Here is a 120,975-nt window from a genome sequence, read left to right on the forward strand (position 1 = left end):
AATTGTTATACATGACAACGACTTAGATTTGACTCTTAACATTTTATGTACATACACACTTATAAGATGCGGTATTATTATTGGCTGTGATACTAGATATATATATATAGATCCGGTGTTCTATTGGACTCGCATACCAATATAAGAGACTATATGCTTTTAAAAGTATTATGTAAAAAAAATGAAGGATCCGGTTGAAACATATAGTTTTTATGGACTTGTGGGATTTTAGATTGTCTTAAAACTTTTTTTCCCATTAAGCTGTTTGGAACAAGGAAATGTACAACCACATCCATATTTTATGATTACATCGTTGGCTTTTTGGCACGTATTTGAAAATTTGTCTTACAAAAACTTATATTATTATTATTTTGCTGTGATTAGATTTATTATCAAATTTATTTTTAACCATTACTTGAATATTTACATACTTATATAAGATTTTTGAATAGAATGAATGGTTAAACATACGATAAAAAGACAACGGAGTCATATATTAAAATACATAGCCAGTATTAAAGTCTTTCGAAATAGAGACCCCCTCTCCATTTTTTACAAGGAAATAAAACATCCACCCTGAGCTAAAGGAAAAAAAAACTCCTTCACTTCATCTTGCCCCTCTGCCCCCTCCCACCAAGTAAGAGCTCCATTCAAAAAATTTCCTCTGATCCAAACAACTCAAGTTATAGAATTCCGTTTTCAGTCCCTTAGATTTCCACATTTCACCATATCTTATTTTTGTAATTTTTTTTCTATTCCTGCGCTTTTCATCGCTTTGTTCAAACATGGCCTAAAGGTTGAACTTTTAACAATGATGCAACAATAGTAGTCCCAAAATTTAATTGCAAGGAAGACAACGTGATGCATCAGCTTGAAGGCTGCAATGAATTATGGTTTTTTAAAGAGATTGTAACCTTGTTGGTGCGATTTTAATTCGGTTTTTCTCCGAGAGAAACTTTTTTAAAAAATGGATATGATATACCACGTGGCAATGTACGAGCACGTCCAAACTTACATATCAGTCAGCCTAACACACAGTGAAAGTCATATTAATTACACGTGGATAAATCTAGAAGTTGTAATCCAACCGGTATGCTTTTCTTCCTCATGATAAGAGGATATAGATATCATTAAATACTTTAAAGTATTGTAGGCATGCCATTGTATGTGGTGCCCTGGCACAATTTTTTTCTCAATACTGGCGTGTTTCACATGAGAATTCTAGCTACTAGCTACAGTTGGATCAGATACAGGAGATGTTTCTTGCTTTTCAAAAGAAAGAGGACAAACCAATATCATGACATCTAAAATTGTTTTTAACAAACTAAAACATCAACATCTTCATTTTTTCTTATGAGATAAAATTTAAATTTTTAACCTTAAATTTAGAATTTATTTTGGATTTGTTTAATTAAGGTTTATTTTTCAGCATTTGTTTTTAGATCACTAAGATCCGTATATAAAAGTTTTATTTATAAATTATTTTTTTACAAACACACTATTTGTCTTTTTTTCAAAAAAGGCGAAAGATGAGCCTATGGAACTCGTGTAAGATGATATACACGCCGCAAAATAATTCGTACCTGGCAATGTGACGTAGCAAATCCTTTAGACGCTTCTTCCTTTCTAACGACAAAAAAGGTGGATCGCCCCATGATATCTTAACAAATATATTGGTTTAACGTAGTTCCATCGTGAACTAAATTAAAACATTAAACTAGGGAAACAATAACTTATGTGGTGTGATATACATATCGTAAGGTATAATTCCAAAGTACTGCAAATCTGCCAACATGATGCACCCACACAAGGTGTAGCTATAGGTGGTAACAAAACCCGTATACGTTTCATCATTTCCAACAAAAAGAAAAAGGATCAACACCATGATTTCTAAAAAAAAAAATCATGTTTTAATGTTTCATTTCATTGTAAACTGAACTACATATTGACAAATAAAAATAATTTATGAATAATTTTTTTATATTTTTAACAATCTAAAAACAATGCCGAAAAATAATCTACGATGAGAACCCAAAAATAAAGTCGAAAATTCAAATTTTAGCATATAAGTATTAGTATAAGCGAAAAGACGTGCCTCTAAACTATAGAAAAAAAAGTACATCGTACCGACTCAATGAAGATTTTCTAGCTTTACTTAGATTCATATAAGTACCAATAAATCTGTATATAATAAACATATCACTGATTAATAGTGAATTTATATATAACTAGAAAGTTTTATAATATGAACCAAATAGATAGATTACATGCCACGAAATACTTCCAAATTAAAATTAAAGTATACGGGTTGCCGGTTCGCCAACATGATACATCATCAAAGTTTAGCTTTGCTTTGAGCAAATCCAGTAGACGTTTCTTGCTTTCCACCGAAAAGGTGGGACCGATATCTCACCGTCTAAGAAATGTCTTATCTCGTGGTAATATATGCGTTCCGGACGATACTTATTGCATACGAGCTAAGAGATACAATGACGCAAATATGTTGAATATAATAGAATACGTCTAGAAACTACTTACTCCATATTCGTAACCATAAATACTTGTAATTTTGTTTTTTTGACGGAAGGAGTATAATACTACTTGTTTGAAGTAAAATCTATCACCAAACCGTATTTGAAGCAAGATCACTGACCACTAAAACCAAAACAAAGATTGGTACTAAGTCCAGCCACAACATCATGCTGATAGAGAGCATGATTACGCCTTATTATTCTATTACATGCATTTAGAAAAGACACATACTCATCTTATATTTTTCATTACATTTTAAAGTTAAATCTAAGAGGCCCTTTGACACGGAGAACAAAGTTGGTAACTATCCTGGTTAGAATCCACTGTAGTAATTAAACCAAGTTAAAGCTACTACCTTCTATTTTAGTCTTGTCTAAATTCATCGATTGATAAATGTATATAATTTATATATATATATCTAGATTCGTTAGCATCCATATATGAATCTAAGACTAAAAAGTCATATATTATAAACCAGAGGAAGGGAGTAGTTGCCTAGTTATATGCATCATTTTAGCCCCTCATCAAATCCCCCCAAACAAGACAAACACAGTCTATCAACGAATAGGACCGGAAAAAACCGGCAGTACAAATTGAACGCCATGAAAGCAACATCAAACCCAATGCCCCATACGGGCGGTTTTATCCTAATCCTAATCCTAAACCTGGTCCAATTAACGCCGCGCCTCCCTTTCTACACCGCAACGAGACCCCACCGCCCGACCGGTCGGTCGGCCGGGCGGACGGATCGAACCGATCGATCAAGCCGGTAGCCGCACGCATCACCCAACGCCGGAGGCAGGTCAACGTCTCGTCGACTCGACGCAAGTCGGCCAAATGACTGCGGCTTTAAAAGTAAACCAAGACCGGTTTTTTTTTGTTCTCCCGGCTTTTTTAAATAGCGAGCCGTCAATAATACTGGGCCGCTTGCCGGTCGGGGCTATATATATAAGCGCTGCCATCTTCGTCCTCCCCCACCATCACAACCACCTACCTCGCGTTCCTTAAACGGAAAAGAGGGGAGAGCCCCGTGGTCTCTCTCTCTCTCTCGGGCTCAGCTCGGCTCTCGCGTCGCGCGAAATTACGGTTCGGTCCCTCCTCCTCCTCCTCGCGGCGGCCGCCTCCGCCTTCCTTTGCGTGCGCGCGTCGCCGATCCGGGGGGTGGGCGGGGACCGCGGGGAGCGATGGTGGATACGCGGCGGAGCGCCGCGGCGAAGCGGCGGGCGTCGTCGGAGGAGGCGGCGGCGGCGCCGGGGCCGGATTCGGCGGCGGCGGCGGAGGGGGCTTCGACGCCCCGGACACGGTCGGGGAAGCGGGCGAAGGTTGTGTCGGGTGTGGGTCACCGTTGCATGTGCCCGCGGGGGTGTGGATTTTGAGGGGTTTTATCTGATTTTCGTTGGCGTGCGGTGGTTGTGCTAGGCGGAGAGGGCGGAGGCGGCATCGATGGAGACGCCCGGCGGGAAGGCGGGGGGAGCAGGAGCGGCGGCGGCGGCGGCGATCGATGTGCTCGACAGCTCCGTGGAGAACCTGCAGGGTGTGGCGAGGCCCACGGGGTCCGTACCGGCGTCGTCAACGGTGTCGAACTCTGGAGGAGGTTGGGCGTTGGACTTTTGGGTGGAAGCAACGCGCGATTTTCTTTCTTTGATGGTCTTAGCATGTCAAGATTTGGATACCAGGGGGAGAGGGTGTGTGTATTAGGATTGATTTTGATCAGGGAGATATCTGATTGGGTCTTTTTTGATGCTCCAGTGAAGAAGAAACGGACAAAGTATATTAATGTTCCGTCAGCAGAAGAACTCTCGGCCTGGAAGGTCAGGCAGGCGGCGGTGAATGGACGTGCTGAGGCTTGGGGAAGACTGATTTCTCAATCTTCCGAGGTTCGTTCTTGAACTTCCAATCAGAGGAAAATAATATGCTCTGAAATTTGCTATTGGATTCAGTAAGATACATTGATAGGCAATGCAGTGCTATTTATCTATCCCTGAATAACTAATTGATCACAAGGAAAATTGAACCTCTGTAAACTGGTTATCAAATTTCAGCAAACAGAATAACTTTGTTTGTTGCAAAGATTTTTTATATATAAAACTCGGATTTTTGTTGGTGTTCGATGTATTGCATAACAGTAACAATTTGCGGTTACATGTCTTTTAAGGAAATAAGGACTGTATCTATGTCTTTTAAGGAAATAAGGACTGTATCTCACATTTTGCAGAAAAAAGAACTAAAACACCCTTAATTCTTAGTTGAATACGTGTGTATTTATCTGAGCTGAAGTTAAATGAAACAAAGGTTAACAAATAGGTTGGTGTGAAAAGATACAAGAGCGCTTGGGATTAGGTTGTGTATGCTCAGCATTTCAAAGGTTTGAATGGCTGCTGATGGTGATGGAGGGTTAACTGGTAAAGGGTCCCTGCTAGCCTCTTATAGAACACCAGCCCGCTTATTTCATAGTTTCAATTTGCACCATGGAGTCCTTTTTTGGTTAATTCATCATTATTATCTTTGCTCATGATTGTGTTCATCTTTATCCTTTCCAGTATCCTTCAGTACCTATTTATGCTACACATTTCACTGTTGGCCATGGTGGAAATTACGATTTGAGGCTGACAGACTCATTTCCTGGATCACTTGTTTGCAAACTGAAGCATGTTAAGGTATAGTTGCATCCTTATTTTTAACTTACTTGTGTGTTCTCATCTGGCTTTTTTTTAGTCTCAATATTGACCTCTTGTACCAGAGGGGTGCTGCTCTTGAGATCTACATATCTAAAGTTGTCCATGTAAATGGGAAGGCCTTGGATAAGACTGCTAAGGTCACATTGGTTGGTGGCGACGAAGTTATTTTTAGTTCACTTGGGAGGCATGCTTATGTATCCTTTCAGCACCAACTATTCTTGTGCTTATTTGTTGCTCCTAATGGCATCTAATTCACTAATGCAATTGATTGTTCAAACAAATACTAATCTTGTATGCGAAGTTCCTTAACATGTTGGCAGATATTTCAGCAACTTCCAGAGGAAAGATCAAGTACATCAATGCTTTCTTCAACATGTGCTTTTCAGCAAGGGCAGTGTCCAGCTACCAAAGGTACATCGGATCACTTGTCATCCAAAGGAGCCAAGTTATCAGTAGTGCCCTTTAATTTTGGAAATGGCCGCCCTCCGTTGGTTCCTCATGGTGAGCCTATTTTATAACAGCTTTGTTCCCCCTCTTAACCCCTGTAAAATTTCGAGGTATTGAGCTCCTAGCATCTAGTACGTCCATTTCTTTGTAAGGTATATTTGGACCAGGCATATGGATGTAGGGATTATAAAATTAAAAAAAATTGCAGATGGGATGTTGATAATATTCCTTTGTTGATGCATTGCACACAAGATAGAATAGTTTGTGGCATGGTTTTAGTAATAAATACATAGAGGGAATATGAACATGTGTGAAATAGATATGATTATCAAAATCACATGCACACCTCATATTTTGAAATGAGTTCGGTCAAAAGTTGTATGCCTCATAGTATTTTATTTCAACTTCAATAGATACAGAGATAGTCAGCAGTTTATGTAAAACAATGGAGGAACAGAACCAGCTTGCTTCTGATGAAAGTGTACAGTTTGCTCGACATCAACTGTTGAAAGAGGATCTGAAGAAGGCAGTTGTTAATGCAAGCGATATATCAGATTCATTTGATAGTTTTCCATATTATCTGAGGTATGCACCAGCTGCTTTTACATATATTTGCCAGCAAAGTTGCAGTAATTTGGTTTGCATGTATAACAGTTCAGAACTTAATTTAGAGAAGCTAATATAAGAGAAATGGGTTTCACCACAAAGGTCCATTTAGTCCCTAATTCCTGATCCACTAATATTTTGCTTTTTATTATGTGAAGCCTCAGTAAGGTATAGGATAATCTTCCAAGTTCATTATTGTTGGTATGTTGCATTATACTGTCCTTTATTTTATGAACCTATAATGTTTTCTATGGGAATCTCCATGGGGATGATTTGTCCTAGTTTGTAGCATCATAAGGTATCAGTTTGCATAGCACGACACCAGATTTGGTGACTTCTATTCTACTGATCATGTCTTCAATATAGTTCTTGATGATATCAAGCACTAATCTGGGATAATCCATGTGTATTTATGTTGTTTATCACTTCACAATGATGACACTCATTGGCAATTATCTGTGCATTCTTTTTCTTTGGGCAACAATTGCAATTCTCTTCTCTAGATTCATTTTTTGAGCAAGATGGTAAGAAGAATGGTCAAGAACACTGAATAGTTCTAATGAGACCATCCTACCTCTTAGCTAATACTTAATAGGACCTATCTTTTAACGGGACCTAAACTTTTGCAGTGAGAATACCAAAAATGCTCTTCTGTCTTCAGCATATGTGAACTTATGTTGCAAGGATTCCATCAAATGGACAAAACATATATCTTCTCTTTGCCAACAGGTGTTATTATCTGGTCCAGCAGGTATACTTATTGATCAATGAGTGAATGTAATTAACATTATCTCAATTAGCGATTTTTAAGAGAGCAAACAGTAGAGTCCATTTTTACCCTAAAAGAAAATCATTGCTGGCACCTCTCATTTTTGAAAATGTATATGCATGGGTTGTTTACTAAAATAATTGGCATTCTTAAAGGATCTGAGATATACCAAGAATCGTTGGTGAAAGCTCTTACCAAATACTTTGGTGCTAAGCTGCTCATTGTGGATCCTTCGTTGCTGACAAGTGTAAGCCTCTTAACCATATACATGATCTTTCTCTGTGTGTATAGAGTGCACTGATTGATGTAATGATATTAGAATGAGCCATCACTGTTTTCTCACTAGAAAACAAACCCAAGTCTCACTGATATGTTTCATTTTGCATTCTGCTGTAATATTTTGTGCAACACTGCTTGGTTGTTATTTTTTTCAAATATTTGATTCTCAAATAATCTGTCGACAAAATTGTAGTGAAATACTACTGTACACAAATACGCCCATAAAGTTCTAGCTTTAGCAAATATCACAGTAACTGAATTTCCTGATGGACCGCCTTTTAAATGTTGGTTTGTAAAATGTAAATTGGTTTTGGTGTTATATTTTTCTTGTGTAATTTTGTGCTCACTTAAATGATGGTATACAAAATGTTTGTGAAAGTGTGGAGGGACATACTGTGTATTGTTGCTTGAATTAATTTGCTTCTTGGGTATATTTCAATTTTCTTTGCAGGGCCAGTCTTCAAAGTCGAAGGAATCTGAATCTTACAGAAAAGGTAAGACCCTGCATGTATTAGTTCATGCACACTGACTCACTGAGTAGTAACTATGGTTGGTCGTTACTTATTCCTAGTTAAGGTGGAAAACCTAGTATGGTGACCTTAGATTTGGCCATGATGTTGTCAAGTGTGCTGGAGGTTGTAGTTCCTTTTTCAAAATATTTATACGATGATAATAAAATAGCAAAGCTTCTGATGATTTTTTCAGGAGATAGGGTGAGATACATTGGTTCACTACATTCGTCAGGGATTATCCTTGAGGGACAAAAGTAAGTGCATGCATTAAGATTGATTTTCTGATGTTCTTGTTGAGTTCTTTAGTTCTTGTACCCAAATGTGAAGCAGTTTTGATTTCTGTGTTCACTAAGTACATTTTGTGATAGCAATATCAGTACAAAGAGTGATGATTTTAGAAAAACAAATTACTATTGTAGTGCTAATCTGGAAAACATTTGTAAAGATAGTTAGGACAAATGGTTTGCAGTAAGTTGTCTTGAATGGACTAAGCTTACTGATCATCAGTCCGACATCTAAATTACCTATTATCATGTTCGCAAACAACCTCTTAATTCATGTTACCTTTTGCATCTTGCATCATTTACTTGCAATCACCTCGGGGTCTTTTTCCTTTTTGTAAACAACTTTTAGTGTCATCATCTGCATCCGCTGAGTGATTTATGCCAAATGATACAATCTGCAGAGCTCCAGATTATGGCTCACAAGGTGAAGTGAGGCTTCCTTTTGAGGAAAATGAATCCTCGAAAGTTGGAGTCAGATTTGATAAAAAGATTCCTGGTGGCATTGATCTAGGAGGTAATTGTGAGGTTGACCATGGTTTCTTCTGTCCAGGTGAGCCTCTTTGCTCTGTGCTCCTTAAATAATTTATACCTATAACATGGATTCTGTAATTTGGCATTTATTGCTGCATTCAACATATTGTAAATTCGAAATCATGACTTCACGTGTTTATGTTTCTTTGTATCTCCAGTTGATTCTCTTTGCCTGGATGGCCCAGGATGGGAAGATAGAGCTAAACATCCATTTGATGTAATATACGAGGTGTGTACAGTCCTTTTGTGGTATGTAGTTTGTCGGTTTCCTTTTACTTACTGGGCTCTTTCTACAGTTTGCTTCTGAAGAAATTCAGCATGGTCCTCTCATCCTATTTCTGATGGATGTTGAGAAAATGTGTGGAAACAGTTACTCCTACCATGGCTTAAAGAATAAGCTTGAAAATTTCCCAGCTGGTGTCTTTATTGTTGGGTCCCAGACCCAGACGGACAGTCGAAAAGACAAGGTACTGCTTGCAAGGATCACTATAACCTGAAATGTAAATTTTACTTGTTTCCATCTAGCTAACGAATTCATATTTTACACAGTCAAACAGTGGTTCTCCATTTCTTTCAAAATTCCCATACAGCCAAGCAATACTTGACCTCACCTTCCAGGTGTGCCTTTTCAGTTTTACTGAAGTACTTTGCAAACTGAAGTTTCTGTCATTAAGCCCAATCCTGTTATTTGATGGTTCTACTATGGTCCTTTATAGCCATATTCTTGTGAACTTGTTTGGTTAACTCATGGTTAAATTAGGATATTATAATTAAAACTGTATGCAGAAGATGTTTGATGTTCCTTATCGCAACGCTTATGACAATTTCTCACTAGTTACTACAATGCATTATTGGTTTGTTTTTCTTTGTTGAAGTACATGTTATTTCTTATCTGAATTGTCATTGAACTCCACTTGTTACAATCTGATGTATGCCAATGCAGGATAGCTTTGGTCGGGTGAATGATAAAAATAAAGAGGCTTTGAAGACAGCAAAGCATCTGACTAAACTCTTCCCAAATAAAGTGACAATACAAACACCACAGGTGTGTTATTATAGAGCAACAACTACTTCAAGGCCCTCTTTCAAGTGTTAACTCTGAAAGTATGTTACAGGATGAATCAGAACTCTCACAGTGGAAACAGCTCTTGGACCGTGATGTTGAAATTCTGAAGGCAAAAGCTAACACTTCAAAGATACAGTCAGTAAGTATCAGTGGTGTAGACAGCTTTGTATATTTAATTAGCTATCTGTTTAGTTACTGTTTATACTGTAATGTTTATGGTCTTAAAGGTCCAGGTGTGTTTATACACTGAAATTATTTGATCGAAATACATTTTCAACAGTGGTACTATGTATGCTTCTCTCCAGATAATTGTTTGGTTACATGCCTGCCTGCTTAAGTCTTAAATCATGCATATTGCATATCTATGACATGATATTAGTTTGGCAACTGAAAAATATGTTTTTTTACTCTAGTCAACTCCTTTTGCTCTGGTTGTTATGGAATGCCTTCTGATTTTGTTGTATATGTTTCCATATTTGGATGTAGTTCTTAACCCGCAATGGTCTGGAATGCGCTGACATAGAAACAGCAGCATGTGTTAAAGATCGAATGCTTACAAATGAATGTGAGTTCAGTCCTACCTTTGTTCTTATACTGCATAATTTTGTTCCGTGGCATAATTTTGTTCTGCTGTTTTTTTTTTTTGTTCTCAGGTGTCGATAAAATAGTCGGTTATTCTTTAAGTCATCAATTTAAACATGGTACAATTCCAACTCCTGAAAAGGATGGATTACTAGCCCTTTCTAGTGAAAGGTTCATTCTCTAACCCTGTATTACATAGCTGTGCGGGAAAGATTATTCTGATTTATCTGATGATTTCTTTACTGAAAATTGCTGTATTGGCAGCCTTAAGCATGGAGTCGAGTTGTTGGATAGCATGCAAAGTGACTCTAAAAGGAAGAGCACAAAGAAATCACTCAAGGTTACTTCTGCTCTTTTAACTGTTGAAACATCCAAATATTGAGAACTGGACACTGGCAGCCTGACCGAATTTTTTGTTTGTAAGCCTGACTAACCTTGGGCTTTGCGTTAAACCCAATCAAAAGTCTGGAGCAAACAAATAGTAATGGTCTTTTTTGTTGTTTTGGGTCTATTATTCACATTAATTGTGCTTAGTACTTGCAGCTTACATACACCTGTTGCCATTTTTAGGATGTAGCTACGGAGAATGAATTTGAAAAAAGGCTTCTTGGTGATGTGATCCCTCCTGATGAGATAGGTGTTACCTTTGAGGATATTGGAGCACTAGAAAATGTCAAGGAAACTTTGAAGGAACTAGTGATGCTTCCATTGCAAAGGCCCGAGTTGTTCTCCAAAGGACAACTTATGAAGGTAGCCCAAGCTCTGTCAATTTTATTTAGTACTCGTCGTTCTACTCTGTGATATTCCTGCAATGCACTATCCTAAAATTTCTGTTTGTCCATTTCAAGTAAAATATCTCCTGCTTGGCTGCTTTGCACTATTGATATCTATGTGGATTTGCTGAGTGGGTGCTTAATGTACAGCACTGGACTTCCATTAGCGCTAACATTGTGTTATGCTGTCCTGTTTTGAGTTTTTTTTGGGGTATCATAGCAATGTGGCCAAGTAGGTTCCCCTTAGAAAAACAAATCCCTGCAAACTAAATGTAGCATGCTAATTATCATGATTGTTTGTTGTTTCATTTATTTTGTCTTATGTTTCTTTTTCCCTACTTTGTTGCACAAACATAGTTCTGATGACCAATTTTGCACCAGCCATGTAAGGGGATATTGCTTTTTGGCCCACCTGGTACGGGGAAGACCATGCTTGCTAAAGCTGTTGCGACAGAGGCTGGCGCTAACTTTATCAACATATCGATGTCGAGTATTGCTTCAAAGGTACCCCCTTTATTACTATTCCTATACAGAATTTCAGTCTGTTCACATTTTAAGTACTACTTTTGCTGATATCTATTTCTGACAGTGGTTTGGCGAGGGTGAGAAATACGTCAAAGCTGTCTTTTCACTTGCTAGCAAAATTGCTCCTAGTGTCATTTTTGTGGATGAGGTCAGTCAACAAAATTTGTATGGCCATTTTTGGATATTGCCTATGATTTAAAAGGTTAGCATAACAATATTTTGGTTTACCCTAAAGAGTTTATGACTTTCTAGCATTCATTTTGTAGGTTGATGGCATGCTGGGTAGACGGGAGAACCCAGGGGAACATGAAGCCATGCGTAAGATGAAAAATGAGTTTATGGTGAATTGGGATGGTCTGAGAACAAAGGATAAAGAACGTGTATTAGTACTTGCTGCCACGAATAGACCTTTTGATCTTGATGAGGCTGTTGTTAGAAGGCTTCCCAGGAGGTAATTTTTTTACATTAATGGTCTAAATTTCATTTACGATAAAATGCTAATGGTGGCATGCCTGATTATCTATCAATTTAGGTTGATGGTAAATTTGCCAGATGCATCCAATAGAAAAAAGATTCTTGGTGTAATACTGGCCAAAGAAGATTTGGCTGATGATGTAGACCTTGAAGCTCTGGCTAACTTGACTGATGGCTATTCCGGCAGTGATATGAAGGTAATTTGCCTATGACAGGACTGTTTGTTTCTCGTTTTATTTTATTTAGTTGAAAATAAAGCAATAATGATTTTATTTTCCGTTTTTGTTCATGATATGGCAAATATTTTTCAGAATCTGTGTATTACTGCTGCACATTGCCCCATAAGGGAGATCCTTGAAAGAGAGAAGAAGGTTAGTTTCATTTGTTGAGATTGTGCCTTCTCAATATCATATTTGTGGTTTGTTATGCTAACCTTTTAAATACGGCTATTCCGGCAGAGAAGAAGGTTACTGCTGTACATGTTTGTGGTTTGTTATTTCATTTTCATACAGTGGATCTAAAATAGTCAAATGCCATAGAATGCTCTTTTATGCACTGAGGAAGTGTAATATACTATCGTTAAGACATTAAATCATTATGACTTTCTTCTCTCTATCTAACATCGTTGATAATTTAATATGTTGGACATCTAATCTTTGGCTGCTATAGTTATCGTTATACCAGAAACTCATCACCATTTTCTCTCTATCTGCAGGAGAGAGCTTCAGCAGAAGCAGAAAATAGACCATTACCTCCCCGTAGTTCTAGCAGTGATGTTCGTCCCCTAAGAATGAATGATTTCAAACATGCACATGAGCAGGTAACATTGCTTCCATTTCTTTCTTTTCTTCAGAAAACAAGGAGAAAAAGTAAACTCACATACTCGGGCTACACAAGATCTGACATTGCAATGTCTAAGAAACATATCGATGTTTTTCATTTTTCGTCTTCAAACATTGGAATTGCTGCCTACAGCCACATGTCAAGAGAGAAATAACTTAAACTTGTTCACGTGTACATGGTCATCAAAAGTTTTCTACAGTCCAAATTACTTCTATAAAAATCTGATGTTAACATAACCTACATCTACACAGGTCTGTGCAAGTATAACATCGGATTCGAGAAACATGACTGAGCTTATTCAGTGGAATGATCTCTATGGAGAAGGCGGATCCAGGAAGAAGACATCTCTAAGCTACTTCATGTAGCTTATCGCTTGCCTATGTACATACAACATAAGCATTAGCGTAAAGCGATCCGGGCGGGAGATAGACAAGAAATAGTTCTTTTGTTGTTGTTCATGTATAGGCTATACCCAGTGATTAGTCGTTAAACTTTATTCATGTCGACTATAAGTTCGTTAGGCCGAATACTAGTGTAGTGTAGAAACCGGTTCGGTCCATCCAGAACTTGAGCTCTCAAGACTGTACCATTATGTAGCCTGACCATCATACCGGTTAACTTGACAGCCAGTGCAATTCATTTAATCGATTGATGCTTGTAGCGCTGCAGTTCTACTAGTTAACTATACTGTTTACCATCAGGGTCTGTGTGGTAGGGCTCTGTCTCTTAAATTTAAGTCGAGCAGAATCTGGAGTGGAGCTGCCTGAGTTTAGAGCTCCATCTCTCTAGTTCATTTTCTGGATAATTTTATTCTGCTCTAGTATCGATTTCTAAGCTTAAACTATTTGGTCGGACCCTAGCTCAAGGAGAGAAGGTGGATCAATGCCAAACAGACCCTTACTGTAACTGGTGTAGGATAGATTCATGGTGCACTAGCTTCCTTGATGAATGCTTCAGTGCAAGTTTCTAAAACCAGAATAATTAACTTTTTGTCACTCATAGAAATGACGCTAACATATTTATCACTAGACTCACATATCATAGACACATGAGGCCCCACGTGTTATAGACACATGAGGCCCTAAGTGTTATAAACAGCGAATGACAAATATATTATGTGTCATTTTTAAGAGTAGAGTGGCATTTGAAATTACTCGTGAATCAACTTCACCTGTTAATAACTTATCATGTTCTATGCCTACTCTGGTTGGATTGGCTCTTTCATCAATTAATTGCATGTACGCAACTTCTACGCTGTATTATTTGTTCCCCAAAATTTCCTCAACTGATCAGTTCACAACTCACATGTACAAGAGAACAAAACAACATCTACTACCTCTCACGTACGCACAAGGTACACGTAGCAAATTCAAAAACATAATTACGCGCGCTTAATTCTCTCCATGCTTGAATTTGCTTAATTGGATCTTCACATGGTGTGGTTGATGAGGCCGTAAACGAGCACCATCCCCATGATGAGCGCGTGGTCGACGTTGGGCTCCACCGTCAGCGCGAGCACGTCGTCTCCCAGCGCCACCCCGCCCGCCGTCAGCTTCCCCTTCACCTCCGCGACCACGGCGCCGCTGGCCTCGTCGACGATCCTGCAGCACGCCGGCGCCGCCTGGTGCTGCTGCTTTCCGGATCCGGGGCAGGCGCCGCAGCCGTCGTCCATCCTGTACCGCATGGCGCGGCCGCCGTCGCTCCGGAACTCGCACGTCGACGGCGGCCTCCGGCGGCTCCGCTGGAACAGGACGCTGCTGCACGGCCGCGTCACCGTGAACCACGCCCCTGCACCGGCGGCCTCCTGCTGCCTCTTGCCGCCGCTCCATTTGTACCCTTCCCACTTGCCGAATGCAAGCTTCTGCATGCAATCACCATGCGGCGGCCACAAGTTAACAACATATAACCAGCGACGGGTCCAGAAAATTTTAGAGCCCAAACAAACTTAACTGTAACTAGTATTTCATATAAAAATTCTATTTTAATTTTCTAAGTACATTTGAAATTTATAGAATTTCAATGGACCATCTGTGTTGCCCAGGCGGTGGATTGCCAGTACTAGCAAGTAATAACTGCTCCACTTATTTCTTGGAGTCATAAGAAGACATACATATATGATCAAAGTTTTCAAAATCTTGATTATTGATATAGCTTTGGGCTTCTTATGCAAATCATATGCATAGATTGAAACCCAGGTCTTGTTTTTGGTTTCAAGCTAATTTTTGCCCTACCAAAATTTTAGTAGCGCCAAAGCCTTGACTAGTTTTGGCACCACAAAATTTGGTACGTAGTAATATAGACTTTAAACTAGTATGAGCAGAAAATAGTAGCAAACCAAACAATCACAGAGATACTATTATAAGTTGCTAAAATTTTGGCACGACAAAATTTGATACGGCAAACAAGAACCGAAACAAAATCTGTATGCTATCCTTGACGATCATGTGAATATATACCTTCTTGAGTATGTTCAGGACGATCTTGCCGCCAAGATCCATGAGGTAGACATTATCGCTGCAACTGGAGCCATAGTTATCGACACGGTAGACGATGCTGCCGGTGGAGTCGTAGACGGTGCAGCCGCGGCCGTTGAGCACCAGCGACTTCATCCACAGCGTGAACACCTTCCTCTGCTCGCTCGTCGACGATGGCAGCGGCGGCGACGGCGGCGGCGCCGGAAAAGAGGAGACCCTTGCCATGAATGATTCCTACCGAACTGTACGTGCTTTGAAGATGAGGAGGAAGACGATGGTTTGTTTGGTGATCTAGCATCTAGGGCTCGGTTTAAGCTAGTAATATACATGGGAAAAGAGAAGAAAGTGCAATCCTGACGTACGTTTTGATGCTGACATACTGTTTTTTTTGAGCTTTTTTTTGGAGAGGACAAGTCATGATGATGTTCTTTTGTGGGTAGCAATAATCAGCTGTCAAATTCTTGGAACACATTTATGCTAACCACATGCTGGAGTAGGGAATTTTGGTTGCTTAGGCGAAGTCATCAATTTCCTGTTTTTTTTTGTCAGATTTGTGTGCTGCAGGCGGCTTAGATTAGTACTCCTAAATGAAAAAAAAAAAGCAGTAAGTAAACCTCTAGCTTATTTACATTATTGTTCTTGAACTATTTGGTGCATACAAGATTAATTTTAAACGAATAGAAAAATGTAAAAACTCATAAGTTAATTCCTCCGTTGCATGTTACGAGCTGTAACCGTCGGAATCATGTAGCTTTCGCCACTAGCTACGTTCGGCACCATTTCGATGATTCAGTTGTGCAAGAAAGAGAACTGATCAATCCATAATACTATGTAATTATGTGCACAAAATGTCATGTGTTTTGTCTCGATCAAATCTTCTATAGGCTAGAGTACTACAGACAGCCGTCAGTAGTAGTTAACAATGCACAATAATTATGTGCACGAAATGAACAGCTTAATTAATCAACTTGCTCTCTACCTGCACGCCGGCCTCTAGCTCGCCATTAGCTAGCTCTAGAGCACCACTTACCAATGAGAGTTCCCGGCGGCATTAAGAAAAAAACTGCACAGTTTTTTGCCGCAATTCCGTTCAGACAAAACAGTGTTCTTGATAGCTCGTCTAAACTGTAGCAGTCCACGTAGAGTTCCATTCCATGAGTTGGTAAAGTTCAATCCATCCAAATGGATAGCATGTAGCAAGCACTGAAACCAACAGGCAAACCATTTTAGAATTATTAATAATAGTTGAGCTCAAGCTTGTGGTTAATTCCAAATTAAAGATGGCAGTGCTCGGCTCACACCTCTGCTTGTTTAATCAGTTAACCTGAACCAAAAGCATGGACAATGACAGGTAGGTCGTCGAGCCTGAAAAAGCGTGCATAGATGTATTTGCACATTCCAATTAACGCCCCTTCAGATGACTAAAGCAGCAGGATAGGTTCATAGAGATAGTGTTCTTTTTGGTTCTGGAACTGCATCAGATGATGACAGTAACAGCAACTGCACTATTAAGGGAATTAATTAACAGGATGCCTAGTCAGCTGTGGATGGCAGGATGCAGCATTCGTGCCCATCGTCAACAAAGAAAAAGTTCACATAAACTTCCAAAATAGAACTGAATAGTTTTTGCATTCAGCTGCTGATCAATGCATTCATGCATATGGCTGCTGATGGATGTACTAGTTTATTGCCGTGTACATGGTAATCTTGTGAGTTCATGGCCGAGGTCATCACTTGATGTGAGCTTTCCTCCGAAGTTTCAGATAAGCATAAGACAATTTCTACATGTTTATTGTTAGCTACCGATGGCCTATTTCCATATGCATCAAATGTTAATTTTTTTTAATAAAAACATTGCGGCGAAACATGCACACGCAAGACCTGTTCTTGGTCGAGTTTGCTGTTCTTAAGTCTTAACCAAGATGAATGTTGCAGAGGAGATTCAACGAATCCGACACTGTTGTTTGGCAGTTGAGCACCTGGCTATTGACAGCAGAAATCAACGAGGTATGTAAGCATCGTTGCTCTGTCAAAATTGGGCTTTGGCCTGGTTGCTGGTGAAGATCTCAAGGCGGCTCAAGTTAATCTAATCTGTTCATGAACTGATCAACCAAAGGCATGCGCACTGACTGCTCTTATTTATCCACCGCTCGAGTTAATCTAACCGATCGATGAATTCAAACCTGCCAGGCAATGCATTGGAGACCTACAGGCTACAGCTACAGATTCTCCTAAAGTTTCAACTTTCCCGTACAATCTAAATTATCACTTGGATTCTAAGACTGGCTAACTAGAACCAGAAACTGAGAAACACAGCCTATTTTAGGTTCTTATCAATCATAATCTACGGGCTCGCTATACAAACTAAATTATCACTCAGAGGCATGTTGGAAAGTGAATAAGATTTTAGATTTTTGGATTATTTGATTTTTGTGCTAACTATTTTAAGGTATAAACAACTCAGTTAACTAGTAAAAATTAAAAGAACTTACTTTAGAAATGTCAAATGAGGATATTTTATATAGAAATATTTTGCACGGAATGCACTGTTTACAAAAAATCTATAATGCATAATCTATCCCAAACGCAGCCAGATTACAAGTCTGTAACTTAAACTAGAACCAGAAACCAAGAAACATAACCTCTTTATGTTCTTTTCAGAATGCATGGAACTTGGCTCGCACCAGTGGAGCAGAGAGATGAATGTTTGGTTGCCTACATGCAAATAAGAGCCAGGCCCATCTCGTGCAGGCGGTCGTCGTCGGGGCGTCGCTCCTTGGCCGTCGTCGCGGCCGTCGCTCCTCAGTCGTCGCGGACGTCGTCGCCTCGTCGTCGTCGCCCCGTTGTCTCCGATGTCGTCTTCGCTGGATCCACTGCCGCCGCGCCGCCGCCCGTCACTGGATCCGCGCCGCACACCGTTGCTCGTCGCCGGATCCGTGGGCACGACGCCGCCCGTGGCCGGATCCGCGCCGCACGCCGCCGCCCGTCGCTGGATCGGCGCTGAGCACGCCGCCGTAGCGCTCCAAGCTGTCATGGTGGTGGATGTGGTGCCTGACGCGTCGAGGTTCCGCGCGTCGTCGCGGACGCAGACCACACGGCCGCCCGTCCGCGCGGCGGCGACGGCGGGCGCGACGGCCGTGGCCGGGGACGCGTCGGCCGAGGCGACGAGGAGGAGGCACGCCTGGCTGCCGGCGGCCAGCGCGGCGAAGTACTCCATGCTCCTGGGCTCCATTACCACGCTGCTGCTGCTGTATGAATGATAAAAATATTAATTAATATATGTGCTATTTTTTACCACGCTGCTGCTGCTGTATGAATGATAAAAAAGTTAATTAATATATGTGCTATTTTTACTATTTGTTGGATTGTTTGAATAATTTTCAGCTATAAACTATAAAAGAGGAGATAACCAACCAAACAACATTTCAAGATAAGGTATACAGACTTTATACATCAACCAAACAATTTTCTTTCCACCCACCTATCCAGACTAAGTCAGCCTGGATGGCTCATACGAGCCATACTAAACTTACTAAACTGATGCAAGCATCTAAACATGCCCATACTAACTCGAAACGAGCGTCACGCTGCAAGTTCAGACAAATTGCAGAACGGATCGCCGAGCCGGACGCAATGGGCTGAGCTGACGTCCACGAACAGGCCCACCACGTCGAAATGCTACAAATTTCGCGTAATTTTGTAGCGGATCGGGCCCATTATGTGTGCATGGGCTAGTTGGGCTGCACGGCCTGCGCCTTGCCGCAGAGGCGCGCCATCCTGTGGAGCAGCGCGCCGATCTGCTCGACGTCGTCCTCGTCGCTCCGTTCCACCACCTCGCGAAGCTCCCTCGCGCGGCCGCGCAGCGCCTGGCCCTCCTCGCCGCGCGCCACCGCGCGGACGGCGCGCGCCACCTCCTCGGCGCTGAACTCCCCGAACCGCTCCTGCCGCACGCGCGCCGCGACGCCCAGCTCCGCCGCGAGGTTGGCGCCCATCGGCTGGTCGATGTGCAGCGGCAGCGCCACCATCGGCACCCCCGCCGACAGCGACTCCATCACCGAGCTCCACCCGCAGTGCGTCAGGAACGCGCCGCACGAGCGGTGCGACAGGACGCGCCGCTGCGGCGCCCACCCTTGCACCACCAGCCCGTGCGCCGGCGCGAACCCGGGCGGCATCGCGCGCGCCGCGCCGCGGTCCTCGTCGGGGCTCTTCGGGAACCGCACCACCCACACGAAGACGGCGCCGCTCAGCTCCAGCCCGCGCGCCATCTGGGCCATCTGCTTCTCCGTCATGAAGTACTCGCTGCCGAAAGAGACGAGCACCACGGATGCCGCCTCCTGCCCGTCGAGCCACCGCATGACGCGGTCGGCCTCCGATCCCGAGCCGACGTCGCCGGAGTCGACGAGCAACGGACCGCATGGGATGATCTCCTTTCCGACGAGATTGGACAGGTAGTCCATGTACTTGCGCTCGATCTCCACGCATGTCTTGACGGCGACGAACTCCGACGAGCGCACCAGGCTGAGCGGCAGGCGCTCGCCCTCGGGGAGCAGGGCCGTGCCGTCGTCTTGGCAGGTGAGCATGGTGTACCTGGCGTCCTCCTCGGCGCCGCCGAGGCTGATGGCCTCGAATGGAAAGGCGCTGGGGTCGCGATCGCCGGCCTTGAGGAAGTGTAGGAAGAACGCCGTGGCGACGGCGCTGCAGGTGCTGAAGTGGACGGCGGGGACGCCGCGCGCCGTGGCCTCGACCGGCGCCCACGGCTGGATAAAGTCGTAGAGCAGTATATCCGGGCGGAGCTCGTCAAGGATGGCGCCGAACGCCGGCGCAGCGAGGTCGCAGGCGCGCTTGAGGACGGGCATGAGTCGCGGCGGGAGGTGCTTGGTGGTGTGCAGCTTGGAGGGAAGCTCTGGGAGCTCCGGGAGGCCGAGCTCGACGAGCCTGATCCGGTCGGTCTGGCGGTGCGCGACGGCGGCGAGGTTGACGGGAGTGGAGACGAGGTGGACGACGACGTCGATCTGTTCCCGCCCGGCGGTGGCGGCGGCCGAGGTCGAGGTGAGACGCCTGGCCAGCTCGAGGTAGGGGTTGATGTGGCCGTGCGCGAGCCACGGGAACATGACCACGCGAAGGCGCTCGCGCTGCGCCTGCGCCATGGCGATCGTTCGCCGGATCACGCAAGCTACAGCTTTACCTCGCCGCCGCGACGATCAGCCGTGCACGGATCGTCGCGGCGGCGTTGCTGCGTGCAACATTTGTACGGGAGCGTGGCATGGAGTTTGTTAACGTGGCTTCCTGCTACGCGGACACGTAGAGGGAAGGTGTGCCGGCTGCCGAGTGAGAAAGACGCACGTGTCTGGCAGGTTGTTGCTCGATGTCCTCTCCCTGCGTTGCTCCTCGTGCTATCTATTTTGCTCCGTCCACGAATATTTGAACATCAGCTGTTTGAATTTTGTTCGATAAAAGCATTCCTACTTATTTTCTCATCTAAATCAATCGTACTTATTAGGAGTTTTACTTACCTCCCTCGAGGTACGGTACCTCAAGATATTAAATCGTTTCTCGTTATTGGATCTATGTGTAACGTTGGATCCAACGATCAGAAATACCGCGAGGTACCGATATCTCGAGATACAAAAGGAAAAATAAGAGTAAAACTCACTTATTAATTATTATTAATTATTGTCCATTTAACTTTTTATCCACCTCTTCACCTTAACTAATCACTACCCTAACTTCTCCTAACCCGTAATCACAACCTGATAGCAGTGAATGGAGCATCCCAAAAGTGTCCGGGTCAAAATATGACTTTTAAATTAAGTTCCGAATTAGCCAAAGGGACGGGGTGTCATGTGTAAAAAAGGAAGCGACTCATAGAATGGTAGAGGCAAATAGAGTTCTTACACATTTTCGTTAGAGTAACCGGAAACACTTTCTCTAGATCTACAATTTTTGGTATTTTGAATGAGGTGAAAATCAAACTATTAGAGCTTTAGGTATCAATTACTTTTAAAATATTAAGTCTAAAAACAATAGAACACGATGTTTATATGATTATTAGAAATAATTTTAAAAAATAAATGTTTACCTATTGATTATATATTATATAAACAGATATAGTTAAATATATTTTTAATAGTGTCCAACACATCATATCAAGAATTATATAATATCCACTTTGATTTAAATACTGTCAGTTTGTCCCTGTTAAGTATTTGAACACCCAGTAGATTCTGGTAATTTGAGCACGGGAAGATCAGGATCACTATCTTCTACTCCCTGCTGGCTGCTTGTATCAGACCTGTGGTCTGTAATGGCATTTCCACACTACTAGAAATCACTTAGGTTTCAGTAGATGTTAGAAGCTTTGAGAAAGAGTGATGACACTTGACAGCCGCAACAAAAAAGGGCGTATTTTGTAAGAGCCCGGTGGGCCGGTGGTCTAGATGGCGCAAGATGCACGAACGGAACGCCGTCGAGAAACTTGTCTCCGTTTTTGCTTCTCCTTTCCTTTCCTTTCCTTTCCTTTCCGTGCTGTGTGACTGTGTCCTGCGCTGGCTAATTGGCGTGTCTCTGTCCGTCTTGACTTGCAAACTTCCTACTACGAAATGCACGCACCTGTCATTTTGTTTTTTTTATACTTATAAGTCATAATTTAAAATTTAGTTTTAAATTTAGAGTTGATTTTGAAATTTTTCATCGAATTTTATTTTCAACATTGGTATTTATATCATTAAGAATACGTATGTAATTTTTTATTTATAGATTATTTTTCGTTTGTAAATATGTTATTTGGTATTTTTTTTACGAAAATGTTAAACAATTAACCCGTAGAGTGTTTAGGGTGAGACCAGGTTTACCATTTACAACGGAAAAACTCGTTTCAGCCGTGCAAGTGCAAGCACATCTTCAACCAGACAACATTCTCGCAGGGGGTGGTTCAAGTTGTAGTCTGAAGATATTCAGAACAAGATGAAGGTTCATGGCTGGCACATTATTCAGAATGGTTTGGCTCTACAGTAGAACTGAGTAGGAGAAATATTAAGCAAGGTGTGACATGTATTTTTTCTTGAAGAGAACTAAACTCATATCACAGTTTTGGGATTGCAATTTCTCAAAGTGGATATGCAGAAGCCTCGAGGAAAGGCTATAGGGGGATTGATTGCAATGATAAAACTATCACAGTGTTTGTGAATTTTATGGCATTATACACTTATCTCAAAATGATGCACGTTATGTGGATGTTCCATAATCACCAAATGGAGTTGTCGAGAGGATGAGAATGGGTAAATCTGAATGATACAAAAATTATCTACTGTTGATCAACTGACACAGCTGTGGGAAGCGCCTAGAAGTGGTTGGCTCAAGGTAAACGCTGCTGCTTTTATGGCATCCGAATTGAAGGGGAGCTGTTGGGGTGGTGTTGAGGGGTGAAAGTGGCAGGGTTTTCTGCATCTCAATCTTACAATTCAGTTGGTTACGCCACAATGGTTAGAGATGTCAGCGTGCAGAAGGGTGCTGGAATTGGCTATGGAAAGGGGAGCTACAAGAGTGATCCTGGAAACAGATAGTCTACATGTGATTTGGTTCAGATCCAATGCAGAACAATACTTAGAGCAAGTATAATAGCAGGCTATAAACCAGCTAAATGCTGATGTGGAAGAGAGAAGGGAGGAGAGAGAGGAGAAGCTGATTATAAGTTTATAGCCAGCTCAAACACAAGAACCAAGACAGTACGTGAGACAGACATGTGGATCCTACATTAAAAATAAAAAGCTAATCATTATATGAGTGGGTTATAAAAAGACTACAAGAAGTCTTATAGCTAACTTGTTGGCTATATTATTAGCCTTGCTCTTATATGTCGAGGGATTTGGTCCGTATCTTTTCATATTTGAGATGAAAAATATTTGATTTTCATGAAACTATTTAATAACGTAAAGAATGAAATAAGCTACTGCAAACTTAAAAACCTATTTTAAAAAGATAAATATTTTTAAAGTGCAGATCAGTAAAAGTGCGCGTACAATAATGAAAAATAAGAGAAAACTCCAGAGTAAAGAAATAGCCTTGATACCTGCTCTGGTTTGCTTGTGTACAGAACACGAAGCTGATCTTGAGTAACGTGGAACCAAAGATCGCGCCGGTACCACCATCACGACAGCATGTAAACTCTGCTCTGCAGTGCAGTCCGGAGATCTCGCAGCAGATCAGCTATTTCTCGTCGTAGACGCATAAACAAATGCGGCTCATGTGCTGCACAAGCGCACCAAACAAAACGATGGGATCGAGGGCGATGCGGATTGCGAGTCCACGCAGATTCCACAATATTGAATCCTGACCCAACACCAATGGGAGATAAGCAAGCAACATGGTCAGATTCATCTCATCTAATCACAATTTGTTCTTGCTTGCAGATCTGTATAATAAGGCAGAGATGAAGCAAGTGCAGAATTGGGCTAAATTGGCTTATCTGAAACTGGAACAAAGAAACAGGTGACAGGAGGATGATGGTTCGCTTCTTCCAGCTCCAGGCTGCTTCTGCTTCTCCCCTCCTCTCGCTGAAGCTGGCCTTCGCCGTCTCCTTCTCCGTCGCCTGCGCCTCCTCGTCCCCGCCTCCCTCGCCGCGGGCGGTCGCCGCCGACCTCCTCTCCGTGCTCGCCGGCCCGGGCGCCGCGGCGCGCGTGCCGGCAGCGGAGTCGGCGCGCCTGCGGTCCAGACTCCGGTTCCTCTCCCCGGTCGTCCCCGGCGCTGCCGAGGGGGCTTCTTCTTGGAGGAACGCGAGGAAGGTTCTTGTGGAGGGCTGCGATGCGGCTGAGGCGGGTAGGATGGTGATGTGGCCGCCGGCGCCGGTCATGGAGCTGGCGCGCCTCGCCGTCGACTCCGGCGGCGACCCCGCTTCCATCCACCGCGCGCTCGACCCCACCATGCTGCCGGTGAGCACTTATTTATCTCGATCTTCTTAGTATACATCCCATGAAAGTATGCGAAAGTTTTGATTTTGCCCTGTGAAATTACAATCCTGATGTAATTTCCCCCAAAAAATCTACTATGGAAATTTCGTTAGGTGCCTGACATTCAGGAGGCGAAGAAGAACAAATGCCAGCTCACAAGAACACCATATGGGAGGCGCTTTGCTAACAAGGTGCAGATTTTTACTCTAGATGTACATGAAAAATATGAAATCCTTTACTTTTCGGTTGGCATTGTTCAGACCACTATCTTTGTGTTGTCAACAGGACATCAATTCATACTTGGCGTTTTTGTTTGAATTGATTGTGGCACAAGGACCATCAGTGGGATTAAATGTATCACTTAGTCGATATGATCTCTTCCACGGGCACCTCTTCCTTGCTTCTAGGACAGGAAGGCTTGGAATTCTGTAAGTACCATCAATTACTCCGTGCGATTTGTGCCCAAGACTATAACACCGACCGCTCCGATTTCTTATGATTAAGTATCACGGAGAAGTTATATTGAAATTTATGATTATGAATGGTAACAGCACTATTTACTATATGTTATATTGACTACTGACTAGGTACCCCAATCTGAACATACAATGTACAAATAATCACATGTAAATTTAAGTTCATAAGTTAAATGCTGGATTTTCTTTGGTGAAAATCAGCAACTGATTCTAAGCTATCATAAGTGAGCAGGAACAAGCATTTCATCGTAGATGTGAAAAAGGTTTTTTTTATGTCAACACATAATCTTTAATGCATGCACCAGAAACTTGTATAATATCTTCAGATATGTAAGTAAATGATTAATCTATGAACTATTCTTGAGACAGATTCCATGCTAAAGAATATCCAGCATTCGATAAGGAATTGTTCCCTTACAACTTGGGATATTGTCAGGCAGGTATGATTTTAGTCAGATGCATGTGAAATCTTAGCCTGACTTCTCGTCATCCGTGGCTTCCGTGCACATTTTATCAAATTGGTTCATTTCTCTTTGACAGAATCTAATGTAGCCTACGATGATTCTATAAATTTACGCAACATCCTTTGGTTAGCACCATTGCCATCTAATGAAACAAAAGCTTGGTTAGCACCAGGTATGCGGCTCTGAGTCACACAAAGTTCACATTTCTTCTCTCTCACCTATATCGTTCATTTATGTTTTGAGTTAGGGGCATGTATGTATATCTCACTAATCCCTATCTCTATGGATGAACTGAAAGTCCGCTGGCAAATTTTGCATGAAACAGGTGTTTTAGTTGTCCTGGATGCACATCCTGATGGGATTATCTATCAAGACATGATACGTGATTATGTTCAAGTTGTTCGGACAGTATATGAAGGTTTGATTTTATATCATTCTACCGGCGTGCTTTTACTCTGAAGATAGATAGTTAATCTCGTTGGTTTTCTGAACACATCTGCAGATGATTTTGGAGAGGTCGCCGTTGATGTCAACTATCTGAATGTTGCCAACGCCGCCCCTTCTAACAGAGTTTTCATTTGTTGAAAATTAACCATTGTATTAGCTACCTTCTCACGGCATGATTTCATCCTTGTGGGAAGTAGAGGACACATAAAGAGTCAGTAAAGTAGTGATTTGCTTTGGTTTGCTTCTTGACGGCATTTGCGTCCTTTATAATTTTTAGATTTCAATTTGATTTTTTAGGGGATATATATTTAATTAAAGATACTTTAGGCTGTTTTTTTGCTTGCAAAGGCCATCTCGTTCATATTTGGCATTAGCTATCAGATTATATACGAATACAATGGAAATAAAATTACATCTGCGTCCATGATGTAGCAGGAATGCAACATAGTATCTCGATCATACTATTCACTTTCACACTATAATTATTTTAAAAACATTATTTAAAATAAGGTATTCAAGTTCAAAAAAAGTCAATAAAATTTAGCAAAATCAACATTACTATAAGATTCAATTTATACATAATATTACATATTTTTAAAACACATGTACTTTCTAAAATTTAACAGCATCACGATTCTAGATCTTCATTCTATGGTAATACCAAATAAAGAAAAAACGTTCTGGCTAACCCTTGATGGGCCGCAAAAGGCCAGAATCCCGTTCAGTTCAGGTAGTCTTATATGGGCCTTATGCAGTCTGTATTCTGGAATCCGAAAAAGGTGGAAATCCTTTTAGGCCTAGTAATGGGTTGGATGGAAATAGATTAAATGTGTTGGGTTTTAATTTGGATTGTCTTTGGTTGGGTGCAAATAGATTATTACTTCAAATGGATTGGATTGGGTTGGGTTATAGAGACAGATGGATTGGTATGGATTGGGTTTGGTCAGGTGTTTTTAGATTTTAAATGGATTTAACCCGTGGAGGGTAAATGGATCCTTTGATTGGGTAGCTAATAGATAAGAAAATAGACATACGTGAGACCCACATGTGGAAATTGATCAAAATTTGCACAAAGTTGCTTTTACACGTAATAAATCATCCCACCAAATTTCAGTCAAATTTGATAAATTTTTATAGTGTGAACGCGAGTTTTAAAATTTTACGTCCGAGTTTATACCTACCAAATGGGCGCATCCAAGCATCCATTCTACTATAGTGGATTCTACTACAACCAAATGGGCGCATCCAAGCATCCATTCGTGGATTCTACTACAGTGGGTTGGATCCATTTTAACTAAATGGTTTGGTGCGGGTTGAATTAAAATTAAAGTTGGATGGGTTAGATCTATTTTAACTAAATGGTTTGGTGTTGGTTGAATTAAAATTGAAGTTGGATTGGATACTAATAAAAAAATAATTAGGGTGGGTGGGTGGGTTGGTTTGATAGACTAGCTAGTAAAAAGATAAAGATGAATTGGAGTGGAACAAAATAATCCATTGGCAGGCCTAATCATGCCTGGGCCGCAATTGGGATGGAACCCTGTGAATGGCCTTTTGGGCTTTTCGTCGCACTGAGCAAAAGTTATAAACGCACCATGACTCGCTCACTTTACATCCTCTAGTTTGCTCAAAAAACGAGATCATACTTATCACAGCAGGTTGGAACTCGAACGGCGGAAGATTTTTGCTGCATTACCATATATAATGTCAAATGTATTCCAAGCAAGCTAGCATGAACTAATATCACAACATATGAGGGTTTACAACTCGCTCCTGTGAATGATCGGTCAAAAAAGACCCACCGAACGGGTACATCTTGGGTGAGAAGTCACAACACGAAGAATGAAGTGTAGCATTGCGTCCTTACACGAGCAAGACAGCATTGATACAGCCATCCATCTCTGGGTTGTTTGTAACTTGCGCATATTTACCTGCACGACAAGAACGCATTATGGAACAAGTTCCGGGTATAAGTTAAATGAAACATAAGAACATCAACAGATGTCTTACCCCAAACAACTTTTCCAGCAGGGGTTACCAGACCCAGTTCACTAACGTTAACCTGAAAAGAAATTGTTTGTAAGCACCAATAGGTAAAAAAGGACGTTGTCTAAATGAACAATGAAGCATCCAATAATGTTAAAAGTGGTTCCAAGATCTACGGTCATTAAGAAGTTTACCTTATCCCCTATAAGCGATGTCACTAACATAATGGTATACAAGGAATTTATCTCATAAAAACTAAAGTTTTCATTATCAGAATTGGCTGTAAGACTAATAAAACTTATATGAGACTACTTTCATTTCATACAGGCAAAAATTCTTGGCATACCTCAATGATCGTTCCCCTTGTCAAAACACCAAGAGAAGTGTACATTTGGCCATTTGGGTTTTTCTTCACGGAAATTATGTCAAGGTTGAAAGTACATTTCAGCTCAGGGTGAGTCACATGGGCTTTTGTGAAACGAAGGCCAGTTGGCCTAATGAACCGTTCATATTTTGGTGGTTTCCTTGTAAACCCAGGTCCAACAAAGGTAGCCTTAGTTACCATTCTCTTCCACTGTTTGGCTGCACAAGTCAGAAAAAAGGTGTTCAGTTCAATAGAAAAGAATGCTTAATAATTTAGCAGAAATCAGATTCCTACTAACACATTGTGGTTTCTCAAAGCACTACCAGATGACATGTAAAACTACTTCAGCACCTATGAATGCATGGAACAGTGACCAAATATCAATTAGTATTACAGATTAACACTATCGGCACCTAGCTTCACATACTTTTTCTCTTGCCAGTTCGTAGAACTTTGAACATTTCTTCTTCAGCCACAGGTCTGACCTGAAGGAAGGAAATTTTAACAGTGCTTAGTCAAGGTAGGAAACCATTGATTGCCAGGTACTACCAGTTCGTGTTGAAAATCACCTTTGGCAAAGGAACTTCCCATTTGCCAGCCTTTTCCGCCCTCTTTTGCTTAATTGTGTTGCTGAGAACCTATGTTTCACAAAATATCAATGATCAAAAACAGTGAAAGTTGACGTGTGTATCACATCTAGAGTACAGAAAGATAACATTTAGCTACCAAAAAATAGAAGCAGTTACCTTGGCACGTTGTGTCTGATCACGGTCCAGCAGGTATGGAGGAAGAGCACCCTCTTGAACATTATCAACCTTTTGCCGAGAAGTTGACTCATCATGCATTTTCAGGCTGCAAATGAACATAAAAACAAATTATAATCAACCTTCTGCCAAGAAGTTTACAAAAATGCTACTGAAAAAGAAAATTATACACTTAGGTACAAATTATAATGCTCAGAACTCATAATTAAAATATCACTACGCAAAACAAAAGCATTGAAGAAATTTCAACATATCGTCTTTCTGAAAAGGTGTCAGTCTAGTATAAACAATGGCAGTAAGAATCTAGTATAAACTATAATCAACCTTCTGCCAAGAAGTTTACATACATGCTACTAGCAAAGCAAATTATGGAGTTCAGTACAAATTATAATCCTCACACCTCGTAATCAAAATGTCACTATACGAAATGAAAACATTAGATAAACATCAAATCGTATCGTCTATTCAAAAGGTGTCAATCTAGATTCTAGTATAAACAAAACAATGGCATTAAGAATTCCTGAGCTCCCATCACCTATCAAGACAATAACAAATCGATAGAAATATCAACATATCAAATGGAGATTAAACAAGCAACATCTCTAGAAATTTAAAAGGATAGTCATCTTCCTTCCTGCTCCAATCCTACCTCCACGAGCAACGCACCCCAGCCCACCCGCACGCAGTGCCAGGACAAAACCGAAGGACCACAGAACCACAAGAAAATCAGTGGCTCAAGCCAGTAAAAAAGTACTGAACAAACCCGAAAAATGAAAAGAAAATCCTCACTGCGGCAGCTCCCACACATTACCCACCACCATAACCCTCGCTGTTTGCTGGCCATCGCCCATCACTGCCAGGTTGAACACCTTAACACCACCATCACCGCCGCAGTCCGCCGGTACCACCACTCGCCACCGCCACTGCCATCATTAATTTTAAGGGTTCTTTGCTAGCGAGGAGACTAGCTGTCAGCTCCGCCTTGCCTTTCGCCAATCACCGCCGCAATGTCTTCGTCCACAATCATCAGCGGCCATGTCACATCTAGGTTCTTCCCCAATGAAGAACCCAGGACCTGATCCCTGCCTTGCCAATCCCCGATCTGCCATGTCTTCATCCATAATCTCAGATGTATCATAGAGAGTTCTCCACCAGCGAGGAGATGGGACCTCAGGGACACCTTGTGATTGTTACACGATGAGATTGAGATAGGACCTCAGGGACACCTCGTGATTGTTACACGATGAGATTACACATGAAAGATGATGCTCCCGCCTCTCCCCCCAGAGCAACTTCCATTGACCATAGACTGGTTCAATGGTTCTATGGCACTGCAGAGCAGTTCTAAGCAAGTAGTAGAATAGTGGTTAGTTAAGAAGGCCCGGTGCCAATAAAAAGGTACACTTCCCTCGTCATCTACTCCTCAATTGTCACAAAATCTCATGATCTGCTCTCATTCTCTTCTAACCCAGTGCCATGAATAGGCAATCCAGGTTAGTTTGATGGATTTTCATCTTGAATATCGATTATACGCTTCAACTTGTTTTGATGCTGTTAGTGAAAAAGGCACAGAGGATCTAGGAAGAAGACGCCAATTACATTTAACAATCACTAGGTGCTTACTGATTTTACACCTTTTTAGTTCAACTTTCATCATGTGTTTCAACAATTTGCTTTCTGCTGGTTGAGTTTCTCCATTGCAATTTTTTATTCATGGTGTTCTGCCCTATTAAATTTCAGATCGCCTCTGTTGTTTCTTCTGGAAAAGAAGTGTGTAACCTGATTTTGCTTCCACTATTCTTCTAATCTAAGAGGTCAGTTCCCTATCGATTAGATCCCTATATATTTCCTTCTGCTAGTTTTAATGATTCAGAGATTGTGATATATACACACACGAGCAGTCAAAATAATGTTTTGGGATTAGAGAAAATTTTATGCTTTCAACAAAACAAATGTTTCCTAGTCGAATGGAGTTCTGTAGCGACGTACGGGCATGTAACTAGTAAAAGAAACATTAGGCAAGTACTTACGTCTTCTTCATCTGAGCCTTCTCGGCATACCGCTTCTTAGCAAACCTCTTACCCTTGGCACCAAGCAACTGCCACAAATCAAATGCAGGCGCATTAAGACCTTGAACAGAAACGCACCCAAAAAAAAAAAAAACAAAAACAGGGGCAATCAAACAGCACCTCCCGGGCATTCCTGGATCGCTTGTGCACCTCGCGCGCCTCCCGCTTGCGCTTGCGCTCCTCGTAGTCCAGGCGCCGTCCATGGCGCTTCTGGTGAAGCTCAATGTAATCTCCCTGCGGCTGCAGCCAACTCGTCCAGGGGAAAAAACCATCAGAAAATTCCTCAAAACAACTCGCGTGAACGATGAGAAAACAATCAAAAAATATCGCGGATCCCGAGTTTGGTCGGGGGCGAAGCCTGGGGCGAGCTGGTAATACGTGGTGGTCAGGTTGGAGGCGGCGGGGAGAGGGCGAAGGCGAGGGGACTTACCATGGCGGCGAAACCCTAGCAGGAGCTCAGGGTTTGGGGGCGGCGGGGGAGGAAAGGAGACAGAAGAGGTCTCGTGTAGGAATTTATAGTCATGGCCCAGTGGGAGTCCTGAATGTTAGCCCACGGAGCCATATGGGCCTGGCCTAATATTGTATATTGGGCTTTGCAGTAGAAGCCCAAAATTCGGTGCCCATAAAAGACCACTACTCCATCCGTTTTATAGCGTAACGCATATAATATAAAATAGATGTAGTAGGTATTGTATGTGTTACAATGAAATTTTACTAAAAATATTATTAACATGTTATAAAATTAGAGTTAATAAAAGCGGTTTGATATATATGTCTTAATTATTTTTATTTTATAAAAGAGTAAAGTACATGACCGGTCCTTAAACTTGTGGCGTGGTACCACTTAGGTCCATAAACTTAGAAAATGCATGTTTATCTCTATAAACTCATTTTAATGTCTAAAATCATGGATCTGGATGATACATTAAAATGAATTCATGAACCTGGATAGTACACTAAAACAAGTTTATGGACCTGGAAGGTACATTAAAACAATTTCATTGACCTAAACGTGTATTTTCTAACTTTATGAAACTAAGTGTTGCTGCGCCACAAGTTTAAAAACCGGCCATTTACTTTACTCTTTATAAAATATGAACACGTTGGTGATGGGCAGACGATAGATTTACCACCGTTATTCCGTTTTATAGGAGTACAATTTATACACGGTCACACTTAGATATACCTGTGCAAACTGTTGTCAAATACACAGCTGTACGCGAAAAGAAAAACACCTTATTTGTATACTCTTTTGCAACACACATGAACGTTTGCACATAATTTTTTTTAAGCCCCAACGGGGTGAATTTATATTAAGAAGGAGTAAAGGGGAACAAATACAAAGTAATTACAGGCCTCAGCGGCTGGAGGAGGGTGGAAGTGGGGGAGAGGGGGGACACACTACTAACGGCCCCGAAAGGCGTCTACGGTGTTGGGCTACTCTACACCCATGTCGTTCCTACTCGATTGGGTTGCCCGGAGGAGGGAGAGCCCCTTTGCACCGCTTGCGATCCAGAGATCGATCTCCTCAGTGATTCTGTTGATTAGGTCATTTATGGGCATTTCTTTCTTGTGGAATACCCTCTGATTGCGCTCCTTCCAAATTTCCCATGTTACCAGGGTGATGAGGGATTTTGTTCCTGCCCTGAGCTGCTTTGGTGTTTCCCTGACCGCGTTTGTCCACCAATCTGGAATGGATGCGTCGGTGTTCTGGAGGCTGTCATCTATTCTGGGAGGGAGGCAGTTTGTCCTGTCTAGGACTTCCTTCCAAACCCGTTTAGTTACCAAGTAGTCTTTAAACAGGTGTTGCGATGTTTCCAGATTTCTGAAGCAGAGTTGGCAGAAGTATTCATTTGGCCATGGTCTCTGCTGTAGGCGATCCGCTGTCCAGATTCTGTTTTGTAGTATTAGCCACACGAAGAGCTTGCATTTTGTTGGTGCCCAGGTCTTCCAAACACATGAAGCTGTATTGGACAGTATGGAGCCTAGGAACTGCATTTGGTAGGCTGACCTAGCTGTGTATTTCCCTGATGTTGTCCATTTCCATCGAATGTGGTCCTCTTCCTGCGTTGTAAGGTTGATGTCGGCCTCCTCAACTAGGCTGTTGATGGTGAATTTATAGGTAGGAACACATGTTCTATCTTGAATGGCGTATAAGCATGCAAAGACAATGTTTCAGTTTCAGTTACTAATTCGGGATGAATTCACTTCTTTTTATTATTTGGAATCAATCTCGAGTTATCTGTTGGAAGGATCTGTTCCCCGTCTGGTCTTTAGTCCAAGGGGTCGAGGCGATCTATAAAAAACAAGAAGAAATGCAGGCTTCAACGATAAATCATACACTCCGCCGGGCTCTATTGAGGAACACCGACGAGATGACCCCACGATGGATCACCATCCGATAACTTGATGACGCTCGTGCTTTTCTACCGGATATATGTATGAATATAAGTTGAATGTATAGAGATGTAAATATATATTCAAATGTGATGAAAATAATATTGGATGACGATTTGACATGCACGAATATATGTTTGAGCTCTACATAATATATTGAATTATAAATTATGTGGCATGCTTACATGTGCTTAATAATTGCTAGTGGCTAATGAGTGATGATGTGGTATATTTGCATGTGAAAAGACATGTAAATTAGTGGTTGCAGTGATCTGAGTAACACCTAAGGTCCTATATTTAAATCTTCATAAAAACATGAATTTCATGTTGAGTTAATCGTGGAGATGAAATGGTCAAATACAAATGAATTTACAGTTATTCACTTGAACAATGACTAAAAATCTACCCTTTGTACATTCACAGCACGAATGAATTTACAGCTATTCACTGCACAGCAGCAGCCAGCAGTGAACCCCCCCCCCCCCCCCCCCCCCAAGCACATCCATTTATGACTACAAATCCAACTTCACTGCACAAAGAGGAGCAGCAGACCAGGATATAAGTGACAACAATGGCCAATTCCATTTTGCTAAGCAACTACACATGAAGCTCCTCTGAAAAAAGTAATAAAAAAACACCTGAAACTTAATATTTCAGAATCACATGCCCAAGAATGCTCTGCACTGTGACTCCCAGTGTTCCTTAGCCAGACGAACACGCTCGACCCGCTCCATCTGTATTCTCTTCTGCCAGTAATCTGGACAACTGTTGAGAGATCAACCATTCAACATTGTGACAATTCTTTTCTTTTTTGCAAGAAAGAAAACACAGTGGTAATCTATATTCATCACATATAAAAATGTGCGTGTTTGCGCAGGTGATATGAACTGTGATCCTCAGAACGTCACCCTTACCTATAGCTTAGTAGCATGTTCAGTTCATCCAAGTGTACAGCATTAGGAAAGACGCCGGCCTGAAAAGAGAAATCAGGTCAGTTAAACTGGACATACACAAGCATCTGGCCATCGAATTAAAGGAAATAATCATACCTGTCGGCACAGGGGGCACTTAGATTTGCGCTCGGCAGACTTCAGCCCATCAACAATTGTAACGGATGCAGCAGAACAACTGCACAAGTAGCAGTATATGTGACCACAGGAAAGAGCGACTGGGTCAAACACTGTATCCTGCAAAGGCAAGTGAATTTCAGATTTTCTTTATAGGAGGAATTTCAGATTTTCACAATGCAATAAGCAGGTACTGATTTCGGTGCTAACAAAGTAACAACGTTGACAATGGAACAGAAACAATATAACAAGGAGTATATGATTTCAGTATGAGTTCATGAATAATAACAGATCAACTAGTGTATGATGGCGTGCTTGTTGGACAAAATAAATCTTGGCACATCTATCACTTTATGATGCAGATGGATGTACTGCGAATTATTATGTAATAATTTGGCTCTAGCTTCAAAGAAAGCAAAGGCCGGGATTTTCTCATTATCTAAAAACAAGTGCAAACTTACCAAGCAAATTGAACATGTCAAGCTAATATCAACACGCATGGAGTCAAAAAGGCTGCATGAAATTGTTGGCTTGTCATCATCGAATATGAGGGAGCAATCCCCGAAGAGCTCCATAGCCACCTTGTTCTTCTTGCTTCTTCTCAAGTTCATGTAAAAAGCCATCAGCTCAGAGAGCCATGGGGATTGAAGAATTTCAATATGCAGACTCTGGGCTTGAGCTTTGAATTCCTGCCCTTGCTTTGAATAATGTATCTGGAAAGGACAGGCCTTTAGTTATTTGTCTTACATATATATTAATATAGACATTTAGGAGCGTCTAAGATCCATAGACAAGAAAAAAAATGACAGCTTAAATCAATTCTAATAAAAAGTCACTAGAAACATCTAAGTGCAGATAAACCATCCTGTAATATATACGTTCTTGAAGATACCATATGACTCATTGACACCTATACACACTAGTATTTTCGGCTTCACAAAATTAACTCACATGCTTATAACTAAAATCTGAATTTCTTTTGCTCCTCTCTCGTACTGGAATATGTAATTAGTTATCTTCCCCCCTTGGCCTTAGTGTGCTGAGAACTTAAATGTTTCTAATGATTTTAATTTTAAGAGAAAGAAAAGCACCAAGATTGAAGTTTAAGGTCATGCCTTGTCATACTTCTTTAAAATTTTCCTCATGGCCACAGCATTTATAATTGCATAGGTAACCAAGTCTTTCCCTTGCTGTATCAGTGTCCCATGGCTCTTGTGACCCTTGCTGGCGAACCACATTGTATATTTCTTGAAACCTGATGCCAAGTGCAACTCGAGAAGTTTCTTGGCCTTTTCATTGAAGCAGCCAACAACGGCTGACATCTCATTGAGAAGAGATGGAAAGAAACTCCCATCACATACTGCATGTTGATACGAATTTGTCAGCTAACCAAAACATGAAAGGTAATATAGACAAAAACAGCCATCATGGCAACTCTCATATCCTTACAATATCATAATGAATGAACCAGGAATAATCTCGACCCTTTTAGGACTCTGAAATATTTCTATCAGAACCATCCCAAATTGTAGTAGACAAGTCCACACTAATTAAAATAACAGAATGTTATTCAAAAGGACAGATGAATAAGCTCTGCTTCAAACGAGTACCAAAGAGTGGACTTTGTGATGGTTGACACCTCCTTTTCTATGTTTGCCAGGGGCTATAGTATCTTGGCACTTAAAAACTGAAATGACTTAGGTAGTTGTGATTTATAAACAATTACCACATTGACAGTGACCTGCACTATGTATAATGAGATAGTCCATGGGCTATCTCCAGAAGTGTTCAATTTGAAGTGATCCTTAAAAAACTAGAGTTCACACAATAGTATTGTAGGAAGATCTTCCAATTACCTAACAGATCAACTTAATTTGAAAGCATGCCATGTTAGAATTTAATTTTAATAATACAAGGGACGACAGAACAAATGCTTCCATGAAAAGCTAAAATTGTTCGATATTGTAAAAAAAAAAGAAATTTACTCAAGAAAAAAACAACAGCAAGGGAGAATATGTATTTTAAAAATAAATAAAACAAAACAATAGGTTGGCAATCCCAGAAAGCATTTAACTTGCCGAATACCAAAACCGCTGTGTACTGTACTACTGTCTACAGCCTACAGTTTCCTCTGTTCCCGTAGAATTATCAAACTGGATCTCATCACGATGAAACTATTTTTTTAAAAAAAAAAACTAATGCCACTGGCAGCAAGTCCTAAATTCTAATCATGTTCTAAGTATGCCATTACGCCAAGGGTTTCTCCTTAAAAAAAACAAAAGGTGTGGGCCCCAGATCCTCGTTCCAACTGAAGACAAGAACATCATTTATTAAAAAAAATTGAAGAAACGAAAATATTGGTTTCGTCTTTCTTTTTGAAAAACAGCAATACTTTCGGTGTAAGTGTAACAGAATCAATAAATGACAAGGGGAGACCATAGAAGAAGCTGAAAGGTTGTAGCTTTATTCACCAGAGCAATGGCCGGGGCAGCGGCCGGCGGAGGAGCCGTCGTTCTCGTGCGACTGGAGGTCGGAGCGGCATTTCTTGAGCATTTTCTTGAGCCGCTTCAGCCCCACGCCTGGGAGCTCCTCGTTCATCCCCTTCATGTACTTCTCGTACTTCTTCGCAAACTTCATGGCTAAAATCCGCCGCGATAAGTATCACCCCGACCACAAAAGGATGCAAATTTCGGGCACTTGATTTGTTAACTTGTACACCTATTGCGTCCGGAATCGGATTCTGGGGTATGTCTATACGATGTAATTAGGCCTTAATGCATTTTTAATGTGGATTTCTTGGAGAGATTTTCAGGATGAGTTGGACGGTTTAACAAAGATGAACCCAAATTTGGGCAGCTCGTGGACGGATTGGGGCACGGTCCGAAGAATGGATTGAGAGGAATGCACATGCAACAAGAGACAGCAATCGGATCAATGGCTAAAGAAAGGGGGGAAACTGATGAAACCACGCACCACAGAAAAGAAAAGAAAAGGCAGCGAGCTCACGGAGATCAAGAGGGGCCAGAAACCGGTTGAGCTCAGCTCAGGCGTCTCACGTGAGAAAGAAGAACAAAAGAAGGGGAAATGTTTGCTGCAAACGCGATTAGGATTGGATTTGTGAGAAGAGAGGAAGGAACAAAAGGCCGGCCGCGACGGCGTCGGTCGCGCCGAATATATACAGGCGAGGGCGAGGCTAGCGCATGGCGGCAGCATGCGTGCGGCGCGCCATGGGATGGGTGTCCATCTGGCTCGCGCGCGCCGTGGAGCGGCCGCAACGGCGGGGCCCGCGTGAAAACACGCGGATCGGTGCGGGCGAGGTCGCGGCTGGGGCGAGCGTTTCGTGTCATTTTTTAAGCGTTTCCCCCTGGTTTTATGGTGGCGTACGCAAGGTAATCCACTGTAGGATCTTAGTTTTGGCTAATGTAAGCTTATTTACCACTGTTTTTTTAAATATCGTGGGGATGCTATAGCTTTAACTATTCGAATAAGTGGTGAATTTATAGTTATCTCTTAATAGTATAGTCTAATCGAGACACCGTCATATTTTATGGAGTAAATATTTAAAACTATTTTTTTCAAACGCACAAAAGATTTACGTACTATTCCATATAAATTAAAGCATATAATATTGATTTTGATAAATTTAATTTATTTTTAGAACTTGATTATACTTATTCATACTATTTTTTATTTACTTTATTTTAAACCCTATCTGTTACCCTATGGATCATAAAATCAGAGATACCATCTAAACAATTTAGTAGTATCACGTGGAAATGAACAGTAAGATCCAAATATTACAAAAATTAGTTACAATACTAGATGAAACCTATATCATTTTAGTATAATAGCGTCGTAATATCATGAGATACTAGGATTACAGTTTGACATATTGATAATCTTGGATGTATGTGCATATGCACGACCAAAAATTGAGCAGACAACTTTCTAATGTTTTCTCAGATAGTATTTTTAAAACTTTACAGTAGTTAATTTATATGTTTATATCCTTATACAGCTATAAAAAAACAGACGATTATTTAATACTTGAATCTCAGCCATTCCAAACGGGTCTAAGCAATACAGACAAAACATATTTTCAGAAATCAATTGATGCATGCAGAAATGGAATAATTCTCGCTTGCAGTTATGCATCCATATCAACGACGTGGGCGAATTCGGATAGGGAGACCGCGACAGCGGAAAAGAGGCGAGAAGCCAGATGAACTTTAGCTGAATTCTGTGGCTGCCTGATAGAATATGGCGCGTAATCGGATAACTGTCAAGATAGCAAAGGGTTGCGTCTGGCTACCTGTTTAGGCTAAGCTTTCCAGCCTTCTGCCTCCGTCAGATATTCAGATGCCAAGATCGGTCCGTGGAATTGTGGAAATGGACCAGATAAAGCTAGCGTCTAAAGCTGTCCACAGACATGCTAACTGTCTACAACTACTAGCTAGGTAAATAAAATTAGGTCGAGTTAATTTGGTCAAGTGGATATGCAAAGACATGAGACGATATGCTTCAATGGTATATCTGCTATTTTAGTACTGATTTAAATTTCAATAGGAAAGTATATAACTTTTACATGACAACTGAAAATTATCTATATATAAAGCATGGAAAATCATAACAGTATCACAGTGCTATTTAAGACATCCTAAAATTATATGGGATTTTAGCAAGTAAATCATGAGTCATGACCGTAGTTTGTAAAGTTTGATCATATCTAACCAGAAATCTTCTTTCTTCGTGATTGCTCACTTTTGACAATGTTTACCACTTTCCAAACAGCAAAGACAGGGCAAGAACCTTGGTGGTAAAAGATGAATTAGTCCAAGTTAGCTTAATTAAAAAATTCTCCACTAATTCTTTCAAAAGCAAGCAGATCAGTGTCATCGATTTTTTATGCCGGATACAATCACGAAGGGCGAAGTTCAGTGGAACCTTTTTATCCTCGATTTGGGTCGTCTCGTCGATTCCCAATGGACAAAGACTGCACGAACTTTTCCAGCAGAAAAAGAACAAGTCACAGTGTAATTAAAACATATATGGTAAATGAACGATAATAATGCTGTGGCTACCACAGTAAATATCGTTATTCAAACAACCTGAATTCGGTTTGCATGGTTGCAATCACTTTCTTTGTCAAACGAGATACGAATCCTTGTGCTAATTGCGTACTAAATAGCTGTGGATTTGACATAATCCACATGGCCAAAAGGTGGATGAACATGCAGTTTGAAACTGGACCGTTTTCGTGGCATGTTACATACCGTGTCCTTATCGGCTACGTACGTACATACTTTTACCCGGCGTCGATATCTCGTGCTCGATCACATGGACACACCATGACACCATCCAATTTTCTAACAACAATACCTTAATACGCCAGTAGAATATATTCTATCAGTCTAAACAAATATCGGTTGCTCTTCCCAGTGTAAGCAAAACAGTGGATAATTAGTTAATTTTCTTCACTTTCTTGATGCAAAGCCTGGTAATAAAATTGTTGTCACTTTGCCCACAAAACTGGCGGCTGCTATTGCTTGACGTAAAGCAGCGGCTGCTATAGCTGGTGGCCTATATATATTCTCCACGACCATTTGCCGGCCACTTGCTTGCTTTTATCTGTGAATCTGTCCAGGATATGCAAGAAAACTATTGAAGGTTAGCGTAGAGAACAACCTTACTCTTTGCAGTCATGTTTCTGAATCATTCTGAGAACTGCATCTACTGGGTCGTTTTTAAAAGATTCGGAGATGAAAATATCAAATGTGGTGTATGCACTTAGTATAGCAATATACTATTGCGTGATACTAGATTACTAGTACAATATAGTTTTCTAATAGTATGCAATAGCCTCTTTCTAATACTCCCTCCATATTTTGACATGGGATATTATTAACTTTTTACCACATGTTTCATGTTTGATTCTGTCTTAATTAAAAAACTTAAGTAATTGTTGTGATCATATGTAGTATTAAATAGGTCTCCTACCTTTTCATATGTATAGAAGACACATTATCATTCTAGTACCATCATATTTATATTAATGTCATCTATTATAATATTTTATTTTCATATCTTATCCTTGCAGATCAACGGCTCACACCGTTCCACCTTCTTGTACCTTTTTTTTTACCTTGTAAACATCGTAAAATCTCTCATTGATATTTTTAACTGCTTATTTTCTCTCTATTTTTACTGTGCTAGTCCACCATTACTTAGAGCAAGTTCAATAGTACAACTATTTGCTAGCTCTAATTCATCTATAGTCAACCTAATAGCCAATTTATATGATACCTAACTGCAGAACATATACTACATTATCCCACATATCATACGCATATTGTGTCTTGAAATTCATGCTGCAGCTAGCTACAAATCTATAACCCACTTCTCTTTTCCTCTCTTCTCTCCTCTTTTATATACTTAAAATAGTTTTATACTATCTCCGTTTCATGATATAAGATGTTTGACTTTTTTGGTCGTAACGTTTGACCATTTATCTTATTCAAAAATTTAGTACAAATATAAAAAATAACAAGTCATGTTTAAAGTTCTTTTGATAATAAAGTAAGCCGGAAGCAAAATAAATGATATTTCCATAATTTTTTGAATAAAACAAATGGTCAAAATAAAAAAAGTCAAACATCTTACATTATAAAATAGAGGGAGTAACTAGCTTATAACCTACTATTGTACATGTTTTAAGAGTAGGTACAATAGCAGGCTATAAGCCAGCTATAATTATATATTAAGAGATAAGAGAGGAGAGAAAAGAGATGTGTGCTACTAATTTGTAGCCAGCTATATACGGACTCTAAGACAAAATCTGTTTATGACATATGAGACCATATATTGATGTTTTACAGATAACTATTGTATAGATTGATTATATATAAATTGAAACTAATAGTTGATTGTACCATTGAACTTGCTCTAACCGATCCGAATCCATGTCAATACAAATCTCAGTGGTGGTGGGGAGCAGATACTAGGACAATAGCATCGGAAAGCCAGGTCTGGCCATCGGGTGTTTGGTTGTGGAGTACAAGGCTGCGATTCCGAAGGGAGGTTTGCATTAGACTATTAAGCGTAGGTAGAATTAGAAACGTAATTAGCATATAATTAATTAATTATTAATTATTAATAATTTTAAAATATATTTTTGTTTTATTAAAACAACTTATATATAGAAATTTGTTTATATAAAATATATTTTAACAGGTTGAAAAATGTGCTACCAAAATCTAGAAGTAGCTGAGTCGTATAAGCTCTTTTGGATGTGACCTTAGTCGTTTTGAATAATGATACGGTTTCCAAAGTCCATCTTTAATTATAATTTTCTATTATAATAAAATAAACAATATTTTTTTATTTTTATGAACTTATTTTTAAGGCATATCTACGTATGTATTAGTGTCTTCAAAGTAAATATCTTAAAGTTATAAATTTTAACTTTATTTTTACTTAAGACAATTAAACTATGTGATTACTATAGTAGTAGGATGAGGAAGGAGAGGAAACGGTGGCATCTCATATTGTCATCTCGCCGAGAATGCTACACGATTGGTCCGATTCCCGTTGGACCTCAACCGTCGCGTGACCGCGCTCAACTGAACTGCTAAGGGCTTTAATTTGGCCCAACAAGCGGATCATTCGGCCAGTGGGGATATTTTCAGCTACTACTCATCAATCTCTTGCTTTTCGGGGGGTGGGAGTTTCATTGCTCATTAAAAAAAAAATCCCCTTTCGTATATATATGGACCTTGGCAGAGCTTCCATATTACATTTTCTATATTATATCTAAATATATTTTATTAATATACTAACTATATTTTTTTTCTTAAGCATATACTACTTAAAGTCTTTCATCTCCATATATTTGGAGTAAGAAGAGAAAAACAATAAATTTATAGTCTCTCTCCCAATAGATGATGGGTAAAATGAAGAGTGTGTTAGATAAACTGCTAGACCTCTTTTTTTTTTTTGCCCTTTATCATTTATTTTATATGTGGATTATGAAATGAATGAGTTGCTTATCATACTTTTCAAATGTTACCCTTTTTTTATCTCCGACTATCGAGTACGTGGGTTTAGGCACTACGTAATCTTTCGTTAGCATGTTTTTCAACTGCTAAATGCTACGTTTGCGTGAAAATTTTATATATATATATATATATATATAAGTTATATTAAAATTCAAATAAATACATATTTCAGGTTTCTATAATAGATATTCAATTAACCATATGCTAATTATCTTTCTAATTTTACTTGTAGCAAATTAGCTAACTCAAATCGCGGTTGAGGCCACGGCCTAAGTGGGCTCGGATCATATGGCTAAAGATCGACGGTGGACAAAATCGAACGGCCTGTTATCACACGACGACCTACACCTATAATAGTTTTATAGCAGTGATAACTTCAGTTAGGGGTATCAACTGTATAGGAAAGTAGGATATATACTCGCTCGGTCCAATATCCCTATCCCTAATGCTTAAAAAAGAGCATTTTTTCATCTTTGAGAAGGTAACATAAGGTATCACTGTTTTCTATGTAAAATTTAAAATAATTTTATAGTATCTAAGGCATAAAGAGATAACAAATTTTACATAGAAAACAGTGAAACCTCATATTACCTCCGTAAGGATGAGAAAAATGCTCTAAAAAAATGTAAATTCGTCCATCCTCCCCATACTCTTCCCTCATGCTCAATACGCAACCACTGAATTAAAAAAGGAAAAAAAAAACAACCCCCTCCGCGGTAGCGTGCATCCGCCGACCAAAAAAAGCAGACATGTGAAAGAAGATAATACAATCCGTTAGTTAAAATAATATCTCCTGTTGACCCATAAGTGATAAGTCCATTATGGTTTCATCTAGTCCGGTAAAAATACATGAATATATAGGGTTGTTTGAAAATATGTCATGATAAAGTTGGTTGAGACGAGAAGATGCATGAAAGATAAGGTGATTGATGGTTATGATTGGTGGGGAGAAAATACGATGTCTTTTTTGGACAAACTAGCGAAACTGCCATGCTTTATTATAGAAATAGTAAACATATATTATAATACGTCATAGACAAAATATATTTATGTTGTTTCACTTGTTTGTTATTCAAATACGTGGTCTCTGTTTGTTTGAAACAAACATCAAACTTTTCCATAATAATATTAGGGGTCAATTTGTAAAAGCTTTAAAAAAAGAGATAAGGTAGCAGATTTACTGTCATAATTACGGTAGGATTTTAAGAAAAGCATAGAAATTCAAAGTTCAAACTATACGTCTTGTGTTTCTGGACGTAAAGAGTAGGCATCAGTCCTTTTTTTTCTTTTTTGCCACTCCTAAAGCTCCGGCCCAAGTTGGCCCAGTACCACCCCTTGGGCTGCAACTATAAGAGCACGCACAGTGCTCCTACGTGGCTCGCGGCTCCGGCTCACCACGTAGGAGCCGCGGCTCCAGCTGGGCAAAAAAGAGCTGTCTGCGGAGGGACGCGTTACCTGCAGAAGGGACGGGAGCCCTGGCTCAGAGCCGCGCCTAGAGCCGCGCCGTGAGCCGCATTGGCCGGTCGAAAGCCTCAGCCCGTGGCTTCACGACCACACAATCCCCATCCCGTCCTCCCGCACGCGTTCCTTTCGTCGTCGCCAATAATTTCGCCGGCGAATCCCCCTCGTTCTCCCGCTCAAGATTGCTCCTAGTTTCGCTCTCCGATGGCAACAAGACCCGTCGCATCTTGAGCAACATCGGCATCCGTTGGCGTCCGCAACCAGCGGCGTCCGCAAGGACGACGGATCGAGCCGCCTCCTGCCAAGAAGAACAAGGTATTTTCCCTTGCGAATCGAGGTTTTTTCAGCTGATGTGAGGACTGTTCCAAACCCTAGATCTGATTGTTGATGCTGTTCTGATATTGGTGCAGATGGGTCCCTCAAGGGCAACCAATTTCACTCGACGATGGGTCACAGCGCGTGGTGGCAACTCCAGAAGCCGGCGACGATGGAAGAAGCAGAATGTACTACACTCATGAAGAAGACTTGCTGCTGGTATGAGTACATGAACTGTTTATCTATATCTGTATTTGTACACTTTGAACACAACAGACCGAATTGGGTTCAGAACATTAGATTTTCTCCCTTTGTCATGGATCCAGAAATTGATCACCTCGTTGCATGAATGCTAGCTAATCATTCATTGTTATGTGAGATGTGGCATGGGTGCTTTTTGATGGAAATAATCTTCACTGTTGAATGCTAGCGAATTGCTCCTGGAGTTCAGAGTACAATAATGAAAGAAGAACTGAGAAAAGTTGTAGCTGTTAACGCAGCACATAAACTTGTGTTTCTTCAGTTTCGTCATGTTATTGTAGTTGTCTGAAAACTTTCAGTTCTGTTCATAACTGCGTTTGTTTCACACAAATTAAGTTCTGTTCATTAAGTTCCTCTACCGGCTCGCACTCTGGTTGTTCTGTACTGGTCGTTCCAGCTACCTCCAGGCCGGGGTACCGAGGTAATTTCGTGGGCTAATTCTTGGGTCTGGGCTACTTGCACTGTGGATCAAAGAGCTCTGATCATGTGGTCTCAAATTCACTTGTGCCAGGGCCACAGTGGCCCCTAGTGTGCCGCTCGTCGCCTACTAGTAGCTTAGGCTTGCTGGGGAGCTGAGGCGGTGGCTCTGATTGGGCATGCCCTAACGTCTGGGTGGTACATGTATTCATATTTAGGACTAATTCCTGTTTTAGTAGTAGAACTAAATGACACACCCGCTAATAGTGAGACGTATGCGATGGTTTTCTTGATATCAAATAAGTATGTTGGTTTAATTTTTCGGAAACAGTCATAGCAATAGAGTATGCATTACTTGGGTGAGGGTCCACACATGTGTTGCCAGCTCCTTTCCAAAATACAACTACCCTCGAAATAGTGATAGGTCAAATATTTTAACTATTATTAGTAGCAAATAAAATCAAAAGATTGACCACATAATAGTGATGGTATTAGATTTATCATTACACAAACTATAAAAAAATATAATTCTTTGTTATTTAAAATAACATATTTTTATACTATTAGTTAAAATATAATCCCGAAAACCATATCTTGACTTAAAAGACATCTGTGTCCTGAAAAAGGGACTAGAAAAAGGAAAGTCGATATGTGCAAGTAGAAGGAACATGGGCTTAAAAAAAAAGTTCCTCTGTCTCAAAACAAATCAACTTTTCAGTTTTCAAAATACAACATTTAACTTTCATCTTATTAAAAAATTATGATTAATAATTTTATTTTTATTAAATAATAAAACATGAATAATACTTTATGTGTGACTAATTTTTTTAAAAAAAATTAAAAAAATTTTAAATAAGATGGATGGCCAAATGGACATAAAAATTGAAAAGTTGATTTTTTTTTGTTAGAGAGAGAGGAGTAGGAGGGACATGCCCACCTCCTGCTACTTGTGGTAAAACACATCATCTCCCGTGAGTCGTGCCAAGTGATGCGCAGAGTCCACCAGTAGTGCACACACGGCACATGTCACACGGAGGTGACCCCATCACCTCTGCTTTCTCGGCCTTATCCTGTCATAACGATCTGGGAGAACGAAAGGCCCAGCCAACAGCGAGCGAAACCGACAAAACCGCGCGAAACCAAACCGCGAGCCGAGCACCTGCGCGCCACTGGTGTGGTGTGCCGTCCCCGCCCGCCGCACCACCCGCGGTTTCGCCTTGCAGCCCTCCTCGTGCTGCTCGATCCCACACTGCCAACCACCATAAATACCCAGCCTGCCTCCCGCTGCTCATCGATCAAACCGGACGAGCGCTAGCTAAGCTCACCTGTTGCAGATTGATCCGTTTGTGATGGCGGCGGAGGGGGAGGGGGAGCAGGGGAAGACGGTGGTGGTGGTCGGGGTGGACGACAGCGAGCATAGCAGCTACGCGCTGGAGTGGACGGTGCAGCACCTGGCGTCCGGCATGGCCGGCGGCGCCGAGCTCGTCATCGTCCACGCCAAGCCGTCGCCGTCCTCCGTCGTCGGCTTCGGCGCCGGGCCCGGTACCACGTTACAGCCTTCTTGATCGATCTCGATCGATCACAAGCTCTAAATCGACAAACTAATGCTGAATTGTCTTCGTCTTCTTCTTCTTGGCGTCAGGGTCCGGCGAGGTGGTGAGATTCGTGGAGGCCGACCTGCGCAAGACGGCGGAGGATGTCGTCGAGAGGGCGCGCCGCCTCTGCATCGCCAACGCGGTAATCGATCGCCTCAACTCTTGCCGTCTTTGTCTTGCAGTTGAGTTGCTTGCACGAACTAAACGGCAGCATTGCGTTTTGGCAACATTAATTGGTAGCAGATGCACGCGTTGATCGAGGTGATCGAAGGGGAGCCCAGGTACGTGCTGTGCAACGCGGTGGAGAAGCACAACGCGGGGTTGCTCGTCGTCGGCAGCCATGGCTACGGCGCGATCAAAAGGTCCTACAAAAGCAAAGCAGAAACTAACTGATGTTATCTTTCGCTTGCTGCTTTTTTTTTCTCAGAAACTAATGCAAAGAGGCTTCTACGTGCAGGGCCTTCCTGGGGAGCGTGAGCGACTACTGCGCCCACCATGCGCACTGCTCCGTGATGATAGTCAAGCAACCCAAGGCCAAGCGCCCTCGCGCTGAGGCTGCGTAGCGTGCGAGTACCAAATCCAATGTGTCCGTAGTTCGTTGTGTCAAAACCTGTAGCAGCAGCTGCTTGCGTTCTGTACATGGGATGATTTATGTGTGTTGATTTCGTAGGCTTCTGTGTATGAGATGGTTTGTCATTTGTGTGTAACTTTCATAGGCTTCTATATCGAAATGTTTGCGCGTTAACCTATGCTTGCATCTGAACAACGATCCCCATATTTTGCCTTCTGTTGCCTCTTAAAATGGAAGATGTTCATTCGCCGTGCTGTTCGTGCTTTAGGCTGATAAGATCGTAGAAGCACACTACATGATTCCGGTAGTTGCCAGAGTCTCACGATTCCAATTTCCACCTCACCATCCATGGCAACAGACAACCCTCCGGCATGACCTGATTGATCAACCTCCCAACCTACCGGCCGAGCAATAGAAGAGGTTTCCCGTTCCTTCAGAGAGAAAAGTAGAGAAAAAAAATATCAAACAAAAGCCTCGGATCTTTTGGAACTAATAAATCAATCACGTGAATGGCCTGATCTGCTGGTTAAATGTGTTTATAAACTGCAACTTGAGCCACGAAGTGAATAAAGCAAACACACGACACACGAGTACACGACAGAATGACTCTGTTCAAGTTTCCTGCGGCAGAATAATATCTAAGCAAGTACAGTGTCAAAATGAACAAAGATAAATAATCCCAAGTTCAAATCTAAATAGGGGTACAGTATTCATCCAGTAATCGGTGAGAGCACTTATAGCACATATAAATAGTACTTGCGCAGCGATTCATAGGTTGGCGAGGGCGACAGATATCAAAGCATGACCATGATTCCGACACTCCGTCCCCAGAAGCACATCAGCATTATTCGGATTTGGCCTGAAATTGTGAACGGATTAGTTTGTAGTTCAGATTCCCATGAAAGAAAGCAGATAGATTTCCATTAAAGCAAGCATATAGGGCTCGTTCACACCTGAACGTGCCAACGAGTCTAATCATCACACGTCACACGTAAAACGCAGAAAGCTATTAGCACATGATTAATTGAGTATTAGCTTTTGCAAATTTGATAAATTGGTTAATTTGAGTTCTTTAAATATCTTTCATATGATTTTTTTTTCAAAAAATATATGGTTTAGTAGTTCAGTAAGCGTGAGCACGGAAAAAGAGAGAAATATTTGGCTCTTATGCTTGTTGCGAACGCGCCCAAAGGCATATGGCGATATACCTCAGGAGATCGGGAACGGGACGGGCTCCTGCTTGGGCTACGTTTCTTGGGGCTTGCTGCTTCACCATTGGCAGGCTAACCAGAAACAACTAAAGTAAGTCACAAAAACAAACCCACAAAGTACGTTAGCAAAAACTTACAGAGGTATTTGGTGACTTTGATCTTGCTGGTGATCTGCAAAAAGTTCCAGAAATAACAGATTCAATATCCAGATTCCAGAATGCAGCTTTAACAGCTTGCTTCCAAAAAGCCTTCACGCCTCCCAACCATTGGAATGGCCAATTGCAAGCAAAAAGAGCTCATGGAAATTAGAAGAGATCCAAGTCCTCAAAGATCAAAACATTCAAAGTGTTTAGTATCAAATGTTACGTGACCATATTCGCTAGAATATTCCTCCAAAGTGAGCTCAACAAGAGCAAGCAAGGAATTTGTTCCTCATTTACTCAATCCGAGCAACCACAGCCATTGCGTATCAATCCTTAATGCTCTACCTCCAGTGTCCCAAAGCAATTCCCTATGCCCAGGCTCTGATAGTCTGATGTAATAAGTTACAGTACATCAGGTCAACAAAATGGATGATTTTTAGCTACCAGAGCAGCTCCCAGTTTATTACCATACCTCACACAACCATTAGATTTGTTGCAAACAGAAGAAACCCCAACTTCGATTTCCCGTTATGCAATCCCTAGATCTCCGCACAAATCCTCATCTAATGAAGAAACCATTGATGCTTTCAAATATTGGATACTTTCCAGTTGAGTTAGATATGAAATATGTCAGACCAGATAAACTCTGTAACAAATATACCAACAGTTTCCTATATAAAGTTAGACTAGGACAATCGGTAAGGTCGAATAGACTTGGCTCAACCAACAAGCCCAAGAGGATGTAGCAGTTAATTCGCAATATGGAAGATTACAGAACTAACAAATTATTCAGACTGTTCTAGGTGGATCTATATCAATGCCAACTTATCAATCAACAAATAAAAGTACCACCATAATATCTATATATGTGTGTTATCTTTCTGCCAGGAAGCATTATTTGCTATGTCGCCTATATATACGTCATAACATAAAAAACAAGGAATTTGATGCTCAAGAGCGACTCATCAATGTTACCTTGATGGAGAGCGCCCCTTTGACTCTGATCTTGAATGGGAAGAAGCTGATCGAGATCGAGATCTAGATGCCGAACGGCGTGATGACTTACCCTTGGGAGACTTACTGCAGGACATATTAAACTTTGGTCAGTGGCCAATGGTATTGTTTAGGGACATTAGAATGTAATCACCACCAGACCTTGGACTCCTGCTTTTGCTGTCGCTGCGACCTCGGCTCCGGCTCCGGCTCCGGCTTCGCGAGTATGAGCGGCTGCGTTTTCCATCATACTCCTTCACCTAAAAGTTGATAAGTTGTATTATTAGCTAACTTTGGAACAGGTTGGTTCCAAAAGGCAAACTAGAAGTAAACATCTGGGTGTACCCTTATATAGGCCTTTGAGAAAGCATTCTTAAATTCAGAGTCATCAAGTTTCCTGATCTGCAAGAGATAAGCATTTAAAAAATTTAAAAAGGAAGGAGATAAGATGCAGATTACTGTACTAGACATAACAGCAAGACATTGCTCCAAATCACATCTCCAACAAGATAATACGGGTATAGTGAAATATGAAATGAAGCTACCAGGCAATAGAAGACATTCAAAAGGGGAAGAACGAGAATATAAGACTTACAGCATACTTCATGTCATCATAGTTTGTGTAGTCTACAATTCCTATAGTACCTGTGGCAAGCAATGGTGTATATCAATAGTAGGTCACAGAAATAATAACATACTGGCATGCAATACTTCTTTGCTTAACCAAATTGTTGAAAATGAGAATAATGGTGTCCAGTTGATTATCATGGCTAGATTAAATGCCTAAATATCAGTATTATTTTTTTATTAACACTCTGCATGTACTTGCTGGGATATAAACATGGAATAGAGCATTGCAAATTAGACTCACAAGCTAGATGACCATATGTCACACTTAGGTATTCATCAACTTATCACATGACATGAATTCATTTCAAGATATGCAAATCTGCCATAACCAAAAAGTTCACTTATATCTAAGGATAAATCAGCTAGTTTCACAAGATATTGACAGTGTGCCAGTATTGTATCCAATTGTTAATATTCCATAGTCTAAAGAACTATGGTGAACACCAATGGTACAGTAAGCTAAAATACTGTCGTGCATGGTGAACACCAAATAGACTTACCACTGCCTTCACGGTACACTTCAGAGTAACAAACGTCACCAGCATTTCGCATATGATCCTGTCACAACATTCATAGACGAAGTATAGCTTCAAAAAGAACAGAGAAATCATATAAAAAAAAAGAAAGAAGAAATATTGATAGAATAAACGATATTGGAACAGACCTTTAGATCCTGCCATGATGCTGAAGAAGGTAGTCCAGTAACCAGAACTATTGAGAGTTACACAAATGTTTTCAGATTAGAAGATACAAACAGAAAATCAAGCATTTAGAAACAGAATTGAAATTCAGCATTATACCACGATACTCTGTATGCCTAGATACACCACCACGACGTCCTCCTCCACCAGAACCGTTAAAGGAGGAAGAGTTACCTCTCCCACCGTGTGCAAGTTCCACCTGCGCATAACGAGTGTCAGATATGTGAACACTGAAGATCAAATTATCAAAAGCTCATAGCACCTACCCTCAATCGGTTACCATCAAAGTTGTAGCCATCCCGTCCATGGATTGCATCTTCAGCATCACGGGGATCTTCAAACTTCATGGCAAGGAAACAAATATAGATGGTTAGGATATTCACCAAAATCCAAAAGTAAATAAGTGGCTTCTAGAAGCATATAATTATCAATTCACATAAGGAGGCCATATTACTTGCTACAAAGTATAACCATTGATAGATAAATTTAATAATACCAATAAATGCATTCAAAATTAAAGACCCTAACCAAGCGCACACTTACCTCAACGAAAGCAAAACCAGGTGGCCTTGGGGGAATCTTCAAGTCAATATCAACAATTCGTCCATACTGCAAGAAAAAAAATTGCAGTGTAAGACCCTCGCACAAGATTAGAGTGAAACCCAAAACTACTGGGACAAGTGACAGACAAAAGCTCATTTATTCAATGTGAATGTTACAACCGCAAAGGTCAATACCTAGATTTTAGAGGCCTATAGAACCTAAAAGAGTAAAAGTTCTTATGGTATCACCAAGGTCAAACAGGTCTAAACATAATTGCTTCCTTTCTGAGGAGATTAATCGAAGGCGTAAAAGAACTACCAACCTTGTAGAATAGATCCTCCACCTCCCTCTCCCTGATGTCGCCCGGGAGGTTCCCCACATAAATGGTCCGGCTCCAGCGCCTACTCATCCTTACTTGCTGCAACCCAAACAATCCAAGAGAGCAAATTATAATTAGAAGTAGAATTCACACTTTTACAGAACTTCCGCATTCAACCAAAACAGGCAACAACAAACTGGAATTTCATACTAAATTCCCCATAGAAATTCATAAATTGCAGGGGGGAAAAATCTGCTAACACTGTTGTTCTAGGTTGAAGTGCAGAAAAATCATGCGGGCATGGGGGTTCAGTTGAACCCCAAACTAAACCCTTTTATTAAGAATATAGTATCAAGGTTAGGGCAAATAGACAAGCTCCCAGATCTAGAAGAGAAGCTAAGGGTTGAGGGCTAGAGGCAACGAGAAAAAAAAGGATGCGGATAGAGACAGACGACAAAGAGGATGTGCGTACCGGTGCTCACCAGCGAGGATGCGGCGGAGCAGCAGCAGGACGGCGGCGCCGCTGCTCGCGCGGAGGGAGAAGGCGGCGGGCGAGCTCGCGAGGAGACGGGGAGGCGAGGCCGAGGAGGGGTTTGGCCGTGTCTATCGTCTTGTCGAGTCGTGTATTCATGTGGCCTGAGTTGGTTGGGCCGTATTAACGACGTGGGCTGTGGTGGGCCCTGAATTTCGGAGGCATGGAGATGTATTGGGCCCATCAACGGTTTGTACACGAACTCGTCCGGTCTCTCTATGGAATTTTACTGAGAATTTGTTTAGGCCCTTCGATTTGTAGGAACAATATACATACTAAAAAATTGGAGGATTTTAATCTTATGGAAAAAGTCCGTCTGAGAGCTTTTAAAGCAGATAGATCAATTCTACCATTTTCTTTCAGATTCCTATAGATTGGGAAATCGTATCTCATGTTTTCTTCTTCATATGACTCCAAATTCCTATGCTTTTCATGTTTGTCAATCAAACAATAGTTTTGAAACTTTCATTGTGTTTTTAATTCATGTAGGAATATAGTGGACATAGCATTTCATTCTTACATTTTCCCTGTTCATGTGTATCTTACAATCCTGCGTTTGAAAGAGGCCCTTGGAGCACGAAATTGCCCGGGCTTTCTCTGGAAATTTAAATGCTCGGAGAATTTTATGCTGGTGTAGATATTGTAGAAATTGCTACGCTGGAAGGTAACTGCAGCCATACAAGATCGCAGCAATCACAGACGAAATCGTCGGGCGTCAATGAAATTTTGCGTTTATTCCGAGCTGCTGTTCTGATTCAGAATTTCAGTTGCTTTTGTATCTAGTTTATATGTACAACAGTTAAATAGCAGTGATGCAAGTCTTTTTTTTAGCACTGATCAGTAGCTCCGGGAGCCAAAAATATTTGCAAACTAATCGTCCTTCAAAAAACATGCAGAGCAAGCGGTGTGTGTCAAGCACAAAATATATGGCAATTCGACTCCATTTTGATATCGTAAAATCAGTTTACACAAATCTCCAAAACAACACTGCAAAGAGATGATCTTGATACAAGGCAGCGAGGGCATGTCCGTGAAGAAGTAGAGCAAGAGGACGATCAGGTCCGCTTGACGGGGTCGAAGTTGGAGACGGCGACGACGGCGCCGACGATGGCCACGAGCACGACCCCGCCGGACACGATGCTGAGCAGGAAGTTCTTGAGAGACGGCGTCAGCGCGCCCTGCGCGGCCTCCGCGACGTCGGGGAGGACCATCACCGCCGCCATGGCCGCGGCCGTCAGCCCGGCCGTCGCCCTCTCCCTCATGGACGACGCCGACGCCCGGACGGCCATCCTCGCCGCGGGCCTCGCCCTCACCGGCAGGGCCTGGAACGACGAGGCTCCCAGCGGCTTCTTGAGCCCCGCGACGGACAGCGCCCGCGGCGCCGCGACGGCCGACAGCGACGACGCGGTGCTGGCCATGGCCTCACGGTGGGTGGGTGCTTGCTTTCTTGGCGCGAAGGAGGGAGGGGGTGGTGCAATGCGGCGTGTGGGGGGGGGTGGGGATGGTTGGCGACGAGAAGGTTAAAGTAGGATGGGTGGTGGAGGAGGGCCGCGGCGCGGCGCAGCCACGTCGGCGGCGGCGTCCGACGTGGGTAGCTGTGGTCGCGCCATTGCGGGATAAGGCTTATCTCGAGAGGAGGCCTGTGGTGGCTGCGGTTTGAGGTTTAGATTTTGGTTCAGGCCTCACCTGATCTCTGAGGTCCCCTCTCGGTTATTTCAGCCTGATAATTATACTCGTCAAGTATCTAATGGTGATTTCCATTTGATTTTTGGTTATGCATGGTGCAAACTGCAGTTGACAAACAGCAGCATAGACAGTGCTCGCAACATGAATTTTGGGAGGACATGAAGATTCACCCATCATACTTGTTGAGTGCTAAATCATAGTACGATAATTCTACTTTAGACTGGCAGTGAAGAGATATGCAGTGTACAAACACAGGATTAAAAATTTAGGGTAAAATTTATTGGAACCGGTTTAATTCCTCCAAAATTATCGGCAAAACAAACATTATTCTTGGATAACACGTTGGTTGTTATAACAAAGATCTATTTTCGGAAAAACAAGATTGTTCCAACATGAAGCAAATAAACTAAACTGATGAGCATTTATATACTTGTAAACACAGAAAGAATCAAATGTTCTGCTTTGGGATATTTAGATTTTGACGAGCGACTACTGAGAAATCAACCTATCGTAATAGAAAAATACTAAGTTTTCCGACTTCTGATTCCTCGTTTATTTTCAGAATATTACTGAGGGTTAAAGATTCATAAATAAGTTGTGAAGGTCATGTTTTGGTTTTTCAAACACAAATGGCAAACAACGTATTTGCTATCAGAAAACAACCGCGAATAAAATTTTAATATATATGTTAATAGCGATCTAAAAATGTTATTTACAAACATATAGGTTTAATAAATATCATCGACAAGTTCGATTTGTACAAAATACCATCGTACAAATGACTTTTTTTGAGAAATATCGTTGTCATTAGGTTTTTGTCTATTTTTACCATCAATACATTGCTCATACTGTAACACTTAATGAGTAAATGATGGCAAAACTTTAACGGTGATGATATTTCGAAATTTGTTTGTATTTTGTAGAACTCACACTCATCGATGATATTTCTTATAATCAAGTATTTATCAATGGTATTTGTTGGATTTTATCATATAGATAATATATTGCCGTGAGACAAAGGTAGGTTGTGTTCTTTTCCCTAGATTATTTTCAGATTATTTTTATTTTTTTTAGCACGCTTTCTAATTACTAAATGATGATATATATATATAAATATACATATAAAATGAAGTTCACAATATTTATTTTTAAAATAAATTTTTTGACTTTATAGAGCTAACTAATTCTATTATTTACACCATATTATTTACACCATTAAATAGATATATCACAGAAACCAAACAATATTTCAAAAGAATAGCGAGGGCGGCCCGAGAAAAACACAGCCTAATACGTTTAGTTAACCCAACGGGCTTAATGGATCAAAAGAAGAGCGAGGGCCGCCGGCTGCCCAGCCCATTATTCTTTCAGTGTCCCCACCCGTCAGGTAGCTCACGGCACAAATCATTCCCGACACCTTTCGCCGGCTCTGCTCCTCCCGCCGACGACCGCGAGCCATGTCCGCCGCCGCACCCACCTCGTCGCCCGATCTGCCGGAGGTTATCCGCGGGGGCCTCATCCCGGCTCTCCCCGACGACCTGTCCATCCACTGCATCGCCCTCCTGCCGCGCGCCGCGCACCCCTCCCTCGCGCTCGTCTCCCGCGCCTTCCACGCCTTGCTGTGCCTCCACCCGGAGCGCCTCCTGGCCGCGCGCCGCTGCCTCCGCCTCTCCGAGCCCCACATCCTCCTTTCCCTCCGGCCACCGGCCTCCGCCTCCCCTCTCTTCTTCCTCCTCCTCCCGCAACCCGGATGGCCCCCTCTGCCTCTCCCGCCCCCTCCCGTCCCCGTCTCGTCCTCCTCGTCGGTCGCTGTCGAGGGTAACCGGATGTTCCTCGTCGGGGGATCCGTCTCCGGAGTGCCCTCTCCTTCGGTGCAGATCTTGGATCCCCGCACCAGATCCTGGTCAGTCGGCCCGCGTCTCTCCTCTCCGCGGGAGTTCGCCGCCGCCGTTGCCCTCTCCGGCGAACTATTCGTTGCCGGCGGTTGTGTCCCTTCCTCCCCCTTCTGGGCTGAGTCTCTTGACCTCTCCACCCCGGATGCCAAGTGGGCCATGGTCTCCAGCCCGCCCCACTTCCGGGAGAAGTGGATGCACGGCTCCGCCTCGCTCGCCGGGAAGGTCCTCGCGGTGGCCGATCGCGGCGGCTTGGCCTACGACCCCGCTGCACCGCCTGGTGAGGCGTGGGCGCCGGTTTCTCCGGTCCTTGACATGGGGTGGAAGGGTCGTGCAGCCGTGGTTGGTGGAATCCTCTACTCCTACGATTACTTGGGGCAGGTCAAGGGCTATGATCCGGACACTGATTCCTGGAGCAAGGTGGAAGGATTGGAGCAGGAGTTGCCCAAGTTCTTGTGTGGTGCCACTCTTGCCAATGTTGGCGGATTGCTCTACTTGGTTTGGGAAGGGAAATGGAAAGGAAAAGCGAAAGGAAAGGGCGAAGCAAGGAGCATGGTGGTAATTGATTGGGCTGCCATTGAGGTGACGAAGGCCGAAGAGGGACGGCTCAGGGGGAAGGTGGTATCGAGGGACACCATTAAATTCATGGACATGCCCAAGGGGTCGGCAATCACGCATTGTATTGCATTGGAACTGTGACATGGTTGCTCCAAACGTAAATCAAATGGCATGCTGGTAAAGCATGAGTTTGTTTGTCTGCTCTGGATGCATTTTAGTCATTAACTCTTTAATAATCTAGCTTGATTTGGCCTGGCTCGATAGATTGAAGAACTATCAATTCCTAGTACTCATTTGGCCTAGACTATTTATTTGCAGTACTCCTGATTTGAGGATGAAAAGACTCGGTATTGTGGTAGCACCTCCTGTTGACAATGCTTCACTACTGGTAAGCGGTAATCATGGTTTACATACTTTGATCTGTCAACTCAGTAGAGGTTTAGCGGATTGCTTTTCAGTAAGTTATTGTACCCAATTTAAGCATTCTTTTTGCAATGTGTTCAATCTTGCCCTATTATCAGCCAACCTGTCATTTTAACTTGCTGTTTATGTAAATAAGTTTGTGTTATGCAGAGTTAAATAATGATGCCACTTTATTTGAATAGGTTGATGTTATTGCGTAGGTATGAATAGAGTTCGTTTTGGTTCTTTCCATGGGTCTTCTTTGTTTCAATTGGAAGTGGCCTTGCTAATAAGCTTACGATCTCTCACAATTTTGAGCAATCACACTTCATAAGCGACCAAAAAGGGTTGCTATGTCAGTCTATATCACCTTGCCACATTGGTCATCTGTTGGCACTGCTTAGCGATGATAAACGTATCATGTTTGTTGGACCATTGATTTCCTCATAGGATGTGTTCCCAGTTCCCTTGCGCAAAATTGAAGGAAATTTGAAATTTTACCTAAATAAAGAAATTGTTGTTCACATAACTTATAATACGAAACGGAGGGTGTAGTTTATAGTGTTGCCACTGTTTTAAAAATGCAGCCTAAGTGGTCTAGTACCCTTGTTTTTTTATTAAATAATTAGGTGTCAACTTGCCTTGCAGAGTTGCAGGGCATCTGGGCAATAGCAAATCTGGCTGGACGACATAGGCTTAACTCAAGAGATTGTGTTTCAATTCCTTATCTTCTGGATGCTGGAAAAAAAATCATCTGGAGTTCTGCGTGACAAAGTTGCAGTTGGACATTGAAGATGAAGCAAATGTTTTGCCTTGTACTCTATTTATTCTGCATTACCAGTCAATTATTTTGCCTCAGATTCATCATTGATCTGCGTGTATTTCAAATAATGCATCTTTGAAGAAGTGAAATGAGGCAAAAAATAATTATGTAGCCCGGCTGTACTGAACTTGCTGTGCCCGTGTTGAAGACAATACCTTGCTAGTTTGGGCCAGTAGTACAAATTGTTTAGACATTTTCGGCCCAAGAGAAACAGCACCTATGGTTGTCTCATTCTGTATAGAGTTACTATTAGTTTGTATATACAGATGTATTCATAAAGAAACTAGGGATGCATCCCTAAACAAACTATGAAACTCATTCATGCACCCTCTTCTGGGACTAATTAATACAATTAAATTCATAATCTTGCTTATGTATTCTCTCTTCCATGGGCAAGCACAGTAAGCTTTTTCTGTGAAGAACAGAAGAAGGATAGTCCACAAGTTGTATAGGCTGATATCCCCGAAAGGCCGAAAGTCTAGCTCAATTTTGGTATTGAAACAGTCAACACAGCAGCAGGGGCACTATAAACATTTCCTTTGATACAGCATACACATAACAGAAGGAAATTGATCGATTTACACATATTTTTTATATAAAGAAACTGATTTCAAGAAGACTCAGTTGAAGCTTCAGCTCGCCGAGGCGACCGGCCGGTACGTACAGCACCTCGCGCTGCTATGGACAGCTACTCGCCGCCGCTGCTGTCGTCGCCGCCGCCGAACAGCTTCGACGACCTGTAGTAAACCATCATCAGGACGAGGAACAGCACGACCACGACCCCCACCGGCGCCGTCCCCCCGACGCGCTGGAGAGCCTCGGGCGCGCCGCCGAAGGCGAAGACGTTGGCGAGCACGGCGGCGCTGCGGTCGTCGGAGAGGAGGCGGATGATTAAGACGAGGGTGACCGGAAGCAGCAGGAGCCCCACGGGGCTGAGCATATCGGTCACCGCCGCGGTGATCGCCTCCCCGGCGCCCTCGCTGAGAGCCCGCTGCCCAGCTATCGCCAGCGCCAGCACCACCCCCATCAGCAGCAGCCCGTGCGGCGGCCCGCCGTCGTCGCCACCGCGGCCGCCGTAGTAAGCCCAGAGATCCTCCACCTCCCTCGGCACCATCGCCGGCGGCTCACACCTCGCGCCGCGCGGGTGTTGACGAGGGCGGAAGTGTCAGTCAACTGGGATGCGAGGAGCTTCATAGTCATGCGCGCCTACGTACGTCGGCCGCGCGCGGTTTGGACTTTTTCGACGTGACAACGCAGCGGAGACGGCTGCCGCTCCGCCGTTGGGACGTCGCAGTTTGGCGCTAGATTAGCCGAGGAGGAGACTCTCACTCACCTGCATCCGATAGCTCCATTGCAATATCCTATACACTTGTTTTTTTCATACAGTTTTGTCAATAAACTACACGGTTGCTGACGATGCATACCTCCTCCTTCGATTTAATTACAAGGAAGAAGAGGTCAATGTGTGTTCGTAGGTATTGCTACTACGTCGTTGTACATTGCACGGCTAGGAGTGGGTATGGTTGGAGGATCATATCTACGTAACGTACATTGGAGATGCTGAGAGATCGAGTTTGTTTGCCAACTCAAATTAATAACACGGTGGAAACTCGGAGTCCCATGTGCGTCGAAGATCATTCGGTTGGTCGTCAGCTTCCTCCCGGATCCCTCGCTTGTTGTGATCGTGGAAGGACCTGGCGATCGCCGGCTTCACCATGTTGGACACCGGCGGCCTGGCGGCGAAGGAGATGACCACCTGGAAGGCGTCGCGGGAGGCTGTCCGGAGCAGCTCGAAAACCACTCTGCTCGCCGGCATTCTTCGCGAGAATTAATGGCTCTCGAGCCTGCAGAGGCAATCGTTCGTCGACGAAGCAGAGATACATATATCGCACACTGACAAGGCTTATAAAGGGTAGGACTTGTTCACCTGGGACACAGATCGAAGAGACCCTAAAAACTGGGCGACATTGATCGATCGAGCTGGTGCTATGCTGCAAGGCTGCCTCTCTAATTCGGCCGGCCGTTGTGGAATGACAAATCCGTGTGCAAATTTAGAGCGCCAGCAGGTACACATGCTGTAGAATGCTGCATGCATGCTTCTTTGTGTCTTTCTTATTGAGCACACGTGATTTTGCCTCCTTGGTTCTTCGGTGCGAATAGGAGAATGTGCAGGTGAAGTAACACGTGGTGCGTCCATACATACTCTCGTCTCGTCTCGCACGCCGGGAGCCAACGCGAGTGAACTGAAACCACCGTGGGTTTTCTGGCCCCAAATTGTTCTCTTGTCGGGCCGGAATGTGAGCAGTGGATTACATGAGCCCCGTACAGTTTTTTTTTCAGAGTGAGCCCAGTAGAGATCATGATATGGAGAGCCCGTTGGGCTAGATCGTTAGTTTTTGGTTGAGATACCCTCGCCAATCCAGCATTGGCCCATTCAGAAGTAGGACACGGAGAAATATAACATCTTGGATGTCTAAAATTTAATTATTTAAATCTCAAATCTATCAGGAAAAATAAAAAAAATAGGGATTGTGTGTCAACATAAAGGATGGATTACACAAAGTTATATAAAACACTGTGATGGTTCATCCAAGAGTTGCATTTGATTTAGAATTTAAGCATTTATATAATTTTTGTTGTGTATATCCATTCCAATTTCCAATACTTTACTTTTGACCTTACATTTTTAATCTGCGTTCCTATTGGATAAATGATCTACCATATATTAGAAAAGCAAATATAATTATTCTAAGATAATAGAGGTTCATGGAACTCAATTAATTATAAACCGAATCCACTTAGCCCCTACGTAACTAAGATACACTCAACCAAAATGAGCACAAGAAAAAGTAACTAAACATTACAGAAGCAAAAGAAATCAATGGTTAATAATTCGTAAACTAAAACACTGTCCATGCTCCTGGGTAAAAATTATAAGAGGAAAAAAATACAAATGTAGTATTACTAGTTTTCTTTTGCGCAAAATAAAAAAGACTGCGTTTTTTTATTGATTATTAAAGATAAAAGATAACAAAATATTTATTTTTTAATAGATATTTAATAATGTATAAATGATAAAGTTAACTATTATAATATTAAAATCTATTTATATATTTATATTTATATGAGATGAATTTTTATATATTTTTTTAAAAAAATATATAGCGTTTAATAGTTCCACGGCGTGCATGTTTCAGTAATAATCTGGGAACGCAGCCTATCCATCGAATGAAACAAGAAAAAGAGGCACTTTGCTTTGTTCCACCACGCTGTACATTCGCCACCAAACGGTACACTCGAGCCTTTTCATGCCACCACGTTTCCCCGTGGCGAAAACCGCCGTGCAGGAGGTTCATCCCCTCGCGGCCGCAGCCGCAGCCGCAGCCGCAGTTTTGACCACAGATTCCCATCCCGCAACGCGCTTGGACCATCGTTCCCCGATACGACTCCTCCTGGCGGAACACTATTGTCATGGCTATCATCATCCAGCGATCCTCTGCGCGCCACAAACATGTGGCCACTCCTGTGTCGTGCATAGTGCCCGCACGCCCGTCCGGCCACGGGACGAGCCACAAAGCCGCTAGGCCCGCTACACGCGCACGGGACCTGAATGAACCTACACCTACCTCAAGGCCGCGGTCTGCGATTTATTCGATTCGCCACGATGGCCGGCCGGATCAAAAAAACCACGAGCTGCGTGTGCGTGCGAGCGAAAACCATGCCCCAGCTCCCGCCACGGCGTCGCCTGCGTGGCTGCGTGCAGGGCTCTCCACCGCCACCCGCTATAAGAGCAACAGAAGTGCACAAACACCTTTCCCCTTCTTCATCGATTGCTTCTTCTTCTTTCTCGTTCACAGGATACGGAAGTAGATCGCTGCCGTCGGAGAGGTTGGCCTGACTGCTAAAATGGCGGAGGAGAAGAGCACGCTGCGGTCGATGAGGGAGTGGGTCGTCGACCACAAGCTCCGCGCCGTCGGTGCGTTGCCTCGATCCGCCATTTCTTGGGCTTGCCTCTGCCATGTTTGATGGCAAAATTGATGGGAGATCTGATTGCTTTTTTTTTTTTTTCGATCGTGTGCTTCCAGGGACGCTGTGGCTGACGGGTGTCGCGAGCTCGATCGCCTACAACTGGTCCAGGCCCGGCATGAAGACCAGCGTCAAGATCATCCACGCCAGGTTCGTCTCGTCTCTCCTCTCGCTGCCCTCCACGCTCCGAGCAAGAGACAGCTGCTGTTTTCGCTGTTGAATTTCTTATCAAGAGCTCGTGTGCTGTTGTTGCCGGCCAAGGCGCCACCTCCGCCGCTCGCCGGAGCTCCGCCGAACCGTGGCCGCGCCTCTCGTGGCGTAATTCTGGCCTTGGTACTGCCGGAGTCCGGCTTGAAGGGGGTGTCGGCGATAATGTCGGAAAATGGGAGGGCCCAAGTACAAATATGCGTGGGCCACGTTTTCGTGCTCGTGTCCAGGTCGCTCTAAGTCGATCCAACGGCCGAGCACGACCCTGCTAGCGATCTAAACGGGGATATATTGAGCATTTTCATATACTAATAACATGCTCCCTTCTAATTGCAACGGATCACTGCGTTGGACTCGGAAGTTTATTACTTTTGAGTAGTTATAAGATAATGAATTAGTGATATGATAAGACAAGAAATGCTCACCTAAGAAACTATCTGGATCGTGTACGATGGATCTAACGGTCGATGTAGTCCAAACTGAAACCTGGTAAATTCTCATTGCAGCCCAACTGGCAATTAATAGACTTAATTAGTTATATTTCAAAAATATAGTCTTAATTAGTTTGTCACCCTAATATGTTTATGTTTCTTTTTTTCCCTGACAGGTTGCATGCTCAGGCCCTCACACTGGCTGCGTTGGCTGGCTCTGCACTGGTGGAGTACTACGACCATCAGTCAGGATCAGGATCAAGAGTTCATCAGTATGCAAAGCAGTTTCTCACACCGGAGAGCAACCCACATAAAGAATAGGATCTTTTGTATTTACTACTTAATTAAGGGCAGAAGGCTATTTACAAACTACTCCAGCCTGTAAAAGATGTATCGGTTTGGTTTCCTAAGCATAAAATTTGTGGCATCCGAATGTTCTACCCTTTTCCTTTGTGTATAAGTTGCTGAACTGTAGCCCAGAAATTTACACCAAATTTCTGAACAATAGCATGTATTAAATCTCGGTCCAGGCATTAGCCCGAGTACACACTATGACAAATTAATACACAGTTTCACGTCTTAAAAACAAATAAAAACGATTATCTATCGAAATGCAGTGAAAAAAATGCAGTGGAAAAAGAAAACAAACTAAATCATCTAATCTTCAGCTTCAGCTGGCAAAGACGGCTCCACACCACAGGCATTCTTGACGGTGAACTGAACCTACTTCAACAAACTTCTTCTGACACAGGCTCTGGCACTTGCTCTTGTGGGGGAAAAAATTAAGCAAGGTTGAGTACAAACCACCGTACTCAACAAGTAACACACAAGAAAGGGAGAATAAGGAATGCAATGGGGTAACAAAGAATAAGGAATGCAATGGGGTAACAAAGATAGGCTAAGGTTAAATTGCACAAAGCTGCAAAGACGGCTCCACACCATAGGCATTCTTGACGGTGGACTGAACCTACTTCAACAAACTTCTTCTGACACAGTCTCTGGCACTTGCTCTTGTGGGGGAAAAAATTAAGCAAGGTTGAGTACAAACCACCGTACTCAACAAGTAACACACAAGAAAGGGAGAATAAGGAATGCAATAGGGTAACAAAGATAGGCTAAGGTTAAATTGCAAAAAGCTGCAGTAATTTAGCAAAACAGTAGATAAAATAGACTGAAATAAAAGTAAAGTAAACATTTAAAATAAACATCCACTATCCAACGTTACACCACGTTGCAACAGGCCCAAACCACTGTCGAACGTTACACCACGTAGCGACAGGGTCAACCCTCTGCCCAACGTTAACCACGTTGCGACAGACCCAAACCACTGCTAACGTTACACCACGTTGCGCAGGGTCGAACCAGTTCCAAGATTAAGAAAATTATGAAAGGGGTTCAACTAATCCCAGTGAGTCTGTCAGTTCGCCCAATAACCGCGGGCACGGCTATTTGAATAGTTTTACTCTGCAGAGGTGTACAACTTTACCACAAGACATGGCTGCCAAACATGTTACCATGCCCCAACGTATCACCACGATACCTCAGTACGGAAACCATGATAAGACCTTTCACCTAACCCTCCCTAGACAATCGCACCACACTTCAGGTTTCACCCCCTTCTTTACACCAAGTCGGGCAGTCCCCTCTTGTGCCTTAGTAGATCCGGAAGCAGCAGAGGCTTTTGTTACACCACGATTGTCCGTCCATACTCCATCACGCCTACCCTTGCCTCGGTACGTCGAATAGGGACAAGCTAGATTACGAGTCTCACCGTTGCCCATTCTGGCTTGTTGTTAGTACGTGTAAGACCTTCAGGGTTTCCTGAGAACCGGTCCTTAATTGCCATGGGCGCGACTTTCAAAACCATGCACCCACAGCCCACTATAAGCAATATTTTAGTTGTATTAGTCCTCAACGGGAAATGAATAATGGTAGCAACCATTAAAGGTGTATCAAAGTCTAATCAATAATTAAATAAGAATTGGTGAGCTAGTTGAACTAAGCATGGCTAAGCATTGACTAACCCTAAATCTAGTCAAATTAACCCTGGGATGACAATAATAAATGAGGATCAACGGGTATAAAGGTAATTGCCCAATAGATAAATAAAGTGAATAGATTTGCATAAAACAATGCATGTTTGAATGTAAAAGCGGGGGATTTTATAATCATAGGTTCAATATGATCAAAGAAGGGTGCCACTTGCCTTGCTTAGACCCACGAGGAACTTCGGCGACGACTTTGAGAACGAACGGCGCTGCGACGGGGTTAAAACCTACGACAAACAAGGCAAAACGAACAAAACAGGCTAAAAAACTACTGAAACAGAGAAAGAAACTATTTTTAATGGATTCTTGGCATTTTTCTGGATTTAATGAAATTTGAATGGACCTAAACGGAGACTAGATGAATTACTTATGAATTTTAGAAGTTTTCTGGGTTTTTTAACTAAACAGAAAAGTCCTAAATCAATTATTGCGCAATTAATGGGGCTGCTGACGTCAGCGAGGAGAGAGGAGGCTGACGGCTGACAGGTGGGGACCACCTGTCGGTGAGAGAGAGGGGGAGGGAGAGACTGACACGCGGGTCCCACGGGAGGAGAGAGGGAGGAGGGACGCGGGGTGACTGACGGGTGGGCCCCGTCGGTCAGCGAGAGGGGAGCAGCGAGTGCGGCCGGCAACGGGAGCTGCGGGCGGCGCGGCGGCGGCGGCGCACGGCACGGCGACGACGGCGCGACGGCGATGACCGGCGACGGCGCGCGGCGGACAACCGAGACGGCGGCGCACGCGGCGCAGCCGAGCAAGGCGGCGGCAGCGGACTAGCGCGACGACGACGGCCGGGCGCGAGAGCGGACGCGGACGGGCGCGGATGGTGGCGGCTTGACGACGGCCTCGCGAGGGCGACGACGACCGCAGCAGGCGTCGGCGAGGAGGAGCTCCGCACCTGTCCGGCGACGGCGTGCGGCTCGGCGGTGGTCGGCCGGGAAGGAAGAGAGAGAGGGGAGGAGGATGGAGGCTCTCACCGGCGGCGGTGACCGTGCGGACGAGTCGGCGAAATCGAGGCAAAGGTGGTGACGCGGGAAGGAGCGGAAGATCGACGGTGGCGGCGGAGATCGGTTCGCGACGGCGAGGAGGCCGGACGCGGCGGCGACCGGGCGGCGAAGGGATGCGCGGCGCTGGGGAGGCTCCCTGGCGGCGACGAGGGCGGCAGCAAGTCGGCAACAGCGAGGCGGTGATGCAGCTGGACGACGACGACCGGCGGCTGGCGGCGGAATCAACCGGTGGCGGCGAACGACGACAGCGCGGCGGCGACTCGGGCGGAGGCGGAAAGTGGGCGACGGCACGCGGCGGCTCGGGATTTATAGGGTGGCGGCGCCGGCTAGGGCGGGCGGAGGTTGGAGACCGAGTCGGGCGCGACGCGATCTCGGCGGCGGCGGTTGCGGCGGCGGCGCGGACTCGGACTCGGCGCGGCGCGACGCGGGCGCGGGCGCTGGCGGGGAGGCGGTCACTGACAGGTGGGACCCGCCTGTCAGTGGCGCAAGGAAGGAGGGAGGCGAGGCGGACTTTGCCGCGGCGCGGGAGCGGGCGAGTTGGGCCGACGGCCCAGGCGGAGGGGAGCGCACGCGGGAGGGGCGGGTGAAGCGGCCGGTCGGCTGGGCCGGTCGAGGGGGAGTGGGCCGGCTCGGCTGGGCCGGCCTGGGAAGGAGAAAAGAAAAAGAAAAAAAAGGAGAAAGAAAGAGGGAGGAATATTGGACTTTGGCCCAATTTGAAAAGGAAGGGAAGAAGAGAGGAAAAATGAGGGAAAAAGGAAAACCCCACTTTTGCCGAGTTTTAAATTAATTTGTTTGGCCAAATTTTATACTTCTGCAATTTGAATTTAAATCCAGTTAGTCAATTTGCGAGCCTCGATTTAATTGAATTATGTTCTTTTAGAGGGATTTTTTCTGAGTTAATTAAGCTGATTGTTATTTACGGATTTCTTTTTATGATTTTAGGCTTAGGACGAAACTCCGGGCGTGACATGAACTAACATTCAGAATCTCAGACACCAAGGCAAAGATGATGAAAAAAACTGTGTAATGTAAGGCATTTTGTTTTCTCCTGTCAGAGATGAATGCAAAAGAAAAATGCTTTGATGTACTGGAATGATGCGTGTTACTGTATGGCGTTTTGTTGTAGGGTGTTGTCATTTTCTGCCGACTGCCGCTGACGTTGTTCTCGAGATTCGGTGGGCCGCTATCAATTAATGGTTGCGATCGAAACTGGGCCGAATTAGTGACATACATAATGTCAAAAGCAGGGCATACTAACGCTTGTCTCCTCGTGGCGTGAGAGATACTGGGCCCAAAAGGAAAACCATTGTAGCGATATAATGGGCCCACCAAGATATGGATTTCGGGTTATTGGAGGCCCATTAGGACCAGGAAAGTGCCCTCCGCGTTTACAGCAATGAATTTTTTACCATTAGTATCTCAAATTGCCAAGAATTTTTGGTACTTTAAAGGTACACTGTATCTCAAGATATCATATATTTTACAAAGTATGATATTTTGAGGTACTTTTGCAATATCACATATTTTACATAAAAAAGTATGATAATTTGAGATACTTTTTCAAGTACGATAAAAAAAACTCTTACAGCAAAGCCGTTGGTCTCCGGTTGCCTCTCGTCGCCGCGGCGACGGCAGACGGCGATCTTAATGTGCGGAGATTTGGTGGTCAACGTGGACAAAAACGCCTACCTTCCGGCTATTTTGGCTTATGATAGGTACACATAGCTGGTATAGTATAGTGTTACGTATACCCAAATCAAGAAGACATTATGAATTTATTTCTTTTGAAAGAAATTAGCACAAGATTGTGCTATTTCATTAATAAAGGTGGAGAAGAGTACAAGCCCCTAGGGGCGGAAGAGAACAAAAGAGAAAGAGGAGGGGGACAGATAAACATGCACGTTGGGCTCTACATGTTAGGAGCAATTAAGTCTCCAAGCCTCTTGGCGCCCGCCATGGACAAAAATTCTGGCCTCGTCTTTAATTTTTGCCATGAGGCTAGTAGCTGAGGTCTCCTCCTTGTCGAAGACACGCCGGTTCCTCTCTTTCCAGATTTCCCAGGCGATTAGAAGGATAAGGGTTTGCAATCCTTTCTTTGGTACTCCCCTAGCATTGGATAACATCTCCCACCATTCCTGAATACTCTCGGTGGGGTTCTAACGTCCTGGGTCCAGTTGTTGGTATGCCACCCACGTAGTTGTCATCGTCCAAATTCTTTTGGTGTATCTGCAGTGGGCAAGGAGGTGTTTTGCTGACTCGTCCGTCGTGCGACAAAGGGGGCATACTCCGTTGTTTGGCCAACCTCTAGCCGCGAGCCGATCTGAGGTCCACACTCTATTTTGAGTCACCAACCAAGCGTAGAATTTACACTTTGGAGGGGCCCAGGCTTTCCAAATGAGGCTGTTGAGTTTGGAATCTGTAGATCCCAAGCATTGCGCTTTATAGGCCGACGAGGCGGAGTATTCGCCATGGTCCGAAAGCTTCCAAGTCATCTGGTCCGGAACCCCTTGCTGAAGTGGGATCTCTTAGGTCGCACCCCATAGATCGATCAGCTGGTTAATCAGCTCTACCGTGAGGTTGGTACTGTTATTTAGCTTGAGTCAGCGATCCAGGCGTTATTTGTAATGCCTTCTCGTAGAGTTTTCTTCCTTTTACTTCATGCCGCATAGACCAATGGCATCACGCCCCATTAGCCAGGCGGAGTCCCAAAAGCGGATGGTATTGTCGTCCCCTATCGTTATTTTCGACGCCGCCTTGAACAATGCTTTGTCCATTTCGTCACACGGTGTGTCCATCCTCACCCACGGTTTAGCGGGGTCACTCCATTCATGCCAGAGCCATCTCAGCCAGCACACCCAGCCCCCCTTGTTTTATTGGCATGCATGTTCTTTCCCAGTTAACCTTACATTTACCCCCTGTGATGTCTCCCGTCCCTGCCCACAGGAACCTTCGTCTTTTAGCATCAATTTGGTTTAGGGACTCCTTGGTGATCTTTAAGGCTATGAGAAGATAGATCGGCTACGCTGTTAGCACTGATTTGACTAGGACTGACCTTCCTGCCGGTCCTAAATTTTTGCCTCTCCATCCTGTGATTCTTGCCATGATTTTGTCTAGTATCTGTTGAGTGTCTGTCTTGCGCGTCCTCCCTAAGACTAGAGGTAGTCCAAGGTACTTCAGGGGAAATTGTGCCCGTATGGCGGGGACACCCTCTAGGAGGTGGTCGATGTCTATGTTGTGGCACCTGATTGCCGCAACTCGGGATTTGTGCATGTTTGTGACCAACCCCGTATCCTCTCCGAAGCTCTTGAGAATGCTAGTGAAGGTCTGGACGTCGTTCTTGACTGGGTTCATGAAGACCACCGCGTCATCGACGTACACCGAGATTCGTAAACGGGCCGCCTTGTCTCGCAGTTTGGTGATGGCGTTTAGTTGGGTTGCTTCGGAGAGGATCCATTGAAGCGGGTCAATTGCCATGATGAAGAGCAGAGGCGATAGCGGGTCGCCTTGCCTTAGGCCTCTTCCGTGCTGTATTCTCTCCCCTGGGATCCCGTTGAGGAGGACTTGTGAGGTGGAAGTAGAAAGGATGGCTGAGATCCAGTCCCTCCATTTCTGCGGGAAGCCTTGATGTTGTAGCAAGGAAAGCAAGTAGTCCCATTTGACCGAGTCGAACGCTTTCGTAATGTCAAGTTTGAACAGGAGCATGGGTCGCCTGGTTTTGTGATACCTTCTTGCAAGGTTTCTAACGTACATGAAGTTGTCGTGTATGCTTCTACCCTTGATGAAGGCGCTTTGGTTGATAGATACAAGTGAGTGCATGTGTGGTCGTAGTCTCAATGCTAAGAGTTTGGAGAGGATTTTTGCTATGCTGTGGATTAGGCTAATCGGCCTAAAATCCGCCACCTCTTCTGCTCCTTCTTTTTTGGGGATTAGCACAATGTTGGCCGAGTTTAGCATGTTTAGACTTGCACATCTGATGTTATTGATCGCGTTGAAGACTGCCACGACGTCCTCCTTAATGATGACCCAACAAACTCTGAAGAAGTTCATCGTGTAACCGTCTGGGCCCGGCGCCTTGTCGGTCGGCATTTGTTTGGTTGCCTTTAAGATTTCTTCTTCTGTGAATGGCTCATCAAGGTACGACAAGTCCACTGGTGGGGTGTGGAATTCTTGCCAATTGAGGTCACATGTCCTCGGCTCCGGTCGGCCCATGAGTGCAGCGAAGTGGTCGTGTACCACTGCTTCTTTGTCTTCGTGAGACGTTGCCCAGGCATTCTCCCTGCGTAGGATTTGAATATTGTTCTTTCTCCTGCGCGCGTTAGCTTTTAGGTGGAAAAATTTTGTGTTGGCATCTCCCTCTCTGATGTTTGTTATTCGGGAAGCTTGCCTCTTGCGTGCTCGTTCGATCGTTGCCAGGCCAAGGAGACGGTTTTTGAGGCTTGCCCTCAACCGACGTTCTACGGCTGTTAGCTCTCTTCGCTCCTGCGCGGTGTCAAGCCGCTGGATGACATCTAGGGCCATGTAGAACTGTAACTTCGCTTCTGAGCATATTCCTCTTGACCATTTTCTCAAGCATCGAGCCGTTGTTTGTAGCTTGTGGTTCGGCCGGTGTATCGGCTCTGTGTGTGCTGTTTGTTTGTTCCAGGCGTCGGCGACAACGTCCTTGAAACCTGGGATTTTTGTCCAGAAATTCTCAAACTTGAAGGTTCGTGGTTTGTCGTGGACTGCGGCGTTTGACAGAATCAACGGGTAGTGGTTTGATGGGCCTGTTGGCAGGGCATACAGAACGTGGTTTGGGAAGGCTAAATTTCACGTTTCGTTGCAAAAACACCTATCTAGCTTCACCAAGGTCGGCCTCTGCCGCTCATTGCTCCAAGTAAATTTTCGGTTCTGTAGGTGGATTTCTTTAAGCTCGCAGTGGTCCAGGGCCGATTTGAAGCGATTCATACGGGCGAGGTTCAGATTCATGTTGTTCTTGTCTCTTGCCCTATAGATCATGTTAAAGTCACCGAGGAGCAGCTAGCCCTCTCCTGGGCTTGGCTTCAGTCTTCTAATGTGTCTGAGGAAAGCATCTTTTAGGTGGTGCCTTGTGGGGCCATAGACGCATGTGAGCGTGAACGTAGATCCTGACTGGATGATCGTTGCTTTTGCTGATATGGAGAAGCGTCGTATTCGCATGTGTTGGATGTGAACTGTTGCACTCGCCCAAAGCAGGAAGATTCCGCCTTTTGTTCCTTGTGCTGGCTTGAAGGCGAAGCTGTCTAGGTGGTAGCCGCCCAAGAATCGAGCTAGATGGCCGTCTATATATTGGAGTTTTGTTTCTTGGAAGCATGCTAGATTGCATTTCATTTCCCGCATTAGCTCGTGCACCACATTACATCTTGCCGCTGAGTTTAGCCCTCGCACGTTCCAGTTTATTAACTCAAGGTTTTGCATCATTATGAACTACAGCACCAGGTCACTGGGTTAGCCCTTGGGCTAATGGCCGCCAAAATGGTTGGAATGTGTTTCTGGACGGGGCAGTGGTCGGTTGGTTCTCCCCTGCCTTTAGACATGGCCTCGCTGTCACTACTCTGTGCGGGCGCACGCGGAGTCTTGCGAAGTGAAGAGTAGAGGGGTTCACTTGAACCTAGAACGGCCTCAACGATTCAAGCAGGAAGCAAATAAGACGTTGTTGTGTCCCTAGGCCGACATCGGCAAAACATGATGTGATGAAAATAAGAAGCATAGTGCAGTAGTTTTTCAACGCTGGCTTCGCTGCACGCAGGCCGCCGAAGATCCAACCACAAAAGCTGAACGATAACTGAAGAGTGTGACGATACATGTAGTTGTCGATCTCCCACTTTCTTCCTCGGTGGGTATCAGGCAAGAGCCTCCTCCACCTCCTCGACCGCATCTGCGATCCCTTCACCCATGACTCGAACGATGGCGTTTGCGGGGTTGTTGTTGTCGTCGTTGTCGATGCCGAAGACCGCCGTGAGCACTGCGATAACGTCCGGCGGCAGGGGGCCATCAAACATAGCGACGTATTTGGCCAGGACTTCCTGTACGGCGGCAGCATCATCTTCCTTCTGCATTAGGCCCATGCGCCTTAGCAGGACGCGCTGGCAGCGCTCCATTGCCGTCAGTGCCGGTTGCCTCGCGAGGCGGGCACTACGACGAGTGTTGGTGGAGCTTGGCAGTAACCGTGGCTTGGCACGTCGACCAACAACAGCACCTGCTGTAGCCGGCGGCGTGGATATGATTAGCTTTGGCGGTGGCACGAAGAGCTCATTGACCTGCATGATCAGCTTGGGCGGCGTGGAATCGTTCGGCTTGGGCGGCAAAGTGTCGACATCCCTTGTCGCTTGATCGATGACAGTCGTCATGTCGACCACCACCGTGTCCAGTGGCGGCAGCTCAGCGTTGGAGGCGGCTTCTTCATCATCATCGACCGCCGTGTGATCCATGTGGCCAATGTCGCCCGCCCCGGTGTCCTGCAGCATCGGCACGACCACACCGTCGAGTACTGTCGTCATTAGCTCCAAATCTCCATGCACCAAGGCTAAGTCCTGCAAAATGCGCTCAAAGACTCGCTTCACCGGGATTATGGCCTTTGGGGACCAGACTTCATTCCCTGTTTGCACAGGTTCCTAGCTTTTGTCCAGGACGGTGAGCTCCTGGCAGCAGCTGCTTGCTTCTTTTCCCTTCACAGGAGAAGAGTTCAAGGTTAGGAGAAAATGGAATTTGTTTACCATGGCAACAATTTCTTTCTGTTGCGCCAGGTCAGGCGCGTGCTGGCTGTTTGGTCCAGCAGCTCCAGAGAGCTCGCCGCCGCCATGCTGTGCCTCTGTCGGCCTAGCACCGTGGGTGCGTCTCCCTCCGCTACGATCATTGTACTCCTTGTCGCGCGACCGCGGAGATCGTGTGCGATCCCTCCGAGACCGGGTGTTGCCATTGAAGAAGCCTCGAGCCAAGTCCCGGCCCCAGCCGCCTTGACGGTCGTCGCCGTCATCATCATGGTGATCCCGCTTCCACCATCCCGAGCCACCAAAGTCTGGGTGGTCGTCTTGATAGGTCCGGTGCCGACGCGGGCGATCCCCTCGTTGCCCACCGCGACCTCGTCTTCCTTTGTAAGTTGCTGCATCTTCATGGCCGCCGTCGCGATCCCGACCACTCCTGCCGTCCCGGTCACCTCGTATGCCATCCTGGCCCAAGCGTGCATGGACCGACAAATTGGGCGGTGACAGATGATGCGGGAAAGTCTCAAAGGCCCGCGCCGGCGTTGGTTCACCGTCCATCACTCCTAGGGACCATGGGGGTAGCTTGCGCCGTGTTGGCTGGCAAGTGGTCTCCTCTGTTAGCACCACTCCAGCCACCGTGTAGTCATGGATTTCTTCCAGGTGAAAGAGGACAGGGTGCCGAACACCCCGCTGCCAGTGTTCTGGCGGCTTGTCTTGAACAAAAAGGTCTTCTGACTGGGGGTTCTTGGCGCGGTTTGTGAAACCCAGCCACACCCGCTTGGGGATGGTGCTCGGGTTTGCCGTCCACGCCCAAAGGTTGATCGTGCGCGTGTTCCCAGCCTCGACGGGATGGACGAGGTCCGTCTCGATCTGCTCCAGGGTGCAGGAGCAGCCGGTTAGCCGTTCGGCCACGTCCGCTGCCCAAGCGTGCATTGGGACCCCATCCAGGCAGAGACGCACTTTGAACATTAGAGCGGCACCGAGGGCGTTTTGTAGGCTGCGCCATTTGATGAAGTGAACCTCAATGCCGCAACGCTTGGCGAAACCTTTCTTCACTGCCTCCTCGCAGTGACGGCGGTGCTGGAACTTGATCAGGAAAGCCTCCGGGTGGTGGAGCGAGACTGCCACCTCGCCCCGGCGGAGCTTGAACTCCTCCAGGATCACCTTCTCGATCTCCGAGGGACCTGTGGATGGCGGAGCACGAATCGCCCAGGTCACCACAGCAGTGTCACCACAGCAGTGTTCCCCCACTCCCTCAGCTCCTGGTCGATCGCATAAGAAGACATTATGAATTTATGATGCTTGAAAGCGTAGCTGCCAATACATCGTAAGATGCAATCGGTCTCAAGTCTCAAGACTCTCAACCACTGGTACGAACTTCTTGGTTCAATTTGATCACCATGTTGAAATTATACTCTTCAATTTCGTGTGATGAATGCTCCCATATGGAAATGATTTCTAGGTGAAGGTCGGATTACAGCCACAGTTAGCTAACCAGGAGTAGTATTCACCAAGACAATGGAGGAACCGAGGAATGCAAAATGCAGACACCCACACTTGGTTCTACGTGTACTATCAGGTATATTTCTTTTATCTCAACTGACCTTGTTTCTGGGATCTGAACAGAAATGGTTTTTCAACCATCGACTCAGCGATTCCTGATAACCCTGTTTCGCCGGTGTCGGATTCTGCTTGAACATGGGTATGCCTCCACAGCACAAAGAAGCTTCGTCTGAATCCAATAAACATTGCATGAATTGGTATGCCTTCCCCGGTGAGCCTCCTTTCCCCATGCAGTCAGCTCACTCATGCCATTAGGTTCCTTCCCCTGCTTGCAATATAATACTGAAAAGTGGTACTAGCACGTAGGAGTCATTAACTCAAAGCACATGCTAATAATATGCTAGACAAGGAGGTGAATAGGTGATGGGTGAAAACATCAGTGTTGCATCCAACACCAGGTGCTCAACTGCTGCTGAATGGGATCATCTACTCCTCTTTGCTGGATCTGATCATCTGATGGGTTTGGTTGCTTATGGTTAGTGTGGTTTCTAGCCACTCATGATTCGTTCCTGCAGAGAGAAAAATGTGTGACGGTTCAATTTATAGTGTCCTAATTGGCCAAACTTATCTAGTTGCATGGCCTGTCGGTGCTGTGTGGTAATTTAGTTCAGAACTTCAGATATCTGGTCTCATGATCTTGAGTATGCCAGAAGGAAAGAAAAAGAATTGGCCAATCAGTTCCAGGTTTTGTTGCTGATCAAATGCTTGAATTGGATGGATCGCAATATGCTACTATACAGTCTTCACCTAACCGAGGAGCATTCAGAAACCGGGTCATGATAATAAATTCACAAGTGAATGAAAAACAATGTCGAAGACACCGACCGCAAGCTCAAACACAGAAAGTTTGAGTTGAAAACGAATTCTTTGGAAACGGGTATAGCTGGTTTGGCTGATGGCTCAACGATCAAAGACCTAGGGAAGACAAAACTGTAATTCAGACAGAGATATGCATTTCTTTTCCTTGGTTGCCAGAAGAAGATTTCTTTACTGAAACCATGTTAGACGTTTGACCTCTCCATCAGAGGTTTTTGGAGATCTCGGAGTAATCGATCTCCTCGAGTAGTGTTATCAGTATTCAGATGAAAATTCAGTTTGATATAGAGTGATCAGCATTTGGTAAAGGCAGAGCACATGAAAATTCAGGGCAAGTCGTGATGCTGTTGTGTCTTGTGAGACATGGTAATATGACTTGGTGATTTGCCGATGAATCGTGAGAGAGGAAATAATTGAGGGGCATGGCCTAGATCAAGTCGCCATCACTGTTACCACCAACTCATAACGACCTAACACCCTTGTCTATTTCTCAACTTGCGCTTGCCTTTCTTGACGATGTATCAATCATGAAGCAGAAGGCCACATAATATGCTACTAAACATCAGAAGAAGAAAAGGTAAAGGAAACGGGAAATAAATAATGAGCAACGTCATGGGCAGAAAACGAACAAGTCCTTTCACTCTTCCTGCTTAGTAGCAGAAAAAATAATCTTTTGCATGTACGAAAGATACATCGGTGAGTTCGTAAACACATGTGGAATTAGTTCCGAAATAACCCGGGAGTTAACCATCTGCAGTAAGAACAGGGCGCTAGTCAATTTTCGTTCACATATTTGCTAAAGAGAAGCTAAAATTGATGTGACATTTGTGTGTAAGATTCCATACCAATGATGCCATTTCATCCCTTTCCTCATTACTATACCAAGCAAGATGTTACTCCTACTCCAGATTTCCAGAGTAAATGTTACTATGTTAGCCGACTATGTTTATTTCCTGAACTCTCTCAAGAACCGTAAGCATCTTATGCTGAATATGGTCCAAGATGCCGGACGGCAAGCTAACATTGCCAGGCCTCTTTCCGGTGCACTCTCCTCACCGTAGAAATCAATTAACATTGAGCAATTTTATAATCCTTGAGTAGGTACCAAGAGGTATCAAAATTTTATATTAAATTTTTGGTACCTTCTCAAGGACTATAAAATTTCTAATTTTTATTAAAAGTAATTTTACAATCCTTGATAAGGTACCAAGAGGTACCAAAATTTTAGTGAAAATTTTAGTACCTCTTGGTACCTACTTAAGAACTGTAAAATTGTTTTTTTATTAAATGATTATGATTAAATTATACTATCAACGATATTATGAGTAGTAGAAATTTAGAGGGTATTATCATCTTTTTAATTATGAGCTTGGAAGACGAAAAATATAAATTAAAAAATACTAGCAATCAATTAATTAACAACGTACTAAAATACTATTTTTAATTAATAGCTTAGATTAGTTCTGCCGTTAGTATTACCGGTAGAGAGTACATGAAAGGGGCTCAACATTGCCAAACTAATAGCATAAAGAAAGAAAAAACACATATCATACATGAGCCAAAAGACATGAGGAGTTGATGCAATTTATACTTTATTTGATATCTGAACTTCCTTCCTGGAAAAAGGCATCTGAACCTCTCGAGTCCAGATCTGGATCAGTTCTTCACTAAAACACCCTACCTATCGATCCCTTTACACCCTGTGTTTATCACAAATAAGAGGTTGTCTTCTGTCTTAGCAGTGAAGGAGCTTGTGGTTTCAGAAGATCGGCTCTGGTCAGCCGCCAGTGTCGCTATCTTTGGTGTTCTCTTAGGAGAGTAGAGCGGCCTTGTCCTCTCCTCTCTCTTTTGGAGTTACGTTTTTCTTAGTCGCACGTCTAGTTTAGTTTTTTTCTTTCTGTTTTTTGCTTTGTTGGGTCTCTGCCTTAAGCCCGTCAGGTCTATAGACACTGTATAGCAAAACTCTTTCCTGCTATTATATTGACTCAGATGGACTTCAAAACGGAATCGTGCATGCTGGTGACGCAAGAGACCAGCCTTTCGTAGGAAGTGTTGACACACTTCTGGATGAACAGGGTTGGTCCTAATTTATCGTCTAATCTATCAATCTAGAATGCCATATTCAGTAATCAGTACTTAGGTTATGGCTATCTTGTGATGTATTTATGTTCTTCAGCTCTGAAACTGACGTTAATGTGGCCACACTGTAATTAGCTCAGGCATAGGCAAACATCTGGTAAGAAAACTGGGTCATTCTCTGTAATGATGTACCGACATTGTCACCCTCGTTTTCAGGCGATGGGTCTCGTTTTGTTTGATTTATTAACAAGTTTTCTGGCCTTCTCTGACTGGAGTGATTAATTCTCTTTGCCACCCCCACAAGTTTGGCGTACTATTCGACGGAGTCTCCATCGTCTCGACCTAATTTCTGGTGCCTAATTTGCCACGACAAAAAGGAATAGACATTGACATTTGGAAGAAAGGGCCCGAAAGGGACCCAACAAACTATATTAAGACCAGTTTGCTTGTAAGCTCGCCTTTGATTTCCTTACGCATTGTACTGCATTTTTCCCCATGTAAGCAACATGTGTATAGTAAATGTACACGTGACTTCCTTTCACTTTTAGACTATGAGCCGTTTTAACTTTGTTTTAATAAAGTTTATAGAAAAACACACCAGTATTTACAATATCAAATGTTTCATAATTTATAATTGAATGCATTTTTACAGTATATATTTTTTAGAAGTATTGTTATATCTTTTTATAAGCTTGGTTAAATTTAAAAGTTTAACTTACAACAAAGTTAAATGTCTTATAATAGAAAATAAAGTTTTAATCTGAAACAGAGGGAGTACGTGGAAAAGTTCACCTTCGTCTATACGTGCGAAACTTTTCTTTTTGAGAGAGACGGATAGTTTATGGCCATGATGAATTCTTGCTGTCAGTTCAACCTTTATCCCGCGTGGCCATCTCAACTTCCTACAGGAAAGGCAACATGACCCCTGATCACAGCATCTTGTGAACACAATAAAGCAGCTGATCCTGTGATCAAGATGATGTGGCTGTGAATAAACAAGATGAGGAAAAAAAATGTGGATGTAGTTACTCACTTTACTTGTCATGCATGAAACTTTCAGAGCGAGATTAACATATTCATCAGTACCTGACTCTGCTGGGGTGTCCCTCTCGCCTTCCAACTGTAGAGTACTTCACCAATTAATTGATCTGCATTTACTTAACCTGAAGTTAGCATGCACTTTGCATCACTCGTAATTAACCATTTTTTATCCACTTTTGGGTGCACTTAATCCGTATCTGATCGCGGTGCGTCGTTGGGCGGCGCCGTTGCTCGTCAACGGCGAAGCACGTACAGCACGGCCGGCGGCTGTTCCCATCAGGTTTTCTCCCGCTCGTTTTGGTAGAGATCAGTATCCACCGTGGAAATAATCGTGTAAAACCAGGACGTTTGGAGAACTGCTACTGCTACCACGATACGAACACACGCTGCCGCATAAACTGCTACTGCTCGTTTTGGTGCATGCTGCCGTGTTCGTCATGGTCAATGCCATGCATCACCGCGCGATCTGCCGCGTCACTCAAGCCACCCGCTACGACTAACAGCCTTTGTAAACTTAAATTTATAATTGATTTTTTGATTTTTTTATTGTAGTTTATTTTTTAGTATGTGTCTTTAGATGGTTAAGAATACATATATAAATGTTTTATTTATAAATTATTTTTGTTTATAAATAAGTTGTTTTGTCTTTTTTTTTAAAAAAGATGACCTCTAAGCTAGCGAGGCAGAGCTAGCCAGCCAGCCAGAATTGAAAGAGAGACCTACACGAACACACGAGAAAGTACTCACGAACAAGCATGCATGACTGCTTTTCGTAGGTGTACTGGGTTCGAGGGTCAGGCTTAGCTGTGGCGATATTGTTGAGATCGAAGCTAATCAAAGCCTTGAGCCCTTCACCAGTTTGGACCGTGACGCCTTCCTCCTCCTCCTCCTCTATGCAATGCAACCTTCCCCGTATGCAGCTGCCTTCTAGCAACGGGAAATGCAACCACCTGTCCACGTCAGCTTCTTTCTGAATCGCTAATTAGTGGACCTCACGAGCAGTACAGGTGCAACAGTTCAGTATTGCCAAAGCTCGCAGATTGTATTCAGATACTCAGCTCTGAAACAGACAAAGATGTTTCCTTTATGTTGTAATCAGCTCAATCGCTGCCATGAAGGAAATGGCCCCATCCCTAGCTAAGTAGCTATTCCACCCCCACATCTCAACATCGCAATGTCTCCATTTTCTCAGTAGCGACTGGACTACAGTTCATTGGAGATTAAAGCTATGAACTGGTTGTTTTATGCATTTACCTTTACTATATTTTCCCTTTTTCTCCGAGCCTGCAAGACCGCAATGATCGTGTAATATTCAGCGAACTACTCTACCAAGTCGTTGCTGAGAGTGTATTCGTAATATTTTTCTTGGATACTGACAGCAGATGTATTGGCACTTGGCAGCTGACAGTTGTGCGGTTCCAAGCGTATTGACTTGTTTTTTTTTCTGTCCTTTTGCAAATGGTGAAGATTAAGCAGGTTCGACGAAAGATGACAGGGTAAAGAATATATGTCTGAAATCTCTAATGGACCAACTGAACATCAATAATTTCACATGTAAAGAGAGCACACCATATGTCATATGAAACGTTAGGAAGTTCTAAGATTAGAGAAGCGTGGTTGGCGAATGGTGGGCAACACGACGCAATCACCACCTGCAATTCCACGCCGAATCAGCGACATATTTTAAGAAAAAAAAAGATAACCGGTAAAATGGGGGCTTTTCGGACTGGATCGATAACAAAAAACCGCTTAGTTTGTCAGCCAAGTTATAAAAATTAAATCAAATTTAAATTTTTTAAGAAAAAAATATGCTAAATACATCTGTGAACACCACGGGGCTATAAACGTATGCATTATAAACTTGCGCACATGTAGTCCAGCGGGTAATCTAATCCATAGTGGCAATGAGAGTCAAGCGGAAAGGAAGAAAATGGCGGTGGCTTTGAGATTTTTTCAGTACTATAACACTATTTATATGGTTTTAGTGACTAATACATGAGAATCAAATCTAATTATCGGTCGCTATATTAGCAGTGTTTTAGAGATCTGAAACCGCCGTGGATGCGTGGCAGGTTGGGAAAATTTACCCACATCGAGGGTCGAGCCGTCAGGCGAAATGGCGCCAATCACGGCGCCACGTGGCGGCCCCTCCGCAGCGCGCCGATCCGATCGCACGGCCCACGCGTCGCCCACCCTCAACTGATCGACTCCCCCCACTCCCGCGACCTCCTCAAATACGCACACGCGCTCGATCCATGCCGCATCCGCGAGCGGCTCCACTCGAGGATCGACGAGGCCTCTCTTCTCGTTCTCCATCCATGGCGGGCTCCTCCTCCGAGCTGATCTACCGCGGCCACGACGCGCATGCACCGGCGCCGTCGGGGGAGCAGCGGACGCACAAGCCGCCGCACAGGAGGGTCGGTCCGCTGCGGTACCTGCTGGCCGAGCAGCGGCTGGTGTTCGCGCTCGTCGGCATGGCCATCGCGTCGGTGGTGTTCCTCCTGGCGGCGCCGTCGTCGGGGTCCGGAGGCCACGAGGTGATGGGTGCCGCGTCGGCGTCGGCGTCGGGCGTGGCGCGGCTGGCGGCGACGGGGCTGGCTGCGCGGATGGCGTACGAGGCGGAGCAGGGCGGCAGCCGGCTGCCGGGGGCGCGCGTGCCGCTGGGGCTGAAGCGGAAGGGGCTCCGCGTGGTGGTGACCGGGGGAGCCGGGTTCGTGGGGAGCCACCTGGTGGACCGGCTGCTGGCGCGCGGCGACAGCGTGATCGTGGTGGACAACCTGTTCACGGGGAGGAAGGAGAACGTGCTGCACCACGCCGGCAACCCGAGGTTCGAGATGATCCGGCACGACGTCGTGGAGCCGATCCTGCTGGAGGTGGACCACATCTACCACCTCGCCTGCCCGGCGTCGCCCGTGCACTACAAGCACAACCCCGTCAAGACCATCAAGACCAACGTCGTCGGCACCCTCAACATGCTCGGCCTCGCCAAGCGCGTCGGCGCCCGCTTCCTCCTCACCAGCACCAGCGAGGTCTACGGCGACCCTCTCCAGCACCCTCAGGTCGAGACCTACTGGGGTAACGTCAACCCCATCGGTACGTATACACACCTCCAACTGCCGTCGTCGTCTTGCGCGCCATTGATACCAAACTGCACATTTCCATTTCCTCTCTCAATGATCCATGGATGTATCAGGAGTGCGAAGCTGCTACGACGAGGGGAAGAGGACGGCGGAGACACTGACCATGGACTACCACCGTAGCGCCAACCTCGAGGTTGGTGCTCCTGCCCCCTTTAATCATTACTTTCTCAACCTCAACTTTACTGGAAACCAAAGTGAAAAACAATTAATTACTACTACTATAGTAATTATGACCTGTATTAATATAATGGCAAGCTAAAGTCTAGCTCTAGCCACGAGCATCCTTCAAGTTAGCTTTAAACTAATTAATCCAATTAGAGCAAGTAATTAATCAGCTAGGGATTAAAGAAAAATTCTTTCGCCTGTATGCAGGTGAGGATTGCTCGGATCTTCAACACCTACGGCCCTCGCATGTGCATCGACGATGGCCGGGTCGTCAGCAACTTTGTCGCCCAGGTAAGAAATTGCCTCTCTCTCTCTACCTGCTGTTCGGTTTCTACTAATATAATACTCCACTATTCAAGCGTTTCTAGATCTAGATCCATGCTAGACACATAGTTTGCCTCAAAACACAAGTCTTGAAAATGGACTCACCGTGCTCATGATCAAGGTGCAAAACCGAGTGATTATATATCAACATTTTGAAACTGTTTAGGGCCTATATATTCATTTTGGTGAAATTTATGGAAATTTTAGAGTAGTTCTCAGAATGCGAGAATTTACTTGGTTGTTCATTCCCATGGATCTCAATCTTCTAGCATTCATATATCACTGACTATAAGAGCACTATTATAACATTATTATAGTAGCAGAGGATATAAACAGTTTGAAACATGGTGTATTTTTGGGGGAATTTTTTTAATATCCTTGAAAAATTATCTCGAGATATCATATTTTTTAGTGTTAAAATTTAGTGCATTAAGTTACTTACGGTACTTAGAATTTTACACTAAATTTTTTTTATATCTCAAGGTATTTCTTAAGAATGATAAAAAAAATCCTATTTTTAGGGGCTTGGTAGGGGACAGAGAAGAGCAAGAGTGGCCCAAGTGGTGCCTTGTTAATTCATCCCCCAAGTCAGGAAAGACCTAGGGACTTGTACCGCAGATGTGAGTGGCTGCACGACCATAGTGCATCCGTAGAAACTAGAGCAAAATTAGCAAGTGGAGATCATGTTCCAACTCGTCTTTTAACTCTGAGAGCCTGACACGAAGATACTACTCCCTCGCGCACTCACCTGTAGTCGTTGACACTGACACGCATGTATGGGTGATCAACTAGGAATTGACACGAATTAGTGACTCATGACTGAACAATTACTCAATGGTTGTGAAGTGTGAAGTTTATACCTTGTTTGTTGGTAATGGTCGCAGGCACTGAGGAAGGAGCCCTTGACGGTGTACGGCGACGGCAAGCAGACGAGGAGCTTCCAGTACGTCTCCGATCTGGTAAGCAGTCCCTTTCAGGCACACCACAGGTCAATACATATTTCACACACTGTCAATGGAGCACATGCGCATATGCTTGCAATTGCATACATGGTTAGTTAGCTGAATAATTCGTCCTAGATTTCAACACAATTGATTGCTTAATCGCGACAATGAGCTAGCTATCCATTACATCATGCATAACATGTTGGGCAATAAGTACTATTATTATTAGTGCTTGCGAGGGAGTAGGCAGCTGCCTGCAACTGCAAGAACACGTACATCCTGTCGTGCGAGTTGGAGTACATGCAGACATTGCCATCGTCCGTGCTCCCAACGGCACGCAACCGGCAGCCAATCTCTCTTCTCCTCCTAGCTAGTGATTGCTGCATTGTTTGGACCACCCAGAAATGAACCTAGAGATGAATTATTCGTGGACGCATGCAGGTGGAGGGGTTGATGAAGCTGATGGAAGGGGAGCACGTGGGGCCGTTCAACCTGGGGAACCCCGGGGAGTTCACCATGCTGGAGCTGGCGAAGGTGGTGCAGGACACCATCGACCCCAACGCCAAGATCGAGTTCCGGCCGAACACCGCCGACGACCCGCACAAGCGGAAGCCGGACATCAGCCGCGCCAAGGAGCTGCTCGGGTGGGAGCCCAAGATCCCGCTGCACAAGGGCCTCCCGCTCATGGTCCAGGACTTCCGCGACCGCATCTTCGGCGACCGCAAGCCCGACGCCGCCGCCGGCGACAACTGATCCATCCTACCGGCGTTCTTCTTCACACGAGTTGAAAGATCGATACTCTCTACCACCACCATACCAGCTTAGCACAGCAGCAGAAGCACTGATCCATGGCCGCAAGAATGGATGGATCGAGTCGGAGCCGAACCGACGAGCAAGATCATGTTTGTAGGTGTAGATTTTTGGCTAAGATTAAGCAAGCATGATACAGATTATAGGTCGTTGATGGAGTGGTAACTGGATGCCTGGATGCAGCACGAGATCGCCATGTTCTTTCTTGCGTTTGCGTTTTTACACATGTCCAATTAATGTTTTGCTCTCTTTCTCGGGATGATAGCTGTAAGTTATTCTTTCTGTTCTCGTTACATGGTAATGTCAATCGATCGAGGTGACTGTATTACTTTGTTCTGTGTTTGCGACCACGATGATTAACTCTGGAATGACCGTGTTACACTGACACACGCGAAAGCTGCCCAGAGTAATGCTGATGGCGATGAGGTGTTCTTTAGAACTGCACCAAAGTAAGAGTGGCATGGTCCTTGATTTGTTTGTCGTGCACTCGTGCTCAAAGCTCACCAAGTTTCAGAATAGAGATGTGACCTGCATGTCACTCTTGCTCTGAAACTGACGGTTCACCATCCGGGATTCACACGGACAAACGAGACGTCATTCGCGTTATCAGTTCATCAACGGTTGCAGCTCTCCCTTGCATTAATATTGTTTCTGACAGCCAGTTTTAGTGATTATTACACTGTAAACAACACTCTCTTATCACTTCTTGATACAACATATAGAGATTAGATGATAGTGTGACACTGAATACTGTGAATAGAGCTCTTCTCTTTTTGACTGAAGAAGGAATGTGAGGCCGTTTTTTCTGTTGGCACAATGTAGTTTGGATACTGCAGAGTGCAGTACACTTGTACCTTGGTTGAAATATGCATTGTTTCTCTCTTTTTTTTTGCATCATTGAGTCTTTAATCTGCGTTTCAGTGCATAAATTTTAATGTTGTCGCCAGCAGTTAAAATGAGCTATGAAAAAGTTTCCCAGAGTATATCGAGTGCCTAAATAAAAGCGAGGTTATTTCGCCGGTCATTTTAATCAGAATGGGCCAAAACCCAAGCACAATTGGGCCGAATTATTGAGATCTACTTGTTGGGCTGCTGTAAGCCCATTTCCCCTCTTTTTATACGAAGAGAGCCCAAGCGGATCTCTACGGCCCAATAGCAGAGCCCGCGAACTCGTGGCAGGAGAATGGCAGCCCACTAGGCCTATATATAGCGCGCGCGTGCACTACTCCACTCTCCTGGTAAACCCTAGCCGCGACTGCGCCGCCACCCACCCGGAGACCAGCAGCGCAAGCAACCGGAGGGCGAGATGGCGCGCGGCGTGGCGGTGGCGGCGAAGGGCGGCGCGGGCGGCAAGAAGAAGGGGTCGGTCTCTTTCGTGATCGACTGCACCAAGCCCGTGGAGGACAAGATCATGGAGATCGCTTCGCTGGAGAAGTTCCTGCAGGAGCGCATCAAGGTCGCCGGCGGCAAGGCAGGTAACCTCGGCGACTCCGTCACCGTCGCGCGCGACAAGACCAAGGTCACCGTCACATCCGACGGAGCTTTCTCCAAGAGGTATTGCGCGCTCGAAGTTCCTCTCCTCCAGCTTTAGGCTCTCGTGATGTTCATTCTACAGATCTTGTCATTTTAGTTTCTATTCATTCATGGGAGTGTTAAGATTATTTCCTGCTGGTATATTGCTGCCATTTTTTTATATGCTATTGAACTTTAAATTGTATCTTCTCTAGTTTTTGAGCGGTTACAATTTTCGCATTTAGTTGCTTTACTACATGCTATCTTGTCAACTAACACTAATCATTACCCTGATAATGCTTCCTTGTGTATAACTAATTATGTGATACAGAAAGATCATCACTTGTCATGGCAAACCATCGCAAACTATACTGTGCTATAATTGAACCTTATCAGGCGGACAAACTACAGTTGTTTCAATCCTAAGTGAGCAATTTTATGCTATATCGGTAGATGGTTCCCACCCTTTGAAACATAGAAAAACACAAACGCATGAATTAAGAATCATAGAAAGAAGAAAACATGAGAAACATTAGGTACAATCATTGTACTTATTTTCCTCCAAAATCTATATACAATTTTCCATTCCATAGGAATTTCAATGGAAATGATAGGTTAAATAATTTGTTTCAAAGGTCTTGGTAGGAATCCATTGGAATTTCAGAAAATTTTCTTATAGGATTGGAATCTTCCCAACTTCCTATGTTTCTCCTAAAAAAATCAAGGGTGGTCTATTTTTCAATTGTCGCAGTTGAATTAGCTAGGCAGCATGGTTTTCATATGTTACGATTAGTATTTAGAATGTCAAACCTTTTAGCTCTAGCATTTGAAAATAAGTAGCATGTAATTTTTCTTCCTTTATCTGATTTCAGGTGAACATTTGTTTGAGTAGTCAGTTATGTCTAGTTTATTATTTTGATCACTGAATGCACATACTGTCTGCGACTTTTGTTGTGTTTTACTTTAGTCTGATCATTGCATTTTCCATACTTTTAGGTATCTGAAGTATTTGACCAAGAAATACTTGAAGAAGCACAATGTTCGGGACTGGCTGCGTGTTATTGCGGCTAACAAGGACCGCAATGTCTATGAGCTCCGGTACTTCAACATTGCTGAGAACGAGGGCGAGGAGGAAGATTAGAGCATTCCACATATATCTTAGTTTTGGACTTGTTGAATTTTGATACTTGATCTGAGTACCTCTAGTTGTTCAATCCATGTTATGCTATGCTGTGGTCAAATTGGATGGTTAATTTGAAGAATCCTTATATTTGTTCGCCTCAGCTTCATGAAACCTGCTGCATGTCTAGACTTGTGAGCCTAGAAAAGCAGTATGATGACTTGGCATTGTGTTTTGCATGAATCGGTTTGTTTAGTATTTGCTGCATTGCAATAACTGTGTGGAACTCGTATGATATCCAGCTGCCTGCCTACAGGTGATCTGGACTCAGGTGAAAGATTATGATGCTGCTGACGGATAGGAGTTCTTTGCGAGCGTGTTTGGGTGATATCTAAACTGGTAAATTGGGTAGGTTTTAACGTGAAAGGTAAAAAAGGTGTGGATTCTGCAAGTCTTACCTGAATAAGCCACGTTCTGAAGTTGTGGATCAGTGACGGGAGATTTTGAAACGTAGGCATTGTTTAGTTCCTAAAAAGTTTCTCTAAGAATATTATATCGAATTTTTGGACATCTAAAACATAGATGAATCAAAAAACTAATTGCATAGTTATGGAAGAAATCGAGTTCCCAACGAATCTTTGGACATCTAAAACATAGATGAATTAAAAAATTAATTGTATTATATAAGAAATCGTGAGACAAATTTTTTTAAGACTAATTAGTGTATGATTAGCTATAAGTGCTACAGCAACCAACACGTGCTAATGACGACTCAAAAGATCTCGCGGTTTTCAGGCAGAACCTGAAATTTGTTTTGTTATTAGACTACGTTTAATACTTTAAATATGTATTCAAAAATTTGATGTGATATTTTTTAAAAAATTTTTGTAAACTAAACAACCCCGTACTTGCTGGCAGAGGCACAAGCGCTTCATCCTCCACTTGCCACCCCAAAAATCCTACAGTTGCCACCCCAAAATTACTTCAGTTTTGCCAGATATCAAGTAGGAACACGGCAAAAAAAATTTTATTAAATAAACATTTTCAGCAAGTAATTTTTTCACTAAATCACCGAGCAATTTTTTACGCCATCGACAATTACATGATAAGTTATTTTATCACGCCAATATTGTTGACGTGACCAAAAAATTCATACAGTAAAAATATTTTTCTCGAAAGTTCTTTAATAAAATTATTTATTAAAATGTTTAAAAAAATAAAAAAATCGAACGCGGCAGTGTTTCGCTTTTCAAAGGCTGCTTATATGGCTTCACGAGGCGTTGTTCACTGTGGTTCCACCGGTTGAATTACTCTTTCGAGACATGGACTTCTTTAAGTTATTTCTTTTAGCTTTTTATTTTTTAATTTCAAAATTAAATTATACTAAAACTTATTTCTAGCTATGAATTTTTTGACCACGTCACTCCGTATAATATAGCCATATAGCACTGTCATGTGGTGAAATAATGCTAACCACGCTCAGCAGGGTTGTATAAATAAAAGATTTAGATCTTGACATAAGTTTTATTGTGACAGTAGTTATTATTTATTACACTAATGTATCGGTAAGGTATTGTTATATCATGTGATCATAATATAGTGGCATTATACAGTGATATACATGATAATGCATAGATGCCATAATAGAAATGTTACATAATCATTCATTGTCGAATGCATATTGATGTTCTTTTCAGCGTGAATTTTCGGCTTTGGATGGCGCCATACCGGGAGGGGGCGAGTCCGGATCAGGTATCGCTAGGTTGAAATATGGAACCTTTCGTAACCGAAAGTGCATGCTCTTGATCTAAGACGTTGTTGGTATGTTTCCTTTCAGATAGTTCCACTTTTAATATTCCGATAGTACTAATACTATTCTAATCCCTAATGTTATTGTTCTGATTTTGTTTGTTAAGAAAAAAATACTCTCTTCTTTTACGATGTAAAACTTTATAGCATTCTAGTCATAGCCAAAACATTACAATATAAAACAAATGAAGTAATATGGTAATGAAAATGAAAGAGGAAGTTTTACTACCATTTTCATCCTACAGGGGAAAGCATATCGAGAAAACTGCCAGCTTTCTCCCACGATTATGTCATGAAGACACCATTTGAGCTTGAAATAAGTCTACATAACCCCCAAACTATGCATGTGGGCTACTTAACCCCCCAAACTATCAAACCATGTATAATACTACATAATCTCTGTAATACAGTTTAATTAACCCCCAAGGTGGTTTTGGAGGGTGGTATTGTCACGTGGCCGCTGACATGGACATGCTTACTATGTTGGATCAACCAGTAAAATCATTACAATGGTTCTTGACCAATAAAATTACGAACCCTATCCAATCCCCTTTCCACTTTTAAGCCATAGGTAGTTTTTGAGCATGAAATTGACCAAACTCGGCTACCTTTTCTAACTAATACAAGCAAGACCGGATGGATGGTCCATTCTACTGCCTACCAAAACCCTAACCTAAAACCCATTGACTACAAAAATTTAATCTATCACTGTGACCATCAAAGAAGGGGGAAATTACAACTAAGTAATTGCAGACACTCACCTCAACCCCGTAAAGCTACACAGTCAGTCGGATCCTCTCGCGATCATCACCACACCACGTCCTGGTTCGCGGGAGCGAGAGGAAGAAGAACTGGGGAGAGAAAAAAAGGTTTGGAGGAGGGGACGAGAGGAAGACTCTTTGTTGTCTTTTAAAGAAGTATGTCAATCCCACTTACACTCTGGTCCCATTTGTCATCCCTTGCTCTCACTTACATGTTAGCCACATACTGTAGTCCAATATATCCAAGTCAGCATGTCCATGTTAGCAGCCATGTGGCAATAGCACCATCCAAAACCACCTTGGGGGGTTAATTAAACTGTATTACAAAGATTATGGGGTATTATACATGGTTTGATAGTTTGGGGGTTAAGTATCCCACATGTTATATGTAGACTTATTCCTTTGAGCTTTCCGTGGGCCTACAATCTTGAGGCCGCCGAAGAGGACCCAATCAAGCTATTTCCACGAGCGACCCGCGGCCTGGTAAACGGTTGATCGATCGATCGATGAGAGGCCCGGCCGGCGCGGGCCGGCCTCACGCAATGGTGGTGCACACGCCGTGGCGCCACGGAAGGAAACAGCGAGCCCACCGAGCTCACCCGCCGCCGCCGGCCGAGTGGTTGCGGGTGCCGCCTCCCTCGCGCCGTCACGTACGCGGTGCGCTTGCATCATCGCACAAGGCGCTGTACGAGCGAGCAGAGCAGGCACGGAAACGGCGTGTGTCCAGTCCGGCCGGCCGGTGACGTCCACTGACAGCGGGCTTGCGTTGCGTCCGTCCGCCAGTACGGTACGACGTGCATCGCCGCAAGCAAGCAACGAGTCCCAAACCAAGTCCCAACTCCTAGTAGTAGTAGTAGTAGCTGGAGTAGTACTAGACCGACAGACTCGACGCAGACGGACGTCCAGCACTCCTCCGTGTCAGGTTGGGGTTGACGCACTTCAATTCCGGCCCCAACGTCCACGCATACATCCACCCCTCACCACCGTCGCTTCACCCAATCAATCCTCCCGGGCTCCAAACCAGTACTAGTACTTCAGCATTCCATCGCAGATGGAAATGGGGACGAGTACGTTACTGAATTCCGAGTGGCTCCCGTGCATGTGACTTCGCGTGCGTAGGTGATCACAGCAAGTACTACTATCATATCGATCGATCTGCAGGTAAAAATTTGGTGAGCAGCAGCAGGGCAGGCAACGGCGACTGTAAATCCTGTCAGATCGCGCCCGCGAATCCCTCCGGCCCCCGGGAGACACGCGTGGAGATCGGTGTACGCTCGCTCTCCATCCATCGATCGATTCCCTGCCCTGCCCTGCCCTGCCTTTGCGTGTCACCTTGCTCTTGCTTTTCTTCTGCTCCATGGGCTACCGGGAACGACGACGTAGTATGTTTGTACTCCCAATGGGGGGAAAAGGGTACCCCATCCATGGACGTACGCGTCCTGTTTCTCGATGCTTTGCCCCCGCAAAACGACAGTACGCTCGATCTTGCTTGCATGTCGTAGCTATACCTAGCTAGATCAAGGACGTTTAGGTTCGTGCTGGATCAAATGATTTACTCCCAATTTTTTTATCTTCAATTTTTTCCACAAGACTTGGATCATTAGACCAATAAGGCTGTGTTATTTTGACTAGATTACGCATGCTTCTAAATAACTAAACTGTGTAACTTTTGTAAAAAATTTCTAGATAGAAGTTGTCATCTCATTTTTTATAGCAGATTTTTGACTTTGTATAGTAGTTAATTTCAATATTTATATCATAAAAATTGGGTAATCTTCCATCTTTATTTAACAAAAGAACACAACCTAAGTATATTGAAATTTCAAAAATAAAAAATAAATACAAATGCATTAGAATTTACGAAGAAGTACCTGCAAATTTTCGGTTACTGGAAAACCTTAGACAAATTTTGACACTGCCAATATTTTAGGCTGCGTTGTTTCCTTCTTCCTCCCAACAGGGAAGAAGTGAGAGAGAAGAATTGGGGGCGGGGGTAGGGGCCGGAGTCTGAAGAAATCAATGAGCCCACTGCATCTTAAGCTAGATCCGTCAGTACTAATGATCTACTGTATTTGTTCAAAAATATAATAATTTCTAGGTTATTTAGCTGTGACTAAGGTTGAGAAGGGAGTGTTTCTTTAATAAATGAGGAATGAACGAGAATGAGAGAGTACATGGGAATAACATGAAATAAATAAATAAAAATGTGATCGATGAGATAACTAACTATAAATAGTGTCAAAAATAATTATAGTTTGATATAATATTTAAATTTTAAAAGTACTTATATTTTGGAACAAAAGGAGTATAAACCAACCGGTTAAAAATGTCTTTGCACAAAACTATGTTTGGTGACTGGAAGGTGTTAACAAAATCCACTGATGATAAAATTATACCTCTTTCCCAAAATAATTTCATTCTTTTACTCATTCCACATATGCCAATAAAAAATAAATAAGACTAGGCGTTGTTTAGATGACATACTCAAATTACCTAAGATTGTTATATCTTTTTTGCTAACTTGTGTTCAACCAGATCGAAGCAACACTTAGCTTGAATAGTACAAAATAACCATGCTTTTATGAGTCAATAATATAATAATATACGAGACTCTTATAAAGATAAAAAAATATTGCCATAAGTGTGTCATGAACCAATCAGACGTCTAACTCAGTCAAATATGTTAACTTGAGTTGTGGCATGATGAGATAAATTATGACAATAAACCAAACCACACGTATAATAGCCTCCATTTTATCAGTTTCCAAAGCAAATACTCTTCAATTTATCTAATTTCAACGCATTTATTTATACTTTCACAAACTTCAATACAATAATTGTTTAAAAATGAACTTATTTTAGGAATAGAGAAAAAATAATCTTATTTTCAGACAGAGGTACTAGTTAAAAGCTAATGGATATATTGCACTCATCTCATTTAAATACAGAAAGTGGTTTTCTCTTTTTTTTTCTCTTTATTGTAAGAAAATCCACGCACGCACACGCTAATAAACACAGCACACACAAACAAGAACCATATAACACTTGCTGAAATAGACGGAGATCAGCAACACATTTCATTCCTTTTTACGAAAATTTTATCGAAAGCATGTAAGCACAAAAGATTGGTATGTCGATCGAGCCATGCACCTCTGTCTGCACCACCATATATACCAGGTGTTACTAGTTCTACACGTGCTTAATATGAAAATTTTCCCCGCAGCTCATTCGATATGGACTAGGCACTCGGTACCACTGCAAGTATTTTCTTCTATCAATAAAATGATGTGCAAGCCTTTTGCATATTCTTGATTTTCTTTTCTTTCACAAACATCTTCGGACAATGCATGCGTAAGGCAATAAATTAACATACGTTGAATTTACATGGCAGGCAATGGGGAAGTGTTTTTAGCATATAGTTGCATATCATCAAATATTTATCAAAATTTCGAAAAACTTGGTCAGATAGATTAATATAATTAAGATACTGGTTTCACAAACGTATAAGTTTAAATTCGACTTAAATAAATTATAACACAAATAACAAAAATACCTATGAATGTGTGTATTCTAGTTTCAGTTTAATTTGTATTTTTTAGAATTTGATCTTGTATTTTTGTGGATTAATATATCTCATATTAATTTGTTTTGTTAGTTGTTTTTTTAATTTTTGATAACTAATCTCTCCATTCATACCGTAAGAATTTAGTCTTTCGTAGAATCATCGATGAATGCATATAATTTATATACGCGTTATTCATTAGCATTTATACGAATTCTTATTCTGATATCATGAAAGAAACAAGTGAACATATGAGAAGTGAACATTCACATGTGTGGTAAAAAAATGTTCGGATGATCATAAATAATAAATATACAAGGCCACATCTGCGCTACGGTAGATCTACAATGTTTGGTGCTCCGTGAGCTCGCCTCCATGCAATGTTGGATCCGCATCTCTTTCCACCAGCAACAGCAAAGCCAATGCAACCGTTGAAATGAGCAACCCGAATGAAATTACGCGAGAAAAAGCTGTGATTATTAATATCGCAGAAGATCGATCGGTCTGCGTGGTACGCAAACACAAAGTCAGGCCAAATGCATCACTGCAAAAATGTAAAGTAATTACAACAACAAATCCCACTAGGCCACCCACGAATCTGCCAGAAAATGACCGTCACCGAGTACTTGTGTCTTACGCAGCAACCTGTAATCAATTGGCTGTCGAGAAAAATTCTAACCTCAACCTCTGCTGTAACAATAATAATCTGTGGTGTGAAGTGCACCACACTGAAGCTCGATCAGTGGCCAATGGCAGCCGGCTTGGCCTTGGCCGGTTCATGGATAACTTCTTGCGTGCGTCATATTGTCATGCCCTGGTAATCAATCACATTTGGAGTAGGCTAGCTAACTGCAGGAATAAATACACGAGTTTGACATAATCAGGGGGCAGCATGCTTCAATTCGATCAATTCTCGGTCCGGCCGTTCTTCTGTCTCTTGCTTGACATCATCTACAGACAGCAACGTAAACAGAGGGAAACGGCAAGAACGAAAACGACACTTCTAAAATATGCAGACATTATTACTTAAAAAAAATTTAAGCATTCAGGAGAAAACTCAGTCTTTTCTGTGAACTGACGAAAGGTCGACGAAGAAGCAAATGGCAAAAATTCAGCGTGCATGAGTGCAGGAAAAAAGAAAACAATAATCAGCAGCCATCTTGAGCCGGCCCGGCGAAGAAAACACGAGTGCAAATGCATTCTCCTGATGAGACATATCAAAGGCACTCAACTTACCAGTGCATTACTGCATACTCTAATTACCTTGTGGATATCATCATCAGGTGAGCCGGGTAATTCATGCATCGTCTGAGGCTGCTCGATATATGGCAAAGTGAGAAAAAGACCGGGATGGAGAAGGAGACCACGTGCAGTGCAGTTCTAATTAAACTTCCAACCCACGACACAAGGTCGGAGAGGAGGAGGAGGAGGAGGAAGAAGAAGATGATGAACATGCATGCACGTGCCCTGCTTCTCCAACGCGGTCCTTCTCACTGATCCTGCTGCTGCTCGAGAAACAGCTACGACGAATGTTTTCTCCCTCCTCTCTTCTGATCGAGTTTCCACACCCCAAAACTCCATGAGAAATGGCAAAGAGGATGGAGAGGAATCCTCCCCTTTTATACCCACCCCGGCCAGAGAGAGAAGACACGGAGAGACAGAGATTGTGCAGTGGAGTGTTGGAGTGGATGATCTGCTCGGAGTCGGAGCGAGCTAGAGATTGAGACATGGAAGAGGAAGAGAGCTGAGGTGAGGTGATGTGAGGCGCCGGAGCTAGGCGAGGCGAGGGTCGTCGTCCTCGTCGGGAATGGAATCATATTAGTAGAAGAAAAGGAAATGGAAGCTGGGGCCGGCGATCGTCAAGCTACCTCTACTTCTCTACTTGGCTGCATCCTTGTCGTTCCACTAATGCGTCAGCGAGAGGAGACTTCTTGCTGCCGCGCGCATGCGCATGACACGAATAGTGTAGTAAAATACGATTAGTTTTAGAGCTGATCACGTGTATTAAAAAGCCTGATGAAACTAAATAGGAAAAAATAATGCAGTGATTGGTTAACAATATTAGATAGATAAAAATTAAGCTGTTATATTTAGGATAATTTTAACTGTTTGAAGTTTTTAAATTTTAAGACAGGAAGCAGTTGTCTTGCTTTGCATACGTAGGCAGCGTGTCATTCACAGAGCTAGGTCTCTGTTGCCTGGTCAGTTGCCATGCCAAATTGCTAGTGGAAATGGCACCGTAATACAGTAATCAATGTCACAGTTGACACCCGTTGTCTGTTGCATCGTCGGTTTGCATGTCGCCACCAGCAAATTCGATGTGGAATTGTCGATCATTTGTAATTTGCAAAACTAGTCTTTGTGGCAAAGTGTATACGCAAGCAAAAGAAACCGTATCATTCTAGCTTGATAGGAACTGTACATTATTGTCCTGTTCACTGAACAATCAATTGATGCCCAAAGGAAGATTGGCATAAATAATTAGAGCAATTTTACAGTACAATAAAAAGTACCGCGAGGTACCGGTACCTCGCGGTACCAAATTGTTTCTGATCGTTAGATCTAATAACGCACATTCTACTCAGTTAAATCCAATGGTGAAAAATGATTTGGTACCTTAAGGTACCGGCATCTTAAAGATACTTTTCGTAACTTTTTATTGGACTGTAAAATTGCTCTCTTACAAAACCAACGAGAAATGTGCATTTTATAGACCATCTCGACACAAATCGTTTGTTTGTTTTTTTCCTATCGATCGAGCTAAAAAGATTCAAACCACATTTTAAATTTCCGATAAATTTAACTGGAGTGGTAAAGTTATAAGCGGTTTACGTGAAAACTAAGATAACCCTAGATCGATGGTACTATATGTGACGTATGCTGGCTCGGGGTAAACCCTCACGTTGAAACCATGCCGTAGACTGCTGAAAGTGTGCGGTCACCGTCAGATTGGCCGCCAACAGGCCCCTGTTTGCCAGCCTGCATCATGCATGTATCTGCATTTGGCGCACTCTTAGCTTCAGTATGAGTATTTGCTTTATTTATACTATACTAGTACTTAGCTTTGTAAAAAAAATCAATTTTTTTAATGAATCTACACATCATGGTATCCAAATTTATCCTTATAAATTCGCTTATATTAAGCTTATATTAGAACAGAGATATTATTCTCTCCCTCCCAGAATACAATGTCAGAGGGCATCGCTCCTATAACAAGGAAGTGAACAACCTACCCTTGTAAGGTTCGGTCAGAGCTTGCGTAAATTTTAAATCCTCTGAAACAAAATAAACACAATATTTTATATAGGTTCAAATCACATGAGCACGTAATACCCTACTTCTGTGTTTTTGGACTAAAGGAGGTGATGTGTATGACTCCCAATTTTATGCCCTACTCTCTAAGCCTTGCATCACTTTTATTTTCACCGACATTGATATTATTGGAATGATGTGTTAAAGGTCCCTAATTAATCCCAAAGGAATGAGAACCCTAGTATTCATTTCACTGACGTATAAACCTTTATATTGGTGGGCATGAGTATTAAAAAATTACAATTGATTGAGAAGAGAATGTATATGAAAAACCAAGTAAGAATGATTATAATTAGTTGAGATGGGAACATGAATGGTGAAATGCTTAATTTTAGAAAGGGAAAGGTCCTACGTCCGTTCTTTAGGGACAGTCCACTCATCAAGGTCCCTAACACAACTACACAAGGCATATCTCCTACAATAAAATGAAATAGTAGCAGTGATGGCGACCCTACCATTAACTCCTTCCTATTTTTTGAAAAATAATAATTTGAACATATATATATCAAATTACTTTATTAACTCTACCGGCTAATAATATTTTTAATAAGGTATTTAACGCATGATAATATGCTGGTGCATATATAGGGTGAACGGTACAAACACGTACGACAACTGCATCGATCGATTCTTCTGCCACAGTTTCGTTGATGTTTTCGATCTGTGGGGCGTAAGCAAACTGCAGGCAATTTGCACATTGAATATGGCCATCTCACCATCTGTCACGACCTATGCTTTGAACATATGTGGGATTAAGACCATACATAGGGTTGGTGGGCAATTCTACTTACCCCTTTCCAAAACATAGTACTCTATTTTAGTATAACGTTTAATTTTTATCTCAAAATTTGTCACTTGGTCTCTCGTCTAAATCAATTATAATTATTTCTTATTTAATTTTCTACATAAATTTTTTATCTTAGAAAATCACAAACATCTTTATTTAATTTCACATCACATCTTTTCACTTCCGCTTATGCTTATAAGCTAGAATTTGATTTTTCAACTTTAAAATTAGAGTTAGTTTTGGGATTTCTTCGCTGAAGTTTATTTTTCAGCCTTAATTTTTATGCGATATAAAAATATGTATATAAAAGTTTTATTTATAAATTATTTTTTGTTTTAAATATATCATTTGACTTTTTTTAGATAAAAACCAAACAATCACCCTCACCCTTTCCCCCTTAATTTCTTTGGAAATATTCAAAAGAGTTTCATTTTTAGATGGAGAGGGAACGACTAAAGTTAATTAAACTTGTCCAACCCTACCTTTAGATGCGCCAAACTGTGTTAAAGTGCGGTGGACGATCCAATAACACCGGTATCTAGCGTTGGGCGCAAAACCTGAAACCCGACACCCGAACCAAAAAACCGACCCCGAATCAAAAAGCTGAAGCCCAATACCTGAACTGTATTTGCGGGCTCTATGTTTAAAAACCCGAATTTGTTTCGGGTAAATCGGGTAATAATATAGAATAATGATGAATGGAAAAAAGAGAAAATTCTTTAGCTGAATATGCCTCTGGTACTCGAATACACGAAATAAGTGCAACAATCTCTTGCTTTGGTACTTCAATCTCCACATCAAAGACACATAGGCGCAACAGAAAGTAACTTTAACTCTACTACCAATATGGGCAACGTGTGAGCTGGTGACCTAAGATTAAATGTGTTTTATGGCCATGAACTTTAACGGTTTAATGTGTGACTTAAGATAATATGTGCGGCTTTATAACTAAAATGCTGGTGAAAAAATATTAGTGTTTTTTGTTAGGAAAATGACACTGAATCACTACTATTTTTTCTGTGAAAAAGACCTATAGAATATTTGTTTTCAATATGTTGAGCATTGTTCGGGTTATAACGGGTAACCCGAGACCTGAACCTGATCTAGTGGGTAACCAAAATGTCGGGTCTTAGAATTTTTTCACTAATTTTGGATATTGATTTTGGAATACCAAAATTTAAAATTCCTGAAAAACCCGACCCGGAATTTTCGGGTAACCTGAATGCCCAATGCTACTGGTATCCTCTACACGCTCTCATAGAGAGTATTTTTACAGCATTTCTGTTCAAAGTTTAACCATCCATCATATTAAAACCAGTTTTATGATTAATAATTTTATTATCATTAGATGATAAAATATGATGAGTGACTTTTTTTTAAAAGAATTATAATTTTTTAAAATAAGACGAACGGTCTGATATCAAAAATCTACCGACACAGTTATTATTTTGATATTACAAAATTTCAATTACCACATCGAAATTATTTTGATAGCCTTGCAGTACTGTATGTCAGAAACTTATAGAATTCAGAGCCAAGCTTCAAAATGATACTACTACCAGTACATAAATGCCGGTGGGTCGCGCGCGGGCCGTCGTGATTAGGCAGGCCGCGCTGAAATCCTCGTCGATTCCGCGAGATACACACGCAAAGATGGCCTTGGGATGGGTTGCGTATCCGTGTACGCAAAAGCTCCTCGCGATCCATCGCCCGGCCTCCGCTCCGACCCCCGCGAGCGCACGACGTGCGGATTGACCGCTGGATTGGACACGGACACACACCCGAGAGCGAGACGGGAGCTCCCGCCCGGGGACGCAACGGCGACCGCAACCGCAAACTACGCGAGCGAAAAAACACCGCGCGCGGCCGATGGATGGGTGGATTACTGGATCGCGACGCGGACATGGACACGGACAGCGCCGAGCAGCGTCGTCTTTAACATTTATACGAAAAATTCGAACAATATATTTACAAACAAAAAATAATTTATAAATAATATATATATTGATTTAAAAGCCAAATTTAAAAAAAATTAAGTAAAAACTCTCAAAATCAACTATAAATTAAAAATTAAAAATCTAAATTTTAGACTGTAATCTAAACCTAAAAACAAAAAGGTGACCCGAGACCTTGGCCGCTTATCCATATTCGTCTACTTCATATTCATGATATGTGCATGCGTTGGAGTGCAGTTTCTGCCAAAATTTGATTTGATCTGATCTGATCCGATTACCTGGAAATTTATGGCCAGTTTTCCGAGGCCATGGGGTAACCAAACCAAATACCGTCAAATCAATTTATTGCGATTTGTGGACGAATTACGGTGCTCTCGTATTGACATCGATCTCGATTCGACGTGATGTTGGAAGTTGGAACCCGATGATGTGCGAGCAGGGTTTCTTTTGTATGGGATGAGGGTGCAAAAGCGACCTTGAGATCAATTTTTCACGGCGGTCTCAGTCAGTTTGTTGAACCCTTTTTATACCTTTCTTGTGTTTAAACACAAACATACATAGCATACTACGTGTTTATTTTTTTTTAAAAAAAATGCATGAAGCGAGAAACTTGAAATCAGTTTCGGGATCGTTTTGTGTTTACAATTTGAAGTCTGAATTTTCGCGCTTGCCCTTATGCGAAGACAAAAGATTTGTGTCTGGGCTGACCAAAAATATTCAGATCGGCCCACACAAAGTCCACAACAAATTCTTTGGTGTGTTCTGAGGCTCAATGTACTGTCGCTGTATACTGTGGACCATACGTTCATATGCAGGCCGAAGTTGGGCCGTCCGGTTCTTTTGGGCGTAGAAAAAGCAGATGAAACACCAGGCAGGAGTACTGTCACTCAACTGCTGGCTGCTGGTACACGAGCTGACGGACACGCTGGCAGCAGAGCAAGGTCCAGCACGCACGACAGAGAACTGAACCCAGCGGCATCTCGCCAGCACACCAGCTCGATCGGACACGGTATGCAACAGTAGTCGATCTGGACACACAGTTGCTTTGGCCTCCTCTAAGCCGCTGTGATGTGATGCCGCTTGTATCGTTAGTATCACTCTGGAGAACTGTGTATATCTTGTTCCCTCTGGACTCTGGAGCAAAAACGACACCTGCTGTGCTGTGCAACACTGAAGGACCTATTCGGTATGATGAAGAAATTTCACGGGAATTTTGATAGAATTGAACTGTGAAACTGTTTCATGTCGGCGTATTCAGGAATCCGAGGCTGAGTGGATCGGATGATAAGTGGTGGTCACCATATAACGAAAGACATCCGTTACCATTATTAGCGGTGGGCGGAAAAATTGAAACCGAAATCAATTTTTTCGGTCACCAATTCGAACTAATGGAAAGAATTCAGTCAATTCCGTTATAGTCGCTAGTTAACCGAAATAACATAAACTGAACTAACATGAACAATAGTATAACAAAGCCCATTAATTCACAAACCCTACAAATTATGTAACTACGCGATACTATATTTGGAGATATACTACAAGTGATGATGCAAGCGATTGCTGGGAAAGCGATGACTCTAGGTAGACAACAAGGCAGAGCGGGTGTGGGATAATGCGTTTTTTGTTGCAGTCGTTAGAGATATGGATACATGCGGTTAGAGATAACAGAGTCCAATAAAAATTCTATAGATAAAGACAAAATCTCAGAGATATACGATGGAATATTTATCTTGTACTTAAGTTTCAATCTAAACCTCAGAGATATACGATGGAATATTTATCTTGTATTTTAAGTTTCTATCTCCTATACACCCTATAAATATACCCATGAGGGTCAGTACAATATACAACAGAATATAACAGATCAAAATAGATCATAGATTTCTCTTCCATCCAGTATTTTCCACATGGTATCAGAGCCTAGATCTCAACACTAGTCATCGATTTCGAGTCCACACTGTCATGAGCCCATCAACTGATTTCCGGCTGACGGCGAGGACGCCAGCCATCCATCTCATCAATATGCACTGCCATCGATCAGCAAACGCATGGCAGCAAATCGAGCCTTCGGCCGGCAGCAAGATCGTTCCGATCTGAACATCAACGGCAAGGCGGCGGCGAGGACGACGACCATGCATCTTCAGTTTTCAACACAGAAACACGATACTGTGCGTGTATTTTGTTTTTTAAATAGCTATCTAGCCTCTACAGATTATTCATAGATTATATTTTCTCTAATAATTAGTATTAGATCAACTTTTTTAGCCACTGTATATCATATATAGATTAGATTAGATTAGTTTCTTCTCGCTACAAAATCCCTAAATTCTAGCGGCAGAAGCAGAGGTTGGGCGATATGAATTAACCAACGAGCAAGCACTACATCAAGCAACCAACGATCTCCACGTCCACCATCAACATGCATTGAAGTAACTCCGCCGATGGTCTACATCAACATGGAAACAACACGACGCCGCTTCGTCCACAACGATGGACATTCATCTCGCGTCCTCTGATAGAAATCTTTGCAAGACGCTTCATCGACGACGGCATCGACCACGTCATCTACGACAGACAAAGACTGCATCAACCTGGCATCACTATGGTGGTGACCTCCTATATGACGTACGGAGTACAACAAAAAATTGGTGACCCGACGTCAACAACGTTCCCTGACATATGCAAGATGACCCAAGGGCATCCTCTGACATATGCAAAGACGCTTCCAACGGCATCCTCTGACATCTGCAAGGTGCCTCATCTACGATCGCAGCTCCGTCTCTAATTTTTTTCGCCTTCGGCTATATGCGGCTACATCAACTACCGTGTCTACAACGACCACGGCTACCACATGATCGACTACCTCGACAAACATTACAACAAATCATCGTCGACAACTCCAGTCAAAAGCGTCCGTGTCATCGCTCTCGTCCATGACACTCCCGCTATCACTGCGGGAGGAAATAGAGGAGAGAGACAAGAGATGACACAGAAGTGTAAGATCATAAGCATGATTAATATTTTCTGATGAACAATTGGCTTGCCATTTGGTTTATAAATTGAATTTGGTTTGGAAACAATTAAGGTGTTGGTGCGAGTGTGTGTAACTAATGTGAGTCAGGTTGCGATATCTGTGCTCGGAAACGGTTGGTTTGTCTCTAGTTGTGCAGGTGACTTGAAGTCAATATCGGTCAATGGCGGTGGGATCGTGACTAGGCTCAGGGAGGAGCTGAGGTCCGGACGATCGAGGATGCCAGGTGACGATATTGAATACGAGTTGGCACATGGTGGAGCAACACCGTGTGGGATGGAATCGTAACGGGCTTCACATGTTGTATGTGTAAGCGCCGGAAAAATCGGAAAGTAAATCGGATCAAAACTGGATGAGAAAAGAAAAGGAATTTGCTACAGGGTCGGCACTGTAGCGCGCGGCACTGTAGCAACCGGATCGGATTACTGTAGCGCGGCGGGTACTGTAGCAGTCGGACTACTGTAGCACGCCTGATTTTGGCATGTTGGATTTAATTAGGAAAACAAAGAGATGAGCCATATTAGTATAAGGAATCCTACCACTATTTGGTGATAGACTTTTCGATATAAATAGAGACCGAGGGGTATGCCCCCGGTGTGCTTTTGTGAGACTTAGTTGTTGATTCTAGATCGACGATTTTGATAGGAGTGCTGTTGGTGCACTTTGTAAATACCAGTTGATGCAATAAAGTCAAGATCATTCAATCTACGTTTTCGACTTTCATCTACTGGTGATTTTTTGGATTCCGACGATCCGATCGACGTCATAGGAGTGGCGCGATTCGATGATCTGCTCGACGGCACATGAGCGGCACGATCAAGGTAGCAGCGACACAGGAGCGACGTGATTAAGGTAGCAAGTCTTCGTCAATTTCTTCGACAGAGGTAATCCTTTATTCCGCGAAAGATTTTTGGGTTTTGTTTTTCCCTACCATTCACCCCCCCTCTGGTAGGTTTGTTTGATCTTGTTCGATCCTACAAGAAGATGACGCAGTCACCAAGGTGGAGGACCGAAACGACACGGAGGAGACACAGTCACCAAAGTGGAGGACTATCTATCAGAGATGCAATTGATAATGGAGAAACAAAGAAGAAAAGATGGTGAAACACATGATTTCAAATCCAGTCGCAATCGTTCGCTTTGCTCCCGTTACGACTGAGGGGGAATGTTAGAGATATGGATACATACGGTTAGAGATAACAGAGTCCAATGAAAATTGTAGAGATAAAGAGAAAATCCTAGAGATATACGATGGAATATTTATCATGTACTCTAAGTTTCTATCTCCTATATACTTTATAAATATACCCACGAAAGTCAGTGTAATATACAATAGAATACAACAGATTAAAATAGATCATATGATTTCTCTCCCTATACAATGTTTTTCACAACAGTTCTAATTTGGTGCTCTTGTTTGCAGTTTTGGTGGCTGTTTAGAGTTTGTAAGGCTGCTTAAGGAAGTGTTGTTGTTCAACGTTTGTTTCGTTGGCAAAAACCTCTGCGGCACGCTGTCATGTAAGCTGGAAACCCCAGCAAACCTTTTTATGCTTTCAGTAAAAGCGGGACTCTCAATGAGTCTTTCATCTAAATATTCGGTTATCGAACCATCAAAACAAGACATAAAAGATGGAAGGTGTATTCAATTTTTGTTGCAACTTCAATCTATAAAATTACTATGGTCATGACCAAAACCGAAATCGAATTGTTCGGTGCTAACTTTTTAAAACTAATTTCAGTTCTAAGTTTCTGATAATCGAATATCCGTTGCGACCAAAATAACCGAATCGAAATAACTGTAATAACCGAAAAGACTGCCCCTAACCATTATGCTACTACTCTTATACTACAACATTATGTACAGAGGGGCAGCCGGACAAGCGAGTCACGGGCAAGTAGTATCTCGCAAAGTGACACGCTGCCAGTGGAGAGGGCACTCTTTCAAGTGCAGCAGCAGTGCAGCACTTTGGACGTATGGGCCTCTCATCTTTGACTTGCATTGACTTGTAACTAACTGCTGAAATGCCACTATATTCAAAGCTCAACTAGCTCACCGTGAACATGTCAGGTGTATTAATTAACCAATCGTATTCCTAATATCAAAGCACTAAGGTGCAAGCATACCTACCTGGATATAGATTAGCTAGTCGCACTGGCACTTCTAGTTGGTGAGATAAACAACTGCCGACGTGCCACAACGACCATCATTTGCGTCAGTTAAACTTGTTCTAGACGCAGTAACTAACCACATTCAGAATGAGAAAGTTATCTCAAGGCCTGACCAAATCAATGGTGCAGTCAAGTTAGCCAGAGTAAAAACGGAGTAAGCAGCTAACCACTTTCTGGTCCTATAAATAGGTCGCGATTAAAGAAGCAAACAAAGGCAGGCTCCGTCCGTCCGGCGTGCGAGTGCAGAGCTCTGTCGACGCACAGATCTCAAGCTTTAGGTGCTCCGACAAAAATGGCGTCACGGGCCCTCGGCCTGCTCGCGGCCGTCGCGGCGGCGTGCATGCTCGGCGCCGCAGACGCGAAGCTCGGCAGGCTCGTCGTCACCGGCGTGGTGCCGTGCAACACCGGCAGCCTCATCGACATCGCCACCTCCCCCGCGTTCCCAAGTGCGCGACACAGGAGCAGCAAGCAGCAGCAGCAGTAGTGATGTAATAATCGTTGGCTCGTTTGTCGTGTGCAGATGCGGACGTGGAGCTGCGGTGCGCGGGGAGGCTGGTGGCGGGGGCCACGACGAACAGCAACGGGTCGTTCGCGATAGAGGCGGACCTGACGAGCGCGCTGGCGGCGTTCATCGGCGGGTGCAAGCTGGTGGTGGACACTCCGCTCATCAAGTGCAACGCCGAGCTGCCGCCGGTGGGGAGCCTCGTCTCCTACCTGCAGGGCCCGCTCACCAGGCTGCTCGGCGGCATCTTCCGCCTCTTCCCCGCCGGCTTCTCCTTCCACGCCCACTAATCCCATCCATCCACCCGTCTCAGATTAATTGCAGATCTGCATGGCTTCTTCTCTAACGACTCTGTATGAAAATTGGATGTATGGTAATTTCTACACCAGTAAACTGGTTTGTATCGATCGCGCGCCTATATGCACTGGAGTAGAAAGCTTATTGGCTTGCTTAAAGCAGGAGTTGCAAATGTTTTCTGGTCAGATGAATATACTTTATGCCTGTATGGACAAACATTATTGTTATGGACTAAGTTATATGTCAAGATGGGTTGGATATGGATAGTAGTCTCCTTCAATCTAGGCATTGTTTGTATCGTGGGTATGTAGGAAGAAGAGGTGTCCTCCGGTTGACAGTGGAATTTAATGGACGTATTTTTATCGGACAACTATGGTTAAATAATACTATCAACAATATTAGGTGCAGTAGAAATTTGAAAGAATAATACTATTCTTTTTATTATGATCTTTATTTAAAAAACAAAAAAAACAAAATACTACTAATCAATTAATTAACAAAGTATAAAAATACTTTTTAAATTATGACTGAGATTAGTTTCACTGGTATTATACTACCGTTAGAATACACTCCCAGAACTAGCGTATTTGTGTATTAGAGTATATGTGACCATCGACTAACAACGCAGTCGATGAGTCGGTATTTTCACCTATGCTAAAGTCGTAGTACGGTTATAACTGATCCGCTTTTTTACTTAATAGAGAGCATGAAATAGAGATCAACCATGATATTAACACCTACTACAATTTCAATTTCAAGTTCTATACTAAAATCAACTTTGTTCAACGCTAATTCTAACCTAATGCATTGCAATTAGATCGCTGCCCAACGTCTCACCTTACCTTTTACATATATATGTGCAGTATGATGTTAGCCTTTTTATAATCCCTCCTAAAAGAAGTGCCCATCGTCAGTCTCTCTTATTGAGCATGATTACACCATGGTCTGATGGTAATAAAATTGATTTCTAGCAAGATCAATTTCACGAGGAAGATATTTATTAGAAGCAGTGTTTTGTCAATGGTGTATACCATATACAATAGAAACTCTGTTATGAAAACCCAAGGTTTAGATGACATTCCTTAGTGGTGTAAACAACTAACAGACGTAAGGACCCTTTTGCCTGACTCTTTAGAATTCTTTTATCACTATTCGGTTGTATGGATACCTTAGTGGTTCTTCTTTTGAGGCTAAAGTGCTGAGGAAAAGGCCAACAAAGTGAAATCTCGCTGTCAAGAGTTCAGTGTGCCATACCTCAGTGGACGACTGTTTTTCATCATTTCCCCGCACACTACTGTTTGCTAAAATTTCCAGCGACGGCCTCCAGCGTTTAGTCGGACGCTAGGGTGAAATAAGGTTTCCCCTTTAATTAATAAAACAAAAAGGAAAATTTGTAACCATGCTATCATGATTTTACAAAGTTGAAGATATGTCGTTGGTATCTCACTGCCATGCAGGACACATGTGAGTCAATTAATATCTTTAATTTAATAAAATTATAATAGCATCCTTGTAATATTTCATTAAAAAAGTCTAATTTCCCCTTTAATATATATCTCTAATTCTGATACATCGTTAGACTATTGAGCCATGTCATGGCCCCTAGCACACATAGGTGAGTCATGTGACATGATTATATTGTAAAGGATTTTAATTCCAATATTATTACGTGGGTTAACGGTTTACAGATTTAATACTTTGTACAAACTCAGCTATTCGACCTTGTGACGTACCAGTGATAAAGCATGCACGCACATATAAATTCTAATTGAGTATACCTCAATTAACACATCTATTGTAACAGCACAAAGACACCTAAAGTATTAATTCCTCGAGTTAAATTCAGTATCAATAATTCCTCATCACATATAACATAAATACTTTATACATTGAGTTAAATAAACACTATAATATTTATAAATGTTGCAAGCCACATAAAAGTCCAACAAAATGTATGGTCTTGGGGTTGAATTGGTAAATCAGACCGTTGCAATAGATAAGTGGGATAACTAGAACTGTTTTGTTTTGTTGAATGTAATAATACATATATCAAAATAAGCATGCCCGAAACTCCCCCACTCTGCCATCTCCAGCGACGGCGCGTGGATGACGCCGGGACGACTGTGGCTGCCTTTTGCCGGCTTCGACGGTGACGACGCGTGGATGCAGGATATGGGACGTCGTAGGTGACTGGCACTGACCGGGGTGTGCGGGTAATTTAGGGCTGGGTGGAACTTGGTGGCGAAAGCCATAGTCGGTCTCAACTGACCTGACGACGATGACGCTTTAGGCGCCGTTGCCCTTCTTAGAGGCGTTGTTTTAGCGTTCCTCCACCTGGCTCTTCTCTAGGTGAAATCCTTGTCCTTTTTAGATGAGCGGTGGCGGCGCTCACGCCACGTACTTCTTGGGGACACCGTTTTGGAGAAACTTACCCGTGCAATGTCGGTCTTTTGTCTCCCTTGCGTCGTTCAGCTAGGATAGGTTGTTTGGCGAGGCTCTCACTGCCTAGCCCCTCCCTTTCCCTAGTGAACGGTCAGCTCTCATGTTTAGTTGCTGTTAGGTGAAGTCGGAGCTGCCTTGCTATTTGGGGTGTGGGGAGGCTTGGCAACGATGACGCGTTGCAGTTTCTCTCCAAGTGTGCTGGTGCTTCTTAGGTGTAGGATCTGGTGCTTGGTAGTTTGGGCTGAGGTCCAACTTAAGACGCTGTGTTGGTTTGGTTTGTCTTAGTTTCTTCTTGACTTCGATGACACGATAGACATGCAGTCGGAGCTGCTGTGTCGCGTGGTGATAAGCTCGGCAAGGATGATATGTGTATCATCAAATCAGAGCCTCGATGTCGTCGTAGCCAAACTAAACTGCATTGTCTCGCTTTGGGCTCGGCCTTTGTCTTGGTTGGTGTTGTAGAGTGGTGGTGCAGCTCGTGTGCTGTGAGTTGCTCTGGTCATAATTTTTTTCTCTTTATGTAACCCGTCTAGTGTTTTTACTCCTTTTTACTGAAATATAATCGGCAGTTCTTCCGTTGGTTTTTTTTTTAAAAAAAAGCATGCGCAACAGACATGATTTCAATTTCACGGTGGCTACCTACTCAACACGCACTTCATTATTTCGCCGTCAGAATCACAGGAAAAAGAACTATATCGGTGAACTTTAAGTGGATAAGCGACCTAACTAAGGTGAGAAGCATAACCACACTTAATTATGAATCAAATCATACATTCATACCTTGGGAGTCTTGGCTTGGTACATCATATAACACGTACACAAGCAAGAACGGAACACTTCCATCGAACGTATCCAGAAACAGCAATAGCAGATAAATTTGGCATATGGCGTCGAAGATTCTTCAGCTGGTGATCGGCGTGGCGGTGGTCAGCGTGCTTGCATCGGCAGCGGCGCCGCCGCAGCCACCGCGCATACAAGCGGACGTCGTTGTCATGGGCTACGTGCCCTGCAAAAACGGCACCTCCATGAAATCGAGCTCTGCTCCCGGCTTCCCAAGTAAGTTCTTCTCCATCCAAGTTAATTAGTTCCAAATTAATTAACGTGTAAAGAGTATCGATTTGGGTCAAACTAATGATCCGCACGGCTGCACCGTGCATGCGCTGTCTGCAGACGCAGTGGTGCAGCTGCGGTGCGCGGACGCCGTCGACGCGGCGGCGGGGAACGCAACGACGGACGGCAAGGGCTGGTTCCGCATGGCGATGAACACGAGCACGGCGCTGTCGAGCGTGGCCAGCGGCTGCTCGCTGGTGGTGGCCACGCCGCTTGCCACCTGCAACGCGTCTCTCCCGGAGACGGGGACGCTGGAGTCCCGCCTCCGGCTTCTCGTCAGCATGGTCTTCTTCCCGCGTGGCTTCTCCTACGTCGCGCCGGCTTCTCTCGATTAGTTAACTTAGCTAGCCCAGCACGCTTTTTGATCCGTGTTCGTCTGGATCGCGTGGTCATAATTGGTCTGCCATACGGCTAGTAGTGAGTGCACTGAGGCCGCAGATGAACGAATGATTATGTTTAATTACGTTCAAAGTTCACATGGAGTCACTACTACGAAGTACGAACACCTGACAGGTGCCGTTTGCCAAATTAACTAATGTACACCGGCGGAGCCAAGGACCACCCAAAAAAAAATGCCGACGAACCTCTAATACGAAAAAAATGACGATTCTGTCGATTGGTGTTCATACAAGTGATGCAACGTACTCATCTTCATTAAGTGGAATACTTCTATGGATGGCAATCCAGGTACAGGGATCAGGTACCCGCCGGGTATCCGACCCAATGGGTATGGGTACGGATACAATTTTTTACCCACGGATGGTACCCGTACCTGATCCGAATCAACACGGGTATGGGCATAGGTATTGTTCCTCACCCACGGGTAACCCGTTGGGTACCCGAATGTAGTCTAATATATCGAATTTTCGCTAAAAATTTATTATGTTATTCATATAATAATATTTGTGATGTACTCCCTTGTGACCTATGTCTTGAACTTTTGATATGTGATGCAATATTGAATGGTTGAATCAAAACATCAGATAATATGCAATGTGCTGTTATTATTGCTATGATTAGTTTGTTGCATTTGTTGGAATATTTTATTATAAACAATATATTGTATTTGTTGAACTTTTCATGTGTGATACAATATTGTATTATAAGCAGTATGTTTGGTTTGTTGTATTTATTGAAATGATTATTTTGATGTGTTTTTGACATATGAAATGGTAGACCCGACGGATACCCGATACCCGGCCGCTACTCGATGGGTACAGGTATCAAATTTTACCTGCGGTATGGGTACGGATAGAAAATTCTACCGGCGGCCTTAGTTGGCGGGCGGGTAATTGCTCTACCTGCCCCAAACCCGACCCGTTGTCATTCCTAAATACTTTATTTAAAGTGGATGAATAAGATATAATGAACACTTTTATAGTCATTATGAGACGTTTATCCTATAAGAAAAAAATGTAGTTTGATAATCTTCTTTGAACTTTTACAGCATATAAGCATTTTTGAGTCAAAATTTTACTTAAATACTAATTTTATATGTTTTAAGATGTTTTATTAATATATTCTGGTATACTTTTGGTCTATTCTATTTTCTATACATGCGTTATATATATTAACATCGTTATATTTACCGTGTTTAGGAAAAAAATTAGCTGGACCACTCATATCCTAGATCCTATATACGCTACCCGCCAATCGGCACCTATGAGTGTCCGGGAGCTCCCAAAAGAACATGTCAAACCATTAAATTCCAATGCAAATCGATCAGAATATCACAGCAAATTCCAATGCAAATCGGTTTGGCTGGCTCGATCGACTGTCTGCTGATTTTAAATAAACTGACACACATATAATTTATGAGCAATTTTAGTTACCATGAGGTAACGCTGTTTTATATGTAAAATTCGGTATCTTTTGGTATACTAAATTTTACATATAGGACAGTGTTACCTTATGATACTTGTCGAGAATTGAAAAATACTCAGGTACTGGTTCAAACTTTTTGATCCCGCGGAGGCGGGAAGTGCGTTATAGTGACTAGTGAGTATTTACTGGCAGTGAGATCCATTACAATTAACGCCATGCTTCTTAAGATTGTTATAATTTAGATTATTGAGTCAGATTATTATAAGTTAGATTGTTATAATCCGTAGTAGAATAAGTTATGAGTTGTTTCTTTCCTAGATTATTATAGCCTAGATTATTGAGTTTGCAAGTCTAATGAGGTAGTGGGGTGGCATGATGGGTAATTTTTGACCCAATAAGTTAGAAAAAGCTCACGCAATGAGCTTATCAGATTATAATAAGTCGGGCTTCAGATTATAATAAACTACTTCAATAAATTGTCTGTTTCTTTTAGCTTACTCCTAATAATCTGAATTATAATAATTCTAAGCTGAAAGAGACAGGGCCTAAGACTTGTGCTTAGCGGACAATATATTAATGTCCTGAAGAAAAATATACACAAGTCAATTTTCAGAAACTATATATACTATAGTAGCCCACATGTATGGTGCACGACTATAGTTATTGATATTTAAAATGATTTTGCTAAAATTTCAAGCGCTTGAAAATTTGTAATTTTTCAGTCACCTATAATTGTGATGTTATACAATGTACAGTTTTTAGTTTACTTTAACTTTAATTTTGTAATTGCGGATTATCTGATTTTGCTTTGTTTTTTCATCAAGGTTTAAACGTCTGTTCTTGTAATTTGTATTTTTTTTCTCTTCTACCTTGACTCCTCGAAACCGCCCAGATCCTAATAATTCTACTTCCACTCGGGAAGCCTACTCTATAATGCCATTGTGACATCCCGGGACCCGGGTCATACATGTCCGTTGCAAATTACATAGGTCATCCATTAGTCATGAAGACTGATTCTGGCAATGGTTCCAATCCCACAAACCAAGTTCACAAATTACAAGCAATCAATTCTACGCTAAGAGAATCACCTTCCTTTTGCCCTTGACCGACCTGAATACGAATACGTGTTAGCTAGTGCATATATCTCGAATCATCTTGTTAATTTTACAATTATTATTGATTTGTCAGAATGGATTTATCGAATTATATACAGTAATTTTTTTGACAGGTATATCCTCAGCTAAAATCCTAAATTTGTTGCTTGCTCTACCTTTAAGCATGCCCTTAATAAACCAAATGGGTTTTTTATTCACTACCAAATACTATATATGGTTGTCACACCTCATGTTAGGTAAGTTTGACCAAATTAACACTTTGTTTGGTTTAAAGACACGTTTGGGATAAGATTCTCTCTCAATTCTCTCTCAATTCTCACGTAATCCTACATGTCATAACTCGAAAATGTATGGTATAATATTGTTTTGTTAGCCAAAGCAGACTTCCAGCTCACCTCGCCACTGAGCAAGCACACGTCTAAAAATATTTATCTCAATTTTTCGGTCAAAAGTTGTATAGGTGCCCTCGGAATAAATTAAAGGGCTGTGCGTACGCCACGTACGTTTCAGTTCTGAGACCAAATATAACAGGTTATTTAAGGCCTTCCGTGATATTTCCCTGCCAATCAAAATTTAATACTATTGAAAGCCAAAATATACTTCTCCTCGAAAAGTCAAAACAAAATATTCATGATCAGAACCATATCTTTTCGTTTCTGTTTATATTTATATATTAAAATTTAAATTTTCAGCTTTAAATTTGAAGTTGATTTTAAGATTTTCTTCATCGAAGTTTATTTTTCAGCTTTGACTTTTAAATCGATAAGAATACATATATAAAACTATTATTTATAAACTATTTTTCATTTGTAAATTTGTCGTGCCCAAACCATCACCCTGATATATTCATTTCATTGCCAAGCTTGACTTAATTAAGGCTACTGTACTAGTTATCATAGCTAGTGTCCAGTTAGAACGAAGAAGTCTAATGATGAACATGCAGGCTACTTCCTCCGATTTCACTATTCACGTTGTTTTGGACCAGATTAAGATGATTAATTTTTTAAAACTTACCTATAAATTATTTTTAAATATCTAATCTAAAGACAGTACGGCAACATGTATGCAAGAGACTTAAAAACACTTTAATTAAAACAAAAACATTTATTTATTCTATATAAACTATAACAAAATATCACAGTTTATGAAATGTTTATGGACCGTACGTTATTTAAAATTATAGGAATATAGGGTAGGACATATACGGACTCAACACTGACCAGACGACCACTGTCACACCGATCTTTTCGCTTTTACTTGTAAACCAAAATTTAAATTTTCAACACTAAATTTAGAGTTAATTTTAGGATTTTTTATCGAACTTTATTTTTTTAGTCTGGGCTCTTAGGTTGCTAAGAATACATGTATAATTATTTTTTCATTCGCAAATATATACCACCATTTGCCTTTTTTCGTAAAAAAAAATAAACAGTCACCTCCTATCTAAATTGGATTAAATGCACTAGAAACGGAATGAGCTGGTTGACATTTGCAGGCATGTTACAAACGTGCAGCAAACATAGCCTGCCTATAAATTGGCACCGAACTCAAGCTTGCGTGCTCACACAAGAGGAAACGTCGAAACTAAAAACAGATCGAAATTGATCCATTTGGTAACCATGGCAGAGAAAAGCCTTGTCCTGGTCACTCTGTTCCTAGCGGGGCTCGTAGCGCGAGGTGCCGATGCGAGGGTTGCTGCCATCATCTACGGCAAAGTTCCGTCCACCGTCGGCCAGCCTAGTAAGCAACAAATGGTATGTATCAAACAAGCTATGATTATTTCAAGAGAGTGTCTTGTTATATATGGAGTACTATATATAAGGATGATGTTGTGTTACGTGTGTTTAACTAGTTTTTAGTTACTGGCACTGCTGCTAATACATACATGCGTGCAGATCGATCAATCTAATATGCAGGTGGAGACCGATCGACGTCAACAGCGGCACGATCGATCACTGGAATCGTCAACACGAGGACGAACACTAGCAACGGCGAGCTTGTGGTGGTACTGAACGTGACGTCGAGCGACATGATGAACTCTCTGGTCGGCGGTGGCGGCAAGGTGGTGGTGACGACGGCGGCAGCGGCGTCCAGCAACGCGCGTCTCCTTCGGCCGCTGGCACCTTGGAAGCGCGCCGGTCATCCCTCTCGGCGCTAGCTGCCGCCACTCCCACAGACGACACGCTGCGACACCATTGATGAGCGCTCTGGAGTTCTGTCGATCTGTCCATGTCTACTTTTTTACACGCCTTCTCGCTAACGCCACGACGGGTGCTCTTCTTCAGCTAGCCGATCGATCACCCGCCTCCAGCTGGAGTATCGTATGGTGGAAACACCCTTTGATGCTTATGCTGTTTTTGGGGTCGGATCCTTCTCGCACTCTGCTGGCGATTAATGGACGGGACACGAGTGCTACCGTGTGTACTAGCCAACTTGTAATGGAATAACCCATACGTACGTTTACGTACGATATTGGTGCTGTTCAAGGCTATATCACTTCGATCTTTTGGATTTGCCTTGGTTCGGTTGCTGTATTTGCCTATCCGATTTTTAATTCTTAAATAATTGTGTTTCAGAAACACATCGGTTTATTAGTTAGAATTGTCTTAGTTCTGATCTTCCGCCTGATCATCATATTTGATAGATTTATTGGTTCATTGTGATGAGACTATCTTATATAATCTTGTGTCCTATTAGTTAGGTTCGACCTAATAGATTGATGATGACAAGTGTGTCGTCAGTTGACAAAGAAGCTTCTTTAAACCCACACCCACATGGTGGGCCGATCTAGTATTATACTCGGCCCACATATTTTTTTCTTTTTTTAAATCGAGCTTACTGAAACGGACCTCGTTATCATCATAAATAAGTACTTTCCAGCACAATGGTGATGGGCCTATGGTTTAATCATAGGGCCACATGTGCATCGAATTCTTGTTCCGGCTCAACAACGACGAGTCTCACAACAAACTTGTTGTCATTTTTAAAAATCGACATGATACATTTTTTTTCTTCTTCGTGTGATGTATAATTGCATAATGTACACGTAGCACTGTCTGCCGTGTACAATGGGCGGTGCCATTGGAGCTTATCTGCAGTGCCTAACAAATACTCATGAAGAGAAAATTCATTCACCGATTCACACACAACACTCAGCCAGCAGGGGCACTTGTTTAATTATGATACTGCACCCGTGTTTGATCTGGATTTTATTTGTCTCCTCTTTGCCATCGGTTGATGTAAATACATTTCCGTTACAATCCTTTCATTTCGTTTGCTTGCTGATCAGCTAGCTGATAATAACAGTTCTAATTACCATAAAATGTACGGTCTAAGCTTTAGTTGCTGATCTTATGTAAACACATGCTGACCTTATGGTGTTCGCTTAGAGTATGAGTCCCATAAATTTACTCCTAAGTATCCATGTATGCTCTGTTTGGTTTCTGAGAAATTTTATGATCATCGAGAAAATTTCAGTTTTTTTAGTTAACTAGTATCTCAAGATACCAAAAATTTTATATCAAAAAAAAGCCAATTGAGAATTAACGCTATGGAGCATGTGCTAGAATACTGAAGCTACATCGTTAGTTAAATGAAGATACACTCAACAATGTTTCGGAATATAATCCTCAATCCAAACACAAGCGTGCGGGCACAGACTTTACTACTTTACTGGCTCCTCCGACCTATAATTTGGCCCACTCCGGGCCGATGCACGCTTCCTCACACGTAACGATGGCAATGGTTAGGATATGGACTAATCTAATCTTTTTTATTGAGTTCATAAAACTATGGTATGGTTCAATAGGGTCAAATCCACGCTAAACTTGTCGTGTGGATAGATAAGCTATCCATTGATAACCAAATAGATCAAAAAATTGTATAAAGTTGCTCTTAGGCATAATAAATCATTTCACCAAATTTTAGTCAAATTTAATATTTTTCATAGTGTGAACGCAAGTTTTAAAATTTTAGTACTGAGTTTATACATACTAAATAGGCATAGGCATGAATAAAATGGATAAAATGAGTACAACAGATATAAGGATCGATCCATAAATCCTAAATTATTAAGGTTAGAAACATTTTGTTCATTATATTTTAAAGGTATTATTCTAAATCTATTGGAACATATTATGGATAGGTCCAACTAGATAAACGGACTGAACCTAATCATTTTCATCCGGAGTAGTCACAACAGCTAACGAATTTTGAAGAAAAAAATCACGAGAAAAAATTTAAAAATTTACTCCAAATTAATCTATAAAATTTATGATATGTTTCACTGTTGCGTTGCCAGCTACAGCTTAACTCTGTTAATGATAAATCAAATGGAGGACTGCTAATGCCGTAGCTGTACCATGTCAATAACACGGCCAACTGTTGATCTTGTACTAGTTATTAAGTTGCTTTCCTTCTAATTAGATCTTAGCATTATAAAAAAGGTCTATCTGTCATAAATGAAACGAAGTCTAATGTGCACATGCATCATGCGTGCTATGATATTTTTTCGCTAAGCCGCAGGCATGCTTGCTATTTGGGGGTAGTCGATCTAGATTACAACAAAGTAAAGTTAATATACGGGGTAATTTTTTGTTTTTTTGAAAATAACATATTTATAAATAAAAAATAATTTATAAATAAAAATTTTGCATACATATTCTTAGCAATCTAAAAGTCAATGTTGTAAAACAAACTTCGGTGAAAAAACCTAAAATTAATTCGTATTTAAGGTTGAAAATTTAAAATTTGACTTATAAGCATAAACATAAGAAAAAAGATGAGGGCGTAATACAAAGTGAAAAGAGTAGGCAAATGGTGGCCTAAAGATGAAGCTTTTAATCAAAGGTGGCACAAACTCAATTGGTTCTATTCTTATAAATAGTGTTAGACAATTGATGATCTTATATTGGTTGGGTAAAAATATTTTCTCTCGAGATTTAGTAATAAAACTATTTATTTAAAAAGTTTATAAAAATCTATAAAGTAACGGATTCCTACACACATGATATATATATATATATATATATATATATATATATATATATATATATATATATATATATATATATATATACGCGCTAAAATATCATGCATGTATTCACTATTTTTATTGTCAACCATGACTTAATTAAAGCCAATTAAAAGTCAGATAAGGTTTGGTGATGGTATAGCTGTACAACGGGAAAGTTCAAAAGTTCTATATTGACCTATCTCAACGTTTTCACTAATAAAATTTATGATTAGATGATGTGCTAAAAGGAGTTGGCGTCTATTCTGGGGGAAACCACCTCCCTGTACCATGTCAACAATCCGGCCAGCTGTTGATCCTGTACGGGTTGCTAAGCCTTGAAAATTGGGGTTATTTTTGACTTTTTCGGCAAAAATAAATCAAACAATAATTTTGAAAATAAAAAATATTTTATGAATAAGATTTTTATATACGTATCCTTAGCGAACTAAAAGTAAATGCTAAAAAATAAGCTATTATGAAAAACCATTAAATCAACTCCAAAAATAGATAAACAAAAAGAGGTCAGACTACACGCATGCAAATGCAGGATTTTCCTTCGTAGGCCAGGGGACATGCATGATAGGGTAATGAGACTCGAGTATATTTCTAGCCACATAAACTGATACATTCCACAGATATTTTGCAAAGAGTTTGTAAGATGTTTATTCCGCTCGTGTATTATTTTCCATGCATATAGAATAGAATATGGTGGTCAATCCAAAAACGGAGTGAGCAACGACCTTGGGTGGTGTTTAGTTGCCAAATTTTTTTGGCAAAAATATCACATTAAATGTTTGACCGGATGTCGAAAGAGGTTTTCGGATATAAATGAAAAAACGAATTTCATAGCTAGCCTAGAAACCGCGAGACGAATCTTTTGAGCCTAATTAATCCATCATTAGCATATATTGGTTACTGTAGCACTTATGACTAATCATGGACTAATTAGGCTTAAAAGATTCGTCTCAAGATTTCTTTCATAACTGTGCAATTAGTTTTTTGGTTCATCGATGTTTAATGATTTGTTTATATATCTAAAAATTCGATGGGATGTTTTTGAAAAAAAAATTTGAGAACTAAAGAAGGCCTTACTGGCTCATCCGGCCTGCCTATAAAATGGACACCGAACCCACTCGCATACTTGCCCAAGCAACAATTAATTAACGAAAATAAGATCGAAATCTGTCCTGTAAGTATGGCAGCGGAGAGCCTTCTCCTGGTCGCTCTGTTCCTGACGGGGCTTGCTGCGCGAGGAGCGGAGGCAGGCGTAGCTGCTATCATCTTCGGCACAGTGCCATGCACCACTCGCCCCTGTAAGCAATTCGTAATTTAATCCATATATGAAGCAAATTAAGCGTCTAGAAAGCATATTATGTTGTACTACCTCCATTTCATAATATAATATGTTTGATTTTCTTTTTTTAAAACGTTTGATCGTTCGTCTTATTTAAAAATTTAGTACAAATATAAAAAATAACAAGTCGTGCTTAAAGTTCTTTTGATATAAAAAAATAAGTCACAAGCAAAATAAATGATATTTTTATAATTTTTTAAATAAGACAAATGATCAAACATTAAAAAAAAGTCAAAATCTTACGTTATGAAACGGAGGGGCAGTATATATCAGTTTTGGTATGTTGTGATATGGGAATAAATATCCTCTGCATACGACCTTTCTGTGCGCATCAATATACTTCGAATAGTACTACGGATCTTTTTACCGAATAGCCAAATGTTACTATGGACCCTTGATTTTAACATTGATTCAAGGATTAATACAACCCCGTCCCAAAATAAATAAATTTCTGAGTTTTTATAGAATTTTTAACTTTTCGTCTTATTTAATTTTTTTATGATTATTATTTTTATGATTGACGTGACTATTTTTTTAAAATATTTAAATAAGACGAATGGTCAAACACTCGACATAGAAAACTCATAAATTCGTTTATTTTGGGAAAGAGTAGTAGCTATCTTAATTATCTCATGAGTGTTAAGAATTATTTATTGACAATTGAAGCTAATTATTGCCTTCGAATGAGGAATGAAATGAACTTTCCTTGTTTAATATGTATAATGAATTGTACGTATGATGATACTCTATAGGTATACCTAGTTGTACTTCTATTTAAAGTATATGGACAGTTTTTTCTACAGTTTTTGGCATCATTTGTTATTTGGTGTACACATATAGGGGCGATCGTTTGGATTTTTTATTAAAAAAATAAAACAGCATTTTTACATTAAAAATAATTTATGAATAAACTTTTACCCATATAATTTTAGGGATCTAAAAATCAATACCGAAAAATAAATTTTAGTGAAAAAACTTTAAAATCAACTCAAAATTTAAGATTAAAAATTTAAATTTTTGATATAAACCTAAGCAAAAGCGAAACGATGAGATATACAGTGTGCACGGGGTACCCTCTGTGCATGCATAAGATACGTCACCTTGTTATGTATATACGTGTTTGCATAGTTTTCACGTAGTCGCACCCGTGCTTGTATGTATATACGCAGATACAGCTAACGTGCGAGTGGAGACCAACGACGGCCCGATGGGCAACATCTACACGAGCATCACGAACACCGAGGGCCAATTCATCACGACGCTGGACGTGCCGTCGAGCGAAGCGATGAGCTCCCTGGCGAGCGGCGGCGGCAAGGTGGCGGTGGCCACTCCTCCGGTCATGTGCAACGCGTCTCTCGCCGCCACGGGGACCTTGGAAGCACCCGTTGTTCCTGTCGGCGCGAGGGCACTCGGCGATGCCGATGCCGATTCCATACAAAACGCAACGTCGGTTGACATGACATCTGCTTCCATAGCAGCAGCGGATTTTGCCAGACGTCTTGCCGATGAAGTCACTATGGGCTTTCTTCGTCAGCTAACCAACAGCAGCAGCCTCCCGGCCGGAGTTTCCTACGGCGGTAGCACCGTCGATGCTTATGCTGTTTTTGCCGTCGGATCCTTTTCCTACTCTCCAGGGAATTGATGAAACTAATTAATTAATTAACACGTGCTGCTGGCTAGTGTACCCGACCAGCTAGTAATTAAATAATCCGTGCGTACGATTATACGTACGTGCATACATACACAAGCACACGTGCAACTCCTTGTGATCATGCATGCGCGCGTGCTTTTTGTCATATATGTATATCGATCTGTTTTAGTGTCATCATATAAGAATAATTATATGATATCGGTTCGTATTTACTTATTGTCATATTTTATGGTAACCCACATATATTCTTTTTTAAAGGACGTTTGTTAGTTAAAAAAAACAAAGGTAGTATTTCATCACAGGGGCTGATTACACGTCAGTCGACTGATTTTTTTTTTTGTCTTTGCGTCCTGTCCGATCAAAATGTAAGGCCAAACAACTAAGGCCTTGCTTATTTTCACTTAGGATTATTGTAAGCTGAATTATTAAGCTAGATTAATATATACTGGATTATAATAAGTTGGTGAAGAATAAATTATAATCTGTTTGTTTATCGGATTGTTGAATATGCTAGATTACTGGGTTTGCATGGCTAAAGTCTGAAATGCCTTCAACTATTTTCGGGGTAAGCGGTGGCAAGATGCGTAATTACTTTGAAATATAAAAGACAGTGGGTCTTTAACCAACTAATAATCCAAAAAAAAACACCTACGGAGGTGCTTATCAGATTATAGTAATCTAGCTTATAGATTATAATAAATTATCACAATAATCTATTTATTTGTTTTAGATTATTTTTAATAATTTAGATTATAATAATCTTAAGTGAAAATAAACCGGGCCTAAATCATAAATCATAGGAAGCAACGGTAAACAGAACACTCAATGATTCTTAACCCCTTAACGGGCCTGTATAGAATCGGCAACAGGCTAAAGAAAAGATTTAACAGGCCTGGATATAAAAAACCCTTTCCAAATATCCAGCACAAAAATTTGACTATGACATTTTGCTTTTCTCCTTTCAACTTAAATATGCTGCGACATCATGGGCTTGGCCCAACCAAATAACACGATGTACGTATATTCTCTATATAAAGGAGTTCACTGTAAAATGGGAAAATAAAAATAAAAATTTCACTGAATTAACATATTTGCTATGAAGCTTTGGGTCATGAGACTTTCTTCTGTTTTAGCTTTAGAATGGCTATTTGCTAGCTGCACAGTCAAGTGCTAATATATATCATCTTAGTCAAAAAAAAAATGGCTAATATCATCTACACAAAAAAGTTGAAACCATAAATTTCATTGCACAGGTGCGGTATACAATCCTTCCAAGACAAAAAAAAAAGTAAATACATTAAATTAATTATTCAAGTTGGTGATGTGATAATGGAGTGTTACTACGACAAGCTACCTCTTGCCCCTTTCAATTGATTTCCACGGTACCACCCATCACCATAAAACTGGGCATGGGTTCGCTATAGTTACTCTTATGCAGTAACACAGGCTAACATGTGGGCCCATGAGATGTGTGGCCTACATGTCAGCTGTATCTGCTGCTGCACAGCAGTAACTGCATGTAATCCCCGTTGCATAAAACCTTCTAATTTTTAGCTCATTCCAACCTAAAATAAGCAAGATAATAACAGGATAAAGACCAAAGCTTTGAGCCTCCCTCCCTTTCTCCAAGCAGACTGTAAAATTCCAGCTACCTCTAAGCAACCATTGACAAGTACAAAGAAAAATGACAACTCTAATAAGGATTCAAAGTGTTTGTTAAACCCTTCACGAGCTTATAACAGCCAATCATGCATATAAAAGTACTATCTCTCCCCACTAAAACACCCGAACTAAGTAGCTTCAATGACCTAAAACAACTCGAAAAGCAGAAACTTTTACTCATACAAGCAGCCAAAAAAGAAGAAACTAAATGGCCCCGTATGCGACCAGCAAACAACCAAAATCTAAACCCTATCCATTACATGCTTTCACTGATAGAAAGATTCAGTTCAGGCGTGTGCAAAAAAAAAAAAAAATCTCTAGAAGACACAGAAAATAAGAGTTTTGTGGTACAAGTTGTTGCTCTTGCATTTCCATAAACAAATGAGTCACAGTTTAGATATCAAATTGTTATGGCATGGACTGACTTGCTTAACTAGTTTAGAGGTTTCATAGTTCTGAACTGAAGTTGTACAACACTACAAGGGGAGTTGTACACAATTATAACCAAAGTTTCACAATATTAAAACTAGAGTTGCATAGATATATAACTGAAATTACACTAGATTAAATTTAGAGTTTGCACTTGCTTAATAACTAGAGTTGTATAGAATTATAACTAAAGTTAAAAAACAAATATAGAATTGCACAAAATCATTATGGTTGAAAAAAATTAAAACTAAAGTTGCTCAAAAATATATCTGAGGTTGCATAGAAAATAAAACTGAAAATTTTTGCTTTAATGTGAAAACTTTGATCCAGTTGTTTTGTTATTAACAAAAGGAAAATAAAGTAAATAACATGTTGCACTTCATTTATAAAATGTTGCAATTCTATTTTACCAAAATTGAACTTTTCCATTCCATGCATGGTTAATTTGAGCTATGCAACTTTAATATACATATTATGCAAGTACAAAGGACATTAGCAGTACGCTTGGATCGTTAGGAAAATTTAATTAAAATTTCAATTAAAGCAAAGAAAATTCAAGCAATCCCTTAATTTGCATAGGAAGCAATTAAAATCCTCAAAAGCAGTGAGACAAATGAATTCAGAATCCACAAAAGAAACCAGACTATCAAGAAATATCTCAAGGCAGGGAGCTATAAAATCCCCCAACCCAAAACAAAACAGATGGGAAAAAGTTAGCTTCACGTTGCTGCTGTATGGAAGCGTGAGGTCCAGTGATGAGCTGATACGTACCCAACGAA

The 120,975-nt window shown here is 42.4% G+C and overlaps 16 protein-coding genes across 19 annotated transcripts; 9 read left to right on the forward strand and 7 right to left on the reverse strand.

Annotated features, from left to right (window-relative positions):
• Positions 1 to 3,521: 3,521 nt before the first annotated feature.
• LOC102705092 lies at positions 3,522 to 13,561 on the forward strand. The gene is made up of 28 exons (XM_040525820.1): positions 3,522 to 3,854; positions 3,952 to 4,126; positions 4,282 to 4,409; positions 5,073 to 5,189; positions 5,273 to 5,404; positions 5,531 to 5,711; positions 6,071 to 6,242; positions 6,893 to 7,014; positions 7,188 to 7,279; positions 7,763 to 7,805; positions 8,017 to 8,077; positions 8,509 to 8,657; positions 8,797 to 8,867; positions 8,935 to 9,105; positions 9,188 to 9,256; positions 9,582 to 9,683; positions 9,754 to 9,843; positions 10,191 to 10,269; positions 10,358 to 10,457; positions 10,551 to 10,626; positions 10,857 to 11,036; positions 11,441 to 11,563; positions 11,649 to 11,732; positions 11,851 to 12,035; positions 12,117 to 12,255; positions 12,370 to 12,429; positions 12,774 to 12,878; positions 13,153 to 13,561. Exons 1-28 carry the CDS (start codon positions 3,717 to 3,719, stop codon positions 13,264 to 13,266), a joined length of 3,258 nt encoding a protein of 1,085 aa, XP_040381754.1. The 5' UTR covers positions 3,522 to 3,716; the 3' UTR covers positions 13,267 to 13,561.
• Positions 13,562 to 14,178: 617 nt separating this feature from the next.
• Positions 14,179 to 15,673, reverse strand: LOC102705364 (protein LURP-one-related 3-like). Its single transcript, XM_006658893.2, is given in 3 exon segments — positions 14,179 to 14,762; positions 15,358 to 15,604; positions 15,606 to 15,673. Coding segments are annotated over 3 exon segments (747 nt in total). The 3' UTR covers positions 14,179 to 14,330.
• Positions 15,674 to 19,053: 3,380 nt separating this feature from the next.
• LOC102705649 (beta-D-glucosyl crocetin beta-1,6-glucosyltransferase-like) lies at positions 19,054 to 20,522 on the reverse strand. Its single transcript, XM_040526346.1, is given in 2 exon segments — positions 19,054 to 19,133; positions 19,136 to 20,522. Coding segments are annotated over 2 exon segments (1,467 nt in total).
• A 2,950-nt stretch (positions 20,523 to 23,472) lies between these two features.
• LOC102706490 lies at positions 23,473 to 26,124 on the forward strand. Of its 3 annotated transcripts, none has more exons than XM_040526494.1 (8): positions 23,473 to 23,740; positions 23,857 to 24,302; positions 24,434 to 24,511; positions 24,606 to 24,748; positions 25,166 to 25,236; positions 25,337 to 25,432; positions 25,586 to 25,678; positions 25,763 to 26,124. In XM_040526494.1, the coding sequence occupies exons 2-8, from the start codon at positions 23,874 to 23,876 to the stop codon at positions 25,843 to 25,845; spliced, it is 993 nt and encodes a 330-aa protein (XP_040382428.1). In that variant the 5' UTR covers positions 23,473 to 23,740; positions 23,857 to 23,873; the 3' UTR covers positions 25,846 to 26,124. The 3 variants fall into 3 exon arrangements, with proteins under 3 accessions (XP_040382428.1, XP_040382427.1, XP_040382426.1); XM_040526493.1 differs by having other exon boundaries at positions 23,863 to 24,302; XM_040526492.1 differs by having other exon boundaries at positions 23,473 to 24,302.
• A 1,242-nt stretch (positions 26,125 to 27,366) lies between these two features.
• Positions 27,367 to 31,393, reverse strand: LOC102706768 (ribosome biogenesis protein NSA2 homolog). The gene is made up of 9 exons (XM_006658043.2): positions 31,321 to 31,393; positions 31,011 to 31,130; positions 30,852 to 30,919; positions 28,804 to 28,909; positions 28,627 to 28,695; positions 28,485 to 28,542; positions 28,040 to 28,275; positions 27,718 to 27,769; positions 27,367 to 27,638 (listed from the first exon to the last, which is right to left on the reverse strand). The coding sequence occupies exons 1-9, from the start codon at positions 31,321 to 31,323 to the stop codon at positions 27,571 to 27,573; spliced, it is 780 nt and encodes a 259-aa protein (XP_006658106.1). The 5' UTR covers positions 31,324 to 31,393; the 3' UTR covers positions 27,367 to 27,570.
• A 2,170-nt stretch (positions 31,394 to 33,563) lies between these two features.
• Positions 33,564 to 37,485, reverse strand: LOC102707045 (probable E3 ubiquitin-protein ligase BAH1-like 1). Its single transcript, XM_006658044.3, has 6 exons — positions 36,826 to 37,485; positions 35,470 to 35,714; positions 34,816 to 35,067; positions 34,337 to 34,474; positions 34,202 to 34,260; positions 33,564 to 34,052 (listed from the first exon to the last, which is right to left on the reverse strand). Exons 1-6 carry the CDS (start codon positions 36,989 to 36,991, stop codon positions 33,947 to 33,949), a joined length of 966 nt encoding a protein of 321 aa, XP_006658107.1. The 5' UTR covers positions 36,992 to 37,485; the 3' UTR covers positions 33,564 to 33,946.
• A 6,477-nt stretch (positions 37,486 to 43,962) lies between these two features.
• LOC102707323 (universal stress protein PHOS34-like) lies at positions 43,963 to 47,206 on the forward strand. The gene is made up of 6 exons (XM_006658045.3): positions 43,963 to 44,184; positions 44,280 to 44,403; positions 46,197 to 46,404; positions 46,505 to 46,599; positions 46,701 to 46,819; positions 46,915 to 47,206. The coding sequence occupies exons 2-6, from the start codon at positions 44,371 to 44,373 to the stop codon at positions 47,018 to 47,020; spliced, it is 561 nt and encodes a 186-aa protein (XP_006658108.2). The 5' UTR covers positions 43,963 to 44,184; positions 44,280 to 44,370; the 3' UTR covers positions 47,021 to 47,206.
• A 425-nt stretch (positions 47,207 to 47,631) lies between these two features.
• LOC102707599 (serine/arginine-rich-splicing factor SR34) lies at positions 47,632 to 52,156 on the reverse strand. Of its 2 annotated transcripts, none has more exons than XM_006658046.3 (14): positions 52,041 to 52,156; positions 51,572 to 51,667; positions 51,250 to 51,315; positions 50,973 to 51,047; positions 50,806 to 50,905; positions 50,670 to 50,716; positions 50,506 to 50,563; positions 49,971 to 50,020; positions 49,721 to 49,777; positions 49,538 to 49,635; positions 49,358 to 49,462; positions 48,377 to 48,410; positions 48,237 to 48,311; positions 47,632 to 47,887 (listed from the first exon to the last, which is right to left on the reverse strand). In XM_006658046.3, the coding sequence occupies exons 2-14, from the start codon at positions 51,656 to 51,658 to the stop codon at positions 47,873 to 47,875; spliced, it is 867 nt and encodes a 288-aa protein (XP_006658109.1). In that variant the 5' UTR covers positions 51,659 to 51,667; positions 52,041 to 52,156; the 3' UTR covers positions 47,632 to 47,872. The 2 variants fall into 2 exon arrangements, 1 of the variants encoding a protein (XP_006658109.1); XR_423683.3 differs by lacking the exon at positions 47,632 to 47,887 and adding an exon at positions 48,855 to 48,945 and having other exon boundaries at positions 48,247 to 48,311; positions 48,377 to 48,771.
• Positions 52,157 to 53,009: 853 nt separating this feature from the next.
• Positions 53,010 to 53,612, reverse strand: LOC102705932. The gene has a single exon (XM_015839278.2). It carries the CDS (start codon positions 53,516 to 53,518, stop codon positions 53,156 to 53,158), a length of 363 nt encoding a protein of 120 aa, XP_015694764.2. The 5' UTR covers positions 53,519 to 53,612; the 3' UTR covers positions 53,010 to 53,155.
• Positions 53,613 to 55,170: 1,558 nt separating this feature from the next.
• Positions 55,171 to 57,589, forward strand: LOC102707983 (F-box/kelch-repeat protein SKIP6-like). Its single transcript, XM_006658048.3, has 3 exons — positions 55,171 to 56,413; positions 56,555 to 56,624; positions 57,287 to 57,589. Exon 1 carries the CDS (start codon positions 55,244 to 55,246, stop codon positions 56,375 to 56,377), a length of 1,134 nt encoding a protein of 377 aa, XP_006658111.1. The 5' UTR covers positions 55,171 to 55,243; the 3' UTR covers positions 56,378 to 56,413; positions 56,555 to 56,624; positions 57,287 to 57,589.
• A 236-nt stretch (positions 57,590 to 57,825) lies between these two features.
• Positions 57,826 to 58,683, reverse strand: LOC102706214. Its single transcript, XM_006658896.3, has one exon. The coding sequence runs from the start codon at positions 58,573 to 58,575 to the stop codon at positions 58,150 to 58,152; it is 426 nt and encodes a 141-aa protein (XP_006658959.2). The 5' UTR covers positions 58,576 to 58,683; the 3' UTR covers positions 57,826 to 58,149.
• A 2,449-nt stretch (positions 58,684 to 61,132) lies between these two features.
• Positions 61,133 to 62,675, forward strand: LOC102708450. Its single transcript, XM_006658049.3, has 3 exons — positions 61,133 to 61,437; positions 61,547 to 61,637; positions 62,302 to 62,675. The coding sequence occupies exons 1-3, from the start codon at positions 61,368 to 61,370 to the stop codon at positions 62,444 to 62,446; spliced, it is 306 nt and encodes a 101-aa protein (XP_006658112.1). The 5' UTR covers positions 61,133 to 61,367; the 3' UTR covers positions 62,447 to 62,675.
• A 16,995-nt stretch (positions 62,676 to 79,670) lies between these two features.
• Positions 79,671 to 83,106, forward strand: LOC102708728 (UDP-glucuronic acid decarboxylase 4-like). The gene is made up of 5 exons (XM_006658050.3): positions 79,671 to 80,488; positions 80,589 to 80,668; positions 80,908 to 80,991; positions 81,909 to 81,983; positions 82,410 to 83,106. The coding sequence occupies exons 1-5, from the start codon at positions 79,714 to 79,716 to the stop codon at positions 82,719 to 82,721; spliced, it is 1,326 nt and encodes a 441-aa protein (XP_006658113.3). The 5' UTR covers positions 79,671 to 79,713; the 3' UTR covers positions 82,722 to 83,106.
• A 909-nt stretch (positions 83,107 to 84,015) lies between these two features.
• LOC102709011 (60S ribosomal protein L22-2) lies at positions 84,016 to 85,613 on the forward strand. The gene is made up of 2 exons (XM_006658051.2): positions 84,016 to 84,332; positions 85,287 to 85,613. The coding sequence occupies exons 1-2, from the start codon at positions 84,085 to 84,087 to the stop codon at positions 85,429 to 85,431; spliced, it is 393 nt and encodes a 130-aa protein (XP_006658114.1). The 5' UTR covers positions 84,016 to 84,084; the 3' UTR covers positions 85,432 to 85,613.
• A 17,412-nt stretch (positions 85,614 to 103,025) lies between these two features.
• LOC102709293 (phylloplanin-like) lies at positions 103,026 to 103,953 on the forward strand. Its single transcript, XM_006658052.2, has 2 exons — positions 103,026 to 103,242; positions 103,317 to 103,953. Exons 1-2 carry the CDS (start codon positions 103,089 to 103,091, stop codon positions 103,586 to 103,588), a joined length of 426 nt encoding a protein of 141 aa, XP_006658115.1. The 5' UTR covers positions 103,026 to 103,088; the 3' UTR covers positions 103,589 to 103,953.
• A 2,882-nt stretch (positions 103,954 to 106,835) lies between these two features.
• On the forward strand, positions 106,836 to 107,780 carry LOC102706772 (phylloplanin-like). The gene is made up of 2 exons (XM_006658897.3): positions 106,836 to 107,093; positions 107,208 to 107,780. Exons 1-2 carry the CDS (start codon positions 106,922 to 106,924, stop codon positions 107,480 to 107,482), a joined length of 447 nt encoding a protein of 148 aa, XP_006658960.1. The 5' UTR covers positions 106,836 to 106,921; the 3' UTR covers positions 107,483 to 107,780.
• The last annotated feature ends 13,195 nt before the right edge of the window (positions 107,781 to 120,975 follow it).

Source organism: Oryza brachyantha, chromosome 7 (assembly GCF_000231095.2).
Source record: "Oryza brachyantha chromosome 7, ObraRS2, whole genome shotgun sequence".
Lineage (NCBI taxonomy): Eukaryota > Viridiplantae > Streptophyta > Magnoliopsida > Poales > Poaceae > Oryza > Oryza brachyantha.

Coding starts and splice junctions, on each gene's coding strand:
- LOC102705092 (XM_040525820.1), top strand. CDS start 3,717: ATGGTGGATACGCGGCGGAGCGCCGCGGCGAAGCGGCGGGCGTCGTCG. Junction 5,405..5,530: donor CACTTGGGAGGCATGCTTAT/GTATCCTTTCAG, acceptor ACATGTTGGCAG/ATATTTCAGCAACTTCCAGA. Junction 10,270..10,357: donor TCGAATGCTTACAAATGAAT/GTGAGTTCAGTC, acceptor TTTTGTTCTCAG/GTGTCGATAAAATAGTCGGT.
- LOC102706490 (XM_040526492.1), top strand. CDS start 23,874: ATGATGGTTCGCTTCTTCCAGCTCCAGGCTGCTTCTGCTTCTCCCCTC. Junction 24,512..24,605: donor GGAGGCGCTTTGCTAACAAG/GTGCAGATTTTT, acceptor TGTTGTCAACAG/GACATCAATTCATACTTGGC. Junction 25,237..25,336: donor CTTGGGATATTGTCAGGCAG/GTATGATTTTAG, acceptor TCTCTTTGACAG/AATCTAATGTAGCCTACGAT.
- LOC102706768 (XM_006658043.2), bottom strand. Junction 30,920..31,010: donor GATCCAGGAATGCCCGGGAG/GTGCTGTTTGAT, acceptor GATTTGTGGCAG/TTGCTTGGTGCCAAGGGTAA. Junction 28,696..28,803: donor ATCAGACACAACGTGCCAAG/GTAACTGCTTCT, acceptor TGTGAAACATAG/GTTCTCAGCAACACAATTAA.
- LOC102707045 (XM_006658044.3), bottom strand. CDS start 36,991: ATGAAGTTTGCGAAGAAGTACGAGAAGTACATGAAGGGGATGAACGAG. Junction 35,068..35,469: donor TTTTAAAGAAGTATGACAAG/GCATGACCTTAA, acceptor TGTCCTTTCCAG/ATACATTATTCAAAGCAAGG. Junction 34,261..34,336: donor AGTGCCCCCTGTGCCGACAG/GTATGATTATTT, acceptor TTCTCTTTTCAG/GCCGGCGTCTTTCCTAATGC.
- LOC102707323 (XM_006658045.3), top strand. CDS start 44,371: ATGTACTACACTCATGAAGAAGACTTGCTGCTG. Junction 44,404..46,196: donor ATGAAGAAGACTTGCTGCTG/GTATGAGTACAT, acceptor CACCTGTTGCAG/ATTGATCCGTTTGTGATGGC. Junction 46,600..46,700: donor GCCTCTGCATCGCCAACGCG/GTAATCGATCGC, acceptor AATTGGTAGCAG/ATGCACGCGTTGATCGAGGT.
- LOC102707599 (XM_006658046.3), bottom strand. CDS start 51,658: ATGAGTAGGCGCTGGAGCCGGACCATTTATGTGGGGAACCTCCCGGGC. Junction 49,636..49,720: donor TCTCAAAGGCCTATATAAGG/GTACACCCAGAT, acceptor ATCAACTTTTAG/GTGAAGGAGTATGATGGAAA. Junction 48,312..48,376: donor CAAAGTCACCAAATACCTCT/GTAAGTTTTTGC, acceptor GTTTCTGGTTAG/CCTGCCAATGGTGAAGCAGC.
- LOC102705932 (XM_015839278.2), bottom strand. CDS start 53,518: ATGGCCAGCACCGCGTCGTCGCTGTCGGCCGTCGCGGCGCCGCGGGCG.
- LOC102707983 (XM_006658048.3), top strand. CDS start 55,244: ATGTCCGCCGCCGCACCCACCTCGTCGCCCGATCTGCCGGAGGTTATC.
- LOC102706214 (XM_006658896.3), bottom strand. CDS start 58,575: ATGGTGCCGAGGGAGGTGGAGGATCTCTGGGCTTACTACGGCGGCCGC.
- LOC102708450 (XM_006658049.3), top strand. CDS start 61,368: ATGGCGGAGGAGAAGAGCACGCTGCGGTCGATGAGGGAGTGGGTCGTC. Junction 61,438..61,546: donor CCACAAGCTCCGCGCCGTCG/GTGCGTTGCCTC, acceptor GTGTGCTTCCAG/GGACGCTGTGGCTGACGGGT. Junction 61,638..62,301: donor GTCAAGATCATCCACGCCAG/GTTCGTCTCGTC, acceptor TTTCCCTGACAG/GTTGCATGCTCAGGCCCTCA.
- LOC102708728 (XM_006658050.3), top strand. CDS start 79,714: ATGGCGGGCTCCTCCTCCGAGCTGATCTACCGCGGCCACGACGCGCAT. Junction 80,489..80,588: donor GGGTAACGTCAACCCCATCG/GTACGTATACAC, acceptor TGGATGTATCAG/GAGTGCGAAGCTGCTACGAC. Junction 81,984..82,409: donor TCCAGTACGTCTCCGATCTG/GTAAGCAGTCCC, acceptor GGACGCATGCAG/GTGGAGGGGTTGATGAAGCT.
- LOC102709011 (XM_006658051.2), top strand. CDS start 84,085: ATGGCGCGCGGCGTGGCGGTGGCGGCGAAGGGCGGCGCGGGCGGCAAG. Junction 84,333..85,286: donor GACGGAGCTTTCTCCAAGAG/GTATTGCGCGCT, acceptor CCATACTTTTAG/GTATCTGAAGTATTTGACCA.
- LOC102709293 (XM_006658052.2), top strand. CDS start 103,089: ATGGCGTCACGGGCCCTCGGCCTGCTCGCGGCCGTCGCGGCGGCGTGC. Junction 103,243..103,316: donor CACCTCCCCCGCGTTCCCAA/GTGCGCGACACA, acceptor TGTCGTGTGCAG/ATGCGGACGTGGAGCTGCGG.
- LOC102706772 (XM_006658897.3), top strand. CDS start 106,922: ATGGCGTCGAAGATTCTTCAGCTGGTGATCGGCGTGGCGGTGGTCAGC. Junction 107,094..107,207: donor CTCTGCTCCCGGCTTCCCAA/GTAAGTTCTTCT, acceptor CGCTGTCTGCAG/ACGCAGTGGTGCAGCTGCGG.